Below are 113,398 nucleotides of genomic sequence, written 5' to 3' on the forward strand. Positions count from 1 at the left end.
CTCATCGAAAGGCACTACATACAGATATTACAAAGAACACCTCAGTTTAGAAAAATATTTTACTATTATCCCTGAAAAGATGTGGACAACTATTTTGAAATTCAGATTATCTAATCACTATTTGCCTATTGAAACTGGACGCTGGAAATAACATACCTAAGAAAGACAGGCTATGTAACCTATGTGATGAAATAGACATTGGTGACGAATACCATTATATTTTCGTCTGTAAATATTTTCATGATTCCAGGGTCCAGTTTCTACATCCATATTATTATACACGACCAAATACTTTCAAATTCAAACAACTCATGAACAGTAAACGAATCAGTGTATTAAAGAACTTATCAAAATTAATAAATGTTATTACTAATATCTTTAAACGCTCAAAATACACCCAAACTAACAGTATTTAAGGATTGTACTGTTTATACTGGAAAATAACTTATTTACTGCATATATTGTCAACCACCATCTTGTCATGTGTATATTGTGAAGTGAATGTGTGTACATATACTCTTCAAAAAAAGAAACGCAAAAGGGTACAAATGGGTTATAACTCCGATTTTATGTTTCCTACCGGTTCATGCTTTGTGAATATAAGGTCATTGCATGTCCCAAACACATTCCCACGGTTACATTCGATAAAACGCAGCTACTGTACAATAAAGTTCCAAAATGTGAATATTCGCAAAAACGCAGCCACGTGCAAACCATGTCACCACTGCACGTGCGTTGTCTGCACGTGCAACATGAACACCGACAGTATAAAAGTGCAGGGTGTTCGCTTGCCTGGCCTCTGTATCTGGCCGACAGTTGACAATCCAGGACATGCCACGTCTCAGTGAACCGCAGAGAAACAATGCCATCGGCCGACTAGACGCAGGCGAATCCAGAACGGCCGTTGCCAGGGCATTCCATGTGTCCCCAAGCACCATCTCCAGACTGTGGGACCGTTACCAGCAACATGGATCAACACGTGACCTCCCTAGATCCGGTCGACCACGGGTCACTACCCCCGGGCAGGACCGCTACATCCGGGTACGCCACCTTCGGGAACGATTGACTACTGCCACCTCCACAGCCGCAGCAATACCAGGTTTGCGCAGGATATCCGACCAGACCGTACGGAACCGCCTACGTGAGGTAGGAATTCGTGCCAGACGTCCAGTTCGAGGTGTCATCTTAACACCACAACACCGTCGACTCCGACTGCAGTGGTGCCAGATTCATCGACAATGGCCTCAACTGCGATGGAGACGGGTGTGGTTCAGTGACGAGTCCCGATTTCTGCTCCGACGTCATGATGGAAGATGTCGCGTGTATAGGCGTCGTGGTGAACGTTATGCGGCAAACTGCGTGCAGGAAGTGGACAGATTCGGCGGGGTAGTGTCATGGTGTGGGCAGCCATCTCACACACTGGCAGAACTGACCTGGTCCACGTGCAGGGCAACCTGAATGCACAGGGCTACATTGACCAGATCCTCCGGCCACACATCGTTCCAGTTATGGCCAACGCCAACGCAGTGTTCCAACATGACAACGCCAGGCCTCACACAGCACGTCTCACAACGGCTTTCCTACAGAACAACAACATTAATGTCCTTCCTTGGCCATCGATATCACCGGATTTGAACCCAATTGAGCACCTATGGGACGATTGGACCGACGCCTCCGACAGCGACAACCACAGCCCCAGACCCTGCCCGAGCTGGCAGCAGCCTTGCAGGCCGAGTGGGCCACCATCCCCCGGGACGTCATCCGTACTCTGGTTGCTTCAATGGGCAGGCGGTGCCAGGCAGTTGTCAACACACGCGGAGGCCACACCCGGTATTGACTCCAGATGACCTTGACCTTGGTGGTGTGTCCTATCACTTACTCACAATGGACTAGAGTGAATTGTGAACAATCCTGCAACATTTGGTAATTATCGGACTCACCATTCAATAATTAAATCAATTCTCCAAATGTTACGACAATGTGGTTTTGCGTTTCTTCTTTTGAAGAGTATATTAGTGTCATGGGAAAATAAAATAAATGCTGGCCACGCCACTGTAAATAAAATAAAAATTGTAAATAATTTCAGTTTGGTTTCACGTAATTACAGAAGCAAAGTAATTTTTATTTATTTATTATTATTATTATTATTATTTTTATTTTTTATTTTTTTTATTTCACCAAGAACGTCAAACTTGATATGTAATGGTACACTATAAAGCTATACGCAAAATTTCAACTAAGTACACTGAGGCATTGGTAGGGTGGGGGAGGAGTCTGGAAAACAAATTTCCGTATACTAAGTTCAAGGATCACAATTCAGTCAAAATGTGTAAATCGTCATGAAAGTCAAACTTGATATGTAATGGTATATGATAAAATTATATACAAAATTTTAGCTCAATATCTCGAGGAACTGTGGGAAACACCCATTCTCAAAGAGAATGTTACACCCCTGCACAATTGTAAGGATAATTAACTATGATAATAGTGAATTAACTGGGCAAACATTACAACCGGTGTAGCATTTAATTTGCACTCCTCTAGAATATGCACTCCCCAGTCATTATTATACGTATAATTTGCATTCCCCCAGTTATTCCCCTGCGTGTGCTGTAACCTCACCGTGGTGCAGGGGTGTAACATTCTCTTTGAGAATGGCCAACACAGCACAAAATTGAAGTTTTGAGTAAAATTCAGTATCTGTAAAATTCTGTGATATTTGTGTTTTTGCACAGTTCTTTACACTGTTTCTGTTTAAGTCTTGAATTTTTATATTGATGTTGATCATCACTTTATTTATTTGCATTACCATAGTTTGACACCCAATAGCCGATGTATTTTTCGTGCTGGGGTGTCGTTAAACATTCATTCATTCATTCATTCATTCATTCATTCATTCCCCCAGTTATTATTATAGGCCTACATACAATATATATTCCCCTTCAATTATTTGCACTCTCCTGGTTATTATTACAAATATAATATGCACTCATCACTACTATGTTTAAATATTGAATACATCAATTGTTTCTTAAAAGAGCTTGAGATTGATAATAATTTAAGTGCTATTCAATGAATATAATCTACATTCATTATTAGACCACTATCGGTCCAACCGGAGGGGGTTGTAGGTTTCATCTTCGTATTTCTGTTTTTCCGTCTGTCCCACATAAAGGTTTCTGGATGGGGGGGGGGGGGGGGGGGGGGGGGGGGGGGGGTGTTTCCCACAGTTCCTCGAGATATTGAGCTAAAATTTTGTATATAATTTTATCATATACCATTACATATCAAGTTTGACTTTCATGACGATTTACACATTTTGACTGAATTGTGATCCTTGAACTTAGTATACGGAAATTTGTTTTCCAGACTCCTCCCCCACCCTACCAATGCCTCAGTGTACTTAGTTGAAATTTTGCGTATAGCTTTATAGTGTACCATTACATATCAAGTTTGACGTTCTTGGTGAAATAAAAAAAATAAAAAATAAAAATAATAATAATAATAATAATAAATAAATAAAAATTACTTTGCTTCTGTAATTACGTGAAACCAAACTGAAATTATTTACAATTTTTATTTTATTTACAGTGGCGTGGCCAGCATTTATTTTATTTTTCCCATGACACTAATATACTCTTCAAAAGAAGAAACGCAAAACCACATTGTCGTAACATTTGGAGAATTGATTTAATTATTGAATGGTGAGTCCGATAATTACCAAATGTTGCAGGATTGTTCACAATTCACTCTAGTCCATTGTGAGTAAGTGATAGGACACACCACCAAGGTCAAGGTCATCTGGAGTCAATACCGGGTGTGGCCTCCGCGTGTGTTGACAACTGCCTGGCACCGCCTGCCCATTGAAGCAACCAGAGTACGGATGACGTCCCGGGGGATGGTGGCCCACTCGGCCTGCAAGGCTGCTGCCAGCTCGGGCAGGGTCTGGGGCTGTGGTTGTCGCTGTCGGAGGCGTCGGTCCAACTCGTCCCATAGATTCTCAATTGGGTTCAAATCCGGTGATATCGATGACCAAGGAAGGACATTAATGTTTTTGTTCTGTAGGAAAGCCGTTGTGAGACGTGCTGTGTGAGGCCTGGCGTTGTCATGTTGGAACACTGCGTTGGCGTTGGCCATAACTGGAACGATTTGTGGCCGGAGGATCTGGTCAATGTAGCCCTGTGCATTCAGGTTGCCCTGCACGTGGACCAGGTCAGTTCTGCCAGTGTGTGAGATGGCTGCCCACACCATGACACTACCCCCGCCGAATCTGTCCACTTCCTGCACGCAGTTTGCCGCATAACGTTCACCACGACGCCTATACACGCGACATCTTCCATCATGACGTCGGAGCAGAAATCGGGACTCGTCACTGAACCACACCTGTCTCCATCGCAGTTGAGGCCATTGTCGATGAATCTGGCACCACTGCAGTCGGAGTCGACGGTGTTGTGGTGTTAAGATGACACCTCGAACTGGACGTCTGGCACGAATTCCTACCTCACGTAGGCGGTTCCGTACGGTCTGGTCGGATATCCTGCGCAAACCTGGTATTGCTGCGGCTGTGGAGGTGGCAGTAGTCAATCGTTCCCGAAGGTGGCGTACCCGGATGTAGCGGTCCTGCCCGGGGGTAGTGACCCGTGGTTGACCGGATCTAGGGAGGTCACGTGTTGATCCATGTTGCTGGTAACGGTCCCACAGTCTGGAGATGGTGCTTGGGGACACATGGAATGCCCTGGCAACGGCCGTTCTGGATTCGCCTGCGTCTAGTCGGCCGATGGCATTGTTTCTCTGCGGTTCACTGAGACGTGGCATGTCCTGGATTGTCAACTGTCGGCCAGATACAGAGGCCAGGCAAGCGAACACCCTGCACTTTTATACTGTCGGTGTTCATGTTGCACGTGCAGACAACGCACGTGCAGTGGTGACATGGTTTGCACGTGGCTGCGTTTTTGCGAATATTCACATTTTGAAACTTTATTTTACAGTAGCTGCGTTTTATCGAATGTAACCGTGGGAATGTGTTTGGGACATGCAATGACCTTATATTCACAAAGCATGAACCGGTAGGAAACATAAAATCGGAGTTATAACCCATTTGTACCCTTTTGCGTTTCTTTTTTTGAAGAGTATATATATATATATATATATATATATATATATATATGTTCCTTTATATTATGTAGCCCTCCTATGCCGTTGCTGAACGGCCAGAGTGTAAATAAATTCTGTTCTGTTCTGTTCTGAGAACGCTAAGGCCTTTACTTATAGATTTATTTTTATTAATATTGGCGTGTGGAGACTTATCTCCCATACTGTAGTCCCGTAAGTGATTAGTTTATTTAATATATTTATTTTTAATTTATTTTAGTTTATTTATCTACTTTTCTTTAAATTTTAACGGATTTAGTTGTTGAGTTTATTTTTAATGTTGTTCATTTCAACTACCAGTGTTTCAATTAATGTTTTAACCTCGGTAATTTGAGTTTGTTCATTTGTTTTTACTTTTGCCGCATAGGTTATATTTGTTGTAACTGGTTTTGGCATGGGGTAGCTAGTTATTTGCTGTTTTGGTCGTTCTCTCTTATTATTGAGCTGTCCAAGCGCACGTTGATAGTGGTGGCATTTGTCATCATGGGCCATGTGCTTACTTAGACAATTCGGGCATTGGATGGGTCGGGTACATGGCGAATTGCGAGAGCTCCTGGGGTGTTTTTGGCCGCACCTGTGGATGGGCTGCTCCTTGTGATGTTTGCACTTATTGGCGCCATGGCCCCATTGTTAGCAGTGGTGACATTTAGAGGGTTTAATTTCATATGGTAGGAGTTGATATTGACGGCTTTGGATGATGTAACTACTTTTATACCTTAGGACTAACCCAACCTATTTTCCCATTGGCTAACCACTATCTGCAATGCAGCCAGATTGCCTTAAGCGATATGCCCGTGCAACCCAACCTTCCTGCTCAGTACTCCTTTACTTTGGGGAAATGTACATAATACACGCTAACAAAATAATAATAAACTTGCCACAAGTCCAAACCCACCTGGAAATATAAAGATAGACCTGCCTCTTGTCACAAGAGACCCCCAACTACACAATTAATCTAGATCACAAACTTGACTTGTGACACCACCTATTGAAAACAATGGTGTTCTTTATGAGGGTGACGACATTGCAAACGTAATGAATAACTATTTTGTAAACAAAGCCACAGTCGATAAACCAGATCAAGATGTACCAGTGCACAGGAAACCAGAGGCGGATCTAGGTGTGTGTGTGTGTGTGGGGGGGGGGGATCCCCAGGGGCCTGCCCCCCTAAATTTTGCGATAGTTATACTTTTATTATATATTAATTTTCATTTTTTTACGACCCCCCCCCCCCCCTCCAAACCTGCCCAAAAGTTCCCTTGGCATTCCACCTCATGTCACTGACCCCCACCCTACCTAAATGGATTTTCTGGATCCGCCATTGGAAACGGAGGTCGAAGATATCTCATTATTTGTAAATGTAAGATAAGCCAGCGGTCCTGATCTAATAAATAATAAAATTATTCGTAAAATTGGAATATATTTACGGAAGCCAGTTAGTGCCATTTGAAAGTCAAATTTTTATCTCGTAATTACGAGATAACTTCACACAAACCTTCACATATACTCATTAAAAAAAGTTGGGGAACTCTAGTACTAATTTACAATTGTAAGGATAATTAACTATGATAATAGTGAATTAACTGGGCAAACATTACAACCGGTGTAGCATTTAATTTGCACTCCTCTAGAATATGCACTCCCCAGTCATTATTATACGTATAATTTGCATTCCCCCAGTTATTCCCCTGCGTGTGCTGTAACCTCACCGTGGTGCAGGGGTGTAACATTCTCTTTGAGAATGGCCAACACAGCACAAAATTGAAGTTTTGAGTAAAATTCAGTATCCGTAAAATTCTGTGATATTTGTGTTTTTGCACAGTTCTTTACACTGTTTCTGTTTAAGTCTTGAATTTTTATATTGATGTTGATCATCACTTTATTTATTTGCATTACCATAGTTTGACACCCAATAGCCGATGTATTTTTCGTGCTGGGGTGTCGTTAAACATTCATTCATTCATTCATTCATTCATTCATTCATTCCCCCAGTTATTATTATAGGCCTACATACAATATATATTCCCCTTCAATTATTTGCACTCTCCTGGTTATTATTACAAATATAATATGCACTCATCACTACTATGTTTAAATATTGAATACATCAATTGTTTCTTAAAAGAGCTTGAGATTGATAATAATTTAAGTGCTATTCAATGAATATAATCTACATTCATTATTAGACCACTATCGGTCCAACCGGAGGGGGTTGTAGGTTTCATCTTCGTATTTCTGTTTTTCCGTCTGTCCCACATAAAGGTTTCTGGATGGGGGGGGGGGGGGGGGGGGGGGGGGGGGTGTGTTTCCCACAGTTCCTCGAGATATTGAGCTAAAATTTTGTATATAATTTTATCATATACCATTACATATCAAGTTTGACTTTCATGACGATTTACACATTTTGACTGAATTGTGATCCTTGAACTTAGTATACGGAAATTTGTTTTCCAGACTCCTCCCCCACCCTACCAATGCCTCAGTGTACTTAGTTGAAATTTTGCGTATAGCTTTATAGTGTACCATTACATATCAAGTTTGACGTTCTTGGTGAAATAAAAAAAATAAAAAATAAAAATAATAATAATAATAATAATAAATAAATAAAAATTACTTTGCTTCTGTAATTACGTGAAACCAAACTGAAATTATTTACAATTTTTATTTTATTTACAGTGGCGTGGCCAGCATTTATTTTATTTTTCCCATGACACTAATATACTCTTCAAAAGAAGAAACGCAAAACCACATTGTCGTAACATTTGGAGAATTGATTTAATTATTGAATGGTGAGTCCGATAATTACCAAATGTTGCAGGATTGTTCACAATTCACTCTAGTCCATTGTGAGTAAGTGATAGGACACACCACCAAGGTCAAGGTCATCTGGAGTCAATACCGGGTGTGGCCTCCGCGTGTGTTGACAACTGCCTGGCACCGCCTGCCCATTGAAGCAACCAGAGTACGGATGACGTCCCGGGGGATGGTGGCCCACTCGGCCTGCAAGGCTGCTGCCAGCTCGGGCAGGGTCTGGGGCTGTGGTTGTCGCTGTCGGAGGCGTCGGTCCAACTCGTCCCATAGATTCTCAATTGGGTTCAAATCCGGTGATATCGATGACCAAGGAAGGACATTAATGTTGTTGTTCTGTAGGAAAGCCGTTGTGAGACGTGCTGTGTGAGGCCTGGCGTTGTCATGTTGGAACACTGCGTTGGCGTTGGCCATAACTGGAACGATTTGTGGCCGGAGGATCTGGTCAATGTAGCCCTGTGCATTCAGGTTGCCCTGCACGTGGACCAGGTCAGTTCTGCCAGTGTGTGAGATGGCTGCCCACACCATGACACTACCCCCGCCGAATCTGTCCACTTCCTGCACGCAGTTTGCCGCATAACGTTCACCACGACGCCTATACACGCGACATCTTCCATCATGACGTCGGAGCAGAAATCGGGACTCGTCACTGAACCACACCTGTCTCCATCGCAGTTGAGGCCATTGTCGATGAATCTGGCACCACTGCAGTCGGAGTCGACGGTGTTGTGGTGTTAAGATGACACCTCGAACTGGACGTCTGGCACGAATTCCTACCTCACGTAGGCGGTTCCGTACGGTCTGGTCGGATATCCTGCGCAAACCTGGTATTGCTGCGGCTGTGGAGGTGGCAGTAGTCAATCGTTCCCGAAGGTGGCGTACCCGGATGTAGCGGTCCTGCCCGGGGGTAGTGACCCGTGGTTGACCGGATCTAGGGAGGTCACGTGTTGATCCATGTTGCTGGTAACGGTCCCACAGTCTGGAGATGGTGCTTGGGGACACATGGAATGCCCTGGCAACGGCCGTTCTGGATTCGCCTGCGTCTAGTCGGCCGATGGCATTGTTTCTCTGCGGTTCACTGAGACGTGGCATGTCCTGGATTGTCAACTGTCGGCCAGATACAGAGGCCAGGCAAGCGAACACCCTGCACTTTTATACTGTCGGTGTTCATGTTGCACGTGCAGACAACGCACGTGCAGTGGTGACATGGTTTGCACGTGGCTGCGTTTTTGCGAATATTCACATTTTGAAACTTTATTTTACAGTAGCTGCGTTTTATCGAATGTAACCGTGGGAATGTGTTTGGGACATGCAATGACCTTATATTCACAAAGCATGAACCGGTAGGAAACATAAAATCGGAGTTATAACCCATTTGTACCCTTTTGCGTTTCTTTTTTTGAAGAGTATATATATATATATATATATATATATATATATATATATATATATGTTCCTTTATATTATGTAGCCCTCCTATGCCGTTGCTGAACGGCCAGAGTGTAAATAAATTCTGTTCTGTTCTGTTCTGAGAACGCTAAGGCCTTTACTTATAGATTTATTTTTATTAATATTGGCGTGTGGAGACTTATCTCCCATACTGTAGTCCCGTAAGTGATTAGTTTATTTAATATATTTATTTTTAATTTATTTTAGTTTATTTATCTACTTTTCTTTAAATTTTAACGGATTTAGTTGTTGAGTTTATTTTTAATGTTGTTCATTTCAACTACCAGTGTTTCAATTAATGTTTTAAGCTCGGTAATTTGAGTTTGTTCATTTGTTTTTACTTTTGCCGCATAGGTTATATTTGTTGTAACTGGTTTTGGCATGGGGTAGCTAGTTATTTGCTGTTTTGGTCGTTCTCTCTTATTATTGAGCTGTCCAAGCGCACGTTGATAGTGGTGGCATTTGTCATCATGGGCCATGTGCTTACTTAGACAATTCGGGCATTGGATGGGTCGGGTACATGGCGAATTGCGAGAGCTCCTGGGGTGTTTTTGGCCGCACCTGTGGATGGGCTGCTCCTTGTGATGTTTGCACTTATTGGCGCCATGGCCCCATTGTTAGCAGTGGTGACATTTAGAGGGTTTAATTTCATATGGTAGGAGTTGATATTGACGGCTTTGGTCAAGGTCAAGGTCAAAGGGTTTTACGTGCACGTTCAGAGCAAGCTGTTGTAGCGCACGCCTGTCGTGGGCACAGTTGCCGGCCTTGGCCGGCCTCTCTGTCCAAGACAGGAAAGGTGGGGGGGGGGGGAGGAGAAGGGACCGTCTGCACTGGCAGGTGCAAGGGAGCACCAGCAGTCCGATTGAATCGGTAGCAGGTGGATGGGTTTTGGGTGCTATGGAATTTTGAGTGGAGCGATTATCAAAAGAGAAAAGGTGCGCAGTTTTGTTGAGTGATTAGGCGCAATTTTGAACGGTCGGTCGAATGGTAAAGTGAGCTAGTATAGATTTTGGAATTCGAGTGTAACTCGTTAGTGGTTCGAGAGTAGCTCGTTATTTATAGACCTTCATGATGCTGGTTGTCTCCCTAGGCTGTCCATGGGGTCCTTAGAAGGACCTGACCTACTCAGGTCGTGGCATGACAGCCCAGAGGAGACTCGTGCAATTGTGTAGACACTGGTAGGCAAGGCAGTTGTTCCGGGGTGGTAGAAGCGCAGGTGTTGATTTGGTCTTCAGTTTGCTCCTCAGTGACACCAAGTACATTCCAGCAGCGAGTATTTTGGTTTATTGGGGTGGGGGCGGCCGGTATTCTTTTGTTCGGCCTACCCCGGGTGTTTGCAATTGTGTACTCGGAACCGGTTTCTTTTGTCCGGTTCCTTATTTGAGCACGTGCTGGCCATTTTAGTGTTGGGCGGATGCATTGTTATCATTAGTCAATGCATCCTGTGTGCTGTTTGCGGTGAGCATGCTGTCTGTGTGTAGTTCTAGTTTGGTGTTTAGGTTGTACCTATTGTCTTACGTCCCTATTCTAGTGTATCCAACGGTCATCATGACCACCCTTCCCCCCCATGCCTCTGTGTAGGTTGGTTAACACAGTGGCCTGGGGGGGGGATTAGTCTATTCTGGTTATCTAATTTGAAGGGCACGCCCTTGTAGTGTGTGTATAGGTTAAAAAAGCCTAGTGCCTAGCATATTATTTAACATACAATGAAAGAGAGCGAGAAGAGAGAGTTATTTGGTTAGTAATGAATAGTCACATACATCACAGTCGTCCTTTTTTTTTTTTTTTTTGGCGTGCTAGGTAATAGTGGTTTTGTTTGATTTGGTTTCCCTCCCCGTAATTCAAGTAATTATTGCTATCTATCTATTGGTAACTGTATATTACTTTGTTTGTGGCTAGCGCCATTAACTATATTGATCTTACTTGGCCGGTCTTCTATATTCTGTTCTCTGGTTGTCTTTCAGTACCCTAGTTGACTTACCGCGTCTGCTAGTGTTATTCATTACTAAGTGCATGGTGCAAATACATAATGTGCGATATATATATATAGGTAGGTTTTGTGGCTGGCTGGCTTGGACCCATGGCGGCTGAAAGAGAGAAGTTGATAATTAGTAGTCCTACCCTGATTGGTACATAGGTTTGGGGTGGCTGGTTACTTTCTTGTTCAGCTGTATTACTGTGGTCACATGCGGAATGGTATGCATGATTTTACCAAGTTGTTTTTAGAAGCATAGTTAGTAACCTGTTGTATTGATATATTCGCTACCTCCCCACCTTTGGCCACCTATAGTAGAGTGCATTGTTTCCGAGTTCTAAGTGGTAGCAGCTCGTACATAAGGGCTTACAAGCGGGTGGTTTTGAACATTCTTTATGTATAGTTTAGTTAACAGTTTAGTATAATGTTTTTGGTTTAGAGGGCCGGGTTGATTGTCAAACCTACTAGTAATTTGATAATATAATATGTACATCAATCTATACTAAAAAAAATTTTTTTTTTTTTTTTTTTTTTTTTTTTTTTTTTTTTTTTTTTTTTTTTTTTTTTTTAATTACAACTCTTGTGTAGGGGTGTACAGGTGGTTAGTTTTGAAGATTATTTTATTTATTTATAACTCTGGTTTGGTGGACTGGACGAACCGATAAACTGCTTTGAAAGTTTTATGCTTTAGGCATTTATCCGGGTTTAGTAGAAAGTTAGGCGTTATATGTTTATTATGGTTATCGGTGATTGATTTTAACATTAGTTGTCTCTGGGTGGTATGTAGCGTGCAATCCAGGAGATAGTGTTTCATATCTTCCCGGGTGCCACAATCACATTCTGGGTTTAATTTAGTAAAGGAGCAGCTGTTTAGTTTTGACGATTGTCCTAGGCGTAGTTTAGTGATTAGCTTATCTACATACGTGTTTTTTGTGTTTAGGTCTTATAGAGTTAACTAGAGGCTTGATGTTATAGTGCCATGTGTTTTTAGTTAGGTCCCAGCTAGCTTGCCATTGGTTTAGGTAGTGTTTTTTTGCTTTTGACATGAGCTCTGTTATTCCTAAGGGTAGGTTGGTAATTGTGCTGGTAATTGCAAGTGCTGTTTTTGCTCCATAGTCGGCTACTTCGTTACCAATTATTCCTACGTGGGCTGGGACCCATTCGAAGACTACTGTTAATTTAAGTTGGTTTAGCTCGTTAAGTACTTTGTGGATGGCTGCTAAGATGTCAGGCCTAGTAGATTTATTAGTTTGTAGCGATTGGATTGAGCTAAGGCTATCAGAGAAAATGACGCTTTTAGGGTATTGTTTACTTTTAATCCAGATTAGTGCTTCGTAGATGGCTGTCAGTTCTGCTGTGTAGACTGATAAGTTGTCTGACAGCCTGGCGTATTTAACTATTTTAGAGTGTTTAGATATTTTTTCTTCTGCCACTGCAAAGCCAACCCTGCCATTGTCCGGGTTTTTTGATCCATCTGTGTAGACGTGGACGTGTTCTGGGTAATTTTCATTGGCTGCTGCTTCAAACAGGACTTTTTTGAATGGCGGAAACGGTGTTTCGTCTGTGGCTTTTTTAATAAGGTATGGAGTGTGGCATTCCATAGGTTGATTAATGTTATATAGAGCTACTGGTGTGTTATCAATTCCGACTTCTATTTCAAGTTTACTGGCCCTAGTGGCAAATGAGTCGTTAAGTTTTTTATTTTTATTAAATTCTAGCCCTGGTTTAGCAGTTATAGGGGTAAGTTCTTGAACTGGGTGGTCTAATTTAAGCGAGTGAATTTTTAGGTGGTATTTTAGATGTTGTAGGTTACGGCGAAATTTAAGTGGCATGATGTTAAATTCTACCTCGAGACTTTGGCCGCTGGTATTACGTGGGACTTTGGCTATTGTTCGTAAGGCTTGATTTTGTATGATATCTAATTTTTGTAGCAGTTTGGGGTCGGCGCAGCTGTAGGCTTGGGCTCCGTAGTCTATCCTGGAGAGGATACATGCTTTGTAGACCAAAAGCATTGCTTCCGTTTGCGCTCCCCAACTGGTGCCTGAGATTGCCCGTAGTAAGTTTAGCGTGTTTTTAGACTGTTTGATTACGTTATTTATATGGTCGCTAAAGGTTAGTTTTGAGTCGAATGTTACTCCTAGGAATTTAAAGGTTTTGACCCTTGGGATTGGTTTGTTATTAGAGGTTATTTGGTGATTATCGGCTGAGTTGACCTTATGGAATAGCATGCAGACTGTTTTAGTTTCTGATAGTTTTATGCCCCAGTCCTGGGCCCATTTATTGAGTTTATTCATGTCGTTCTGCATGAGGCTAAATAATTGTTTAGTTACTCTGCCTGTGCGCCAAATGGCGCAGTCGTCGGCGAAGAGGGCTGTGTTTAGGGGGGTGGTTGATTTAGTTTTTACTCTTGGCGTTGAGCGCTTTGGTTATATCATTAATAAAGATGTTGAACAAGGTTGGTGATAGGACTGAACCTTGTGGGATACCGTTTATTATTTCTGTTTTTTGGGAATAGTGTCCGTTTACTCTAACAGATATTGATCGGTTGTGAATGAAGTTATTTATGAAGTTAAACATATTGCCCTTAATGCCGTTATTTCTTAGTTTGCTGAGGAGTCCCTGTCGCCATACCATATCGAATGCTTTTTCAATATCTATAAAAATTGCTAGTACTTTATTGGATTTGCGGAAGGCGTCATTTATGCTATTTTGTAGTCGAACTATTTGGTCAATTGTTGAGTGTTTAGTTCTGAATCCGCTTTGTACGTTAGTGATTAGCTTATTCTCTAGGAGGTAGTTGTTTAGTCGCTTATTGATGATGGTTTCTAAGGTTTTGCATAAGTGCGAAGTGAGTGTTATTGGCCTATAACTACCCGGGAGTGAGTGATCTTTGCCCGCCTTTGGGAGGCTAAAGCACTCCGCGTGCTTCCACGCTGCGGGCATGCGACCCTCCTCCCAGATCCTGTTATAGAGCGACAACACGACCTCAAGGGTTACATCTGGCATATGTTTTAGCAGCGTGTAGCTGATTTGGTCTGGCCCTGTGGCGGTGCTTTTTTTAGATTTAATGGCTGCTTTTAGTTCAACTAATGTTAGCGGTTGATTAAATTCTAGGTTGTCCGTATTAGGCTGAGTATCACTTTTAGTGTTATTTGTTGGGAGGTTGTTATCTTTCTTAAGTTTATTAAAAAAAAATTCGGGGAAGTTTTCGTTGCTGCTGTTTTTGCTAAACGTTTGACTGAGGAGGTCTGCCTTTTGTTTATTTGTGGTGGCTATTTTATTTTTTTGGAGGACTGTAGTGAACGTGCGTTGTCCTTGGATGGCATGAACCTTCTTCCACATTTCCCTGATAGCGGTTCTGGTGTTGATCTCCCCGCAGAATGTCTGCCAGCTAGCCTGTTTAGCTTCCGTGATTAGTTTGCCTATTTCTTGTTTTGCTATTTTATATTTAGTATGGTATTCTGGTTTACCAGTTTTCTTAAAGAGTTTTCTCATCCTATTTCTGAAGCTACATTTTGCTTGAATTACATCTGTCCACCAAGTTACAGGTGAATTTTTAGTTGGTTGTTTAGTTTTAGGTATATTTTTTTCGGCTATTTGGATTATTTCGTTGGTGATTTTAGTGGTTGCGTCATCTATATCTGTGTTAGGTACTAGTTTAAGTTTGCTGCAATCGCTTGTAAAGCCTGCCCAGTTGGCTTTACTAAATTTGAATTTAGGTAGGAATTTTTGTTGTTCGGTATACGCTATGTTACTTTTATAGGTAGTTAGTATGGGTAGGTGGTCGCTATTAAGAGCGTCTAGTACCTCCCATTGGGCGTTTGCTCCTATGGTGTTAGAGGTTATGGTTAGGTCGATGGCAGAAGAGGCTGCTAGATGGTCGTGAAAGTAGGTGGGGCTGCCATCGTTGAGACATACTAAGTTATTTATATTAATGAAGTTTTCGAGAATGTCGCCCTGCGTGTCGGATTGCTGGCCTCCCCATAGTGGGCTGTGGCTGTTGAAATCTCCTACTAGGATTAGGTTATTTTTTTGCGTAATAATTTTGTTGTAGTCGTTTATGGTTAGTTTTTTGAGGGCCGCTCCTGGTGGGCTATAGACATTTATGACATCTATAGGCATTTTTTTATTTAGTACTGTAAGTCCTAGGACTTCCAGATTGGTATTTGAGGTATCGGTTTTAATTTCGCTATGTGGGATTGTATTTTTAATGAGCGTGGCTAGTCCACCTCTAGTGCTATTCTCTCGGTTTTTATAGTATGTTGTATAGCCCGGTATTTTAAATTGTTTAGTTGTTATTTTTTTATTATTATTTTTTTTGGGGGGTCCAGTCCCTAACCAGGTTTCTTGGATACATATTATGTCCGGCTTGTTGTTACTGGTGCTAATTAGTTGGCTGAGTTCAGCACCATGTCCCATTGAGTGGAGGCCTTTAGCGTTCCACTGAAGAACACTAAGGCTTTTATTGTTTGGTTTATTATTAATTTTTAGGGTGTGTGGAGACTTGTCTCCCATTGTCTGTCCTGGAGTTGGGTTTAGTTGTTTAGGCAGAGTTTGCTTTTTAGTTGATTGATTGTTTTAGGTTATTTTTTAGCTCCGCTACCTCTTGCGCTAGTTTTTCTAAAATTTTTGTTAGTTCACTAATTTGAGAGTTTTCTTTGTTTTTGACCATTTCGGCGTAAGAGATGGTTGTCGAAATAGGTTTGGCTTTAAAAGTTGTTTGGTTTATCTGGTTTATTTGGTTGGTTTGGGATTTTTTTGAGTTATTGAGCTGCCGCATCGCTCTTTGGAAATGGTGGCAGCGGTTATCATGGGCCATGTGCCGGCTGAGGCAGTTAGGGCACTGGATGGGTCGGGTACATGGGGAGTTTAGGGAGCTTCTGGGGTGTCTTTGGCCGCATCTGTGGCATGTTGGCATCTCTCGGTGGTGTCGGCATTTGTTGGCTCCGTGGCCCCATTGTTGACAGTGATGGCATTTAGATGGTTTTATTTCGTATTCCTGTAATTTATACCTGCGACCTGAGATAGAGATTGAGTTATCTGTGGTAGCATCTGCCGTGATTAGTAAATATCCATTGGTCCAAATGGTAATGTTGTCTATATTTAGTTGGGGGTTTCCAGCCTGGAGTGCCGTTTTAGTCGTTTCCTGGGGGGGGAGTGGGTGGAGTTTAACTAGCCATTTATTAATGGGTTTAGTTGGTTGGCTGTTAGGAGGGATGGCTCGGGTCGTGGGTGGTGGGATATCGGGTGACGATCGGGTAGGGGTGGGGGCCTGGGGGGTTGGGGTGGGATTTAGGTTACGGCTTGGGGTGGGGGTTAGGGATGGCAGGGTATCAGTGCTGGTGATGTTTTGGGTTAGGTTAGGGGTGGGGGTTGGAGGGGGGGAGGTGGTGGTTGGGTTTGAGAGGGGGGTGGGGACTGTGGTAGGTATGGGTGCTGGGGTGAAAGAGGGTGGGGTGGTCGTTGAGAAGGAGATTGAGAGTAAGGAGGGGATAGGTTTGGAGGTTATCTCTTTGGTATGGGTTTTACTGTTTATCCTTTTTCCGTTTTTGGTGGTTTTATCACTATGTTGGGTGAGTATTATTTTATTGGTTTTTAAGAAGTTTATGCTTTTGGCCGGGGTTCGTTTTGCGTTCCTGTCGTTTGTGGCCTTGGTTGGTGGGTATCGTTGATGTGCTCTGGTGGTTTGGGTGGTCTTTATTTGGGGTCGGCTACCTGCAGCGGTTTTGTTTATTGTTATCCAGACTTTTTTTTGTTTTTGCGTTTGCGAGAGTGGCGGACGCGGTTGCTTCAGTGGGGTCCGCTCTCGTTGTTGGGTTGATCGTTTTAGAATTAGAAAAATCTAACTTTTTTTGGCATGTTTTTGGGGGTGTTTCCTACCGTTAGGTTTTTTTTTGGATTATAGTATGCAGTTTTTTGCTCTCGGTGCTGCTTTGGCTGGTCTCCAGGATGGGTGTTGTCACTTTTTGTTGGATTGTTTCTTTGCCTACTGTTTTTAATTCTATCTTATCTATATTCCCGGTTTGTGGATTCATTTTTAGTTTGATTATTGGCCCCAGTGCTTCTAATGTTGTTTCTTCTCCTTTGATGTAGGTCGTCCCGTTTGTCAGCTGGGTGTGGTAGAAGGCTTGGAGGGGATTGGTTGTATTTTTGTTGAGTGAGTGTTGCCAGTAGACGTATTGATATGGGCTTGGGTTAACTCCGTTAATGATGACTTGCCTTATTCCTTTAATGTTATCCGTTTGTTTGGTTAATTTGGCTTTTTTATGGCTTTTGCCAGGGGTGGCCAGGGCATCGAATTTGTTACGGCTTTGGATGATGTAACTACTTTTATACCTTAGGACTAACCCAACCTATTTTCCCATTGGCTAACCACTATCTGCAATGCAGCCAGATTGCCTTAAGCGATATGCCCGTGCAACCCAACCTTCCTGCTCAGTACTCCTTTACTTTGGGGAAATGTACATAATACACGCTAACAAAATAATAATAAACTTGCCACAAGTCCAAACCCACCTGGAAATATAAAGATAGACCTGCCTCTTGTCACAAGAGACCCCCAACTACACAATTAATCTAGATCACAAACTTGACTTGTGACACCACCTATTGAAAACAATGGTGTTCTTTATGAGGGTGACGACATTGCAAACGTAATGAATAACTATTTTGTAAACAAAGCCACAGTCGATAAACCAGATCAAGATGTACCAATGCACAGGAAACCAGAGGCGGATCTAGGTGTGTGTGTGTGTGTGTGGGGGGGGGATCCCCAGGGGCCTGCCCCCCTAAATTTTGCGATAGTTATACTTTTATTATATATTAATTTTCATTTTTTTACGACCCCCCCCCCCCCCCCTCCAAACCTGCCCAAAAGTTCCCTTGGCATTCCACCTCATGTCACTGACCCCCACCCTACCTAAATGGATTTTCTGGATCCGCCATTGGAAACGGAGGTCGAAGATATCTCATTATTTGTAAATGTAAGATAAGCCAGCGGTCCTGATCTAATAAATAATAAAATTATTCGTAAAATTGGAATATATTTACGGAAGCCAGTTAGTGCCATTTGAAAGTCAAATTTTTATCTCGTAATTACGAGATAACTTCACACAAACCTTCACATATACTCATTAAAAAAAGTTGGGGAACTCTAGTACTAATTTACAATTGTAAGGATAATTAACTATGATAATAGTGAATTAACTGGGCAAACATTACAACCGGTGTAGCATTTAATTTGCACTCCTCTAGAATATGCACTCCCCAGTCATTATTATACGTATAATTTGCATTCCCCCAGTTATTCCCCTGCGTGTGCTGTAACCTCACCGTGGTGCAGGGGTGTAACATTCTCTTTGAGAATGGCCAACACAGCACAAAATTGAAGTTTTGAGTAAAATTCAGTATCCGTAAAATTCTGTGATATTTGTGTTTTTGCACAGTTCTTTACACTGTTTCTGTTTAAGTCTTGAATTTTTATATTGATGTTGATCATCACTTTATTTATTTGCATTACCATAGTTTGACACCCAATAGCCGATGTATTTTTCGTGCTGGGGTGTCGTTAAACATTCATTCATTCATTCATTCATTCATTCATTCATTCATTCCCCCAGTTATTATTATAGGCCTACATACAATATATATTCCCCTTCAATTATTTGCACTCTCCTGGTTATTATTACAAATATAATATGCACTCATCACTACTATGTTTAAATATTGAATACATCAATTGTTTCTTAAAAGAGCTTGAGATTGATAATAATTTAAGTGCTATTCAATGAATATAATCTACATTCATTATTAGACCACTATCGGTCCAACCGGAGGGGGTTGTAGGTTTCATCTTCGTATTTCTGTTTTTCCGTCTGTCCCATATAAAGGTTTCTGGGGGGGGGGGGGGGGGGGGGGGGGGGTGTTTCCCACAGTTCCTCGAGATATTGAGCTAAAATTTTGTATATAATTTTATCATATACCATTACATATCAAGTTTGACTTTCATGACGATTTACACATTTTGACTGAATTGTGATCCTTGAACTTAGTATACGGAAATTTGTTTTCCAGACTCCTCCCCCACCCTACCAATGCCTCTAGTGTACTTAGTTGAAATTTTGCGTATAGCTTTATAGTGTACCATTACATATCAAGTTTGACGTTCTTGGTGAAATAAAAAAAATAAAAAATAAAAATAATAATAATAATAATAATAAATAAATAAAAATTACTTTGCTTCTGTAATTACGTGAAACCAAACTGAAATTATTTACAATTTTTATTTTATTTACAGTGGCGTGGCCAGCATTTATTTTATTTTTCCCATGACACTAATATACTCTTCAAAAGAAGAAACGCAAAACCACATTGTCGTAACATTTGGAGAATTGATTTAATTATTGAATGGTGAGTCCGATAATTACCAAATGTTGCAGGATTGTTCACAATTCACTCTAGTCCATTGTGAGTAAGTGATAGGACACACCACCAAGGTCAAGGTCATCTGGAGTCAATACCGGGTGTGGCCTCCGCGTGTGTTGACAACTGCCTGGCACCGCCTGCCCATTGAAGCAACCAGAGTACGGATGACGTCCCGGGGGATGGTGGCCCACTCGGCCTGCAAGGCTGCTGCCAGCTCGGGCAGGGTCTGGGGCTGTGGTTGTCGCTGTCGGAGGCGTCGGTCCAACTCGTCCCATAGATGCTCAATTGGGTTCAAATCCGGTGATATCGATGGCCAAGGAAGGACATTAATGTTGTTGTTCTGTAGGAAAGCCGTTGTGAGACGTGCTGTGTGAGGCCTGGCGTTGTCATGTTGGAACACTGCGTTGGCGTTGGCCATAACTGGAACGATGTGTGGCCGGAGGATCTGGTCAATGTAGCCCTGTGCATTCAGGTTGCCCTGCACGTGGACCAGGTCAGTTCTGCCAGTGTGTGAGATGGCTGCCCACACCATGACACTACCCCCGCCGAATCTGTCCACTTCCTGCACGCAGTTTGCCGCATAACGTTCACCACGACGCCTATACACGCGACATCTTCCATCATGACGTCGGAGCAGAAATCGGGACTCGTCACTGAACCACACCTGTCTCCATCGCAGTTGAGGCCATTGTCGATGAATCTGGCACCACTGCAGTCGGAGTCGACGGTGTTGTGGTGTTAAGATGACACCTCGAACTGGACGTCTGGCACGAATTCCTACCTCACGTAGGCGGTTCCGTACGGTCTGGTCGGATATCCTGCGCAAACCTGGTATTGCTGCGGCTGTGGAGGTGGCAGTAGTCAATCGTTCCCGAAGGTGGCGTACCCGGATGTAGCGGTCCTGCCCGGGGGTAGTGACCCGTGGTTGACCGGATCTAGGGAGGTCACGTGTTGATCCATGTTGCTGGTAACGGTCCCACAGTCTGGAGATGGTGCTTGGGGACACATGGAATGCCCTGGCAACGGCCGTTCTGGATTCGCCTGCGTCTAGTCGGCCGATGGCATTGTTTCTCTGCGGTTCACTGAGACGTGGCATGTCCTGGATTGTCAACTGTCGGCCAGATACAGAGGCCAGGCAAGCGAACACCCTGCACTTTTATACTGTCGGTGTTCATGTTGCACGTGCAGACAACGCACGTGCAGTGGTGACATGGTTTGCACGTGGCTGCGTTTTTGCGAATATTCACATTTTGAAACTTTATTTTACAGTAGCTGCGTTTTATCGAATGTAACCGTGGGAATGTGTTTGGGACATGCAATGACCTTATATTCACAAAGCATGAACCGGTAGGAAACATAAAATCGGAGTTATAACCCAGTTGTACCCTTTTGCGTTTCTTTTTTTGAAGAGTATATTTATTTTACAGGTTTGGGTTTTTTCCTCGGTGTTTTTTCTTCTCTGGCTACACCCCAGATTTATTTATTTATTTATTTATTATTATTTTGGTAGGATAATGGGACGGACTATAGTTAGACCGTTAGTGACGGGTGTAATAGATCTCAGGCTACGCCATTGGAGCTGATTATATTTAGATTGCCGGAATATTTATAATTTTATATGATACATTGTCGTAACCTAATCTGTGGCGTTAGTGTAGCAAACCGTTTGTCGCTAATGCTTAATAGACTGTTTTTTACGCTACACGTTAAATCCAATGAATACTTCTGGAACCAGTCAACATAGTTTGCAAACGTTTAGCGAAAAACGGCTGCTTGAACTTTGGCCTTGTTTTGCAAGAGTTGAACAAGAGATCTACACATGGGAACTTCGAAAAAGGATGTGACGCCTCACGGTATTTCAATTAATACTCTTTTCAGTTTAAAAAAAAAAAAAAAAATGTTTGATACAATTAAATAACATCAGCAAAAATAACAACATCATGAAGATGTCCATTTGGGCAAAAGAAATCATTTATTTTGTTGAACTTCAATGCAATGTGGTTCAACCATGTCAACGTGCAGGTGTTTATCAAACGTTTTCATTATTATTATTTTTTGTAACATTTCAGGTGCGTACTGTGATAATACAGTTTGCCGTATATGGACAACATATGTCGATTAGATCAAACTATCGCAAGTTTATTCATTGTTATGTTTATAAAACTTGGTAAATGTTTTAGAATTTTGCCGCTATTTCATGTTCCACTAGCGGTGGCGGATGAAGACATACCCACCTTGACACAAACGTTTTTTTTCTGTTTTTCTTTTTTAAATAAAAACAGCACACACACTTAACGGTGGAAAGCAAGCAAACAGTTATAGGCCTCCAAACAAAGTAACTAACTCAATATGTTAATGGTAACAGCAGAAAAGAAGGAACTCGTTCCCAACCAAAGTACAACATTTGGCGATGTGTTTGAAAGCAGACGATATATATAGTTCGTCCCACGGGAAACGCCTTTTTTTCATACTGTGGAATTTACTACAAGTTATTTATTTGTGAGCCGGTCGTTTTGTAACTTACACACAAAAATAGTTTGTGTTTTTGTTTTTGTTTTTTGTTAATTTCAAAACACTTACTTTTCTTCTTACAATTCCAATACTGGTAAGACCTGTTTGTTTCGCTTGTGCACACACTACACGTGCTTTCGCGGCTCGACTTGAGGGGGGTCCTTCACTTCGTTGTTTTTGTCAGCGAAGTGAAGTTTTCTGCTAGGATGTATGCGGCCATTGGAACTGACTGAATGCTGGAACGCTTCTCATTTCGACAGTCTGCACCACCAGGTTGGATTCTTTTTTAGTGAGATTCCTTGCCTCCACGTCATTTCTCCGTCTGACTATGTTGACTTGTTTTTTTCCTGATTCATATGACGGCCATTCTGCAGAACGCCACTCTACATGTCCGAGCCTGTCCTAGCAGCACTGGAAGATTGACTGCCCCACTCTAAAAAGAAATAGGAAGCGGGGTCGGCCCCTACTACTCTTTTCTAGACTTTACTTTGTTTTATTGTGATACCATCTCGTATCATCCGGAGTCAAGCCTGTCCGCACCACTATACCAACCCATGACGACTGGACTATACCCTAGTCTGATTCTCTCTCTCGTTCAGACGGATCCGGCTTCTCAAGATCTGTATTTCAGCTCAGCACTACACCTTCAACGTCTATTGACTGTCAATCTAGGGGTTTTCTTGACGGGATGCAACCCATCTCATCCCTACAAGCTGTGCACCCTAACGGCCTTAATAAGGCCACTTATGTGGGCATATAGATCAGACTTTAAACTTTTAGACATTCATTCAAAAGTTTGTCGAAATTACTTTATTTTTTTTAATATTATTAAATAGTCCGATCCTCTCTTCTTTCTCTTATTTATTTTTGGACTGTCCTTCTAAAATGCTCCAAATTATATAAATATTCGACCAAGCAGTCAATTCTTTTTTTTTTTGGCTTGTAACTTTTTTTTCTATTATCTTTTTTGCTAATTGCTATTTTCAAAATTCTGCCCATTTTCAACTCTACCCCCCTCCATCCCGAGTCAGGCCACCAATCTTATCTAATTTCTTTTTGACCACCCGATCTAATCTAGCGACCAAATTTAATGAGTAGAATTATCTTTATTAATTATATTAATTAGAGATGCGCATCAAAATTTTAAAGGCCCACTATGTAATTTTTTGGATGTAAATTTCAAAATTGTCTGCTTATTTTTTTTTCTGTCCCGGGACAAGCCCCTGGCTATCCAGAGACCGGCCCCGGGATGGACATGCTCAAACTCTTGTGGTATATGAGCATGTAAAAATTATTCGCACTCTCACTGGCAATAGCCCTTGTTAGAAATAGACCGGGGGTGACAACACACCAGGCATTACTGTGCTCTATATTTAGCAACAATTTAGAAAGTTGGAAAGGCGAGCAAACATTACGCTGATCGTACATGTAGATAATCTAGGCGTAGACGTGGGTGGGGGTGTCACCTTGAAGGGGAATTTATACGAATAGTATAATTGTGTAGCTGAACATCTTTAAATAAAGGGTGCTCTTGTTGATAGCTCCAACTCGTGGGCAAAATTGTTTTTTAGTCTGTTTTATTAAAGGGAGAGTAAACTAAAACGAGCCCTTTGTGTTGAAAAGATGCATACCCAGACCACCAACACATATTGACATTTTAACAAATGAAAAACACGTAATTTTAGTGTTAAACAAACTAAATTTTTTATTATTATTCCTGCTAACTGGGGACAGCCATTTTCTTTTCTTTTCAAGGCATCCAGTACAGGTCTCACTACACAGATCACTTCCGGGTGAGAGTTCATTCATCAGGGTCCACTATAGTTCCTAATTGTGACACATGTTATGGTTCACATATTCACTTCTAGGAAATAGTGAAGAATTAAAACAATATGTATGTTTAATGGTAAGCCTTCTGGCTGTATTTTGCCCATGTTATTTTAATATTGTGCATCGACCTTTTGGGACATGGGTATATAGCGCAATTAAGTGACAGCCGGAGTGAATCGGTTATAGCAAAAAACTGAGACGGAAATGTTCTCAATTTTGGAGTGAAAATAAATGCTTATATAATGTATGTTCGCAATGGTGTATGTTGTTAGTGCCAACGAGAACCCATTCTATTGGCAATCTTTGTTTGAAGTTGGGCAGTTTGACATGGGTTTCAATGGCAGATGACATCTGTGTAGTGAGACCACAGCTAGCTTGGGGTGAAGTGACGTCGGCTCCTGACCCAACTCGTGTATACACAGTGTAAACAAAAGCAGTAATTTTTGAGACGGCACTTCTCATTGATCAACCTGACTTGTAAAACAAAATAAATGACGTGATAATGAACTATTTAATTAAATATATTTCAAGTTGCAGTAATGGAACAAGATGGGGTTATAGTATTTTTCTTTACCAAATAATCCAAAGAAGAAAAAAAAGCATACTATTAGGTCTATTGGTAGAGTACGTTGGAGCAAAAACAGCCACTCATGATACCCAAGTGATAATGTTTTTTTCTTTGGGACTACGTAATTGGTAAGTTCTGTGATTTCAGATGGGGAAAGTCTACTTAATCAAGAGTTTTACAGAATGATTTACAGTAATAAAGCATGACTGCTGATAATGTTCATTACCATTTTAGGGGTGGCTGTTATATCCCAATACCCTGTGATGTTAACACAAAAAATTGCCTGTTCCGGTACATAATTTTGTGTCTAGACAGCAGTAATTAATGGCTTATCTACCTACCAAATATACACCTGCCAATCAGTAATCACAGGTGGAGGCTACTGAAAGCACCGGTATAGAACTAAGAAAACACTTGGTTTGTCATTTCAGTACGTAGGTTATTGCAAGGACAAAACATGATAGTTATTTCGACATGGTGGTTTATTCTGTATTGTAAAATAATATCTTCTTATTGCTGGCTTACTGTGATGGATATTATTACAGAACATTGCACAAAAAACAGGTACGTTTGTTTCTTCAGTTCTAAGACTAATTCCTGACGTGATGTGTTAACTATTGTGTAACCACCAGCTTGCCAAAGGGCGTATTCACTGGGATGGTACAAAATGGTTGCACCCATCATATATAATAGCCGTCACATTTAACCATTTTATTAATTAAATATAATAATATACTTGTTGATATTAAGCAATAATGTGCATTATATATCGTTGAATATGCATACTAGTCCAAAAGCTTTGTGCAAGCATTCCTTTAACAAAATCTGAATCAAACACTATTTCTGGCACCTTTGTCGTACCAGGTTTTCATTTTTGTATGACTTTGCTTCTGGTTTTTCCTGGGAAATTCATTTGCTTTAATAAGTTTTTTTTTTTAAACCTGAAACATAGTTTGAAAGGTGGAGGTCAGATACTTCATATAACCACTTTTCTTTCAACAGATTCAAACATCCATGAACAGTACTACCAAACACCAGTTCAAAAAAGCTAAAACTTGGGGACTTTTGAACAGTTTCTTGGACAGCAAATAATAACGTGACTTCCTTCACCCAGTATTTTTGATGTTCCAGATGATAATATTTTTAATATGGCTGATAAAATCGACAGTAAAAGTAAATGGTATAATGATTGTTTGTTGTCTTTAACGTGGGTATGGGGAAAAAAATCATCTGCAAACTTATGTGAGAATGGCTTCAACAATTCACAGTTTGTGGTAGGGTCTCCATGAGTACTTGAATACTTGAATCCGTTCACAGGACTCTAGTACCCGTGCAAGGAAAAGCACTGTCATTTAATTATATATTTTTAATGTCATTTTGGCATATGTTTTCCGCTGGTTACGTTATAGGGGAAACAAAAGTCAGTGTGTGGAATGCAATACAATAGCATGATTTGACATCCATGTTCAGTGCTGGAATTAAGATGCATAATGCTATTTTACTTTATTACATAGTCTCATTATCATCTAGTGTAAGACTCGGGTCCGGGTCGAGTTTGACCCTCGAGTACTCGTGTCCCAATATTTTGGACTCGTCGAGACCCTAGTTTGTGGATGATTTTTTTTAATTCATACCCTGAATAACAGACAATCCTTAAATTGCTGTGAAAATAAAATGTTAACAATTGAGTTATATACATTAATAAAATGGAATACTCTTCTTCAGCAGCAATACATATAAGATTATAGTTATTGTATAGACGAAGACCTCACGCGAGGTCAAAATCATCTCACACTTTTGAGAGGGCAAAGTTTTTAAAAGGAGGGAGACTTGAATTTTTAATAAAAAAAAAAAAAAAAAATATGCAAAAAGAAGTCACATTAACCCAATACGAACAAACCTGTCTTAAGTGGCCACTCAAAGGAGTAGTTAAAAAGGCTGCTTAATTCAAGTGGCAGATGAATACAGGCTCAGTGTTTCTGCCAGAAAGACATTTTTGGGGTATGGCGCTATATATGAAATAGAATGGCCACAGTCAACAGGGGGTATGGGGGGCCTCCCCCAGAAAGAAAATGGGTTAAGTGTAGGGTTAGGGTAAAAAAAATCGTACATTAATAATAAGAGTAACTAATTGTGTCCCAAAAACAAAAATCTGCCAAATAATTTGGGTATGGCACCATACCCATTTTACCATCTGGCAGAAACCCTGAACGGTGCAATTTAAAAATTTTTTTTTACCATCTTTGTTGCTAATTGATGAATGTATGCTCTCGAATTTCCTCAAAATCACCTTTCCACGTCGCCTTCTTCAAAAATAATGAAATGCAACTGAAAAACACTAATTTAACCGTTTGGAATTCATTCTCTTACAAGTTTGTCTTTTCTTTTCATTTAATTACTACTGTTTACTACTGATTAATCTACCAATGTCAAGCTTAGATTAACCAGAGGCAATTAAATGCATTCCACAGTCTCTATCTCTTAAATGGTACAGATGTCGGACTGAATCGGTACTGTGAAGATCGCTTATTTGCTGCACCTTGTCGCATTTTGTTTAAAATAACATATATATATATATAATATATAAATAATAGAATTTACAGTGGCCACTTAACACCTGCATTTCAGCAACTTGGGAGTGCATTCACATTAAAAATATTTTAGTACGAAAAAAATGGCCACGTACAGCAGTTTTGTTTAACAACACCACTGGATTAATTAATCATCGGCTAATGGATGTCAAACATTTGGTAATTCTGACTCGTAGTCATCAGAGGAAACCCGCTACATTTTTCCTAATGCAGAAAGGGATCTTTTATATGTACTTTCCCACAAACAGGAAAGCACATACCACGGCCTTTGTCCAGTTGTGTTGCACTGGTTGGAACGAGAAAAACCCAATCAGCTGAATGGATCCACCGTAGTGGTTCGATCATGCAATGCAACCACCTTAAGCGAGACTGCTGATTATAATTTCGACATCTTTGTTTGAATTTATTTCTTATCAGAAAGTCTGCATTCTGACTAATTACTTCCTGCATTTTTTTTTCACATCAATTAAAGTCTGCTGCTCAAAACGAATATTATTTTTCAAATTATTTTCCTTTAAAACTTTGCTCGCCATAGGTTAGATACCTACTCTTGTACAATTTCCAGCACACACGCCTGACAATAGAATTAAAGTTAAGTGCTTCAACAGTCAGTAGTACATGTAGGCCTACTTTTAATACCAAATACGGGTGTTGTCGGAGCTAGACCACTTATATGTGTGCCAGTGTCACTTCGAACTCTCAGACACTTATTTATTGCTCAAGTTGTTCACCATTCATTTGTAATTGTGTTCAATGCTGTGGTCACTATTTTTTAAAAGGTGAAACAGACTGGTACGGCGAAGTAAGCTGGTCAACGTGATGTTTGAGCTCACTTCACCCACTCGTGTGAGCCCTGTAGATGTATTTATTTAATATTGTCTGCCTAAAGATTGCTCTTATGGCATTTTGGCATCCTCTAATATTATTTTGTTTTTTATTTCAGATGTTAAGATAAAAATTAAAGATTACAGTAAGAGGTAAACACTAAGATTTGGTGAACGTAATTTGTTTTACACAATGCATCTAAAATATAGGTAGTTTTGTTGGAACTGGCAGCAATTTGGCTTGAAGATGCATGAACAGATGTTTGCACCAAAAGGGAACCATTGAATGGGCATGGAATTTTGTAATGAATAACATTAAAATTCTTATCAAAACATGACATTTAAAAGCCATACCAACTCTCATAACCATTTTAAAAAAATCTAATTGGTATAAATAAAAAAAAATTTCTTTACAAATTTTGTACAGTCAAATTGCATAGGTTAAATCTCCTATTTTAACGCCCATCTTTGACAGATCATATTATGGTATGGTGTTTCCAATGCATATCTTTCTTATTAATTCATACAGAATCATCAAACCTTTCATGCAAGTACAACTGGTATGACTGTGTCGCGAACCATAAGTAGATCGCTGCAACCTACTTTTCACACATTACCAGGGAACATTTCATGATTTGCTACGCAAGTTTTAGAGATCCCTACACAATTCTAAAACATTAAACAGTAGTTGCTAATCATGATTTTGAAGAAAAAAAAGTTCCCTGCATTACTGCATATTAATTAAGGAAATCCTTTTCTTGACCATATCTTTCTTATCAATTCATATAAGATCATCAAACCAAGTACAACTTAGGATGGTGGTGTGTTGCATACCATAACTAGGTCACCACAACTTACTTTTGAGGGGTCTATCATGTACCTCACTAGTACTCTTGTTTGATACCGGCTTGGAGGCAACTTGTGGAATAGCCCAAGTGTATTGCATTGTTGACTTAAAATATACCAATAAATAATGACTTTGTGTCAATATATGTAAGTATGGAGTTTATATAACCCTAGTGATTTTGGTGGGTTAATTAAGTAGGATTTGGGGTATTAATTAAAACAACTGTCATAATACTGCTGCCTCGTAAACAGCCTCATTTGTGGTCTTCTTTTTACAGTAACATTAGAACGGACTTTTCATGTGTAATTTACCATTCACATCGGAGGTGGGGAAGCCCTTTTTTCTCAGTCTGGGACCGATTCACGATCTGTTTAATTGCAGTGTTTCTGCATGTATTTATTTGCTTACATAAAATTCTCAAAAGACTTGAACCAGTCCCAAAATTAGTAGCAAGGGATCTTTTATATACACCATCTCAGAGACAGGATAACACATACCACAGCATTTGATATACCAGCTGTGGTACACTGGCGGAACCAAGAAATAGTCTAATGGGTCCAACGACAGGGATCGATCCGAAACCGACCATGCATCAGGTGAGCGCTTTACCACTGGGCTACATCCAGCTCCTGATACATAGAAAAATAAATGTTTAAATTCGTTTATTCTCATATCCACCACCACCACCCCCCCTCAGTGGAATGATGGGTATAGGGCCCAAAAGGAAAAAATTAAGCCAATTAAAAAAAGGTCTTCTCTGCTTCCAGAAATGCTCAAATTAAATAGTCTTCATATATACTGGTTAGATGATTTATTAAAGTTGTGAATGTCAGTAATGTTTGATTCCCCTTTTGTGAAGTGTTAACGTTTACTAGAGTTGTATAGAGAAATGCATTTAACCTGTAATTCAGGGCATCTAGAATTCTTATAAAAATCCACTAGCCATGGGATCAGTGATTTGAAAAAATTACTAGCCACGATTAAAAATGCACTATTTACTGATAGGTAAGTAATAATCGTTAGATTTTTTTGAAGGGGGAGGGCAAGATATTTATATTTACAAAATAGACTTACATTTTAAATGCATTTGAACACTAGCCGCCGGGTATGTTGGTGGTAGTTATTTGCTAGCCGAATATTGCATATCACTACCCATGGGAGTGGGGCTACCACAATCTAGAAGCACTGTAATTTTTTTCCTGACAACTAGACCATTTCCAACTATGTTTGGTGGGAAGCTTCCTCAACCATGGAGAAACAAAATCAGGGTTGGGACTCAAAAGCGGAAACACTATGACAACTTAACACACACACACGCACGCACACAAACATATACACGCACATGCACATGCACACACTTACACTCGTTCACACACACACACACACACACACACACATACGAAATGAGAGAGGTCCAAAACAGAAAAATTCAGTCAATCTAAAAAAAACCCCACAAATTCTCTACTATATCTGCTTATCAAAGCTATGAATTTCATTAATATTGGGTGTGCCTTAAGAAGGGTTGTACTGTTAGAGAAATGCATTTAAACTGTAATTTCTTCATAACTACTAGTCCATTTCCAACTAAATTTGGTGGGAAGCATTCTTGACACGTGGAAAAATAAAATAATGGATTTGGTCATTTTGAGCGTGCTTATTATATTCTGCGTTAAAACAAAGTTCTGTATTATTAGTAACTAATGCATGTAGTTAGATATTAAATAAATGTCTTAGAGTACTGCTTTGTTATATAAATGTTTCAGGTCATGTACAGACATCATTTGTCTTGTCTTGTTCCTTGCCTTTGTGATAGCAATGGTAGGCTGTTCCATTATTGGCTATATACATGGGAACCCTCACAAATTACTCCTTCCTACAGACTCTCAAGGAAACATATGTGGTGAAGGGAAATTCTCGTAAGTACCGGTAGATTTTTTTTGTTTCTACACCCATTGTGTAATCAAAATATATATACAGTCCAACCTGTCTATATGGCGGCCACTCACAGGACCACTGAAAAATGGCCGTCATAGGCAGGTGACGTCATATAGAGGTAGCATAAGATGTAACATTTAAACACTACTACTACCACTAGTAATAATAATAATATCCTTGGAAACGTATTCCTGACACATTGCTGGCAATTTGGTTTTTCAATCCTCAACCGCCGTGTCACTTAATCGCCGCTCAGTGTACCTACAACAATGTGTCTATGCCTGAATGATTCCAGCCAGCCATTTGACGCTTTGAAATTGTCTACACCCAAATCCACAGCAAATTCTAATGCCTTCTCCTTAATCAACGGACCATTGACATTTATTCTACAAGCTGTAGCATCATTGAACCATTTCCACGTCAGTATGTTTATATCATCGTTGCCCGTGACTCTTCTCTGTCTCTTTTTATCAGATGGTTTCATAATCTGCCAACACCTCTGCTTTTCTCTTCAGAATTCCATCAATTTGATTTCTACCCACTCCAAATTATTCTGCAATTTTTCTAGCACTGAGTTTATCTTTCTCCGATTTTTTAATAACATCTATCCTTTGTTCCAACATTAAGGCAACCGGCTTACGAACTTTAGGAGGCATTTTAGAAACTAACGTCGAAAAACATATGTAGCTGTATTTAATAACTTTGAGAGCTGGCATGTTGAACTCCAGTTGTTTTAGGAGACAATCTGTCTGAAACACTGTTTGGTGATACCACTGATGTTATTGGATAAGGATAATTAGGAGTAATAGCACACACCACTAACTTCATTGATCTACTGTTTGCCGCTAATTACATCTAAGCAAACACTTGCTTTATGTTTTCTGAGTTTTGTTAACTTCAGTATTCAGAAGATTAAGATATTGTTCACATATCAAAACTAACAAAATTAATTCACTAAACATCTAACATACGTGTTTATACACACCTATATAATAAACATGAAGAAACAAAGTAAGAACAAAGAATCTGTCACTTAATTTTGCGGCCAGGTTTCCAATTGTATTTTTTTGGCCACCATAGATGGGTCCATTTACTCTTTTTGGTTAAAAAAAAGTGGCAGCATTGAGCAGGTGGTTGTCATATAGAGGTAAAATATACTGTAAATTGAGTTGGGGGGGGGGGGGGGACATGGAAGTGGCCGTCTTATGGAGGTGGTCGCCAAAGCAGGTTTGACTATATATATGTGTAAAGTTTATAAGATTGAGGGAAAATAATAATTGGGTCTAAAAGTGATGATTATCTGGTAGTAATTAAGCAGATTTTTAACAAAATATTCAGCTCTCTCTGTCCATCTGTCTGTTGGTCAATTTTTCATTTGAAGTCTATTTTCTCCTAAGTTTTGATTGAATTGTTCTGAAACTTAGTACAATGTTCCTCTGCATGGGGCACGCTGTCCAAACTAATAGATTCTTTTTTAATTTATAATTTAAAAGTGTTATCTTCTCCTAGAGTTTTTATTGGATGCTTCTGAAACAGTATAAGTATTCTGAGGCAATCTTCACATTAATTAATATAAATTTAACACTGAACATTTAAAAGTCTTATTTTCTCCTAGAGTTTTGGTTGGATAGTTCTGAAACTTAGTATTCTCAGAGGCAGTCTTCAAAACTATTAGAGAGATATTTTGGAATTTTTAAATGTTTTTATTTCTATTAAATTACTCAAATTTAAATAGAAATGTAAGATTCTAAATTTAAAAATCGATCTTCTGCTAGGAGCTTTGAATGAACATGTATGAAGTGGGTGAGACTTAGTTATGTGGCCTTACACCTCTTTATTGAGCCTAGCAGTGCACTTACTCTGGGTTTTCAGTGTGAAGTTAAATCAAAAATTGCCCTGTTGCCTCAGGTAGGACACGAACCCAGTACCTACCAGCCTTAAGTCTGATGGCTTAACCTCTACACCACCACAGATGGTCAAAATAATAATTAGGTTCTTTTTCTGGTATTAAACATGTATGTTACTTAGAGATGTGATTATTAAATTATTTGCAGTGATAGGCCGTACCTGGTGTATTTTGATTTGCTTCAATGTAGTGTGATGGGTTTGAAGGTTATTAAAACAGGCTGTCCAACACCACAAGTGAGTATTGCTTTAATAAACATGTATAAATACTTTAAACATGAAAAAAATGTGTGTGTATAAATTTTGCATTGTTCACATCCAACCTTAAGTTGCACAGTTTATACACACATAATTTTCATTGCAGATATGCATTGTAAATACCAACAGTTGTTTGTGAAATTTACATGCCACAAAAACATGCACTAAAGTGCAAATTTGCAAGGGAAAAACAATGTGACAATATGACTCTGGTTAACAGTATTCATTTACCATTAAGCATATTTGTTAAATAATTACAATCTCGTTCCAGTTAGCTCTGCTATGATGTTCCTCTGTTGAAGTTTTTCTTATTCTGATTTGACTGGCATCTGTCAATCCGTCAACATTTTCATTGAAGTCTGTCTTCTAGAGTTTTCATTGGATTATTTTGAAATTTGGTACAATGATCCTCTGGGGTTATTCTCCACAAACAAATAAATATTTTCAAACTTTTATTTTTAAAATTGTTATTAAATATTTGTTATATTTAAATAGCAAATTTTATAGTCTTATCTTCTCGAATTTTTATCATATAGTTCTGGAACTTTGGTTCTCTGGGTGCATGCAATCTTCACAAACTAATATAGAGATATTTTGAATTTACACTTTTTTTTATTAAATTACAAAAATTTTGATAGAAATTTAACATTGAAAATTTGAAAGTCTGTTTTCTCCTAGAGTTTTGATTGGATATAGTTCTGAAACTCAGTATTATGATTCTGAGAAATAGTCTTAAATTCACAAACTAATGGAGAGATATTAGGACATTTAAATTTGTTTAACATTATAAATACATTGTATAACTTAAGATATTTTTTTGTTAAGACATCACAAACATAGATAATAAGATGAACAGTGAAGCCATTGTATTTGAATTTCCCTTTCAATATATTATTATTTATAGTTATGATCTTATTATTTTAGATTTATGGAATTGCTCTTTATTTGACATTTCTTCTGGACATTAATATTATCAAGAAAGCAAGAAATTGCTCTTCTACTGCTTCCAAATGACAGTACAAATGATAGAAATGCAAATGGTTCTGATAAAATCACGAACATTGTTATTTTAAGAACTAAAGCCATTTTAATTCCTGAAAAGTACTGTATTTTAAATGAATAAAAGTCCCACTTTATAAATCCATTAGAAAATATCAACTGTATTCAGTAGTTGACTTGGGTGGGATGTAGCCCAGTGACAAAGTGTTTTTTGGATATGCGGTCGGTCTGTGATCAATCCCCATCAGTGGGCTATTTCTTGTTCCAGCCAGTGCACCATGACTTGTATATCGAAGGCCCATAGTATGTGCTATTCTGTTTGTGGGATGATGTATATAACATACATTCAATAGCCGATGATTAATAAATCAATGTGCTCTAGTGGTGTCATTTAATGAAACAAACTTTAACTTTGTCCATTTGAATGACGTAAACTTACATCATGTTTTATATTAGTTGAATGATGTAAACTTGCATCATATTTGCAGATACATTCAGATTTGCAACGATGAGTAATCCCAGCTACATGTATGTGATGGAAACAAAAAAATAAATAAAACATATTAAAATATTTCTTACTTTTACCAGAACTTCCAGGGATGTGAGAGCTATGTGGAAACGCGTCAGTGCGCTTTTCCATTTTGTCTAAAAAACCAAAAAAACATGATGTTGACCACACAAAGTTCATTTTCATGTTTTCACGGTTTCAAGTTTATGATGTGTGCCTTATATTATAAGCTATAACCAGTTTAGATTTGTTAACATTGAATGCAATTTTTGGTAGTTCCAGGGGTTGCAAACAACGATTTTCCTTCAAGGGCCCTTAAGCCGCCCCTGGACCCCAGCTGCAGTAAGCTTTTTTGTTCCAGCCCCTCTCACATCTCTGAACTTCAGTTGAAAAATGTTTGTTTCCAATGTCCATTGTAGCCAACCCATGTCACTGAGATTTGAAAACTTTGCATATTCTTTCCATTTTATACTCCCGCCAAAAGTATTGATGTTATTTGAGCAAATTGCACATATAGAAAGTAAAGTTTTTTAAAAAGTTAGAATTGATTTACACATTTATTATTTTCATATTTATAATATTAATATGTATGAGACCTTTTTATAATACATCATCTATTTTATTCCTATATGTTTTTTTATCAATATGTATCAGTTGTATTTTGTATACTGTATATTTTGCAGTGAAATATTTTTTTTAAAAAGAAGAAAGGTTTTTGAGATAGAGCTATTAATTTGATTTTCATGTCAGTTTTTGTTTGATTTACTCATTTATCTTTTTCAGATCGATGTCAGTTTTTTTCATATATTATTTTATTAAATAATAACATTAAAGTTTCTCCATGATGTCATCCAATCAGAAGCAAGTAAATAAATTGTATAATAGCCCCAAAAAAGAGTTTGATACTAACCTATGATTTCTGAATTTATGTGAATCAACAACCTTTACTTCATATATTAAAATCACCTGTCGCAGATCTGTCCAGCTAAAAAACAACAACATTATAGTGCAAATGCACGTTCCATATGCATGGGTCCAGAAAATTGTTGATTTGGATCCTGACCAGAAGACAGAACAAGTTCAAAATGAAATTAGTTTCAAGTGTCAATTACATGGTCACAATTGTTATTCCTTGAAAATGAAATCTCTCAAACAGATTTTTTTGTTGCAGGTGTGTGTGAAAGAATGTCCCACTACAAATTACGCTTTTGCAGAAACCATAACATTAGAACTCAATGCTGGACGTAGGCTTATAGATCAAAGGAAGAAAATGCTGTGTAAATATCATATCAATCCTTTAACAACAGTAAGTAAATTTAATCATGTTGGTATGGTGTTTGGAAACTTTAAACATAAATAATGTGTGACATGCATCATGAAATTAATTTTCTGTTATAAATACGAGACTGCAGGTTTAAACAAACCCACAAACCACAACAAAATTAAAAAAATGTATCTATTAATTTGCAAGCTTTTAGGGTACATAATTTTACCCTTTAATCCTCTGGCAGAAACCCTGCATCAGAATAACTTAGAACAAAATGTTTTCAATAGTACTGACATAAATATCTGTATATTTATGTCAGTTCTATTGAAAACATTTTGTGTATTCAGTAAAAATAGTCACCTACTTTTCTCAAACCATGGTGCAAGGGTAAAATTACATACCAGTACCCTAAAATCTGCCAATTTAATGGATACATTTAAAGAACTATTGTTTTGAATTAAGTACATGAAATGCAGTGTTCAGTTACAAAAGATTTCAAACCCATAACCACCTAGTAGGGGCATTTATGATCTGTTTTGTTTTTATTATGTACCCTGAAATTCTTTTCTGTCAGAAAGCCTGCAAATACATGTGTAGCCTTCTATTTTCAAGATAATGAACATCCTGTGTATTTTTGAAGTACTCTTCTTTTTCCTTCCGATAACTTTCAGGAACTTGATATTGCGCAACTGGTTTCGAAAGAAGAATGTGCTGCCTACTATGTGAAAACAACTCCAGGTTAGATGCTGAAATTCATCTTTCTTTTTTTCAAAGATGTCATACTTGTAGATAACAAGAAAGTGTTAATTGTCAAAAATAACTAATCATTCAGAGTTGTTTATATGATGTTAATAATGCACCTGATACATGTATAACTTGACAGTAACACTTTTCTGCACTATTGTTTTAGCTTCATACACAATAAATATAACATATCTTACCATAATTTCACTTCATATCCATAGTTCATAACTGGTACAATTTTTGTTTCACCTTTAAAAGTAAAAAGGTGAGATAAATGTACTGCTATTACTTTTCCAATGGCGGCAGCAGAAACTTTTGTGTTAAAATTTAATGTAAAGTCATCTATTTAGATCACTTTCTCACAAAATATAAGTCCTAGATCATTGAAACTTGGTTTATAGTTGCACCTATGAATGTTCATCACTGTGCTTGTGAAAATAATTTAAAATTGTTGTGGCCTGCCAGTGTTCGAGATTAAAAAGTTTGGGCATTATCCGAGTTGGATACTAACATTTCAAAATCTGGTATCCCATCTAAGAATTTAGTATCCCACTTAAATGAAATTTATAAATAACATCGTAACAAATTTGGACGACATTGTTCTCATTGCTACGCTGCAATCGAAATTGCGAATTCATGAAATTTGCAATCAAACGGAATCGGCAAAAAGATTTGCTGCATCTATTTTTGAGTAATACTGACAAAAATTAATATTTAGCAGTAATCTGTAAGTGTTTCTGACATTACTAATGATAAACCTACATGTATCAATTTTCTGCAGATGTGGAATTAATATCTCAAATAAAATTTAAACGCTGGAAGCATCCAACAAAAACAATAGCGACTTAGCCGTTCCCAGTCTATTGCTACGCCGCTATTGTTCCAGTGTAGCATTACATTGGGTACGAATTGGGGGAGATACTGTTATGGCCTAGCATTAGACTGGGTACGAGCTCAAAAATACTGTTACTTAACTTCACCAGCAAAAAATAAAAACGCAGAATTAAAATAACCCAACAACATTATATGGTATCCCGGTGGGATACTGGGTTATTGAAGTCTGGTATCCAACATTAAATTCAGGTATCCCCGGGATATCGGGATACCGTTAATCTCGAACACTGCCTGCTATGTTTGCGCAAATAGAAAAATCACTTATAATAACAGATTTATACTTTCACACATTTTTGATTAAACTCAAAATTAAATAAATGTGTATTGTCCGATAATAGCTTTAATATTTTTATCAGAATCATTAACCATTAATGGTAAATTATTGAGTACATGTAAGTGTTAAGCAAAAGGGCATTCGGAATAAAGGACAGGTAGCTTCGACTTGGACCAGTATTTCATATTATTACTGACTTTTATTTCCACTAACTAGTTTTCATTATGAATGTACTTCTTCTCAGTATAAATGTTTGGCTGAAAAACCATCTAACACAGAATGTACATTTATCTGGCTAACTGTCCATATAACTAAAAGTTGTTGTAAAACAGTGTTTCTTCTTCTTTACTAAGCTGCATCCATTATTCTGGGAGAACTCTTCTCTTTCTTCTGTATGTCTTCCCTCTGTTCATCTCCCCCCCCCCCCCTCTCTCCCCCCCTCTCTCTCTCTCTCTCTCTCTCTCTCTCTCTCTCTCTCTCTCTCTCTCTCTCTCTCTCTCTCTCTCTCTCCCCCCCCCCCCCCAATCAAAGCCAGTCAATGTCAGTGAATTCATGTGTTTATTTTTAATTTATGAACCAAATGTATGTAAATAGAAAGCATTCATGTATAAAAATACAAAACCACCAACATGCAAAGCACCACAACTTAAACACAAATAATAATAATAATAATAACAATAATGATCAATTTTTTACTCTCTTTAGAAATGATTAAATTGTCCTTGTTTATAAGATTGGTTAAATAAACATAACCTGGTTTTTTTTTCACTGCCACAATTATCTAAAAACAATTAAAATGTTTAAACATATATGCGATGCACCTCACTTTCTCTATTGCGGAACATTGGAAATGTATATTTTTATATTATAAAAAATTATGTATCTACATGTACATACATGTATATTTCATTCATGACACATCCTTACAATATGATTCAAGGCTCCCCAACATTGACATTGTCTGTTTGATCTGTGGTAATAATAAAAAAATATATATATAATTCTGGGAGCACCAAAATATTCCTGTTGGTTGTTCGAGTGCTCCATAATTTTTTGATGGAACATCAGTGAAGAAAAACTTGTTTCCATTTGTGCTGTGGTTTACCAGTTTATCACTGATGTCGGTTCAAGACAAACGACAGTCAATACAAATTAAATATCATAATAAAAGCTAATATCTACAAAGTAACACCTGTTTCTATTTTGTCAAATGTAATGATTTATTGGGACTAATTTACTATTCACAATCTGATAGTTTTAATTTTTGACGGGATCTTAAATTTTGCATAAATTTAGTTCCTGCAAAACTAAAGTATTTTACAGTATTAATTTAAAGATGACGTGTTTGGGGGAAAAGGAAATAACCATTGTGTGATGTTGCATATACATGTATGATATATTGTGCAAAGTTGTTATCCCATAAGGGATTAAATCTTTTTACCCATGTATGGTTGATGCAGATTAAATCAGTGATGTATACACAAAGTTACCTGTGTATTGTTATTTGACACCTAAAACTTTGTTATTCTCAAACTGACATCAAATGTTGGCACCTTTAAAAGTTTGCATTATTACTTGGTATTATTTATTTAGGCTTGCCCTCCAGCCCTAAATACATTTACATTTGGTTGCCATTACATTATTGCATATTACTTACGGGAAGGGGAGAGGGTTGTTAAAAATTGGGGTAAAAACAAATGTATTATTCTGCATAATGTTAATGTTGAATGGTCCTTTGTTGATTTTTGTTGCCATTCAACAATACTTAAAGCAAAATCTTGCACTTTTAATACCCATTGATCTACCTCTTGTAACATTTTGTTACCGTGAGACCACCTCCACTCCTGCAACAATATTACATAATGTTTGCCAACATTCCACGCCCTCATGTCAATGTCATGGTGATTGCGAGATGTTCTTTTTGTATTTTACTTTGGGGTCTTTAAGAATACATATCTGTTAAAACAAAATGAACATGGCAGGTTGCATTTTACTTCACGAATTAAAATTATGTTGGGTAACTCTTTAACAACGATTCCTTCCTTTCCTATGTTTTGTCATGCATCCCATGATTTCCCTCTCCAAGAGTGTGCGTTACATAATTCTCAAATGGCCCCATTATTTAGTCGTAAATAAAAAAAGAAGTAACATACCGCTGGTCATGCAGCAAATGTTAATTTTTGACCAGATGGACTTTATTAAATTTAATATCTATAATATGCAATCTAATAGTCTTTGAGCAGAAAAATTAACCATGTACAAACTCGCACGTGCTATTCACCACATTATGTGAAATCGGGTATGGCCATTACTTCAGAGGTAGTGAGTTGCACATTTAAATTAAAGTCTTTTCACTTAATTTACATCTACTGTAGTAACGGTTTCTTTTTTAATTATTATTATTATAAAAACAATACCAAAAACGATTTGAATTCTTTTTCTAATAATAAATAAAAAGTCATAAAAATAATAAGTACAAAATATATAGGCTATGCACATACCTTTTTACAAAATAGGATCGTCTGCTTAAAATAGCACAGCAAATAGTAGATTTGATGTGTTGCAGCAGATCCCAAATATGTGTTAATGGAAATAGATGAATTGACATGTTACTAAAAACTACAATACAATAGACTGTATTGAAACAGGATACACCTAATTTGCATATCCAGGTCAGACTTGTTTTTCACATGATTCTTAATCAATCAGAAAACCAGAAACGAAATTTGTTCAATATAAACAAATTTTTAAACATACAATTAACTACATATGTAAACAAAACATTTAGCATACCCTTTTCCCAAGCAGAACTATTCTGCCAATAGCACACCCAGTCATGCATAAAAACAGGGTTGACGCGCCATCACTGGGCATTGTGGAATCAACACCAAATTACAAAACTAAAGAACTGCTTACAGAGATTGCTATGGAGGGGGATACCCGGATTATGAGTTCCAAGTGACAGGACAGAGCAGGTTTGGGAAACTGTTGGGTCGTAATTGGGAAAACAGTGTGTCACATGCTATTACTAGGTCACTGTGACCTACTTTTCATGGTCTACTGCACATAAGAGTAAATCATTGTTTGGACTATATCTTGCATACAGATGCATATAGGACCATCAAACGTCACATGTAGGAACAACTTGGGATGGTGGTGTGTCACATCTCATGATCTGTATTGTTAACGATACATACATAAACTGTTTCTCTACCAATATAAATGTGTCACCAGAGTACTTATGCTAAACACAGTTTCCTTTTCTAATAAAGAACAATAACTTTATTAATCAGACAGCACCTTCTCCAGTGGATATAGTATCATCAGTAGTTGGTCCAAAACAAACTGTTCATCCATTGCAAAAATTTCATATAATTAGAATTGAATCATACCTGTAATATATTCATTAATATCTATTGTTATTATTTTTTCAGTGGTTGGCAGATGTATTCCAGCCATTTTTCTGGATGTTGCTGATGCCTTTGAAAAACTTGTTACAGACGGAAAGTTTACCATTAAACAGGCAGATGGTACAGAAATAACATTGTTTGATCTTGACAAGAGTAGCGGGTGAGTTCATCTTTCTGCCAATTCAATAAATAAACCATGGTTTGAGATGTGAAAGAATTATTGTCCATTCCATGGGAAACAGGTGACATACATTGCATGACATCGATCATAAAAAAAAAAGATGTCATCAGCTAAATAAATACATTCCTACTGAAAGAAAGAAAGAAATGTTTTATTTAACGATGCACTCAACACATTTTATTTACGGTTATATGGCGTCAGACATATGGTTAAGGACCACACAGATTTTGAGAGGAAACCCACTGTCGCCACTTCATGGGCTATTCTTTCCGATTAGCAGCAAGGGATCTTTTATTTGCGCTTCCCACAGGCAGGATAGCACAAACCATGGCCTTTGTTGAACCAGGTATGGATCACTGGTCGGTGTAAGTGATTTACACCTATCCATTGAGCCTTGCGAAGCACTCACTCAGGGTTTGGAGTCGGTATCTGGATTAAAAATCCCATGCCTCGACTGGGATCTGAACCCAGTACCTACCAGCCTGTTGACCGATGGTCTAACCACGACACCACCGAGGCCGGTACATTCCTACTGAGTTTAGATTTTAAAAAATTTAAGATACTGCATGCTATAAATACAAATGTAATTAGTTATATTTACTATATGTCTTTGTTTATATGTCAGTTGTTTTGCATTCAAAATATGATGAAGAATCTGTGTTGTATGTTTGGCCTAATTTAATAAAGTTTAAATACATTATTGGTCACCTAATGAATATTTGGCTTGTCAAAAACATTTGTGCCACATTTACCTAAAAAAAAAAAAAATTAAACTTACCGTATTTGACTTAGAACATAGTTCCAGTTTTGGTTTAAAAAAAAGTTAAAATGAACTGGAAGAAAACATCAAAAATGTTCAGTACCATATATCTTTTGTAGTGAAGCAATTGTTGTGATTCTGTTTATTTATAGTAAAACAAAAACATTTATTACTGGTATTAACTCTTTCCCTCCCATTCTCGACAGTAGTTGATATATATGTGTATGTGTATGTGTATGTATATCAGGGCTCGCGCTGTCGGTAGCCAAATTAGCCATTGGCTAATTTAAAAAAAAAATGGCTAATAAAATTTGCAAGTGACTAAAATTTTGGCTAAGCCATTTTCTGTCTTCTGATATGAACAAACGGTTACATAATCTATCCGACACCTTAAACATAATAATACTACCAAATATTTAATTAGCGTAATAGCGATCTCGCGACCGGTAACGAGAAACGGTGTCATGCAGAATACAGAGTAGGGTTTACGATGTTTGCGTATTTTAATAATCACGGTTATTAATTTTAACGGCATGCATTCAGCATGTATGACAGCAATGTCTGGAAGATCTGTAGCTTGTTATTTTTACTTTGTAAAATCTTTGAACCAAAGTAATGAAAATAGACCGACAATGCATGTCAATTTGAATACACATGCCAGTTCAGGGCCGAAAGACATGTAGGCCATCTCAAGGGCCGAGTTCAGCCAGACCGAGTGAAAACAAAACGTTCGCTAGACTGGTTTGTGCGCTTCACGTTAAACCAAATGGACACGACGAACACCAATCAAATAGTTCGCGAACGTTAGGAAGAACGTTCGTTGGCTGAACTGAGGACAGCTCACGGTGGAATATACGTCACGCGTGTCAAGAGACATCGTTGCGGACATTAAACAATACGATTACGCAAAAGTAAATCTTGATGTAAATTTGTAGAAAAACAATAGTTATTCGCATCAATGAATACCTAACTGCAGTTTTTGTTTATTCCTTTGTCTTTGTTAATTTCGTACCCATGCAGATCGCGATCGCCAGGAATGAACATGCAGTATTTAAATTTTTTAAGCAGAAATCACAACAAGCATTTAACACGACGCTGAAATCAACCGCAACAACATGGCACAAATTATGAAATTGTTTGGGGTGGGGAATTGACGGGTCACTTTAAAAAAAAAAGTAAAGAAAAACAACAACAATTGAAACTAACATAAAGATTGCTATTTAAAGAAATAATGAGCTCTATATATAAAAAAAAAAACTAGCTCTCAAATTTTTATTTGGGAAAAAAGGAAGAAAGAAAAAAAAAAACCACCATCCATAAACATCCAACCCACCCCCATATTTCTGTATGTTTGTTAATTTAATGTCATAGGCCTTAGAAGTAGGGGTGGGTGTATGGGGTACTGGCTTCAAACTCTGAAGATATTGCATAACCCCATCCCAACCCCACCCCCGCTGAAAAATCGAAGTAATATATTAACTGCCCCTACCCCCATTGAGGTTTTGTTATTCCTATTTATTCCAGTTTGTACACAATTAGCTGAAAAAAGATACATTTTCATATTCATATATAATTACTCAATACAGTACTGCGTAAAACAAATTTGGCTAAAGCATTTTCAATATGGCTAATAAAAATTCCATTTGGCTAATATTTTGGCTACAGGTATTTTTGATCCAGGGTGAGCCTTGTATATGTATGTACGTATACTCTAAACCTAACAACAAGTATTAATAAATTATGACATGTGCCAGCCTGAAATTTTTAAAAAGACTTGCTTTGTATATTTTGTTACTCACAGTGCATCCTCCCCGAAACTGTTTATGTCTTCATAATTTTAATTCTTCATTATTAAAAATTAACTTTTATAAATAATGAATTGAACAAATCAATCCCTTCTTTTATTCGAGGAGATCAGAGAATTGTTCTTTGGAAATATTATTCAGGCTCCATCAATCGATTGCTTCGATCACCTCATATTTTGAGTCCAACTTATTTATTTTCCCATAAAGACATTACTCTTTATGGCCCTGTCACACTGTAGCGTATTGTAATAGCGTATGTCAGCGTATGAAAAATATCACTCATACGCTGGTATACGCTGACATACGCTAGGGGTACATTAGGCATAGGTTGTATACGTTTGAAGCACGGTGGCATACGCTAGCAGCGTATGCGAGGTAGAAAATAATTTTTAAGCATGTCTAAAAATTTTGTGCGTATTCCGACATATGGTTTATACGCATACGTTAGGCAGACACTGAATACGCTAGAGGTACGTGACTCCTAGGTCGAGTACGCTGGTCATACGCTGACATAGTGCTGACGTATTGATAGTGCATTGATAGCGCATGAGTAACGTATGTCTGACGTATCTGCAACGTATATAGACATCTAGGCGTATGCTTGACGATTGAGTAACGTAATTAACGTATAACTAGCGTATGATTGGCATCTGGCCAGCGTATTGCCAGCGTTTTGAGAAAGTGTACATATAGGTTCCCATTTCTAGCTCTTCTTCACTTCTACTGCAATAATGCTGCAATCTGGAAAGACTGCCGTTGATATAGGCACTTTGTCACGTGATCAAGATACGCTGGACATCCGCAGTTCATATGCTACTCATATGCTAGCCATACGCAGAGTACGCTGGTCACACGCTGACATACGCTGGTCATACGCTGTCCATACGCTGTCCATACGCTATGCATAGGTTAAATACGGTAAGTATATGCACAATTCTGCATTTTCAAGGGCTTCTTGGTGCATATGAAAATTATTTTATGAATTTTCATACGCAACTCATACGTTTATCTCATACGCTATAGTGTGACAGGGCCATTAAGTGTGAAACTTGTGACACTAGTTGGTTAATTAACAGCTGTATAATAGATTAGTGAAACACATTAGTCACTGCAGATAATACTTGTGTATGGCATCGGTGATCAGGCCTCAGATCACAGTTATCTTCCCATTTGTTTGACCAAAATGCGGAAATATATCTGCACAAGTAGTTTGCTGTTTGACTGATTATTTCATGACAGACTGCTTTGAAGTGCCAACTATTAGACTGAAGTTGACAGGGGAGAGCATGCAGTTTGCAGACATGGGTAACTTGCTGACATTGAAGACTTTTTTGTGGTAATTCCTGCCCATGCAAAAGTAGTGTTTTTTGTATAAAATGGATGTACTCTGGCCAGGTTTAGTGAGGGTGTTTGTATCCTGGGAGAAAGAGGTGGACAACAGCGATTGACCTTTTCAGGGTATGTTGCCCCCAAGCAGGCAAAGGTGCATACAAAATAAATGGGCCTTCTGATATTACTAAAAGTGCTATAGCCACTAACGATATATAGAAACATATAGCGTAAATAATTGTGGTCTATGGCCATCTTTCTCTGATGCACCAAACAGGGATAGATGCCACTACATTTATGTGGTGCATATGCATACTCAAAAACGTCATCAAACCATCTAACTGACATACTCTTTTCACTTGGTCTAGATCTGCTAGGTATGTTTGGGTTTTTTTTTTACCTAGGGAACACCACCAATAGTTTTGGACCACAACTGAGATCCCCCCCGAGACATTATCAGTTTCACAACATGCTTAGTATGCTTTCATTGACGATACTAGAATTGAACAAACACACACAGCTTTCAGCAAGCTTGGTAAATCTGTTGTAGGCCTGCTAAGCAATTATACTTTTATTCTATCAGTTTCAGAAGGAATACAGGTGATATGAACAATATGAATATTCCTACAGCCATGCGGTTCCTTTGATTCCACCCTATTACTCAGTAATTTAAAATACACCCAGTAGATGTGTCCAGATACATAGGCAGAAGACTGTTGTTACAATGAGTGGTCTACATATCAAGTTGTCGCTATTAAAAGTACTTGGTGACCCTTCTGGAAGAAAGTGGCTGAATAGTGACACTAGTGCTAGGTGAAATTATCTCACCAGGAACTTTTTAAAAGCTGCCCATAGTAAGACAACAGCCTATGCACATCAGTGGATTGCTTCTGCATTACAACCGTGTCCGGTGTATCGGCGCGTCCGATGATTCGGTGCACTTGGTATTTTGCTTATGTACGCTTAGGAAGTTGTCATGTTGTCGGTGTTTTTAACAAATTAAAGTTCAATTCCTTTTTCAATGAGTAATCAAGTATCAACATATTTATTGTTAAGGGTGCAATTAATTTGTTTTATTAGAATTATCAATAATTATTTCAAAATAAATCATTCACCTGTTTTCGTGTATATAAATGCGAAGTAGGTCAGCCTTATTGATATTAAGAATGTTAAAACCAGTCTAAAACACCTTTCCCGCATTTTTAAAATTATAGTAAATAGTATAAATGTAATTATTTTTGTTCGGTTATTTTTATTTAAACTGAAAAGGAAAACAGACAAATGCAAACAAAACTAAAGTTTTACACCTTAATTGATAGTCATTCCAGTTCACAATTGTCATATTGTTATAAAAGATAAAAGCGAAATAAGATCCATGTGTGTGCACAATCTACCCGAGAAAAATAAAATCCATGTAGGCATCTTAGCCATGCATGAAAATGAACATGTATGCATCTGCAGTACTGTGCCACTCAAGAAAACAATTCCAAAACTGATCATGAGATGGGTCATGTGTGATCGTTCAGTTTCATGGTAATATTTTTAACAAGACGAAACAAAAAAGTACTAAAATAATTCTGGGACAATAGTGTAGTGTTTATGGGCTAAAAGTGAGGTCGTGAGCGGTCTATAAATAGCGAGGTCTACTGCGCCGAATCACTGGACATGCAAATCGTTTCGGATACAAGGGGGTGCCTATATTTATGCACCATTTTAAAATGTTTATTTACTACAGACATAAAACAATCTGTAGTGTATTTCAGATTATGCACTGCTTCATTGGTGAGAAACACATTTTATTAAGTATTGAAAATGGTCCTTGAATGCTTAGATGTGCCGATACACCAGACAGCACTGTATATAAACTGTATTGTAAAACTTATACTTAATGTAAACATTCTTAAAATAGATCCCACTGAAATGATTTTGAAGGAAAACAGAGACCAAAGTTTGAGTTGTTGGAATGAGTTCGATGTGCTGATCTCAAACACATCCATGAAATATCATTCTATCATGTGTATGCTCTCGCACGCCTGCAATGGCTCTTCCATACACTAGCTTACTAGATTTATGCATGTTCTCTTAACGTGGTGACTGAAAACTTGTAGAACATGAGGATACTATTGTGACAAAGAAGCAAATAGCTGACATTTTCAGAATTCCACAAAAACAAAACAAGTTGTTAAAACATGACACCAATTTTTTCACATTGCCTGCCAGGTATGTGATATGGACTTAGAACACGATCATTTTCTATGAGAATCAATCATTTCATCCATCACTATCACTTGACTATGGTAATTTAAGGTGGAAAAACAATCCCAGGTGCTTCATGGAAATCTTTGTGCAAGAAAGTAGTGACACCAGGAATTTGAAGTGGACATTGATGGAGCAGCTATCACCAAAGACATTTGATGATTATGGATCTAGGTTGATATTCTACATAAAAATGCATTGGCAATGTCACTATGAGATGTGACATCCATGTCATTGACAGACAAATGGCGAACTGTATTATTGGATTCTTTTCCCTTTATTTTATGTATCCTATTCCAGACCGATTTTATAGTTGTTTGAGAATTCAACTTGGAGATGTAATTTCTCCAAGATGATTTCTTACTCTGTCTGATTGCGCCACGAGCCATTGCCTGAGCAACACGATAAGCACCCAGGTTATCCCCTGTAGGTACACGCTTGACCCTCTCGAAGGTCCTGTTTCACTCTTTAATTGCATCTTTGCACTGCTGAAGTCTTAGGAATAGTTTCCTCTGCAATATATTTCAGGATGGAAGTGAACAAAGACATGGGATCACCGACATCAGCAATGGCAGACTTTTGCAGTAGAGTGCTGCATAGATACTGAAATTGATCCCAGTTTGCCCATGTCAACTTCCATCTCTGAACCCTTTCAAGTGAAGGAGGTTCATCGTTCTCCAAAATAATTGGAAAGTGGTCACTGCCACAAGGGTTTGGACCAACTTTGCAGGAGAAATCAAGACAAAGTGAAGGACTACAAAGAGTCAAATCAATAGAAGTAAAAGAACCACTTGCATGGTGAAAATATGTATGACTTGTATCATTTAATAGTATTACCGTATACGCAAATATTTTCGCGGCTAAAATAATTCGCGATCAGGCTTTCATTTTACATTTTCGCGAGGAATTTTTTTCGTGACTGTGTCCCCCGATAATAAAATAAAAATTACACATATTTCATTTGTCAAACTGTTTTCAATGACAATTTCACGCACATACTTGGACATGTTCACTATGCTGTCAGTGAGACCATTACCAATATTTATTTACATGCTCATATACCACTAGAGTTTCGAGCATGTCTGTCCCGGGCCCGATCTCTGGATAGCCAGTGAGACGTCAATGTTGTATGTATGTCTGATAAGACTATTGTCATGTTATCGATGGAACACTCACATGCGATACAGAACATTGAAAAACGCAAATATCATAAGAAATAACTTTTCATTATTGGTGATACTCACAAACTTCTATTTAAGGTTACAAAGAAAACAAATAAAACTGAGATTACGTAACAACAGACTTGCACCCAAATGTGTGTCATTTGGATCAAATCCATGTGACCAGGCAGGTTTACAGAATCACGTGACCTTGCGGACCACTGACTGCTTGATTCTGATATGGGTTGGGCGTGTAGAGATAAGACTATATATTATAAGGTAAATAATAATATACCAAATCAGAAATAAGTTCGCGCGTAATTAAATTCGCGGTGCTAACAATGTGTTCACGATTTTCACGGTATATTTTATTCGCGAACATATTTGCGTATATGGTAAGTAATTTTTGAGTTAAGTCTTCTAATTGTTTTACATCTAGTATTTACATCCTCGCATCCCTACAAGGTGTGGTAACAATTAAGATCTCCCATAATAATGAAGGGAGTAGAGAGCTGCTCTAGAAGATCTTGAAGATCTCTAGGGTTGAAATTAAAATTGTTATGTGGTGGTAAATAAAATAAATTGAACACAGAGTTATAGTTTTATGAGCTGTGACTTTTACAGCCACAGCTTGTAAATATGTATTTAATGTAACTTTGCTCTGGGGAACGGTTTCATTTACAAGAATGGAAACACCCCCAGATGCTCTATTTTCAGTTTCTTTGCATTTATTATAGAGGTTAATATTGTCAGTATCCTTCAGGAATGTTTCCTGAAAACACACTGCAATGGAATTATAATTTTGAATTAGAAGACTTAATTCATGAAAATTGGGCCTAAGCCCAAAACAGTTCCACTGAATGACTTTATTTGGCATCGGGAGGAAGTATGGGTTTTTTCTTTGGCTTTGCTGGTGGTCTTTGTGATCGGCAGTGATCTGGAGATGAAATCTCCATATCGTTATTACTGATGTTGGCCAAAGTTTCATAAATATTGCTGATCAGGACCAAACTTTGTTCGATCTTTTTCAGCCGACCTGAAGGTCCTTGTAGGTCTTTTAAATTGGTGTCATTTACTGTCTTAGCTAGGGAGACTAGTGCTCGACCTGTTTGGTGGATTTTTCAAATCCAATGACACTAATGCCTGTGACATTTTCAAAGCAGTAGATTGCTTTCGAACCTGATCTACTTAGGCTTTTTTAGCCTGGGCAGCCTTTGTTGCTTGCTTTTCGTCTTTTTCTATGTCGGACGGTAGCCAGATAATATCGGTATTGGTTGCAACGCTTCTCGTGGAAACCCGTGCTGCTGCACCATATGACTTCCCTGCTGCAGCATGTGGTATTGATGTTTCCACCAACATCCTGGCTTCCTGAAATGACAAACTCTTTTCAGCCATTACCTGTTGGACCTCCTTTCCTAGTTTCCATCTTGGGCATTCACGTGAATATGCTAAATGTTTTTCTTGTCAGTTTATGTATATGATGTCATTTTTGCATACCTTGCCATCATGGTCTAGTTGACCACAATGGGGACATGTCACTTTGTTTCTACCATGGTGTTGGCTATGGCCAAACTTTTGGCACTTGAAACAGTACAAAGGATTTTGAACATATCGTTCAACAGGTATACTGAGATACCCAGACTTGATATGACTGGGGAAGAGATGGCTTATAAAGCACAAGATAAATGTGTTTGTTGGAACAAGTTTGTTGTTCTGACGAACCTTTATCTTTTTTACTGATGTAACACTTTGTGACGATAAATTTCATTATCATCAACTACTGCCAGATCACAAGCTCTAATGACTCTTCTAGAGGAATTTAACCAGCAAACACCCATTTCTCAATTTCTTGGCAGTTTTTGGCTCACCAGTGAGGCCAACGAGCCCTTTCTGTACAACAAATGGTGAAAGTTTGCCCAGGGTTCTGTCAACAGTTGAACTGATGACTAAAACCTTGGCCAAGATCAAAGAACAATGTACAAAAACTATTTTAATAAATATTTTAAGATCGATAAAAAAGAATAAAGGTTTATAAAAAATCCTCTAATGTGGGATTTCTCGATTAGGGCAGTATTGCTATGAGATGTTTGAACAAAGACGTCTTCTACTTTCAGTTGCTAGACCTCCTACCTAATGACATTGTCACTTGTTAAATATTGTTACTAGTATTATTAGATAAATTATAATTGTGCTAGGATATTGTTTTTTGATGTTGATATTATTGTTCATGTTTATGATCCATTTACGGAAATAAATTATTGAATTGAATTGAATTTATACGGCGGTGTAAATATTATTTAACACCCATGCTAGATAATTGCAAGGATTCACAACACTACATAAGTGGTGTTATCTCTAATAAAACATAGTTTCTAATAATTTATTAGGAATTGCAGAATCAACAATGATGGTAAGTAAGACGCCCAAACTGGATTTTGTCTTGAAATAACTTTGTACGTCCGAATTGGGTTTTTTAGGAAATAAAATAGAATTTAACCTAGTACAAATATTAGAACAATCAGAAACATGTTTAATATACAGCCACTAATATTTTATGCAGGAACATATATTTGATGTAATTACCATCGTTAAAAATCAATAAAATCTTTAAAATTGCAGCAAACTCAGGAATGTCCCTTTAAAATTATCAATGACTTTTGAACTCTTTGTCTATTTTCAGTCTATTTACCCAGTTAATTTTATTATGACATAAAAAGAAATAAAAACATTTTGTGGTTTGGTATGTTTGCTAATACTATTTAATCTTGGGTCAAAATATTAAAACTTCTTGTTTTTAACATAACTATTAAAACTGTTACAGTAACTATATGCATGTCTGTAATGGCCTTTGAACTGATGTTAAAATAACAGACAAATAAATTTAATGTGGAATCATCTAATGGGTAAATATTACTTAATGTACATATTTTAAATAGTCAAGCTGTCTTGGCAAAAAGGCCTTAAAATTGTATTACTGATTTCCTCATTTCCTCATGTTGACCTGCAGAATAATATATACATGTATCTTTTAAATTACTCTTTATCCAAAGTTAATTCTTCTTCTAAAACTCAGTCAAATTCCCACTTTGTTTTTAAACAACAACAAAAAACCCAACAACCGCACTTTATCGAGATAAAAAAGCCCCTGACGTTGTTGCCATGAATACACATACATGTATTTTATAAAAATTTAAATTAAATTAAGACTAGTTAATTAGGCCTAAAAATATATATATATGTAACTGTGTTTCTGGGAACCCAATTCTACCTAAAATATGGGACTGACCCCCACCCCAATTTATAAACAATGAATATGTAAGTGAAGACAGTATATACATATATAGCATTTTATCTGGATCTATAGGGGTGAATGTAGTAAAAAAAAAATATCCTTACCCTATCTGGGGACCCCCCCACACACACACACACACAAATTTTGGAACATTTCCTGTTCAAGCACACATTTTCCCCCCAGCTTTATATAGTCCTTTATATTTCTTGTTATGACCAATAAAGTATCAGAAATAGAAATTCTCAAGTTAAGCAAACCAGGGAAATGTAAATTGTCCAACTGTTGACCATATTGTGCATCTAACTAATATTAATAAGTATTATTTTTTCTGCAGATTTCTGGGCAAACACATGTACGCCAACTACTTTCAAAGTGTATTTGTAGTTTTTAAAGATCTTGCGCAATCATGGAGGTTCATGGCTGTGTGAGTATGTTTTTCTCCTGATTTATTGTTTTTTGTTTTCAAATTCTATTGAATTTATTGATCACCGACTCTAAAATTAATGGTGATTCCTGTTATAAATTTCGGATACATTAACTTGGCAGTCCAAATAATGTCTGTATCACATCAAATGCAACAGACGTCTAAAAACGATAACAAGAGATTTGTTAAATATCTGTCTCTATTTTTTCTTCTTCTTTCTTTCTTTATTTTATACTTACATTGCTTGCATTTAAAATTGGACAATACACCTTATATTACTGAAGGTAAAAGACATGATTTGGTTATCTTTCCAATGAAAATATACACTTCATTAAATCTTTAAATGTGCTACATCATAGTTACAAGTGTCATATTTCACTATATATTTTTACATTTATTTGTAATATTTATTACAACTTAATCAATTCCAGGAATAATCTTTGCAGAAATAACTAAGGAATTTTGAAATTGTAATGTGTGTATATGCTAGTTTATTTCAGTACTAGATTATTAGATTGTAATTTTTTTAATGAAATCTAATGTTATATTTATAAATACATTGTAACTAATTTGATAAAATCTAATGTTGTATAAAAGACACTGTTATCATACATGCACATACCACTACCTTTCATATACCAATCGTGGTGCACTGGCTGGAATGAGAAATAGCTCAATGGACCCACTGACAGGGATCGATTCCAAATCAAGCAAGTGCTTTACCACTGGGCTACATCCCGCCCGTTTGTCGTTCAGAGTAAAATAATAAATATTATTTGAGATAAAAATATGGCTTGTGCCCCCCCCCCACCCCATCCAACACACACACAATAGAGACCATTAAAATCCTTCAAAAGCAACAGGAAATGAGCTGCAAAAACGCTAAAGGGGGTCTATATATAATAAAAAAATGGGATGGGGTGGTTAGCGGTCACACCCCTGTTATGGCTTTAGCACCTTCGACACTGGTCTTTTCGGGCTAGGCGGCATATATTATTTCCCCGCCGCCCACTGAAAATACATGGACTATACTGTAAACCGTATTAATATTTCGACGTGTTTTTTTCGCGAATGTATACCTTAGTGCAAGTTCGCGACGTGTAAATTTCGTGAACGACCGTTAACAGCTCCAAAAAAAAGTGGATAAAGACAGCTCACTGTAATTGTTATAAAGTTACTGTCTGTAAATCAATATTCTGTTATCCTACATCAAGCAATTGTGCCTGGTACAGAGTCTATAGAGGGGATTAGGCCCTACCCACCTCACCTGTATTAGAATCACAACTCACAGCTTCAGTTGTTAACTGTTAACACCCTTTGGTAGATAAAACAATAAACGATTAGTCGCCATCGATTGAAGTATCAAGGAGAGCTCGTGTTGCCTGTTGAGTGAATCTTTTTGTGAATTTTATTCTCAATAAAATATTTCAAAATAAAACAAATTACTTTATGCACACTTCAAACTGGAAAATAGTGCGTGCGTATTAATTTCGCGACATAAGGTTGGACGCGAACGACACGAAATTTATACGCACGCATTTTTTTCACGGTTTACAGTAATTTGCTTATCTTAATTCAGGGGTTTTTTTGGTGGTTCTTTCCTTTTTGGGGGGAGTGGGGGGGGGGGGTTTGTTGGTGGGTATGGGTATTTGACTTGACAACCACGTAAAAGTGGAACCTAACAGAATCACAGACAGCTTGGTTGGCCCCATCTGATATAAAATCCTATGCCATAAAGACAGTATGAAAAAAAATTGTATTGTAAACCATACAATGAAACCCTTCTAAACTGGACACCCACAGGGACAAGTAAAAAGTCTGGTTATAAGGGTATGTACATGCGTAATGTATGTATGTATGTATGTACATGCGTAATGTATATATGTATGTATGTAGGTTTGTATGTTTGTATGTATGTATGTATGTATGTATGTATGTACATGCATAATGTATGTATGTATGTAGGTTTGTATGTTTGTATGTATGTATGTACATGCATAATGTATGTATGTATGTATGTATGTGTGTATGTACGTATGTATGTACATATGAATGTACAAAGGAATGAATGAAGGAATGTATGAATGAATGTACACATGTATGTATGAATGAACGAACGTATGTATGAATGAAGGAATGCATATAGGCCAATGTATGTGTGTATCTAGAGTGGGTGGAATAATCTCTAGTAAAGTGTGCACAGTCTCTATTGTATATGTGTGTGTGTTGGATAGGCGGTGTTTCTGCCAGAATGAAATTTTTGGGTATGGCGCTATGAAATTCAATGCAACCACAGTCAACAGGGGGTATGGGGGCCTCCCCCAGAAAGAAAATGGGTTACGTTTAGGGTTAGGGTTAGGGTTAGGGTTAGGGTTAAGAAAATCATACAGTAATGATAAGTCATTAATTTGGTCAAAATGTTAACTTAAAAAAAATAAAAATTTGGGTATGGCACCATATCCAATTTACCCTCTGGCAGAAATCCTGATGGGGGAGGGGGGCACAAGCCACATTTTAATCTTTATTTTATATAGAGTAGGGGGAAAACGTACATTTTCATCAAGTAGGAGTCCCCTGGTTTCTACGGGCCTAATGCGTGTGTGTATATGTGTACAGATAACAGAATTCTTCTTCAAACAACAGTTCATTATCGTTTCAGACAAGTCAAAATGCCATAACGATAGGTTTAAAATGCCGTAACCTATAAATGTAAATTGGTCAAAAACTGTAAAAAAAATTGTCTGAATTAAAGGTAGGGTCAACTCAAACAAGAGCCTTATGTGTTGGAAAGATGCATACCCGGACCACCAACACATACTGACACTTTAGCAAATCAAAAACGCGTAATTTTAGAGTTAATAAAAAACCATGATTATTCCTGCTAACTGGGGGCAGCCATTTTGTTTCGTTTTTGTGACGTCCGGTGGGATAGCTTGGGGCAAAGTGACGTCAGCTCCTGACCATCTCCTGTATGTACAGTGTAAACAAAAGCAGTAATTTTCGACAAGGCGCTTCTCTTTGATCAACCTGACTTGTAAAACAGCATAAATGACGTAATAATATAATAAACTATTTAACTAAATATATTTCAAGTTGCATTAACGGAACAAAATGGGGTTATAGTATTTTTCTCTGTTTAATAATCCAAAGGAAACATGTACACTATTACGCCTATTGATATGCTACGTTGGAGCAAAAACGACAACCCACGATACCTAAGTGATAATTTTCTTTTCTTTGGGACTACGTAATTGGTCAGTTCTGTGGTTGTAGATGGAAAAGTCTACTTAATCAATAGTTTTACAGAACTATTTACAGTAATAAACCATGTCCATTACAATTTTAGGGGTGACAGGTAATATTCCACAATACCGGTATGTATTTTTGTGTCTAGACAGTGTCAATTAATTGGTTCGTCTGGTTACCAATCAAATACACATCTGCCAATCAGAAATGACAGGTAGAAGCAACTAACAGCATAGACCAATTAACTAAGAAAACACTCCGTGTATCATTTCAGTACGTAGGTTAATGCATGGGGAAAACATTGTTAATTGTTTCGACTTGTTGTGTAGCCACTTTGACAATGGTATTTTATTTTGTATTAAAAAATAATATATATAGTGCTGGATATACTTACTGTTGGTTTACTGGGATGTGTATTATTACAGAACATTGCAATGTATGACTATTTATCATCCCGCAAAAACCAGGTAGATTGTGTTTCTCTAGTTCTAAGGCTTATTCCTGACGTGACGCGTTAAGTATTACGTAACCACCAGCTTGCCAGAGGGCGTAATCACTGAGATGGTACAAAATGGCTGCGCCCGTTATATATAATAGTCGTCACATTTAACTGTTTCATTAATTAACTATACAATTATACGTGTTGATATTAAGCAATAATGTGCATTATATAGCGTTGAATATGCATACCAGGCCAAATGCCTTAATTGTCCTCTCCTTTAAGGACAGAGAAACATGCATTTTTCATATTTTAATGCAATAAATGCCAACATATAATATAAACATATATTTGTATTACTTCAACACAGAAATTGGGCAGGGTAGTAATACTTTGATGTGTATCTATTTTAACATGCAATATTTAATGACATTGAATAAAATGGTATTTTACATAAGTCGCCTTACACAATACTACGTATAAAATCAAACATTCAGATACATGTAGTGTAAATAAAATCTAATATCTAAGAGGTTTTCAATAATGAAATATGCAAATTACTTTTATATATGCAACAAATATTCCCTGGATATCAACCGGAGAGTGTACGAAAAATCAAGGAAAACGCTGTGCCAAAAATAGTCCACTCCCGCAGTAGCCGAGTAACCATACAATGATAATAATATGAAAAGTGGGGGGGTATACTGGTGGGCATTACGTTATTTTAGCATTACTTAAGTTTACACGGTCGAAAAAGGTATTTTTAAAAAAGTTAAAATTTTCAGTTATGTAAACATTGAACAGACAGACACACACACACACACACACATGGGCAGAAGGCTGGTCATTTATAGTTTGTCCCATCCTTCAGTAACAATGTTTTGGTGGAGTTTTTTGTAAATAATTAATGTTTTGAAAAAAAAGGAGAAAAAAAACAAAGCATTGTAATACACACAATGGTATGAAAATGTGCCATTTGTTTATCAGCTACATGTAGTATATCCTAACAACAGGAGACAACTATAAAAAGTTTGTTTTATTTAACGATGCCTCTAGAGCACATTGATTTTTATATTATCATCGGCTATTGGACATCAAACATGGTCATTCTGACATTTCTTTAGAGGAAACCCGCTGTCGCCACATAGGCTACTCTTTCTGATAAGCAGCAAGGGGTCTTTTATATGCACTTTCCCACAGACAGGACAGCACATACCACGGCCTTTGATGAACCAGTTGTGGACCACTGGTTGGAATGGAAATAGCCCAAACTGTAAATGGGTCTACTGAGAAGGATTAATCCTATAACGGGGGGGGGGGGGGGGGGGGGGGGGGGGGTGTATTTATTTATTTATCTATTTATTTTAAATTCTCAAAACACATTTTATTTCTTCTTACGTTAAGCCACATAGAAATTATGTACAGACTGGGACAGACTATTATCTAGATAAACATGACTGCATGCATTCCATCATGGCTTTTTGAGCTAAACATTAGACACGATCTTGAGCTGCTATATATTTTATTATTTGAAAACTATAAAATCAGAGATGATACTTCAAGGGTCACACCCTAGTTACGTTTATTTGTTAACCATTATGGCGTTGTTTTTCGCTATTAAACCCCATTTTTCACAAATAATATTGCACTTTACTTACATTTTATTATTTAGAATACACATTTCCATTCACCTGAAGTGCTTTTTGGTAATCCTGATGTTTGTAAAACCACGAAATGCATTTTTTGCATTTTTTCACAAAACGTGTTGTCGAGAAAAAAACGTTAAGCAAGCGAGGTCCAATCTATTTTTAATGTCACAGACGTTGGTATATCACGTGACCATTATCATTTTGGTTCGGTTTGTTTTCTCGTGCACGGTTCGCGCAATCAACATCCGATTTGTTGTTGTTCATTTGTGAGATTTTTCTTCACAGTTCGTGAAAATTTTCAGTAACAATAAAGTTCAGACAAGTAAGTGTCTCAATACAAAACGTTACAAACCCTTAAAACCAATAATTTTGCTAAGTCTTACGATATCTGGAGAGGGGATACAACCAGGACAGAACAGTTGGAACATGTCCAGGAGAGGTGAAACGAACGCACCCCAAGTCTGTGAAATTTGTCGTGACGTAGGCATTGTTGTGCTTCTACCGGTGACATCAGAATACTAACTTTCAAAATTATTTCAAGCAATTGGGACATGGGGATTCCCATGGTATTTATCGATATAAAACCTGCTTTTTCACTCCATTTGATAAAAACGTGATCTAAGTGTGTTACAGGTTTGTAGATTAACCAAATTATAATTTATTTTCGCTGGATGGAACTAGGGTGTGCGGCTTTAAGATTGTTTGCAGGTCTGTAGACTATACAAGCATGCCCTGTAATATGTTGCTGTTTTGATGTCTTGGCAGTGTTCGAGATTAACGGTATCCCAATATCTCGGGGATACCAGAATTTAATTTTGGATACCAGACTTCAATAACCCAGTATCCCACTGGGATACCATATAATGTTTTTTTTAAATCCTGCATTTTTATTTTTCGCTGAAACAGTTAAAGTCATAATTTATTGGTGAAGTTAAGTAACAGTATTTTCCAGCTCGTAACCAGTCTAATGCTATGCCATAACAATATCTTCCCAAACTCATACCCAGTCTAATGTTACACTGAAGAAATAGCGGCGTAGCAATAGACTGAGAAGTGCTAAGTCGCTATTGTTTTTGTTGGATGTTTCCTACCTTCAAATTTTATTTGGGATAATTATTCCACATCTGCAGAAAATTACAGGTAGGTTTATCATTAATAATGTCAGAAACACATAGATTACTGCTAAATATTAATTTATGTCAGTATTACGCAAAAATAAATACAGCAAATCTTTTTGCTAATTCCGTTTGATTGCGAATTTCACGAATTCCTGAATTTCAATTGTGGCATAGCAATATAGACTGGGAACGAGAAGAGTGTCAAACAAGTTTGTTACAATGTTATTTATGAATTTCATTTAAGTGGGATACTAAATTCTCAGGTGGGATACCAGATTTTGAAATATTAGTATCCAACTGGGATACTGCCCAAAATGTTTAATCTTGAACACTGCTTGACGTATTACATTTAGGTTGGGCCTGCTAAAGTGATTAAAGGGCCTGTTCAAAAAAATACTGGACCAGTTAGAAAAAGTGCTAAATTTATACCCTGAAATAAATAGCAAAGCAAAAGTATGTTGTACGGAGTAAAAAGGTCCATCAAAATTTCAAGCTCTTGGATCCCAGACTATTAACTGTTATATGGAAATCAGACTTAATACTCTTTTTCTTTTATGGTTACAACATTTCAGAGGTACTGCGCTGATAGTGTTACTCTCAGTGATCTGGATTGTGCTCATACGATGGATTGCTGGAATCCTTGTCTGGATCAGCATCCTTGGCTTGTTTGCAGCTGGTGGTGTTGGTACGTAATTAAAACATGTTGATTGTGACACACTACTCTGTTGCTCTGTTCATTATATGTCATGGCTAAAAGAGTTGGCTAATGAAACTGACCTTAATTTATTGGTGTAAAAGTTAAGCTGGCCACAGGCCTTCAAGGCTGGTAGCTACATTTGAATCTGAATTATTATATATCAGCCTGAACAAATGGAAGGGGCCGGCATCCCATAAACTTTTGACAAGATAAAACTATTCAGAACTTCTTTGAAAATATGTTTCATTACTGGGTGCAAGGTTAATGGAAGATGTCAGATTTTAGTGGCTGCTACGTACTGTCACTACTGCATGCAAGACACCTACTTTTCATGATTGCATTTATATACACCTCACTGCATGTAGTACATATAGCTGCCTAATTTTTCTCAAACAGCCTCCGGCCTACTTTAAAAAATACAACAAAAAAACAATGAACATTAATTTTGTGCTAATAGCCCATAATATGGTGTTCAAATAATAATATATTTTGGTTCCCCAAGCGTTTTCCGCTGGGAACCTATTGTTTTTGCTGGGATTATTATTATTAATAATTATTTGTTTAAGCCGTCTGTGGTGTCATTTTCTGAAAAAAGTTCTGGGCCGATTTGGTGGGTAGTTTGGTGCATCAATGGGATTGATCGTATTAAAAAATAGTTTATATTCGTTATGTGTATTGGCTTCTATCATGAATTATGTGAAATATTTCATCAGAAACATTCTTCATCTATCTGTTTTGTTGGTTTCTGAAAAATGTTCTAGACCCATATAACTGAAATTTGGCAGATATTTAGGCCTACCAAGGGGATTGATAGTATTAAAAAATTGTGTTCATAGGTTATGTGTGTTAGCCTCTATCATGAATTTCATGTTCTATGTCAGTTTCTATGAAATTTACACATAAAACTCTTGAAATTCTAGATTCAATTCCTACTGCCTATCTACATTAAAGTATCAAAATATTGAATTAATCTGCTGATTCTTTCTGGGGGAATTAGGATTTCTAATGTTAAGTCCGGTCCTTTTTGGGTAGTTTTTTTTTTGTTTAAACATGAACATACATGTAAGTGTACTTTGTTTTTCTTTTTTTTAATTTTTTACATAGATTTTGCAAATGAACATTGTACATATTTGCGCAGATTGTATCTTTAAATCTTTTAATGTGATAGAAATATGTTACAATTAATCATTTACTGCTTTATTAATGTGTCAAATATGAAAGAAGTGCACTGTTATTTGTTAATATGGCAAGACATTTAATGAAATAGCCTAAACAAAATACATTGCCTCAGATTACAGTTATCTTCCCATTTGGTTGTCAAAAATCCGGAAATTTGACCGCGCAAGTAGTCTGCTGTTTGACTGTAATTATTTCATGGCAGACAGCTATGAAGTGGCAACTGTTTGACTGAAGTGACAGGGGATAGCATGTAGTTTGTAAACATGTGTAACTTGTTGACATTGAAGACTTGTTTGTGGTAATTCCGGCCCATGCAAAAGTAGTGCTTTTTGTGTAAAATGGGTGTACTCCGGCCTGGTTTAGAGGGTGTGTCTGTTTAAAGCAATATGCTGGGAGAAAGAGCTGGACAACAGGGGTTGTCCTTTTCAGGATATGTGTCCCCCATGCAGGCAAAGGTACATACAAAATTTCACGGGCCTGCTGATATTAATAAAAATGTTATAGCCACTAAGGCTATATAGAAACATATAGCGAAATTAATTGTAGTCTGAGGCCTGATATAGTTCACACATTACACCGGTTAAATTCTTGATTCTGATGAAAGTATTATAACCAGAGAGGTGAAATTACACAGACTGATTGTGAATACCACAAGGAATATGAAAACTAATTTATTTATTTTCTAAATATTTTATTAAATTAAAAAACTTTTTTTTTAAATTTATTAAAAATTAAAATTAAAATTTTCAACTTTTAAATTTCAATATCCTCCAAAATAGCATAAAATGACCTCTGATGTTACTACAGGTTGTTGCAATATTTTTTAACAGTTTTGAGCTAATAATTTGGTAAAAAAGAGCAAAAGTTGGATTGAGATTTTAATTGTTTTTTACATATTGAATTTTAATGAGTTTCTCAATTATTGCAATTGGACAGAAGATCTAAATATAATGAATATATCACTACTAAATGTAATTAAACACTTTAAATAAATAGTATACAGTTTTTAACAAGATTAAGTACTCTAATAATACATTTTACCTACATTTATGTAAATTACACACTTCAGTCATTTTTCAAAAATGGTCTTTTATCCTTAGAATCTAATAGGCTAATATTCTATGCTGTCTGAATGTATTTATTGTGTTCAGTAATCGGATGCTGGTATACTTGTCTGGTTTATTGCCGAAAATGTGCCAAAAAGGTTAACATTTGGCTTGTAATACATATGGCAGAATAATCCAAAATGCATATTCAGTGGTCATTACTACAAACATCCTTCCAATCAAGAAATACTACACTGAGGTATCCAAGACACTGGCACATGACTACACTTGTTAACAGTTATCACTGGAAACTGAAAAATATATAATTATAATTATTGCTGTAATTAAATAATGTATAAATATATCTGAGTAATGTACATCTATTATATATCTTGGGAATCTGTCATTATGTAATGAAATTTACTTTTCGGGTCCCAATCTGGGGACCACGGATTCAGCTACCCCTTTCGGTTGTAGACTTTTGCTGGTACTAAGAGTCTATTAATAATTCTCTAGAAGGCTGAAATTACTATAAACCAGACCGACTTGGCTAGCACAGAAAACCCAAACTAACAAATAAACAGATTACACATTTATTCGAGGGAGTACAAACAAATAACAAATATGTATGGTAGTCCTCTAAGATCCATATAGAAATTGACAACCACTAAATAAATAAATTTACACCCACATATCCATACAAATAAATATTTATATTTAGGGACGTGTATGAATGTGTCGTGGATAATCGGACAAAGAGAATATTCGCGGAATTAAATTTACATCTGCAGGACAGCCCACACCAAATAATTAGGCTCTACACCTTACACGATTACCCATCCATGCCAGTGTACACGAACTCCGTTAAATCATATATATTGGACAGCCCCCTTCAAAGCTATTTTTAACCAAAACACCCTATTAAAGCAGTCGTTAATCCAAATAATTAGGACTCACTTATTCGGAATGGGGTTACAAACCATCGACAATGACGAAAACCGCTTATTAAAATCAACGAGATCCTAATTTAATCAGGTTTAATTTATTCAGACGGGTCGTCCGTTCTTTAACTCAGCCATCAACATTTAAAACCATTGCACGACACTTATTGTATTATCCCTCGTAGCAATGAGAAAATAACGTTCCTGATATTCATAAGTGAGTAGAGTTAGATCATACTGTTAATGTAATTAGTAAGAGATATAATCAGAATCTTAACTGAATATAATAACCAAGGAAAATATGAAAAGATAGACAGACTGAAAACCAGGAACGCTACAATTATACCACTTGCGGTTATATTCTGTATTGATATGAGCATTAATTGTTCAAAACTTAGCTTCTATCCATGTTTCGAAAGAAATTTATTTCAGTATGCAGTCCTCGAAGTCTGTGCACAATATTTAGGATAATGCAGTTACCCTTGAATCCAGTTTAGAAAAAGTCCACTGTACTTTGTTCATAGTAAAATGTTTTCGCTGTTCTGTAGCCATCGGTTTGTGTCAACATTCAGCATTGGCAGTATAAAAACGGAATAAATTAAAACCAATTACGGCAGGGCTCTACATTAACTCTCAATATCCACTTGTCCTATAGGACTTAATTTTTACTTGTGCCCTCTGAAAACTGCTTAGCCCACCCAAATTTTAATACTGTTGACACACTTTAATACCATTGCACTCTGAGATGAATTGGTGCTTATTGAATATGGTTATTTCCAGTTACAGAGCATTTTTCATTGTTTCCAACTCATTCCACATCCTTATGTCAAGTTGGAATTCACTTGCAGTTTTGTTTGCTTGTATTTTTTTATATATCAATGATGAATGATAGAATACAGTTCACTTCTGTTCTAGTTATGACGCCACGTTGTATGAAGGCTATAAGTCCCAGATGTCACATGACAGCAACAAGACCCTCTTTTGCAGACCCATGGAGGGGGGAGGGGGAGGAATTTGAGGACGAAAAATGTATATTCATTCCAGATATAATTCCTATGAACCTGTTTTATCATAATTGCATTATATGGCCACCCCAGGAGAGTGAAACTGTGTCCGAAATAAATTTGTTTGACTGCCTACAAAATGTGCATCTACTCATTATGACTACCTACAAACTAACATTCTTACCTGCATTGATGACAGTTAATTAAATTCAAAACAACAAAGGTAGAAATAATAACCTTTCTAATGCTTAGTATGTGCACTTTATAGCATTCAATAATCACTACCCCTGCACGTGCTGTAACCTCACCGTGGTGCAGGGGTGTAACATTCTCTTTGAGAATGGCCAGTACAGCACAAATCCTTCAAGATACAATTGAAATTTTGAGTAAAAGTCAGTATCTATCTGTGATAATTGTATTTTTGCACAGTTCTTTATTTGTTTGCATTACCATAGTTTGACGCCCAATAGCCGATGTATTTTTCGTGCTGGGGTGTCGTTAAACATTCATTCATCCATTCAATAATCACTAAGCTATTTAGAAGATTTTAATTAGTATAGAACCAATTCAGCGGGACGAGCGCTCAAGAACATTTTGACTGGTTTCCATCGTATCCTATCCCATCACATTATTTTATTATTAGCCACAAAACAACAGTCTAGTGAGCGAATACATACACTCATCCTTCTAAATGTGCCACTGTTCTACAAAACCATGTACGTAGTATAACACTGAGTATGGTCTTGAACACCCCATTCTCCATAAGTTATCATCTCTCACTTGTTTGATTACAGGTAACGACAAGAAATTGAGACACATTATTTGGTCTCGTACAGTTAAAATCCATTTTTGTAAATACATATATGTAATACAGTATTTTACATTACACTAATTGTTTATTTTTTCAAACACTGTTATTCCAAGAACTAGGGGGATGTTTATTTAACCGAAAAGGTCCAAAAGGTCTGAGAGTATTTTTTAATATCCTGATATATGTAGTTTATGGAATGGGGTTTCTTAGTTGCCAAATCTATTCCAATTTTGAAAAGAAAAAGGTTTTAATAACTGTCTATCTGCGCCATTGAGGAATTAGGGATAGGTATAACTAAAACATCTGTAGTTCAGTCAATATACAAGATAGAGTAACAAATGACCCTTGATATTAATGCTACTGCATGGTCTCGAGTTAAAATTCATGACTTTTATTTCTTTTTCTATATTATTTATTTCATAATGTAAAATATACACAATTTGTGGGGTTTTCGCTGATGTGATGGAAAAAAATTCTTCGATGTTTTGATGTTTATTGTTTTGCATTCATGATTCAAGATAAAAAAATATACAAACACCACTATGATTTTTTAAAACAAGGTTTGGCAAATATCGCCTTTTAAATGTTTTTTATTAAAAAAAAATTTATTCCTTTCATCCCCCCCCCCCTCCTCCCCCCTACCAGTAATGATGACATCACTTGGGACCGATAAACAATTTTATTTTGCCCCACCCTTGGGAACTATTATTAAAATCAAACAAAATTGAGACAGAAGCCCTATGTGGTTGTTAAAAATAGCTCCATGCACCGTTATTTTTAACAGTGCAGTGTTTGCAAGTGCACACACTTATATCTGCCATCTTTAATAAAAAGAAAATAAACATAAAAAATAAGTAAATAAAATTTAAAATATATATATATCATAGGTTTTTATTGTGCAGTTTGCCATGTGGAGGGGAGCCTGTTTCTACGGGCTTGTATCTATACTTTGTGTGTGTTTCTTTTTAATAGATAAACTTGTTAAAGTGTTTTGGGTTTTTATTGATAGACTTGCTGAATGTGGTCACATTCACAGGCATGTCCTAAAAATGAGGTTAAATCAAACAAACAAATCAAGATTTAACGTAATCCACTCATAACACTAGGTTTTTCAGTGGACAGATTTATAAACAAATTTTTTTTTTTTTTTTTTTTTTGGTATAGATTTAAGATAAATATACAAGTATATACATTTTTAAAAACTCAAATGTTTAGGCAAAAGGGCTTTATTTGGGGGTGAGGGGTTCAAATTTTAATTTTTTTTGAGCTGTATTTAAATTATGCTTGTACATCTCTTATGATTATAATTTCAGGTATATATCATTCATTTACAAAGTACATGAAGCTAAAGGATGTTACTGTTACTGTAGCCTTTGGAATATCGGAGAGTTTCTCTAATAACTGGGATTTTGTTATTTCATCAGAGTACACTTGGCTAACTTTTGGTAAGCTGCCATAAGGAAATGAAGACAAATACTCAGAAATGGTAGTTAAAATAGTGAGTTGTATGGTATAAACCACAGGAGACGGACAACATACAATATGGCCAGTTTGGGCCAGTAATACATAGATATGATTATTATGACTCCCTCATACGATAACAAAACAGAAATAATGATATTCTGATGTAAAAAAAATTTCACTGAGAGACATTATTATAGTCAGAATTATGTTTTTCTCTCATTAAACAATGGGGTCCAACATGACACAAGACTACTATAGCAATGTCATGCCATGTTTCAGTCACAAGGATTGGTATGATAGTGTTTTGTTTCACTTGTAGACATAGTGTGCCCCTTTTGCATGGCCATGTGGTCACTCTACTTTATCAGCTAATAAAATGTAATCAGACCCTAACGAAATACTGTTTAAGACCTGCTAAATTGGTGATAATAAATGTTCAGTTGGGATATCTTATTATTACCGTATATTGCCGTGTATAAGCCGAGTTTTGAAGCCTAGAAATACCTTCTTAAAAAGGGGGGTCGGCTTATACAGGGAGTCTAGAATTTGATACGTAAAATCGTGAACAGCCGATGAACGAAAACTGGTTTAATGTGGTTACAACTTTCAACTTTTGATACGACCGATCGTTTATGCTTCCAAGCTTACCCATAAATGGCAGTCATGTGTGGAAAATTTTTTATAAATAAAACATCACATAGTGGTAGTTTTCTTTTTGTATATTGTGTGTTAATTTTTTTTTTACAAACACGTGTGTTTCTTTCACGTCTTGTCTGCCATTTATTCGTTCGACGTAAATTCTTCCACTGTACTGGACAGCATCGATCAATATTTGGCCTAAGTATGTGTTTGTGTTTATTGCTATTTTCGTACTTGAAATGTTTTTGTTGTTTGTATTTACCGGTAGTTATTTAGTTTAGTTTTAGTTACTAGTATTTTCCGGAGTGGAATGATATCAATATAATCCTAACATTGTTACTGTCGGCTTAGCTTAGCTAAACCACGTTTCCAAACCATCATTTCCCAAGCCGTTGATTACTTTTTACTGTGACCTCTGAACTGTAGATGTCTTGTGGGTGAGGGAGGGGGATGAGGCTGAGCAATAGGGATTAAATGTATACTGAGTTCAATTGAACTGATATTTTGCCGTCATACTAATAATGCTAATTACCTGAATGCACGGATGCATTGTTACTATTCAATTGTAAATATGCTGGTGCTATATTACAATGAACATTACTATGGCCTCTCGTGGTGGGCATTAAAGTCTTTTTTGTAATAATGACCAACAGATTAGAAGAAAGGTATGTCTGTATATATATGTGAAAGATTAATTAAGCCACGTGTGTGGCCTCTCGAATCATAAAATGGCGGCATTGTTTCATGTCATTAACAGTAGTCAAAACATCAGTTGAGAGTAATATATGAAAATGATATAAATACTGGTGTACAGTATTTCATAACTATTCTCTTCGATGATATAACGCTGCACTATGAGCTCGAAATGAAAAAGATCGACATACGATGCCTGTTTTAAATTACGGGTAATCGAGTTTGCCAAAATTAAAAACAATTGCGAAGCCTCTCGACAGTTTGACATCAATGAAAAACAAGTGCGCAACTGGAGGAAAGACAAAGACTCAATTGCTGATATGCCGAAGACGAAAAAGGCTAAACGGCATTCCGTGTTACCAAACCTGGCTCTTGAAGAAGCTCTAGCACCATGGGTCAGCGAACAACGGCAGTGCGGTGACATCATAACGCGAATGATGATAAGACAGCGGGCCATGCATATCTGCAAGACAAGGAACGACCTAGAAATTCCATCGAAATTCAAGGCATCCGGAAAATGGTGTTCACGATTTATGGAAAGAAATAACTTTGTACTTCGCCAAAAGACACACATTGCCCAGAAATTACCAGCAGAAGTTGACAGCAAAGTCGAATCGTTTCACCACTTCATAATAAAAGTAAGGAAACGGTTCGATTTTGATCTGGGACAGATAGGAAACATGGATGAGACACCCATGAACTTTGACATGCCGAGGAATAGAACTGTAGACCGAAAGGGAACACATACAGTTCAGGTGAAGACCTGCGGCACCGAAAAACAGCACTTTACGGCGGTTCTGGCTTGCATGGCTGACGGCACTAAACTAAAGCCAATGGTAATATTTAAAAGAAAGACGATGCCGAAAGATAAATTCCCAAAGGATGGATGAACGAGTCTCTCATTCTCCAGTGGTTGAAAGAGGTGTGGATGATGAGACCTGGTGGCCCACGTCGTTGCAGATCACTTCTTGTTTGGGATATGTTCCGCGCCCATCTGACAGATGTCATCAAACTGAAGTTAAAGGACATGCAGATTCGACAGGCTGTCATTCTGGGTTCATGCACATCAGTATTGCAGCCATTAGATGTCAGTTTGAACAAGCCGTTCAAATCAAACGTAAGAAATGCCTAGAACGAGTGGATGGTGGACGGAAACCACAGCTATACCAAAACCGGCATTTGTCGCAGAACACCCATTCCAACTGTCGTCCAGTGGATAAAGGACGCATGGGACCAGATCCCTACAGCAATGGTTGTACGCAGCTTCCTCAAGACTGGAATTTCAAACGCCATGGACAGGTCAGAAGACGATGCACTGTTTGCAGAGCACTTGTTACCAATACACGCCGACAAGACAAACGGCGAACCAGCAACTGCACGAGAAACCGCGGAAGCCGATGTTGAAGAAAATACGGAAATTGATGATTATTATGAAGACAACATTGATGAAACGATTTGGAAAATTATTTCATCACAGGATTCGGATTCCGAATTTGAAGGCTACAGGACAACCGACATACCAACCGACGACAGTGAATGAACCATTATCAGACATTACTGACATTTTAAATACATAATTTGTGTATTTCTTTCTGTGATAAATGTATGACAAATATTTATAAATGTGTCTGTTTATTCATGAATAATTATTTTAAAACCACATCTAGCGTTTGTTATTTTTTTCAAAATGCACATATACATATACAGTATATATATTATGGGTAGTAAATTGCATTGACACCGACGGTATAATCAAAATGAGGGATGGGTTACACTCTTAGTGCTAAAACAGCTGACGATGCCAACAAGAATGAGACAATCCCGGAATACCGGTATATTTTTACAGGTTTACATAGTAAAATAAGTGGTCAGCTACCGTATTTACTTTTGTCATTTCGCAAGAATTTGGTATCGGCTTATACACGGGACCGATCGTTTTATAGCAGTTATTGTGGGTCAAACTAAGGGGTCGGCTTATACACGGCAATATACGGTAGTCAATCTGAAGCTTTTTTTTCGCACCAGAGAACAATTGCTTTATCTAGGTCATGAGGCTTGATTCCTTTCGATGAAGTGAGTGTGCAATTGAAGAATACCCGTGCATAATTATTACATTTCGTCCTATGACATCCATTTTACTTAAACTGTTATTATTTCAAATATATGCAATCCACAAATTATAATTTATTTGATGCTATATGTACAATAAGTATTCCATCATTGTGGAATTAGAACTGTCTATTTGTTTATTATATCCACCACAGCAGAATTATCTTTTACTCGGTTGTTCTCCCCAGTGCTCCAAATCAATTACAATAGGAAAAGGTTCCTTATAGTGTATATGGAAGATTGTCATTTGTTTGTCCCAAGCTGCACTGACCAAATATTGCCCCAAAGTCCAAGTTGCTAGCATTGCTAGCATCGGTGTACATGTGAAGTCTTTCTCACGATGCCCAGCTGTTTGGCAAAAACATAGTAACTGCGTTGAAATGTTCCATAAACTGTAACCATGCTGCATACCTTCATGTCTAGTTTTGCCTATTTGAATAAATTAATGTGACGTAGCAACATGCAGGGGTTGGATAGCCTACAAATAAGGTTAATCAACTTACCGTATGCAAAAATGGTCTACCAGGAACAATCACTATTCAAACAAAGTTTAACACGCCTGTCAATGACATTAAAGGGATGATTGGGTAAGTATGCATATTCAGTATATACTGTAGATCCTAAAATTAATGCATCCCTAACATAATGCAAGTGACACTAGGCAGACTAAAATGTGACATGAAATTAATGTGAGTGGCCTCCCTTTGAAATATTACTTTTCTAACAACACACGTCTGTGTACTTTTCAGTTAAATCCAAGTTAAAGGTCTCTTCAATGAGATCAACTCACTAACATGTCTGTGTACAAATCAATTAACCTGTTTAGTCCCTAGTGTTTTTGGTGAGATCAACTCAAAGCATATGTTTTCAGCAATCATTCACGTAATGTATATATTTAGCTAAATCTGGCTAAACATTAGGATACATGCATGTACTATTACAACTGTATCTCCTTTATCTGTGAATAGTTATTTCAAAGTCATAATGAAAGAACAATACACCCAGTGGTATGCCAATAAAGTGGCATCGAATTTAAACAGTAAAAACAAAGAAACTGTCAGCCTCAAGATTAGCATGTTTAAACACATTCAGCTAAGACCACATTATTAATATGAGTATTTATACATGTACCTTTCCACAGAAGCTGAAGACAGCAAGAGTAATGCCATGTCACAAAGGTGGATGTAAAGAAGACTAATAATTACAGACCTATATCTATTTTACCCACAATTTCTAAAATATTTGAAAAAAAACGTCTCAAAACAATTAAAAGATTATTTTTACAAATATGAACTTCTACACAATGCTCAGTCAGGATTTAGAAACAAACACTCATGTCAGACAGCACTAACATCTCTAATAGACCAGTGGTTGGAACAACTAGATAAAGGAAACATGATTGGTTCTGTATTTTTGAGATTTGAGCAAAGCATTTGACTTGGTGGATCATCAAATCTTGCTACAAAAACTTCAGGTATATCGACTGTCACCAAATATTGTTGAATGGTTTAAGTCGTACTTAAACAACAGAAAACAGCTTATACAAATCAACAATATTAGCTCCAAAGAATTGGGTATAGTATCTGGTGTGCCTCAAGGCTCTGTTCTTGGGCCTATTTTATTTCTTATGTTTATAAATGATCTTCCATTATCTACCCAAAATGTCAGTGTAGATATGTATGCAGATGACACGACATTACACACATCTGGCAGACATTTGTCTGTAATAGAGACTACGTTACAAACAAACTTAGATGCTGTAAACTCTTGGTGCATCAATAATAATATGTCTATAAACCCATCTAAAACTACATGTATGTTAATTGGTACACAGCAAAAATTGGGCCAAACTGGTCAGTTGCAAGCTACATATCAATAATAACCCTATATCACCTACTCATTGTCAAAAACATTTAGGACTCTGTGTTGATCAAAATCTTAGTTGGAACACAAGTTGATCACATTTGTTCACAAGTTTCATCTAATCTGGTTCATTGCAAATTAGCAAATTTCTCACCCTAGAATCAAAATCTCTATTCTATAATGCATACATGTATATTCTTCCTATATTTGATTATGGGTCACTGCAATAAAACATACATTGACAGATTAATAAAGCTACAAAAAAGAGTGGCTAGGCTAATCCTTGATAAACCACTGCTCCTTCAGCAGATCTCTTTAAGGAATTAGTGGTTGCCTTTTGATTATACAGTGTAGGTGAACATACCATACGGGTGCATTAGTATATAAGGCATTGAACAATCTGACACCTGCATATATAAGTGATTATTTCATACCATCATCAGGCTCAAATAAATATAACCAGAGATCAGCTAGCAACACATAATAATCTTGTATTGCCAAGACCCAACATTGAATTGTATAAACATCCCTTCAGATATTCTGGTGTTGAAACATGGAATACAATCCCAGATTCTATTTTAAAAAATGTGTATCCTTAAAAGACAATATAAAAAATTCATAACAACACTGGCTCTTGATAATGTTTAATAAAATATTTTCTCAGGAATCTGTACGTTTACATTATATTTGTTAATGATTATATCAAGTTGTGATAACATTTGTTTGTATATGTAAAAAAAATTATGTATGCATCATGGGCATTTACCTTATAGTTTCGATGCATTTAATGAAGAATAATTATGTTGTGTTTTGTTATTACATTGTTTATTTCATTATATGTTGAGTAATAATGTTTAATACTTAATAGACAGAAGGCCACAAGGGAGATTAGTGTACTACTATTTGTGTCACCTTCTTTAAATAAAGATTATTATTATTATTATTATTATTAATCGTCACACATGGCTGGCATCTTGCTGGACTATAGAACAATTAGTCTGTCTCGCCTACAATGAATTGTTTTCCAGTTGTTGGTTATAAATATATTAGAATTTTAATCTTTGTTTTGTTTTAATAACGTGGGCCACGTATACAAAAACATACAAGTAAATGCAACATATTATTAATGCGAATATCACAAACTCACATTTTTCACATTAATATTATGATCACATTAATTTCGGGATCTACAATATATTTCATGATAATTAATGCACATTATTGAATAACTATTATTTTGGTATATTTAATTAATAAAATGGTACAAATATCATGGCTATTATATATATTGGGCACAGCCATTTTGTTCTGTCCCACTAAATCCGCCTTCTGGCAAGCCAGTAGTTATGTAATACTTAACATGTCACATCGTATGTTAGTCTTAGAACTGAAGAATCAAACAGGAATGTGGATTTTTGTGGAATGATGAAACAGATTTGTGTCGCAATGTTCTGCAATAATATCCATCAAGTAATAAGAAAAGTGATTTAAAAATACCAGTGGTAGATATACTGTAGATTCTGAAATAAATGCGATTATAATATTAATGCGAAAAATGCCAGTTTGTGTTATTCGGATAAATAATATGACACATTTATTTCTCTGTTTTGTCCAGCAATAGTCCAGCAAGCTATGTGTCACACGCTTTTAAAACAAACAAAGATTAACATTTTAATACATTTATAAAACAACTGGAGCACAATTTATTGTAGGCAAGATCAATTAATTGTCCAATAGTCCAGCAAAAGCCAATACGATCCATCTTGCATGAATGGGTTTTAGCACGCTACTCCTGAGGTTGACCTTTTTTATTATTATTCAAGTTCACTGCAACTTTGTCGGCATATCTTATGTAATGGCACATGTATGCTAATGTTTAGCCAGATTTAGGTAACTACACACGTTAGGTAAATGATTGCTGCACAAATATGCTTGAGTTGATCTCACCAAAAACACTAGGGACTATAAACAGGTTAATTAACGTTAGTAAGTTGATCTCATTGAAAACGCCTGTAACTGATTTAAGCGAAAAGTACACAGACGTGTGTTATTAGGAAAGTAATATTTCATGGGTGGCCACTTGCATTAATTTCATGTCATTTAGTTTGCCCACAGCCACTCGCATTAATTTAGGGACATATTAATTTTAGGATCTACAGCATCTCTAGCTAGTTACATTCATAGGCCTAAAGACATGTAGCAGTGTTATTTTAAAACACCATTAATTTTTCTTTTTGACATGCTGTGCTTGTGTGAGTGTTATTGACGCTTCACTGCTTATGAGATGCTGATGTGCTGTTGACGTGCTGCATTAATGTGGGATGGGCTTTAGAAAACAGAGTTGACTGATAGCACAGCGTTGACAAAACAGTTCAAATCACAAGAGAAATTGGGCATGGGAATCATATGAAGATAGTGAAAAGTATAAGTGAATGAAAGTGTGAGCCACTCTGAATGTTTAGTATCCCAATTAAACTACATTGAAACCTCTCAAAACCAGACCCTATGTAAACCAGATTTCCCTCAAAACCCATAATTTTTCACAGTTCCATTTTAATGTCAATACCAAACTTATAACCTCATTTAAAGGGGTTTCACTCTATATATTTTATTCTAATGTAAAATGTTGTGTTAATTTTAATACTGTTTTTTTTTTATTATTGCATAGGCATTCTTGTGATCTTGTTACTGGTTATCTTGTTGCTGGTTGTATTGTGTACATGTTCTAAGATTCAGCTGGCAGTTGCACTCATCAAAGAATGCAGCAGGTTTGTTTAATAAAAGTATTTGGTATTCCCTGTTATACTTTTGGTTTGCGTGTACATAATGTAGTATTCAAGTCAGCAGAATGACATTTTGTATCTGTCTCTAACAACATTTCATTAAAAATCCAGTAAAATTATTTTCACTCATTTCTTGATACATTTCTTTATACATGTACATGATAAGTTTGTCATATGATGAATTTGTATGTTGTGTTTTTTAGGGGGTTTTGTTTTCAATTCCTTTTAAGCATAAAAAGGTTAATATTTGGTGTAATTTTCTCCAATGACAGTAACACATGAATCCTGTTATGGATGACTTTCACATTTGGTATGAGTGATGGTTTGTTATTCACCCTCCCATACCAGACCCCATAAGCATGATAATGGAAAAATAGATGAAATTCAGTGACTGAAACAGAATTTCTTATTTTTGTGGAATGTTGCATGTATTTTGATTTTGTTTTTATATGGATGAACTTAAATGACAAACTTAACTGGATCGACCAATGAATTATTCACACATGATAGTTAAATTTTGACCAAAGCTGCATCATACTTCCATTTTACTTTTTCTTCATTCTTTTTATTTAAATTATGATTTTTTTTTTTCTTTCTGTTTATATTCTTTCAGAGCTATGGGACACATGTTCTCTATACTTGCCTGGCCGTTGATTCCATTTGTAATGTTAATAGCATTTTGTGTTTACTGGCTTGCAAGTTTTATGTATCCTTTGCCGATTTTATTTTAATTATTTTGTTTCTATTCTGTGGAGTGAGGCAGGTTGTTACAATTATTTTTATTAGCCCCCTACCGGTCTATCTCCGTCCTCCAGTCTGTCCCACATATAGTTTTCTGGATGGGTTTTTTTTTCCCGCATTGCCTCAAGATATTAAATAATGAAAGTTAATTTGTGCATAACATTATCATGTAATATTACAAATCATGTTTAACGTTCATGGTGATTTAACCATAACCATTTCTGACAGTTATGGCCCTTGAACTAAGGAGATAAGAAAATTTGTTTTTTACAAAGCCCTAAGATATCGAGGTGAAACTTTGTGTATAGCTATATCTGATGATCATGTTCTGTTACAGATCACGTTTAACATTCATGTCTATTTACCCATTTTTATATTCCTGTGTTGTGTTGTGTTATGGTATGGTTTGTCCAACCATCTGTCCATCCATCCATCCATGAATTTTATATTTCCGGAGTATACCTTTAATTGTTATCAATTCAAATAGGACAACCCCTGCAATTGCATGTGGCAATCGGCAATGCCGTGGAGATTGCCGCAGTTTTTCATTCTCTGCAGTATTATTTTTTTCGCCGTGGACTATATTGGATTTGTTTTTCAAGATGTATTTTTTCCTTTATGATAAAAAATAATATATACTTTGTGAACAGATTAAAAGTAAATATTAAACCATTAACTGCACCATTATTACTAAAGTATCTGAATCTCAGCTAAATCGGGCATGTTTGCAAATACATGTAAATTATCAATCCAAAGTTCAGCCAGCAAATGTTTCACTTACGTTCTCAAACTATTTTATTGGTTCCAGACATAGCCATTTGGTTTACCAGAAGCGTTTAAACTAGTCTAGCAGATATTTTCCGGCGGTATTTATCCATGTATCTGAACTACAAAACCATTATAGTATTCAAGTTCTATTATCTATAATATGTAATTTTATAGTTAGTGGCTGTTAACATTGGTTCATATATGGCACAAAAACTTTTCCATATTTTTTAATAAAAGAATTTGAATCAATGTAAACAGATAGTTTATTTTTCTATAAAATTTGGGAACACTAAACATTTGTTTTAAAAACATATATGTTGCTAATAAATGTTTCAGTGTTGTTTCAATTCTATATTTGACCATAATTGTTCATAAGATTTGTTTATAAAAGGTTTGGATAACTACGTCACTTCTATTCTACAGAGCACTGAGACACAATGGCATGATGTTTGCAATTTTGATCAATTACATTTTAACAGAGTTTTGTTAATTGTATACTTTTATTATGTTATTTAGGAAATGAACTGCATACTGTAATTATATTAAATTTAACATTTTTTATATTGCAGTTTGCTTAACCCCAAATCATAGAATGACTGGACTATATATGTGGCAAGTTTCCTCTTTCATTTGACCAGGGCGGGACATAGCCCAGTGGTAAAGCGCTCACTCGATGCGCGGTCGGTCTAGGATCGATCCTCATCAGCGGGCACTACGACTGGCATATCAAAGGCCGTGGTATGTACTACCCTATCTGTGAGATAATGCATATAAAAGATCCCTTGCTGCTAATCGAAAAGAGTAGCCCATGAAGTGGCGATAATGAGTTTCCTCCCTCACTATCTGTGTGGTCCTTAACCATATGTCTGATGCCATATAACCGAAAATAAAATGTGTTGAGTGCGTCATTAAATAAAACAGTTCCTCCTCCTTTCAATTGACCAGGTGTTGAAATGACAATATGTTAAATTCCAAGAAGCCTTAGTTTAATGTGCTGAGGTGTGATTAAACAAATATTTTCCTTTTCTTTCTTTTCCTTTTCCCTTCCCTTTTCTTTTCCTTTTCTGTTTTATTTCCTTTCCTTTCACTGTAGCAGGTTTCCTTCAGGTTTCCTCTCTAAGACTAAAATTATTAAATGTTTGACTTAAACTCTTATCCAAAATGCATTACCTATAGGTTATTTAAAAGAAAACATGAATGTGAAAGCTACCTTCTGTACTTGCCTAAAAAACGTATCATTATTTTTAGTCGTTTCAGTCCAAGCAATCATTATCTACCGATTGAAACAGGCAGTGGGCTGAATATTGAAAAACAAGATAAAATATGTAAACTCTGTAATCTTGCAGTAGGTGACGAGTTCCATTATTTACTTCAGTGTCCCCATTTTGCTAAGGAAAGAAGTATATATCTAAAGAAATATTTTTATATTAGACCCAACATCTTTAAATATCCCCCAAAAATATCAAATATAAAGAAATTATGTACATTTATTAATTTGATTAATGACACGTTTAAAAACATTTATCTTCAATAGTTACTTATTTATAAGCTTGATTATATTACCTGTATATTATTGTGTACATGTGTGAAAGTGATTAACTATGTATTGTACATTTATTTATTTAGTTATTCAAATATTTGATTGTATTATTCTTTTAAGCAGTATACTTGCCGCTGATATGTTTGTAAACAACCTCAAATGTAACAAAGATGGTGTTTTGAGTGAATAAAGTTTTGTTCTGTGCTCCTGAGCCGATAATGCATGCCTTAACTGTATATCAGCTTTATTAGTACAATAAGCCGACCTGAGTACTACAAAACCATCAACAGAACCATCAACAGAACCATCAACAGAACAAAAGACGATTTCACCTATATATTGGACAGAATACCATGCAAAGAAAATGTCTGTTGATAACAGTGCTTGTGCAGTTTGTTTTTAAAACATTTATTTATGGGTCTATCTTCTTAATGTTCAAATTATGGATTTTTTTTCTTTTCTGATGGGTCTGCTTAATTTGTTAATTATGGTTTTCATATGCAGTGAAACTCCACCTAATGACCACTACGATTCTTAGGCTACCTTATTATAAAGATCCATATTTTAAAGACTGGAATATTTCCTTATTATTAGTCCCCTATCAGTCCAACCGGAGGGGACTATAGGTTTCATCTCCGTCCTCTCTGTCTCTGTCACATGTTTTCTGGATGTTTTTGCAGGTTTTGAGATATTGAGTTGACATTTTGTATATAGCTTTAGCTTTATCCTATACTGTTACAGATCAAGTTTGACTTTCATGGCGAATTACCCATTTTTGACAGTTATTGTCCTTGAACTTAGGAGATATGAAAATTTGTTTTCCGAACTTTTTTTCCAGAAAGCCTTGAGATATTAACCTGAAATTTTGTGTATAGCTTTACTGTTACAGATCAAGTTTGACTTTCATGGTGATTTACCCATTTTTGACTTGGGCAATGTGAAAATTTGTTTTCCGCACTTTTGTTTTAAAATACCTGAAAATATGGTGAAATTTTGTGTATACATGTAGCTTTATCATGTACTGTTACTGATCAAGTTTAACTTTCATGGTGATTTACCCACTTTTTACAGATATTTGGCCCTTGAATTTAGTAGATACGAAAATTGTTGGGTTAGGTAGGGGACATGTATTGCTTTAGCATTACCGGTACTCTCAAAATGTTTGTCTTATAGTAAAACTATTCCACTTGTAAATTCTCCAAATTTAAAAAAAAAAAAGAAATGAAATAAAATATTAACTTGACCTTAAGTGGGGTATAAATCAGTTTAAGGATATTCACCGATACACCTCGTAAAGTATGGGTATAAATTATTACTTATTAATACTAGTAATTCTGTATTATGACCACCTCACTACTAAATCCAGTCAGTCATAATAGTGGAGTTTCACTGTAATTTGTTTTTCTTTTCTATTTTTCAGTTTTCTTACTGATGGGTTTAAAATATGTTTGAGTCTTCTTTTTATATACAATTTTATGTTTGTTAATAGTGTATTTAAACAAAATTAGAGGGGTTAATTGTGGGTATTTATTTTGAGATACAGATTATTTAATTTTAATTTGTGATATATTTAAGTATCTAAACAGTTTCAGGATTCCATATTTCAAAGAAATGATTGTTTTTGTTATAGTATGTAAGTAGTATGTCAGCAAAATCACGAAATTGAAAGTCTGTTACCTAGTATCATGTTACATAATACTCTGTTGCCATGATTATCCCCCACCCACAAAAAAATTAACCCTTGTTTGCGGACGGTTCTGATGATCACAAAGCACGAAACAAACAAAAAAACAGTTTCCCAAGGCCTGGTGTCTTTTTCTACATATATGGGTGTGTGTGTGGGGAGACGTAGTTCAGTGGTAAAGTACTCACTTGATGCACAGTCTGACTGGGATGATCCCCATTGGTGGGCCCATTGAGCTATTTCTTGTTCCAGCCAGTGCATCATGACTGGTATATCAAAGGCCATAGTATGTACCGTACTATCCTGTCTGTGGTGCATATAAAAGATCCCTTGCTACTAATGAAAAAATGTAGTGGGTTTCCTCTCCAAGACTGTATATATCAAAATGACCAAATAGCCGATGATTAATAAATCAATGTGCTCTAGTGGTGTCATTAAATAAAACAAACTGTAACTTTGCTACATATTATCGTTTACCTCCGTCATTTCTAGTTCAATCAACTAGTAAAAAGGTGCCAGAAAGTCATGCAAGAAAAAATATCTAACACGCGTTCCTAGACGCTAATGCGCCCTTTTAATTGGTTAATTGGTCTTGTCATTTAAGAGGTAGATGGCCGTTGCTACCTGTTGATTACATCATACTGTAAGCAAAGGTAATATGTGATGTCACGTAATATGTAACACCATATGCATTCCTTCTAGTAACGTAATACATGTATATATCAGCTGAAATAAGGAATGACGTCACAGTACAAAAATAAATGTACAGTGAATTTTGTACTAATTATACTAAAATTATTAAACTGATTGAACTAGAAAATATTTCTGGCACGAGTCCTTTTGTAGATGGTTTTTCTGACACAAGTCTCAAGAAAATCAATCCTTGGAGCTCGCTCCATGAATTGATTTTCTTGAGATGAGTGTCAGAATAACCATCTATAAAAGGACTCGTGCCAGAAACTATTATACTGGAAAAGACATTAGTTGTTACCGTACTTTAAAATTAGGACAGTGATTTCCAACATTTTAGTTACATGTAACCATGTATATGTATGTACATACATATCGTTTTAAGTTTTTTGTTATTCATTTTCAGGACCTCTCCGAAGAAAATAAAATTTGTGAATTTGTTAAATATGGAGGAAAAGAGTAAGTACAATTGTTATACATGTATTACAAATATTATAATTTTGTAATGAACTGTTATAAAAATTAACTTTGTGTTTTCTAATCAAATGGCCTCTTTACTAGCTGACAATTAAACTGATAAAAAGATGAACTTCATGATAATTGTTTAAACTATCTTATTACTTATTTATTAATTAAAAATCTGTTTTTAAAAGTACATTATGATAGATCTCTAACACATTCTAGAGTACCTCTACTTGAAAGTAAAGTAAAAATTGTTTTGTTCAATGACACCACTAGAGCACATTGATTTATTAATCATCTGCTATTTGATGTTAGACATTTAGAAATAACCATTGTAGATATTCTGCTCACCACAACAACAAAACAGGTTCAAACCATTTTTAACTTTTAAGTCCTTTATAATTATTGGATACATTATATTGAACAGTTGACAATACATACATTTATAGACTATATTAATACATTTTATGTTATTTCAAAGCAGTTTGTATTTTACAAAAGCATCAGACTCGGGACACTTAACCCGACAGGGTTTCGTACACGGGTGTTGACAGGACAGTGATTGTAACCAGTTGCAAACTCTGGGTCCTTTTTCTACCTTGTGTAATACCGTGATAGCTTTCTCACCAGGAAATGACTGTTCTAGTTCTTGCTCAGCAGCTTTAACAAATGTCTAGCACTAAAATACCACTTAAAGGAAGGGACAATCAAGGCATTTGACCTGGTATGCATATTCAACGATATATAATACACATTATTGCTTAATATTAACAAGTATAATCGTATAGTTAATTAATAAAACAGTTAATGTGACAGCTATTATATATAACGGGCGCAGCCATTTTGTATCATCCCAGTGAATACGCCCTCTTGCGAGCTAGTGGTTACGTAATGCCTAACGTGTCACGTCAGGAATTAGTCTTCGAAATGAAGAAACAAAACATACCTGATTTTTGCGGATGCATCGCAATATCCTGTAATAATAGTCATCCCAGTAAGCCAGCAACAATTATATATGTATATGTTTAATACAAAATAAACCACCATTGTTAAAGTGTTGAAATAACTGTATTATGGTTTGTACATAAATTAACCGACGTACTGAAATAATAATCGGAGTGTTTTCTTAGTTAATTGATATTTTGTTTCCGTGGCCTGTACCTGTGGTTTCTGATTGGCAGGTGTATATTTAGACGGTCCCCAGACACTGTGTCTAGACACACTAAAAAGACGTGCCTCTTATATTAAGATCACAGGGTATTGTGTGTTAACCGTACGGACACCCCTCTAATCGTAATCGACCAGCCGTCTGCTTTATTACTGTAAGTAATTCTGTAAAACCCTAGATTAAGTAGACTTTCCCATCTAAAATCACAAAACTGACCAATTACGTAGTCCCAAAGAAAAGAAAATTATCACTTGGGTATCGTGAGTGGTCGTTTTTGCTCGAACGTGCATACCAATAGGCCTAATAATATGCTTTTGTTTTCTTTGGATTTTTAAAAAAAGAAAGATACTATAACTCCATTTCGTTCTATTGATGCAAATTGAAATATACTTAGTTAAATAGTTTATTATACTATCAAGTCATTTATGTTGTTTTACAAGTCAGATTGATGAAAGCAAAGCGCCTTGTCGTAAATTAGAGCGTTTGTTTACACTGTGCATAGAGCAGATGGACGGAGCTGACGTCACTTCACCCCAAGCTATACTACCGGACGTCACAAAAACGAAACAAAATGGCTGCCCCCAGTTAGCAGGAATAATCATGTTTTTTTATTAACTCTAAAATTACACGTTTTTCATTTGTTAAAGTGTCAGTATGTATTGGTGGTCCGGGTATGCATCTTTCCAACACACAAATCTCTTGTTTGAGTTTACTCTACCTTTAACACAAGCCATATTGACCACTTTGTATTAAAAAAAATTTAATCACGTACGAGATACCGATGACCTTCATGATAAATAATTTGAAAATAATTGAACCACGATTTAATATTTACATAATTAACTTGAAGCACATCACAATTTTAATGTGTTGGCAATCAGTGTGACAAGGGGCTTCTCTCAAGAATGTTTGGCTTAAAATAGAAAGTACCAATGAATAGAAAGTACAATGAAAACCAGACCTATATTCAGTACGATTAGTCTCAACAAAATTAATAAAACGTCTGAAATGATGATCTTCCAAACATTGACATCTTGGCTGTCAGCAACTAGATTAAGTTATTACAGAGACCGATGAGTTGAGCAAGCAAATAAATTAAATAGTGTACAGCGTCCGCCTAGCACAACGCGATGGAGAACATAACTCAGCTGAATCAATGGCAGCAGCTATAGTTCTTTATTTACGAAGAATGTGATGTAATGCATTTAAGTTAAACTGAGTCAGTCCACTATAAATTTCCGTATATAATTATTATTTTGCTATTTGATTGTAATATTTTTTATGGGTGTGCGGTTCAAAAGTATTATCTTCACATTTCAAATACAAAAATCATCCATTACTTTGAGAAAGCCCCTTTAACTAAATATTGCTAATGTAATTTGTATATTTCATTTATCAGAAAATATTAGTCAATTACAAATTTTTGTCCATCCACAGGTATGTGACGTACATGCAAGTGTTCATGTGTGTCATGTTGTTCTGGATCATCAACTTTATTTTTGTCCATCCACAGGTATGTGACGTACATGCAAGTGTTCATGTGTGTCATGTTGTTCTGGATCATCAACTTTATTTTTGTCCATCCACAGGTATGTGACGTACATGCAAGTGTTCATGTGTGTCATGTTGTTCTGGATCATCAACTTTATTATTGTCCATCCACAGGTATGTGACGTACATGCAAGTGTTCATGTGTGTCATGTTGTTCTGGATCATCAACTTTATTTGTGTCCATCCACAGGTATGTGACGTACATGCAAGTGTTCATGTGTGTCATGTTGTTCTGGATCATCAACTTTATTATTGCTCTGAATGAAGTGGTTGTGTCAGGTTCTTTTTCCTCCTACTACTGGGCATTTCACAAGCCTAAAGATATACCAAACTTTCCTGTTGCAGCATCCTGTTGGCGTGCATTTCGGTAAATCTACCTTATGTTCAGTACACTGTATGAGTACAGTGAAACTTGTTCTGTATCTGAATGAGTGTCATTAAATGATATACATGTACAGTGAAACTTGTTCTGTATCTGAATGAGTGTGTCATTAAATGAGATACATGTACAGTGAAACTTGTTCTGTATCTGAATGAGTGTCATTAAATGAGATACATGTACAGTGAAACTTGTTCTGTATCTGAATGAGTGTCATTAAATGAGATGCATGTACAGTGAAACTTGTTCTGTATCTGAATGAGTGTTTCATTAAATGAGATACATGTACAGTGAAACTTGTTCTGTATCTGAATGAGTGTCATTAAATGAGATGCATGTACAGTGAAACTTGTTCTGTATCTGAATGAGTGTTTCATTAAATGAGATACATGTACAGTGAAACTTGTTCTGTATCTGAATGAGTGTTCATTAAATGAGATGATATACATGTACAGTGAAACTTGTTCTGTATCTGAATGAGTGTTTCATTAAATGAGATACATGTACAGTGAAACTTGTTCTGTATCTGAATGAGTGTTTCATTAAATGATATACATGTACAGTGAAACTTGTTCTGTATCTGAATGAGTGTTTCATTAAATGATATACATGTACAGTGAAACTTGTTCTGTATCTGAATGATCGAGTGTGTCATTAAATGAGATACATGTACAGTGAAACTTGTTCTGTATCTGAATGAGTGTTTCATTAAATGAGATACATGTACAGTGAAACTTGTTCTGTATCTGAATGAGTGTTTCATTAAATGATATACATGTACAGTGAAACTTGTTCTGTATCTGAATGATCGAGTGTGTCATTAAATGATATACATGTACAGTGAAACTTGTTCTGTATCTGAATGAGTGTGTCATTAAATGATATACATGTACAGTGAAACTTGTTCTGTATCTGAATGAGTGTTTCATTAAATGATATACATGTATAGTGAAACTTGTTCTGTATCTGAATGAGTGTCATTAAATGATATACATGTACAGTGAAACTTATTCTGTATCTGAATGAGTGTGTCATTAAATGAGATACATGTATAGTGAAACTTGTTCTGTATCTGTGTCAGCAAAATCAGCATGTCGCCAGTATAGGGGGAAGCGATATATTATCAGGGCTGTCATCGATATGGGTGAATAACTAACAAATAAATAAGTTTTTTGATATAATTAAAAGTTGGGTTTTTCATATTGCAACATGTAAACATCAATTTCATTTACTAAAAATATTTCGGAGACAAATGTTACTCTGTCGCCAAGTTTCGTGTCAGTGCCGTAATGCGACTAACAGAAGCAACATTAATATAACGTATGTTGATTTCAATAAAGTTATTGTCTGATGATTTGAAAGTTGTCATAACCAGTATTTCACGAGCACCGCAGGAAAAATAGTTTGTTTGATTACAAAGTTTTGGTCAATTTGCTACTAAAGGTGGAATTAGTATGTTTATTTAACGTCAGTACCGTAACACAGATTTGCAATGGATTCTGTGAGTTTGGCGTTTAAATGACTATATAACTATGTAAAAAAGAATGGCGTATTGGGTATGGCACCATGACACATTGCATACAGCTATGCATTTTAAGTAAACGGTGTCATTTCTGTAAAATGTAGTCAGTACCATAACGTCAGTGCCGTAACATATTTTTTCGTTACAGTACTGACACATTATTACACAACAACTGACATAATGGGTACCATAAAGTGCAAAATAGATATTAATATTTGTAATTTTATATAATAGTATACTACATTAGACCGAAATAACTCCAAACTACCAAATGACGTATTCGTACCATTTTACATATTAAATCGAACTTCTCAAAATCTTAAATACAATATGTTTTTGAAATGGCAGGAATCTTTCTATAGTAAGTTTATAGCTACTTAACTATACCAGATTTTCTAGTGCGAACACTGTCCTAGAGGAGGTGTTGGAAATCTTATCCGCCCCCACCCCCACCTACACCGAATTTCACAATGATTCTAAAATGCAGTGTAACGAATAAATATGATGGAGGTTGTTAGTTTTAGTAGTTAAAATGTAATATCTTGGTCGACTTGTTTTCCTTATTGTTTGTTTTTGCATTTGTGTGTATTTTTTGTGGATTTTGTTTAGGTACTTTATTTATTTATTTATTTTTATTAAGGAAGATTGCTTTTGTCAGCATATAATGTACATGTATGTTTGTTTAACTTACAGTACGACAAAAGGCATTTTTGATGTTGCAATAAAGAGAAAGTGAGGCGGGTAAATACAACAGTTTTACAAAGATACATGGACTTCGTTATGTGTGACATACTGTATTAAATATAGAGATGGTGAAAAAAGAGTGAAGTATGTAGACCTCTGAATATCTACCGAAGTCTACCTTTGTTTGCCTTCACTTCTGGAACCTTGTACAGTGAATTCTGCTAATTCACCGAACTGGCGGTATTCTGTCGACACATACATACTTTGTATATGGTCTTCAATATTGCCTACATCGCATACAACTTGAAACCAGAACACGCATTTGAGGTTGTGCTTATCGGTCAGAATTTTGAAGAGGTGTTCCCATCATGCAGCGCATTAAAATGTTTTAGAACCGTTTTGGGAATGTTTTAACGACATAAAGTTTTGGTCATTCCTATAGTGCTGTTATGACGTTGTGAAAGCGTTTCAACCAAAAAGCGTCTGGATAATTTTCAAACCAGTTCAGCTAAAACGGATAGGCTGGAACAGTTTAGGTATCAAATGTGAACACTTTATAGTGTTTTAATTCAGGCGTTTGCATCTTGGAATCAAATATGACGTAATACACAACGTATTGAGTGTGAACGTTAAACCGCTTTCAAAACGATATAAAAAGGCTTGTGGTAACAGCTACGGGATATTGATTAAAACATTTGTCATGAAACAGTTTGGTGACGTTTTAGAAGTGGTTTTAGTGGGAGCTCATCTTAACATATTATAATACATTCAGGCAGATTGTTGATGCTGACGAGGTGTCAGTTCTGGATAGTGGAATGCATGAAATTGGTGATAATCGATTTTCTTTTTTTCTTCTTTTTTTTCTCCTTTTTATTTTCTTTTTCTTTTTTTTTTGGGGGGGGGGGGGGGGGGGGCCAACATGCAATAACTACATTAATTTAAGTGCATTACCTCTTTGGCATCGACTGGGTGATGAAATAGGGTAAGGTATTCAAATTGACTTACATTGTGGAGTTAGACCTATGCACTCTCCCAGCACACAGAACATACAGACTAGCTAGGGATCTTTTATAAGCATGACCCCACAGACCTGATGTTGTGGAGCACTGACTGGAACGAGAAATAGCCTAATGGGCACACCGACGGGAATCGATCCTAGGCCGACCGTGCATGAGGTTTAGCACTTTACCACTGGGCTACGTCCCACCCATAGTTAACTTTGAATACACATATTTTGGCGGATTGCCCAATATGGGACATGCATTGTACAGATAGGCATGTTTACAGCAGATAGGGATGGGGGAAGAGTGTTAAAAATACATTTTAAACGAATGGAACTGCCTAATAAATTTGTTTGTTTACTTATTTTGCTGTGGTTTGGTTCAGGAATTAATTTGCATAGTATTACAATTTAATTTTTCAAATTATTTCTTTTTTTCTTTAAAAAAGACAACATTCCAGTAGTCATGTTTGTCAGTACCGTAACGGAGGTTAGTACCGTATTATGTAAGTCAGTACCGTAACGGAATAAAATCATTCATGTGTGCTCCAAATGTTATTTTATTTCATAAAATATTGATGCAACATCTCGTTTCAAACGAAGTACTTTAATCAACGGTGAACATTTTCTACTGCATCGAAATTACCTAAAGATGTTTCTTTTAAAATTATTCATTTTTTGCACATTGTTTAAACAATATAGTGTTAATTTAAATTCAGTATTTATTATTTACAGCCATTAGAAAAACAAACAAAACACTCAACTTGTAGAAAACCTTTCAAATTTAGTTAGGGATAACATGTTTTCGTGTCGTATGTTTTGTTATTAATTTGTGATTAATTTACAATCATGTTACGGTACTGACAAAATGAGCGAGGTGACCTAGTTTTGATACGGCTATTTATTACTTTTTTGGAAGAAAAGTGTGCTGCTAACGCTGGCATAGGATCCCCTCATGTTTATCTATCAAGTCATCTAATAATTAAAAAAAAAATTGTTACTTGTTATTTTTGAAAGTACAAACCTGAATTTGGGACTTTATCTGATAATAACCCATACATGTACAGTGAAACTTGTTCTGTATCTGAATGAGTGTCATTAAATGATATACATGTACAGTGAAACTTGTTCTGTATCTGAATGAGTGTTTCATTAAATGAGATACATGTACAGTGAAACTTGTTCTGTATCTGAATGAGTGTCATTAAATGAGATACATGTACAGTGAAACTTGTTCTGTATCTGAATGAGTGTTTCATTAAATGAGATACATGTACAATGAAACTTGTTCTGTATCTGAATGAGTGTCATTAAATGAGATACATGTACAGTGAAACTTGTTCTGTATCTGAATGAGTGTTTCATTAAATGATATACATGTACAGTGAAACTTGTTCTGTATCTGAATGAGTGTGTCATTAAATGAGATACATGTACAGTGAAACTTGTTCTGTATCTGAATGAGTGTGTCATTAAATGAGATACATGTACAGTGAAACTTGTTCTGTATCTGAATGAGTGTGTCATTAAATGATATGCATGTACAGTGAAACTTGTTCTGTATCTGAATGAGTGTTTCATTAAATGATATACATGTACAGTGAAACTTGTTCTGTATCTTAATGAGTGTGTCATTAAATGATATACATGTACAGTGAAACTTGTTCTGTATCTGAATGAGTGTGTCATTAAATGATATACATGTACAGTGAAACTTGTTCTGTATCTGAATGAGTGTGTCATTAAATGAGATGCATGTACAGTGAAACTTGTTCTGTATCTGAATGAGTGTTTCATTAAATGAGATTTCTGTATCTGAATGAGTGTCATTAAATGATATGCATGTACAGTGAAACGTGTTCTGTATCTGAATGAGTGTCATTAAATGAGATACATGTACAGTGAAACGTGTTCTGTATCTGAATGAGTGTCATTAAATGAGATGCATGTACAGTGAAACTTGTTCTGTATCTGAATGAGTGTTTCATTAAATGAGATGCATGTACAGTGAAACTTGTTCTGTATCTGAATGAGTGTGTCATTAAATGATATGCATGTACAGTGAAACTTGTTCTGTATCTGAATGAGTGTCATTAAATGATATGCATGTACAGTGAAACGTGTTCTGTATCTGAATGAGTGTCATTAAATGAGATACATGTACAGTGAAACGTGTTCTGTATCTGAATGAGTGTCATTAAATGAGATACATGTACAGTGAAACGTGTTCTGTATCTGAATGAGTGTGTCATTAAATGAGATACATGTACAGTGAAACTTGTTCTGTATCTGAATGAGTGTTTCATTAAATGAGATACATGTACAGTGAAACGTGTTCTGTATCTGAATGAGTGTGTCATTAAATGAGATACATGTACAGTGAAACTTGTTCTGTATCTGAATGAGTGTCATTAAATGAGATACATGTACAGTGAAACTTGTTCTGTATGTGAATGAGTGTGTCATTAAATGATATATATGTACAGTGAAACTTGTTCTGTATCTGAATGAGTGTGTCATTAAATGAGATACATGTACAGTGAAACTTGTTCTGTATCTGAATGAGTGTGTCATTAAATGATATACATGTACAGTAAAACTTGTTCTGTATCTGAATGAGTGTGTCATTAAATGAGATACATGTACAGTGAAACTTGTTCTGTATCTGAATGAGTGTCATTAAATGAGATACATGTACAGTGAAACTTGTTCTGTATCTGAATGAGTGTTTCATTAAATGAGATACATGTACAGTGAAACTTGTTCTGTATCTGAATGAGTGTTTCATTAAATGAGATACATGTACAGTGAAACTTGTTCTGTATCTGAATGAGTGTCATTAAATGAGATACATGTACAGTGAAACTTGTTCTGTATCTGAATGAGAGTGTCATTAAATGATATATATGTACAGTGAAACTTGTTCTGTATCTGAATGAGTGTGTCATTAAATGAGATACATATACAGTGAAACTTGTTCTGTATCTGAATGAGTGTGTCATTAAATGATATACATGTACAGTGAACCTTGTTCTGTATCTGAAAGAGTGTGTCATTAAATTAGATACATGTACAGTGAAACTTGTTCTGTATCTGAATGAGTGTGTCATTAAATGATATACATGTACAGTGAAACTTGTTCTGTATCTGAATGAGTGTGTCATTAAATGATATACATGTACAGTGAAACTTGTTCTGTATCTGAATGAGTGTTTCATTAAATGAGATACATGTACAGTGAAACTTGTTCTGTATCTGAATGAGTGTTTCATTAAATGATATGCATGTACAGTGAAAGCGCTCACCATAATAACACTTGAATACCCTCTGCACCAAATGATTTTCACAGTCGCATGAAGTGAGGTGTAGAAACTAATGCTAGTCATTGGAGATGTGTATACAGCATTCTGACGGGAGAATAGATATTTTCTAATGTTACTAGTCCCCTACTGGTCCAACTCGAGTGGACTATAGGTTTCGTTTCCATCCTTAGATGTCTGTCTGTCCGTCTGTATTTTTTTTCACAATGCCTCAAAATATTGAGATATTTGTACATAACTTTATTATATACTGTAACAGATTACGTTTGACTTTCATGTAAATGTACCCATTTTATATGCCCGCCTATAGTGGGTCGTATTATGGTATGGTGTTGTTTGCACATCCGTCTCTTAACTTTTTCTTGTCCAGACTGTATCTTGCATACAGATGCATACAGGACCATCAAATCTCACATGTAGGAACAACTTGAGATGGCGGTGTGTCGCATACTATTACTACGAACTGTGACCTACTTTTCACAGTCTACTGCACATAACAGTAAATCCTTGTCCGGACCATATCTTGCATACAGATACATACAAGACCATCAAACCTCACATGTAGGAACAACTTTGGATTCTAAACAAAATTTCCCTTTCTAATAAAGAACAATAACGTCATTAATCAGACAGTACCTTCTCCAATGGATACAGTATCATCAGTAGTTGGTCCAAAACAAACTGTTCATCCATCATCCCATTTCAAACATTTCACATACTTAGAATTGAATCATACCCGTAACATATTCATTAATATCTATGGTTTTCCATCAAACTCCTGAAGGGTGTATCATGTACCTTACCAGTACTCTTGCTTGATAGAGATATGGCCCCCTAAATTCCAGATTTGTATTTTACAATGATTTAAAATATGGAGTTCAAACTTTTTGTATAGTTTTATCGTGCACTGTTACAGAAAAAATTCGACTTTTGTCACGATTTACAGAGTTATGGCTCTTGATCAAAGGAGATAAGAAAATTAGTTTTCCGTCTGTCCCACATATACTTTTTTTTGCAATGCTTCAAAACACTGAGCTAAAGTTTTATGTATAGCTTTATCATGTACTAGCTGTTACAAAACAAGTTCGATTTTCATGGCTATTTACCCATTTTTCACAGAATTATGGGCCTGAACTTAGGAGATATGAAAATATCTTATGCCCGGTATAGGGGACATGTATTGCTTTAGCAGTACTCTCAGAATACTTTTTTCACTTTATTTCACAATTTTTAGTGTTGGCAAGTCTGTAGATCAAGTACTGAAAAAGGTTTATGCTTTGTTCTCTTGGGATGGGCCACAAATGATAAAATTAATATTGCAAATTTGTTAGTCATGTGATTCCAACCAATTATTGGGAGAGGCATTGCTTTTCTTTGTAGGTACCATGTGGGATCAATTGCATTTGGCTCATTGATTATTACACTTGTTCAGCTCATTCGAGTTTTACTAGAAACAGTTGAAAGTCGACTGAAGAATGCAAAAAATGCAGCTGCAAAATTAGTTATGAAGTAAGTTTTATATTTTTAACAATCTTTTAAAATCTTACATTGTTTACTGAGTCTGAACTTGATGTGTCAAAATGAGGAAATCTGCCATTAATCTACCAGTAGTTTTGTGATACATTTTTATTTTAAATTCAGCATTTTTTAGGGTAGGGGAGGTTGGAATGGTTGGGGGAAAATAGATGTAATAGCAAATACTAAGGTCACCGATAGTCGCTTTTCGGTCCCATGTTTTGGCTTCATACACAAGAAGTAAAACATCCAACGGTAATATTTTGATATGATATATTTGACAAAAGGTACCTTTTTTTTTTTTCTCTCATCTTTTAAAACTTCAAATTAATATTTTGTCCAAAATTATGAAGAAGAAAAAATACCGACCTGTAAACACGTCTGCTTGTTATAGAAAAATTTGATAGGGATCAATTAAGGTTAGTTACTATAGACCAGTTTTTTGTTTTAATGTAGCGAACCATTGTAATTTTCAATTTGAATGATATCATTTTGCATCTCCTTATAATAACCATAAACTGGGTACACGATGTTTCCATTTTAAGAATGCTGGAAAAATTCCAATGCAAAATTGCTATTGAATTTTTGTTTGAACATTACTTTTGAACATTCTTTTGATTAATTTTGTTTACCTTTTACAAAATATGGATTTCAAGTAATATTACGATAAGATATGCTATATTTATTGTGTATGAAGCCAAAACAAGGATGCGAAAAGTGACTGTAGTCAACCTTAGTAACTGTAAACCAGATTAATATTAAATTTTTTCCCCCCATGTTTGTGAAAATCGAGACATTGCCTACTCTATCCCGATTTACAGTAAATTTACCTTTGTATTTTAATATTAGATATAATTTATTAACCCTCAAGTTTTTTTTTTGCTTTCTCCTGTTTTTGTGCATGATAAAAACTGTATACCAGGTAGATGTTAGTGCCTAAAAAGGCCTATGCATGCCCCTTCACAACATGATCTTACAGTTTGACCCCTGTCCACATTTTTTAGGAGAACATATAAACACAACCCCACCTTCCGTAGAAAATTCATTTGCTCAGGGCTTCTAGATTATATATATATATGGTAGCCCCACTCCCATGGTTAGTGATATTCAATGTTGGGCTAGTAAATAACTACTATTGCCATGCCTGACGGCTAGTGAATTGTTTTGTCAAATGTTGCAGTTACATAAAAGTCTGTTTTATAAATATGAATATCCTGCTTCCACCTCCAATGTTAGTGTTTTTAAGCTCTATCTCCCTCTTTAGGTGACATATCCAATTATTACTATTATTTAATGAAATTTATAAACTTAAAGTGCCGTAATGTAGGGCTAATGAATTTTTAATCATGGCTAGTAAATTTTTTAAATCACTGATACCATGGCTAATGGATTTTATAAAAATTCTAGACGACCTGCTTGCTGGTCTAAACCCTCTGCACAATGTCCTGCACAAGTGCCTGTATCAGTATTAACACAACAGTATTTGACATACGTGTATCTCCTTCAATTTGTCCCTTTTCAAGGTGTTGGCACAGAGGCAAACCATGAAAATCAACCTGAGATGTGTCTTGAAATCCTAGCAGTGACATGTTGCAACTTTAGGCATGATATTTGGAGGATGTTAAACAAGCTTCCATTTCGTGTCATGTTTCAGTACCTCGTAAAATAACGGACAGAAACGTGATACGAAATGGTAGCGAGTTTAATATCCTATTTATTACCCATAATCAATCTTAATTTATATCACTCAGCTCGTTTAGTTGACATTCCTGTGGTTGTAGTGCACTATTAGATGACGTCAGAGTGTTACGTCCCACTTGGCGTTCTAGTGGGACATATCGCTTTGATATGTACCAAGATATTTTTAACCATATGGGTATAATAATTAGATTTATGTATCATATACTAACAAATGATTAATACTTAAGTTATATTATGAATACCACTTAAGTACGATGACTAGTTTAGTATGAATCTTAGGGTTTAAATGAACTTAAGTTAGGAATAGTTATAAATATGTAGCCTGGATTTTATTTTCCAATCCAGCTCTAACAAACTGTTCTCTTCCGTCATTTTTATTTATATTAAAGAAGTATTTTTCTTGGTGTGCACACTTACCTGTGTACTATGTGCCATATTTCAGGGAACATACCCAGTATTTTGTTTTCACAATCTTGATTAGCAATATTTCTAGTCAATTGAAAATTGTTTAGCAACTACTGTTTAATGTTTTTAAAATTGTGTAGCAATCTCTGAAACTTGCTTAGCAAATCGCAATGCGATATTGAACAAAATGTCCCATGTATTTTAGTTGAGTGTAATCATCTGAAGCCAATTAGAAATAATATATTTGGCAACAGAAATGTTTTGAAATCTTTTAAATTCCACCCAAAATTATTTTTTAAGTTTTTAAAACATTCTGATTTCAATACAAAGTATTAAAACATACTTACCTTGATATTTGTATTGTATTCTATTGTATTCTTTCCACTGTTTTACCTCATTATACAATTTTTATTTTAATGGAAATAATTGTATTGATGTTTGTTTGACACCTAATAGCCAATCTCTATTTTTGTGATGGGGTGTCGTTAAACATCATTTTAAAAAAAAGTATAATTTTTTCTGTGTTTATTACTATTATTGATAATTATATTTGTTTGCAGATGTTTCAAATGGTGTTTTTGGTGCTTGGAGAAAGTTCTGAAGCAATTGTCCAGTACAGCATATGTTATGGTAAGTTCTTGTGAGGTTATTTATTTTTAAATTTTCTTATTAGGTTCTAATTTTGCTCCAACCCAGAGCGAGTTCTTAAGGGCTCAATGGGTAGGTGTAAGGCCACTACATCCTTTTCTCTCTCACTAACCACTAATAAATTAACAACTAACCCACTGTCCTGGACAGGCAGCCCAGATAGCTGAGGTGTGTGTGCCTAGGACAGCATGCTTGAACCTTAATTAGATATACTGGTAAGCATGAAAATGAGTTGAAATGAATGAAATGTAAATTGTTACAACATGTATTAGCTGAGCTGTTACTTTCTTATTTTATTGTAGGAATGTAAATCAAATGACATTCAGAAAAATATATCTTTTGCAAAATGGAAAACCTTTGTGTCTACTATATCTCTCACTACAGGTGGAATTTTTGTGTGGAACACTAGCAATTATTGATCCACATCAAACCAGCCCTAATAGCCTTAGCCCTAAGATCAACTTAGGGATAAGATCACTTCATGGAACGGGGCCCTGGCCTTGACCTTAAGTAGTTTCAGTGGTAACCCATCGGGCTGCCAGATTATAAAATCTAGTAGCCCTCAGTAAAAATTGGTAGCCCCATAGGAGATGACCGAAAATAGGTTAGCTCCCTTGAAAAGTGAACTCTTCGGCTTATTACTACGCAAGTGTAGTGCCGAATTCTACTGCCATGGACTATTGCCACATTGAAGATTTAATGATTTAGCTTTAGCGCAAGTCATGTATTTCGGTCATAACATTTTTCTAAACACGATGTGCAAATGACCAGATATATTACGAATGCCAAAAATTTATGTGCACCATCAAATGTGAAATAAATAAATAAAACTTTTGTATTCTACAGAGAGCTGTAGGGCCTACCATTTCACTCACAGATGCTTAATTAGTGGATGATAAAAAAAGTGTCCCAAATGTTTTTTTCATTGTCTATAAAACTAAAAGTCATAAATTAATCGAAATATGACCAAACTAATGCATATTTGTTTAGTGTTTTGATATCGACTATTGCATATAGTTATTATTTCGTGCAGCTGCATGAATGCACCGGCCGATATCAAGACACTGTTAGTTCGGTACTAATTGCTTATTAATTGATGACTAGAGCTTTTACTGGTTTTATTGACAGTTTCCAAATTTTGAAATGTTTTTAAATTATATTTATTTTTATCAATCTAATTAAAATTAGCTCCACTGGCTAATTACTATTACCTATGGATCTAACAGCACCCCGTTGGAGCTCATGTCTAGTTGACCTTTCATTCGACCAATCAAAACCTTACTTGCAAAATAATGCCAGTGATTTAAAAAGAATTTGAAAACATTCGGGATTATGCCGAGGGTATATGAAATGATTCGGGTGAATTACGAAGTACATTTATGCCGGAAACTAATTTCAATATAAAATTTTATATAAAATTCATTTCAGGACAAAAAAAAAAAAAAAACGTGATGGTATAGCCATAAAATCTGTTTATACTAGTATACAATCCAGAGTTTATCACTGCACTTTTCCCCTGTTTTTTTAATGTTGAAATAGACCAACAAGTTCGCCTATTGCGTAAATAGTCTCGCCCGATATTTTTAGAATTTGTATGCCGAATAACGCTATAAAAGGCAAAGTGTAATTGGTCGATAATTAAATGTTATTTATAGATGAAATGTCACCTAGACATGGGAGTCCACACAATGCTGTTAGATCTACTAATAGACCAGCAGAGCTAATTTTAATCAGATTGTATTTTTATCATTCGCTAATCTACCAATTGATTTCTCGGGTACCCCATGTTGCAAAACTGCCACACGTTCTACCAACCTCGATTTCAGAAAAAAAGTATAACATTTAAAAAATGAGTATGTTACATGTTTAAAGTTTTTTTGTTTTGTTTAACAACACCACTATAACACATTGATTTAATAATCATCGGCTATTGGATGTCAAACACTACATTGTTTCCATTAGCAACAAAGAATCTTTTATATGCACCATTCCACAGTCAGGATAGCACATACCACAGCCTTTGATATACCAGTCGCGGTGCACTGGCTGGGATGAGAAATGGCCCATGGATCAAACCTAGACTGATTAGGTGAGCGCTTTACCCGCTCCGTACGTTACTTGTATGGTCAGGCGTGAGGGATTTATGCAAGGGTGGGAGATGGGTTACACTGTGGCGTACAAAGTATTGTGTTTGTGGAGGGGGGGGGGAGTCATGCTCCCAAGTAAACTATTTTTAGAAAAACTTGCTACATATACACATTTTCTGCTATCCTGGGCCTTCTATAAACCTCAAAGAAATTATTTACTTCAAACATCATGTACAATATTTGTCGATCAGTTACAATTACTGGCCCGTATGAATGATATCTCGATTACAGGGGCATAATCTCTAGTGGGGAGGGTCACAGACTATAGTGGGGGTAGGGTAGAAGCCATATCTTTGTTTTTATTTATACAGAGTAGGAAAAAAATGTGTTATTGACACAGTAGAAAGTGTTAAGCCAGAACTATTGTGAGATATGATTGCAAACTTCACTTGATGAGATATAAATCATATTTGACAAAAAAAACATGAAATAAGATATTATCAAAACAATTTAAATCTGTACCAGAAACCCTTATTCATTTATTTTGGTTCTGTCCATTAATACAAACATTTTGGTAAAACCTACAGGGATTGTTAAAAACAGAATGTACTCATATTACACATCTCCATTTTACTGTTACAGATATAATATTTCAAATACATGATATAGGGCAGATGATATATTAAATTTAATTATATTACTTGCAAAGCAGTATATATACAGGATGAAGTATATTGGGGTAGTACCAAATGTACAATCGTTTAAAAAAAATAATAACTTTTAATTACAATACTGAAAAGTTTCTTGCATTTCGCAATTGTGACTGGACCAAATTTGGTCAATCGTGGTTGATCTACAAACATTTCATTAAATAGTTCGTGCTTTGGGTTAAAAAGACGAGACTGGGTTCATATTTTTTAATATATCAAACAAGAATCAACTTGCATTAATACAGAGAAAATACTTTCATTATTTACAAATATCTTTCGCTTACACGCTCTCTCTCTCTCTCTCTCTCTCTCTCTCTCTCTCTCTCTCTCTCTCTCTCTCTCTCTCTCTCTCTCTCTCTCTCCTTTTGTCTAATTCTTATGCAAGTATCTTTTTATATACTATTTATTTTATTTGATCTATATTTATTTATTTATTCTGTCTTTTCTACTCTTCTTCTTTTTGTTCTTGCTTTTGTTTTCTGGAATTCCAATGGTGTATATTATAAATCCTATTGTTTTACTTGCTCCCAATATACATCTCACAATATATTTACAAAAGTTAAGATCAATATTTATTGACATAATTGTACATGAATGTGTGTTTTTATACTAACAATTATTGTTTCCAAATTGTTGTGCAAAATATTGTTTTCAACATGTCTTTATTAGTTAAATGTACAAATATAGCTTATTTTGTAAGGTGGTGAATTAGGAGTCCCCAATCCTAACACTACCAATGTATTTTGGGGCAATAAACAATTTAAAAAAACAAAAAAACAAAAAACAATTTACCATTTAAAAAAAAAAAACAATATGCAGGGCATCATCTTGCAGTTAATAGCTATTAACATATTTCTGAAACACATTATCCTGAAATTAGCACCTTATCACATGCACACAGACAAAAAATGTCATTCCATGGCAAAGTTGTTATTAAGAGTAATTGCTTCATATGATATAACAATTTTGTACATCACTGGTGTTTATATATTGGCATATACATATGTATACAAATGTTGTACATGGTGAAAAATGCATTTTAAAAATGTTGCATTTAACGTATCACCATTTTTGCAGTATGATGAAACAGACATTTTAAGACTAAGACTTGCTCATCAGATGATGATGATGATAACTAGTTTAACGTGCCCATATATCACTAGGGTTTCGAACACGCCCATCCCGAGTCCGAACTCCGATAAGATCGGTGGCCTGACTCGGGATGGGGGGGGGGGGGGGGGGGGGGGGGGGGGGGTGAAAATGGGCAGAATTTTGATAATAGCAATTAGTAAAATAGTTAATAGAATAAATAAAAAAAGAAAAAGGTTACAAGCCAAAAATAAAAAGAATTGACTGCTCGGCTGAATATTTATATAATTTGGAGCATTTTAGAAGGACAGTCCAAAATTAAATAAGAGAAAAAAGAGAGGATCGGACTATTTAATAATATTTTTAAAAAAGAAGTAATTTCGACATGGAATTTTGAATGCAGATCTAAAAGTTTAAAGTCCGATCGATATGTCCACGCGAGTGGCCTCGTTAAGGCCGTTTGGGTGCACAGCTTAAAGGGACGAGATGGGTTGCATCCCGTCAAGAAAACCCCTAGATTGACAGTCGATAGATGTTGAAGGTGTAGTGCTGTGCTGAAATACAGATCTTGAGAAGCCGGATCCGTCTGAACGAGAGAGAGTATCAGACTAGGGTATAGTCCAGTCGTCATGGGTTGGTATAGTGGTGTGGACGGGCTCGACTCCGGAGGATACGAGATGGTATCACTATAACGCAAGGTGAAGTCTAGAAAAAGAGTAGTAGGGCCGACCCCGCCCTCCTATTTCTTCTTAGAGTGGGGTGGTCAATCTTCCAGTGCTGCTAGGACAAGCTCGGACATGTAGAGACTAAACGCGAACAACCGTGGCGTTCTGCAGAATGGCCGTCATACGAGTCACGAAAAAAACAAGTCGACAGTCAGACGGAGAAATGACATGGAGGCAAGGAATCTCGCTAAAAAAAGAATCCAACCTGGTGGAGCAGGCTGTCGAAACGAGAAGCGTTCCAGCGTTCATTCAGTTCCAATGGCCGCATACATCCCAGTAGAAAACTTCACTTCGCTGACAAAAACAACGAAATGAAGGACCCCCAAGTCGAGCACACGAAAGCACGTGCAGTGTGTACAAGCGGAAGAAACACGTCTTACCGCGTGGAGCTCCAGACTGGGAATGTGCTCATCAGAAGGTGGATTCATTGGGAATGGAGCAAAATGGCTGCTCCTGTTATATATATTTATATGTCACTGTCACATTTTTACTGTTTTATTAATTAAATATACCTATATATTTGTTGATTAAGTAATACTGTGCATTAAATATCATTAACTATGCATACCAGTCTAAAAGTGTAGCCCGATTATTCCTTTAATTATTAAATCTATATACAGTTAAGATACACATTAATTATTTTTTTAAATTTTAGACGATGTCTATTATGTTTGCTTTTTTTTTCAGATAGCGATGCATGGAACAAACTTTTGTGTGTCTGCAAAAGATGGCTTAAAACTTCGTTTAACTAATGTTGTTAGGTATTTATCTGTTTCCTTGGTTAATTATTAATAATTAACTTTCCGTTACATTCATTACAATATAATGTCATCCCATTGGTCCAGATGCAACAACAGGAGTTTGTTCATATCTCAATGAATGTAAAAATGACATTGTCAGGGAACATCATATATATCTGATGACATCATTTTATATTGGTAATTGGTCTTACTGAGCATTATTGTTTCACAAAAACAATTATTCAAAATAAAATCTGAACTTTTAATGTTATTATTAGTAAGTATGTTTCAGATTGAATTATAAGTATTGTCTGAAATTTCTTTTACGTTCATCTGGGTATGAAAAAAAATCATCCGCAAACTAATGTGAGAGAAACAGTTTGCAGAAGATTTTTTTTGTTCATAACCCGATGAACGTAAAAGAAATAATAGACAATCCTTAAATATTACATACAAATTATTTTTAATGTTTGAATTCATGTTCAGAAGAACAAGAATATAAATGCATGACTTTTGTTCTTCTTTATTTTTTTTATTACTAATATATTACTATTAATGCCAGTAAAATATAATTGTAAGTTAGAAGGTATGTGCACCTGTTGTAACCAAGGGAGCTAACTCTAGCACTATATAAGCACCACACGCAGTAAAAATCAACTAGTATGAGCTACAATTCGGCAAACTAAGTCAAAATTACCCAAATGGCTCCATTTCTTATCAATGAACTGTTCCAAATTATGTGCCAAATTACCCACTACCAACTCTGGTCAGGCTTCTGGTGTTCTCTTGCACTTGCCAGCGCGGGCGGTCCCTCCTCCCACCCATCCCAAACGGTTGACACCCTTTCTGGTTCTGGACAGAGGAGCCAGCATGGGTCAGCACCTGCGCCCATGGTAGGTGTGCGCTACAACAGTTTGCTCTGAATGTGCATGTTAATTAAGTCCTATGACCTGACGTGATCTGACCTTAAAATCAGTCTCTCTCCCATCTACCAGCCATCATGAGAATACAAAATTAATGTTTCATTTCATTCATAATTTAACGGATTTTTTTTGGGGGGGGGGGCACAAAACTGAGTTCATTTGAAAATATTTCCTGTGTTTGCATTGGTTAATAACCAGGGTAACAGAAAATGACATGGAGTGAAAGGGCATGTTATACATTTTTATATCATGTGTCATTTGAAGAGCATATATAAAGTAATAGAGAAAGTATTAATATTTTTAGTCTAGTTTATGTTGGACATAATGGTCATAATTTACAAAAATGTGAATTTGACCCTATTATTTCAGGGGGGGGGTGGGGGGGGGGAATTGGCTACCTGATTTATCAGCTAGTGTGACAGACAAACCAGAATAGTTAAGCAAATTGAAGATGGTATCGTTAATGAAGAACCTATGTTTAACAGCTTATTGGTTTGGGATACACCGGGTTCAAGTGAAGCTCATTCAAAGGATATAGAGTTTACATTTCCAATTAGGATGTGTACTGAATATCAAATCCAGAAGTAGCAAACACTATACCATGTCCATCTGTTGAGTATGCAGGATTCTGTCCAGGTTATATTGAGTGAACAGTAACCCCAACAACTTCTGCTGTGTGTTGGGTGTACTCTCCGGGTTCTGTTGTGTGTTGAGTGCACACTCCTGGTTTTGTTGTGTATTTGGTGATCTCTCCGGGTTCTGTTGTGTGTTCAGTGATCTCTCCAGGTTATATTGCATGTCCGGTGATCTCTCCAGGTTCTGTTGTGTGTCCAGTGACCTCTCCAAGTTCTACTGTGTGTCCAGTGATCTATCCAGGTTCTGCTGTGTGTCCAGTGATCTCTCCAGGTTCTATTGTGTGTTCAGTGATTTCTCCAGATTCTGTTGCGTATTTGGTGATCTCTCTGGGTTCTGTTATGTGTCCAGTGGTCTCTCCAGGTTTTATTGTGTGTTCGGTGATCTCTCCAGGTTCTGTTGTGAGTCCAGTGATATTTCTAGGTTCTGTTGTGCGTCCAGTGATCTCTCCCGGTTATATTGTGTGTTCAGTGATCTCTCCAGGTTCTGTTGTGTGTTCAGTGATCTATCCAAGTTCTGTTGTGAATCCAGTGATCTCTCCAGGTTCTGTTGTGTGTTCAGTGATCTCTCCAGGTTATATTGTGTGTTCAGTGATCTATCCAGGTTCTGTTGTGTGTTCAGTGATCTATCCAGGTTCTGTTGTGTGTTCAGTGATCTCTCCAGGTTCTGTTGTGAGTCCAGTGATAGTTCCAGGTTCTTTTATGTGTTCAGTGATCTCTCCAGGTTCTATTGTGTTCAGTGATCTCTTCAGGTGCTGTGTTCAGAGATATCTCCAGGTTATGTATGATGTGTGTTCAGTGATATCTCCAGACTATGTTATGGGCAGTGTTCTCTCCGTGTTTTATTCAGTGTTAAGTGATCAGTCCTCCAGTTTCTGTTGTGTGTGTGCTAAATTATTTTGTGGGTCTGTTGTGTGTGCTACATCATGATCATGGTATGTTGTATGTGTGTTCTGTCATGTTCTTCTTCAGGTTTTGTTGTGTGTACTATGTCACGTTCAGGTTCTGTTGTGTGTGCCACATCATGTTCAGGTTTTGTTGTGAGTTCTCTATTATGTTCAGGTTCTGTTGTGAGCGCTATGTCATGTTCAGGTTTTGTCGCAAGTGACTGGATAAGGGCCATGGTATGTGCTGTCCTGTGTGGGGAAGTGCATATACAAGATACCTTGTTGCATTAGAAAAAATGTAGCGGGTTTCCTCTGATGACTACGAGTCATAATTACCAAATGTTTGACATCCAACAGCCGATGATTAATTAATAAATGTGCTCAAGTGGTGTCGTTAAACAAAACAATCAAATAAACTGTCACAAGTGCTATGTCATGTTCATTTGTTTTATGGTGATTATCTTCTCATGTTCAGCTTTTTGCTATGTTATGTTCAGGTCTTGTCATTGATGTGCCAAGTTCAGTTATGTATGCTATATATCATGTTCAGGTCCTGTTGTGTGAGCTATGTCATGTTCAGGTCCTGTTGTGTGAGCTATGTCATGTTCAGGTCCAGTTGTGTGAGCTATGTCATGTTCAGGTCCTGTTGTGTGAGCTATGTCATGTTCAGGTTCTGTTGTGTGAGCTATGTCATGTTCAGGTCCTGTTGTGTGAGCTATATCATGTTCAGCTTATGTTGTGTGTGCTTTGTGATGTTCAGCTTCTGTTGTGCATGCTATTTTGTGCTAATGTTTTGGTGTGTGTGTTGTGGCATGTTCACATTCAACATTCTGTTGCAAATATTTGTTAACTGTAAAGTTAATCAAAATTCATATATCTTGCTGTCGTTTATGTTGAGGCCACATTCACTTTATTCGCCTTTTAACCTTATGTCTGATTACACTGTCTTCTGTTACTGGACTTTGTCCTGGATAACTTACAATTGCATCTGTATGTGCAATATTGTTAATCCATAATGTCTACATATAGACTACTATAAATCTTCAAAGGCAGCTGAAAGACGAAACTTTATCACCGTAACATACAATTAAATACATCCAAAATCAGTGCAATTATGCTTGCACTGTGGTCATATATGTCACATACAACATTATTATGAATTAAAATTGTATCTACAGATACACATTACAATGTGCTTCGATTAAAAAAAACTTCAAAATATATATTTGTTTTTCAATGTTTTTATTATTATAATTATGGTGCACATAAAATAGCAAACCATACAAACAATAATATTACTGCAATTCCTATTTATATATACAGACACGATTCTTGTCTGTTGCCAAATGGTTCATTGCATGCATTATCAATTTTTTTTCCATATTAGACCAGGCTCTCACGACGACAAAAGTCATATTATTTTTAGGATTCAAGCACATAAAAATATTGATATAATGTATGCCCTATTGTACTTCGCATTTGTAATTTCTATCACAAACCAATAACAAAGAATGCATATGGGTCGTATTTGGCACATACGACCTATGTCAGAAATAATTATATAACTAACACTATTTAAAAAGGGTGTATCTACCACATACGATCAGTCGTGTTCACATAATGGACAGCAAGCTAATCGGAGGAAAGTCGTATCTGTCTGTTACGTGACAATATGTAATCGGGGATGGCGATTCCAATATGCAAAAAAGACTTTTTAGGACGTATCTGCCACTTACAACCTTTTAGCTCTCACACGACAATATAGTTGCAGTTTTTAATGTACTCGGGTGTCTTTAAGTAAACATTCCTTGTCTTTTTTTGTATCCAAAATAATTTGGCAATATGTTATAATGTTACAAAATATCTAGCTGCAATTATAATACATTTGTAATGTGTTCGTGTGAATATCAATTTATTTAAAAACAACATACAGGATACACATATTAGATAATTTATATTGTTTGAGTATATTCAACTTAAACTAAGTTCTTGTACACCTCAATACAGTAGTCCAGCTTTTTCATATATAATGTCACAAGAAGGTTAAATAAAATAATAATTTCCTGCTTGTTGTATTTATGTTTTCAGTTCTGTTGTGGTGGAAAGCATATCCAAGTTCATGATCTTCATATGTAAAATGTTACCGACTGTTATTATGTGTAAGTATTTATTTACTTTTACATGTACATTAATAACCAACTATTAGATTGGGTACATCATTTTACTGGAAGTGGAAACCATTTCCTTATACATGTCCACCCAAATGTAAACATATAGTATTTAAAATTTAAATCCATCCGACATCATTTTAGTGAAACTAGAACCCATTTTGTTATACACGTGTATCCGAATGTAAACATGTAGTACTTAAAAATTTTAATCGGCCTCAGTGCGTAGTGGTTAAGCCATCGGACATAAGGCTGGTAGGTACTGGGCTCATACCCCAGTATCGGCTCCCACTCAGAACAAGTTTTACAACTCAATGGGTAGGTGTATAAGGCCACTACACCGACATCTCTCACTAACCACTAACCACTAACCCACTATCCTGAACATATAGTTGAGGTATGTGCCCAGGACAATGTGCTTGAATCTTAATTAGATATAAATCCGGAAATAAGTTGAATGAATGAATAAAAAATTTAATCCATTACTGCATATCATTTTAGCGGAACTGGAACCCATTTCCTTATACACGTGCAGGGTGCAGGGCGGGACGTAACCCAGTGGTAAAGCTCTGCTTGTGATCGATCCCTGTCGATGGGCCTATTGGACTATTTTTCACTCCAGCAATTGCACCACGACTGGTATATCAAAGGTTGTGGTATGTGCTATCTTGTCTGTGGGATGGTGCATATAAAATGTCCCTTGCTACTAATGGAAAAATGTAGCAGGTTTCCTCTCTAAGACTATATGTCAAAATTTACCAAATGTTTGACATCCAATAGTCAGTGATAAATAAGTCAATGTGCTCTAGTGGTGTCGTTAAACAAAACAAACTTATATATATATATATATATATATATATATATATTTATATACGGTGTGTATATATATATATTTATATATATATATATATATATATATATATATATATATATATATATATATATATATATACATTGTGTATTTATATATACATGTATATATATATACTAGGTGGCAATAAAAACGCAATCTCGGAAATGATCATGGTTTATTTTATTATGCGAGATCCCACAAAAATGAAACTGATGCCACCAGTGAGACCAACCACTGGCCCATCTGACTGGCACTGTCAGCCGCCAACAGTGAATTGCACATAACGTCTCTGGCGATGTCAACGTCATGGGGGTCAGTATTTCGTGTGACCTCCATGTGCTGCGATGCACGCCTGCAGCCTCCTAGGCATGGACATGCACAGGCGCCTCACCACACGTCGTGGGATGGCTGCCCAGTGATGCTGCAATGCCTGCTGTAGCTCAGCGAAGTTCTGTGGTGGATTCGGTTGGTTTTGAACACGACGTCCCAGCTCGTCCCACATGTGCTCTATTGGGTTCATGTCCGGGGAAACTGCTGGCCAGTCCAACACAGTGACATGGTGGGCACGAAGAAACGCCTGTGTACGCCTGGCAGTGTGCGGCCGAGCGTTGTCTTACTGGAAGACGAGCCTGTTTCCGCCATGCCGTCTCATCAATGGGAGGAGGACCGGCCGCAGGATGTTGTCGACGTAGTGTTGAGCATTAAGGTTTCCCTGTACCACCACGAGTTCGGACCGGAAGTCAGCATTGATGGCGTCCCAAACCATGACTCCGCCGCCCCCGTAGCGGTCCCTCTCCAGAACACAGGCCTGCGCGACACGTTCTCCGCGACGGCGGTAAATGCAACGACGTCTGTCCGTGACACTCACGTTAAATCTCGATTCATCCGAGAAGATGACATCTCGCCATCTCCTGGGTCGCAAATGCCCACCATTCCTGGCCCATAAGAGTCTTGCTTGACGATGTCTGTGCAGGAGGATACGGCCACGGTAGGGTCGGTGGCAATGCAGTCGTGCTGCGGCAAGACGTCTCCGGACAGTTCGGGCGCTGATGAGTCGTCCCCTGGTTCCCACTTCAGTCCTGGCAGTGCTTGCGGCTGTCAAAAACCGATTGCGCAGGTGCCGCAACCGTATGCTCCGGTCCTGTCTATTGGTCGTTGGTGTGCCCGAACGACACGTGGTGTGCCCGAACGACGGCGGTAATGGTTGACGGTCCCTGTCGAGTTTCCGGCATTCAACAAGCCAATGGCTTGATATCGGGTTGAGGAGGCATCGTGTAGGAGTGAGATACTCATTGCCACCCGCGTGTTCTGAGTGTGCCCGGGTATCAGGAAATGCACATGCAAAGTGTTATTTCGCCAAGTGGTTGCGTGTGCGCGATTTAACGGATAATGCGTTTTTAGCGTTGTTCCCCTTATGTTGGGAACAGGCCGGAAGTCGACCTTTACATGCTGCTGAAATAATGTGTACCACTGTACCATGTACATTGACGAATAGCGTCAACGAAGTCCAACCGGAACGTATATTATTTTGACAAAAGGAAATTGCGTTATTAATGCCGGCTAGTATATATATATATATATATATATATATATATATATATATATATATACGTTAGATATATATATATATATATATATATATATATATATATATATATATTACCAGAGTGTTTTTCGGTATCATCAATATCATATATTAGGAATAAAAATTGTATTATGCGAGCCTTTGGCGATACCGAAATACATGAGGGTAATAATCTCTTTATTATATAAACTCAAGCTTAATACAACATGTTTTTGTAAACTGTACAGCAATTTGAATTCCAGTCCGCCATTACTAGATATTCAAATGCCGTAAGAATATGTGGCGCAGTGTATTTTTGAATGGAAATGACATCATTTTGGATGTCCTTACATCAAAATAAAGTTATGCCTAACGTTTTTTGTTTTCTGAATGCTGGACAGCTTTCAGTGTCAAATTGCCATTGAAATGTTTTTATTTGATGACTATGAATGCATATGTCAATCATAGAGTGTCACCCAAGTACGTTGGTTAAATGTCAATAAACCTAGTGCCGAGACCTCGACTAATTTACATCTAATTCGCAAAGTTATCAAATTCTTAAAGTATGTGATCTGAAAAATATCACATACTTTGATTGCACTGAAAATGTAAGATATTATATGATAAATAAATATATATACACACACATGCACTTCAGCATACTAATTAGGATAAGTCAGTGTGATTGGTTTCATTCTTGCTTGTATGATGGTTAGCTGATCCTAAAGAATATATTTAACCCAAAGTTTATTCACACAACAATATAGTCTTGTCTTTCTCAGATTTTGTTTCATCAGCGTGGTTTCAAGGAAACATTCCAGTATTCAAAGCAGATGTTCCAGTTCTCAACAACTACTTAAACCCAGTCATAGTATGTACAGAATTGCTTGTTTGTCTCTACATAGTAACAGTTCTAAACAATAATGCCTTTAATTGCTCTTATCTTGGTGTTGTAGACGGGAGTAGGAAGGTGAAATTTCACCGAAACTTCCAACCTCATATTTTCCCAATCGGAATTTATCCTATTTGTGAAGTCACCCAGCCTACGAATGTAACTACAAACAATTGACAGAAGCTTATTAATGTATTTTTAACCAGAAAATCACAGAGATTTCTTACCTTCCGCTTCGGCGCCAATTCCAACAAGTGCCCGTCACGTGACCATAAAAGACATTCATGTGCTGCATGGTCACCTTAATTACTCCTGCCAAATTGCTTACTGCAACGCCAAATAGTCCCCTAAATAAACATGTCTTAACCCCTGCATAAATGCAATTAAATTCCAAGGAATTTAATATGAGGTTTTAAAAATTTGTAGTTGAAGCTATGGTCTCGTGAATATTTTAATTATTTGATCATAGAGAACAATCATCCACATGCATGCATTGTTTTTGTTCCCATGACATGACATTGTTCTATATCTCTTGGTGGCAGTTGTTAATGTAAGCCACATGACAATGTGTTGGTTCAATATGAGTGACTCAAGGACAAGGTGCTTTCTTCTTAACTCTCTAATTTATCTTACAAAATATGGCAGAAGACCTGTTTGTTGTATTAAGGCAGATGGTCATGTGTATTTGGTCTATTTTTACAAAAAGGGGCAAATAACAGTAAAGGTAGTACTAGACCAAATAACTTCCGGCTGGGTCAAAGTTCGAGGTGCACCGAACTTTTGATAGAGAAGTGAACACCACAAGTCCTGTGATTGGTTATAAATGTGAGTGTGTTGGTTGTAAAAAATAATAGTTTTATCTGGGTTAAAAAAAAATGCAATTTTATTTCATCTAGTACCAATGTGTCAAGTAGTCTTGTGCTTGAAACATGTATGGGGTACCTGTAAAACAAAGTACTCGAATTTTGTGCGGAACTAGGGTAGTCATAGACGCTACCCGTTATCTCAGAGCAGCTTGACCCCCATTTTTTTCTGATTCACTTTAAGTGTGAGGGGTGGTAGTATTTATATCCGTGGCGTTTATGTCGGTTGATACGTTGCAGGTACGAGTTTTAGCCACATATGTTACTATTGTCGTCTATGGGATTTGATTTAGTAGTATACACCCTATAGATATTGCAGCTGTAATATTTTCCACAAAACTGTAAATAAACAAGGATGCACATAAAAAGCATTATCTCGCCTTCATGTAAAATTCTTTAATCTCATTGGTTGTTTGCCGTTGGACAAATCACTTATACCCCTGTGGGCAGAGCCAAATTCTCTTATACACCGTCTGTAATTTCCAACAGTTTCCAGCCACCCCAGTTAATGCTAAAGCAATAATTAGATTATAAATAACATTGATAATCAATCAAGTATACATAATTAATTTTATTTTTACTATATTACAAACATTTGAAGTTAAAAACTCGTTTATTGATGGAACTATTTTTCGTCACTGGCAAGTGGTTTCGTTCGCGTCCGTGTGGTACAGCTCCGTTAATAAATTGTTAACAATTATTGTCTGGCGTTATTTTGATTATTTGGCTATATGGTTTAACATGTCGGCAAGATAAATTCGTTGTAGAAGCATTTCTCGTGGTATATGGCTTTTTATGTACCCTCTGTGTGCTCTTTTACCCCCTCGCCTTCGTCTCTGGGTAAAAGAACACACAGAAAAAGCCATATACCCCTCGTGATGCTTCTACAACTTTTATTATCACTGGATATGATACTTGGCCAAGCAGGTGCATTAAAAAAGCTTGTGGTTAAAATTATATACCCACCCAAAATGTCCACTGTTATGGTATACAAAAGCATTGTTATCGTTATGAAATTGTAAAACTCCATAAAATACTAAGTGTTTAACTTAAAAATGCAAGTAAGCCACTCACAAATATAAGTTTCTTAAATTTCAATTTTAAGTTGCACCTTTTATTTTTCATTTTATTGTCTATAGGGTGTATACATACTACCAAATCAAATCCCATAGATGACAATAGTAACGTGTGGCTAAAACTACTATCAATCGACATAAACACCATGGATATAAATATTACCACCCCTCATCCTTAAAGAGAATCAGAAAAAAATGGGGGTGAAAGTGCTCATTTCAGAGATAATGGGTAGCGTCTATGACTGACTACCTTAGTTCCGCACAAAATTTGAGTAATGTTTTTTACAGGTACCCCAAACATGTTTCAAGCACAAGGCTACTTGACACAGTGGTACTAGATGAAATACAATTGCATACATTTTTTGCCCAGATGAAGTTATTTGTTTTTACAACTAACACACTCACATTTATCACCAATCACAGGACTTGTGTTAACTTCTCTATCAAAAGTTTGGTGCACCTTGAACTTTGACCCAGCCGGAAGTTATTTGGTTTAGTACTACCTTTACCATTATATTATCTACAAAAAGGACCCCCAAAAATTACTAGTTTGACAGTTATCCACCAGATGGCACTGTCACATCTAGGTAAAGCTTAGATCAACATGTTAAGTACTTGAATACTAGCTGGGTGTCTTTATAGACATTTTCAATGTCACACTTATTGTGTGTTTTTACCATTAGTTTAATGAAGTATCCTGGAAGAATGAGAAACCCATCATTTATATTTTGGAAGCATGAGAAACCCATTATTTATATTTTTCATTCAAGAAATCTGTTTTTAAAAGCCATTTGCATGATTGCATTACTGAAATACATTGCAGATGGCACAAATACCATGGGTGGGACGTAGCCCAGTGGTAAAGTGCTCATTTGATGCGCAGTCGGTTTGGGATCAATCGCCGTTGGTGGGCCCATTGGGGCTATTTCTCATTCTAGCCAGTGCACCATGACTGGTATATCAAAGGCCATTGTATGTGTTATCCTGTCTGTGGGATGGTGTATATAAAATATCCCTTACTACACCACACACCATAGTGACGTCATAGTTTACAATGGTTGTATGATTTCGTAGCGCTAAAATAGCTTTGAAAATATGGGCCCAGGGATCCATAAACTAGTGTAACAAAGGCCATGGTATGTGCTATCGTGTCTGTGGGATGTTGCAGTTAAAAGATATGTTGCTGTAAGCTAAAAGTATCCCATGGCATGGTGGTGGTGGTGGGTTTCGTTCGTCTCTCAACCATATGTCCAATGCTAATTAAAATTAAACATTTCTTTTTCATTTCCTTTAAAGCCCATGGATTTATTTTCATTATCTCCCAGTTTACACTTAAACCCACAATCTTGTTCAATTAAAATGTTGCTCTTGGAAGTCTGGAATATGGTAACAAATACATGTATATCCAAAGCTTTTTGATTTAATGCAAAACAATTTTTATGGTATTCCAAATTGTACACCACATGCTATCACAACGTTTCCATGTTCCATACGGATATATAGTACTGTCTGCTAATAATTTTTCTGATAAGCTGTTGTTGTTTTTCCAGTGTTTGACGATTACTTCATACATTATAGTATCTATTTTCCTGAACGAATATGGCATGGGAGTGAGCACCCTTCTTTTGTGTTTCTGTAAGTAATATTAGTTCAAATAAATATATAATTAGACATGTCTCGTTAGATAATTTCAAGTAAATTCAGTTAAAATATATTTTCCCTCTCAATACCCTTGTTCAGAAACAGCTGTAACCATGATGTATTAACAAATTTTGTCAAAACTAATAAACATACTACACATATATATTTTCACAGCGATATAAAACATGCAGTGAAGCTATGTTCACTCAAAAACAACAAGCAGATATAAGTGGCGGTAAATGGCTCGCCTTTCAAGGCTGCCAAATTTTATTTAATTAGGTTTTTGTTTGTTCTTAAAATTCAAATGATTATCTTTAGTAATGTTACAATTAAGAAGAAGTAATACAACTTAATACCACACTTTTTTGAGTGAAGGTGCGGCAAATAAACCGCACTAACAAGTACATGTACAAAGTAAAACCAAAATCTTTCTAAACAAGGGTGGGAAGGGAGGGTGAAATTCTTATTTTTCTTAAATTACTGGCAATTTTTTCAAAAAGAATAAAAACAAAGCACCACAGTGCTCGCTCAAGTATGACTGAAGACATCCAAATTAGCATAATTTGGTTGAGTATAAAATATGGAATCCGAGTAAGTATAAAATACAGAATCCGAGGGAGAAAGTATAAAATTGGGTATTTGTGGAGAAAATAGTCTTTTGGTTAGACTCTGTATATATATTAAATTCAAATGTGCCTGTAGTCATCACAAAAATGAAGTAAAATGGCATCATAAGCTTGCCACAGTGTAAATACTTAATAAGATACTTTTTTTAAAGTTTTGTTTTGGTTGAGTGAGTTGTGATGGTGGGTGGATGCCTTGAACTACATGTCCATACAAAAATACAAGCAAATAATGTGATTTACTAATTGAAATAAATTTACTGAAAAATCTATAGAGGGTGACAGACAGGCTAAATGTGATGTCACAGTTTCCGTGACATGTTTTACACACAGTTCTTTGACAGAGATTCTTAGAGTAGATGCTGTTTACAGCGAGTAGTAGCACATTACAATTTCTCAAATTATTTATGCAAAGGTTATGGGTGAGATTTATAAATTTGTATTACAAATAAATGTGAAAATAGCAAAATAAAGTGGAAGTAATTTGGTGACAGAGCCAATGTAGTTTTTAGTAGCATTTCAGCTTGTAAAAAAAAAAAAGAGAGAGAGAAGAAGAAGAAGAAAATTCTGTTAGTCATATACATAAACAGAATAAACTTTATAAAATGTTTTGAATTTAAAACTGATTTGTTTGATTTATATTTTTATTTCAGTGAAGGATAAGGAGATAAATGACGGAAGCAAAGATAAACCATACTACATGACTAAAACACTCCAAGAGCATTTTAGTTAGACTTAATACACATTTTACCCACTAAGTTGTAACACTTTTTCATGGCAATGGAACATTATGGTGTTCTTAATAAAATGTATAACAAAAACATTTTCAATATTATAATTTCCTATAAACTGACAATACAATTTTTATTCAAAATGGTCAAAGGGCGGGATGTAGCACAGTTGTAAAGCACTCACTTGATGCGCGCTCGGTTTGGGATCGATCCCCGTCAGTGGGCTATTTCTCATTCCAGCCAGTGCACCACAACTGGTATATCAAAGGTATGTGCTATCCTATCTGTGGGATATTGTATATAAATGATCCCTTGCTTCTAATCGAAAAATGTAGCAGGTTTCCTCTCTGAGACTATATGTCAAAAATTACCAAATGTTTGACATCCAATAACCGATGAATTAATAAATCAATGTGCTCTAGTGGTGTCATTAAACAAAATAAACTTCTTCAAAATGATCAAGTGTCCGAAACAAATAATGACATAAAATTAACATCACCCAGACATTTGAGATGCATTAGCTATACATTAATTTGATTTTCAGCTGGGGCATTATATATAGACACTCTCACTCCCTCACCCACCCACCCCCAGCTACTGACACAAATATACACTTAACCATTTTCAGGGATCTGAAGCAAATTTCACAAAACATAAATTTATGTTTGCCACTAGCTGTTATACATGTTATAAGTTTACATATGTTTGACATCTATTTCATACAGAAAATTACATCATTACAGAAGATGTAATGAAAAAAAGAAGAAATATGTATACTTTAAACTATTAGTTGTATTGTTGGTAGTATAAAGTGAAGTTTAGTCATAGATTTATGTTTACGTGCAAAATTAGGTTTACAATTTTTTGTGACATTGATCCCCAATTCTTTCCTGATTATTTTGAGCAGTATGATTTTCACTTCCAACATTATGAGGAGTGTTTTTCACTCTCTTTTTATTTTTTGGCAGATATTTTCTAATAACAATTTGTTTGCTGTCTGTCAACTATTCCTTTGAAGTCTATCTTCTATAGTTTCTATTGAACTGTTTTGAAACTTTGTGCAGTGATACTTTGAGGTACCCTTCACTCACTAATAGAGAGAGATTTTAGAAATTGTGAATTTTTATTGAATGTTTTGAAAATCTGAACGTATATTTTCTTCTAGAGTTTTGATCAGATAGTTCTGAAAGTTTGTACTATGATTCTTTGAGGCAATCTTCACAAACTAACAGAGATATTTTGGTAATTTTGAATTTGTTAATGTTTATTACATTTAAACATTTTAAAATTTATAGAAATTCAACATTTAAAATGTACACATCTATCTTCTAGAGTTTTGATTGTATAGTTCTGAAA

At 36.3% G+C, this 113,398-nt stretch overlaps 1 protein-coding gene across 3 annotated transcripts; it reads left to right on the plus strand.

The window, feature by feature from the left end:
* Positions 1-21,246: 21,246 nt before the first annotated feature.
* On the plus strand, positions 21,247-112,230 carry LOC121384359 (choline transporter-like protein 4). Of its 3 annotated transcripts, XM_041514721.1 has the most exons (22): positions 21,247-21,660; positions 28,251-28,284; positions 30,742-30,894; positions 32,968-33,055; positions 35,755-35,889; positions 36,522-36,588; positions 41,197-41,332; positions 52,290-52,379; positions 59,404-59,516; positions 65,823-65,954; positions 73,946-74,045; positions 74,674-74,766; positions 77,352-77,475; positions 79,890-79,942; positions 82,855-83,031; positions 90,950-91,078; positions 93,751-93,820; positions 99,137-99,210; positions 103,720-103,790; positions 106,999-107,087; positions 110,598-110,682; positions 111,965-112,230. In XM_041514721.1, the coding sequence occupies exons 1-22, from the start codon at positions 21,627-21,629 to the stop codon at positions 112,042-112,044; spliced, it is 2,127 nt and encodes a 708-aa protein (XP_041370655.1). In that variant the 5' UTR covers positions 21,247-21,626; the 3' UTR covers positions 112,045-112,230. The 3 variants fall into 3 exon arrangements, with proteins under 3 accessions (XP_041370655.1, XP_041370657.1, XP_041370656.1); XM_041514722.1 differs by lacking the exon at positions 21,247-21,660 and having other exon boundaries at positions 28,253-28,284; positions 30,792-30,894; XM_041514723.1 differs by lacking the exons at positions 28,251-28,284; positions 30,742-30,894; positions 32,968-33,055 and having other exon boundaries at positions 21,614-21,660.
* The last annotated feature ends 1,168 nt before the right edge of the window (positions 112,231-113,398 follow it).

This window comes from Gigantopelta aegis, chromosome 10 (assembly GCF_016097555.1).
Source record: "Gigantopelta aegis isolate Gae_Host chromosome 10, Gae_host_genome, whole genome shotgun sequence".
Taxonomy (NCBI): domain Eukaryota; kingdom Metazoa; phylum Mollusca; class Gastropoda; order Neomphalida; family Peltospiridae; genus Gigantopelta; species Gigantopelta aegis.

What these genes read in the sequence shown, in the direction of transcription:
- LOC121384359 (XM_041514721.1), top strand. Translation starts at nt 21,627, where the DNA reads ATGGGAACTTCGAAAAAGGATGTGACGCCTCACG. An exon ending in GCTGCAAAATTAGTTATGAA is followed by an intron (nt 91,079 to 93,750) that starts GTAAGTTTTATA and finishes ATTTGTTTGCAG; the next exon opens with ATGTTTCAAATGGTGTTTTT. An exon ending in CGTTTAACTAATGTTGTTAG is followed by an intron (nt 99,211 to 103,719) that starts GTATTTATCTGT and finishes TTATGTTTTCAG; the next exon opens with TTCTGTTGTGGTGGAAAGCA.